The sequence below is a fragment of the Anoplopoma fimbria genome, chromosome 17 (assembly GCF_027596085.1).
Source record: "Anoplopoma fimbria isolate UVic2021 breed Golden Eagle Sablefish chromosome 17, Afim_UVic_2022, whole genome shotgun sequence".
In the NCBI taxonomy this organism is placed as follows: Eukaryota; Metazoa; Chordata; class Actinopteri; order Perciformes; family Anoplopomatidae; genus Anoplopoma; species Anoplopoma fimbria.
Window position 1 is genome coordinate 6,250,411 of NC_072465.1, and position 144,179 is coordinate 6,394,589.

At 41.8% G+C, this 144,179-nt stretch overlaps 6 protein-coding genes across 14 annotated transcripts; 2 read left to right on the plus strand and 4 right to left on the minus strand.

Annotated features, from left to right (window-relative positions):
• Positions 1–49,618: 49,618 nt before the first annotated feature.
• Positions 49,619–53,002, minus strand: LOC129106056 (potassium channel subfamily K member 15-like). Its single transcript, XM_054617364.1, has 2 exons — positions 52,720–53,002; positions 49,619–51,244 (listed from the first exon to the last, which is right to left on the minus strand). Exons 1-2 carry the CDS (start codon positions 53,000–53,002, stop codon positions 50,292–50,294), a joined length of 1,236 nt encoding a protein of 411 aa, XP_054473339.1. The 3' UTR covers positions 49,619–50,291.
• Positions 53,003–58,969: 5,967 nt separating this feature from the next.
• On the plus strand, positions 58,970–62,006 carry LOC129105931 (opioid growth factor receptor-like protein 1). Its single transcript, XM_054617207.1, has 8 exons — positions 58,970–59,814; positions 60,086–60,148; positions 60,305–60,340; positions 60,450–60,504; positions 60,765–60,843; positions 60,921–60,987; positions 61,077–61,225; positions 61,329–62,006. The coding sequence occupies exons 1-8, from the start codon at positions 58,993–58,995 to the stop codon at positions 61,774–61,776; spliced, it is 1,719 nt and encodes a 572-aa protein (XP_054473182.1). The 5' UTR covers positions 58,970–58,992; the 3' UTR covers positions 61,777–62,006.
• Positions 62,007–62,895: 889 nt separating this feature from the next.
• dido1 (death inducer-obliterator 1) lies at positions 62,896–84,651 on the minus strand. Its single transcript, XM_054616360.1, has 19 exons — positions 84,510–84,651; positions 83,082–83,176; positions 81,550–81,668; positions 80,425–81,282; positions 80,155–80,383; positions 78,868–79,264; positions 77,279–77,641; positions 75,070–75,346; positions 71,874–72,435; positions 71,583–71,742; positions 71,298–71,414; positions 71,012–71,167; positions 70,495–70,657; positions 69,883–70,384; positions 69,482–69,629; positions 69,279–69,368; positions 68,981–69,176; positions 64,117–67,659; positions 62,896–63,794 (listed from the first exon to the last, which is right to left on the minus strand). The coding sequence occupies exons 3-19, from the start codon at positions 81,629–81,631 to the stop codon at positions 63,511–63,513; spliced, it is 8,127 nt and encodes a 2,708-aa protein (XP_054472335.1). The 5' UTR covers positions 81,632–81,668; positions 83,082–83,176; positions 84,510–84,651; the 3' UTR covers positions 62,896–63,510.
• Positions 84,652–85,297: 646 nt separating this feature from the next.
• zmynd8 (zinc finger, MYND-type containing 8) lies at positions 85,298–102,457 on the minus strand. 9 transcript variants are annotated; one of them, XM_054616742.1, is made up of 22 exons: positions 99,958–100,075; positions 96,842–96,958; positions 95,026–95,093; positions 94,621–94,766; positions 92,275–92,496; positions 91,950–92,063; positions 91,458–91,523; positions 91,157–91,249; positions 90,970–91,057; positions 90,589–90,644; positions 90,389–90,466; positions 90,154–90,269; positions 89,571–90,070; positions 89,347–89,481; positions 89,029–89,184; positions 88,341–88,871; positions 87,678–88,193; positions 87,319–87,512; positions 86,886–86,966; positions 86,701–86,779; positions 86,345–86,584; positions 85,298–86,150 (listed from the first exon to the last, which is right to left on the minus strand). In XM_054616742.1, the coding sequence occupies exons 2-22, from the start codon at positions 96,883–96,885 to the stop codon at positions 85,975–85,977; spliced, it is 3,699 nt and encodes a 1,232-aa protein (XP_054472717.1). In that variant the 5' UTR covers positions 96,886–96,958; positions 99,958–100,075; the 3' UTR covers positions 85,298–85,974. The 9 variants fall into 9 exon arrangements, with proteins under 9 accessions (XP_054472717.1, XP_054472721.1, XP_054472724.1 ...); XM_054616740.1 differs by having other exon boundaries at positions 85,299–86,150; positions 87,319–87,515; positions 99,958–100,074; XM_054616741.1 differs by lacking the exon at positions 99,958–100,075 and adding an exon at positions 97,475–97,508 and having other exon boundaries at positions 85,299–86,150; positions 87,319–87,515.
• Positions 102,458–121,607: 19,150 nt separating this feature from the next.
• Positions 121,608–134,622, plus strand: LOC129105338 (nuclear receptor coactivator 3-like). The gene is given in 23 exon segments (XM_054616292.1): positions 121,608–121,657; positions 123,824–123,928; positions 124,189–124,349; positions 125,678–125,778; positions 126,012–126,186; positions 126,317–126,496; positions 126,672–126,758; positions 127,081–127,224; positions 127,952–128,099; positions 128,218–128,687; positions 128,690–128,791; positions 128,920–129,896; positions 129,992–130,115; positions 130,340–130,582; positions 130,791–131,003; positions 131,192–131,309; positions 131,798–131,969; positions 132,476–132,847; positions 132,966–133,328; positions 133,441–133,678; positions 133,793–133,985; positions 134,087–134,348; positions 134,446–134,622. Coding segments are annotated over 22 exon segments (4,941 nt in total). The 5' UTR covers positions 121,608–121,657; positions 123,824–123,842; the 3' UTR covers positions 134,458–134,622.
• Positions 134,623–138,893: 4,271 nt separating this feature from the next.
• id1 (inhibitor of DNA binding 1, HLH protein) lies at positions 138,894–140,204 on the minus strand. The gene is made up of 2 exons (XM_054616293.1): positions 139,701–140,204; positions 138,894–139,501 (listed from the first exon to the last, which is right to left on the minus strand). Exons 1-2 carry the CDS (start codon positions 140,187–140,189, stop codon positions 139,466–139,468), a joined length of 525 nt encoding a protein of 174 aa, XP_054472268.1. The 5' UTR covers positions 140,190–140,204; the 3' UTR covers positions 138,894–139,465.
• Positions 140,205–144,179: the final 3,975 nt, after the last annotated feature.

Below are 144,179 nucleotides of genomic sequence, written 5' to 3' on the forward strand. Positions count from 1 at the left end.
AGTTCTCCCTTTATGCTGTGTGAAATTATCCTTTCCGAGTATGATAACTGACTGTTGGAGCAGGTATTATGGTAACCTGTGAAATGTTCTTAAACATACTAAACCTACTATTGTACATTAAGTGGAAAGTTGCAGAGTGGAAAGAGTTTAATTATTTAAATCAGCATCTAACCACCAGAATGGATACCAGCTGCAAGTTTAAACAGGTTGACTTATTGGCTTTCAATAGGCTATTGATGTCAGGTAGAGACTAACTATATTAAGTAACCAATCTGTGAAATCCCATGATGCATTGCTGGCAGCAAAATAATAAAATAAAAAAAAGCTAACAACATAACCTAAAATACAAAAGAAGGAACATCATACAAACAGGGGATTATGTGACGGCTGTGTGTGTCATCTTAAAAACGTTCCCCTTGGTTCTCATTGAAATCCTCACACAATGAAATACAGTACGTCGAGCACTTCTATGCTCCACCTTGAGAGCAACACACAGACTCTGGCAGCCATCAGGAAATGGATTTGCTATGGATGTTTTCAGGGTCACTCTGTTGGTCCATAATCTCATTTGGAGTGAATGAAATAAACATATCCGTGGGAATTGGACACAGTTAATTCTGAAGGGTGCAAATTGATTTTCTGTAGAGCCGGGTATGGAGAGCAGTTGTGCAGCATGACGACACTACAGTGATGAAAAGCTCTATCTGGGGATTTTACTTATCACGCAGCTTTCTCTGTATGGGGAATGGAAGGAGTTTCAGTTCTTGCAAGAATTGGATGAATTCTCTCTCTCTCTCTCTCTCTCTCTCTCTCTCTCTCTCTCTCTACTTAATGAGTTGAAAGACTGACAGAGTTTGAAATTCGTCATTACATTTTGAATTAATGACGCAGCATTTATTTTACTGCTGATCTTGGCTCCAGCCTTGCATGAATGCAATAAAAACGTCAGTAAAGAATATCCTGCTCTCTATTTCTATAATTTTTTATAGTTACTTTCAAGAATATCCTTTACTTGTGCAGCTGCTGAACGAGGACAAATCTATGTGACCAAATCAAATATAATGTTGCTGAAAAACTCATTTTGATGACTCTTTGTGATGTGTAGCATTACAATCTACTTTGTGAGATGTGCGAAAAAGGGATGGCTCTCTCAGTCTCAAAAACCTGCCTTTGAATATTCCACTGTGCCCCCACCCTCCAATCTGTTCACAGCACGACAATGTGAAGATGCATTCCCTCACCGTCAGCCGGCATTTCAAATTTATCCGCAATTATTAAGATCATTGAAGGGTGGCTGCTATAGCAACCGATCCTTTGAAATGCATCACAAAGGCAAAGGCTTTTTATGCTGCTTTACCTTTATAACATGTAGATCCTATAGGTGTACAGCAAAAGATGGGAGGTACAGTTTATTTGTTTTCTTTCAATTAACAAACGTAATTAGATCTATATATCTTTATCCATCTATGTGTTACATTGTACTCTATTCAACTTCTCCCAGTAGCTTCACCATCTCTTTCTCTCTCTTTCAAAAAAACTGTCTATGAATAATTTTATGTACACATTAAGCCTTCAAAAGTCTGCCGATTGTGAAGCTGAGAAAAAAGCAAGTGACAAGTTTATGACTATATAATCTCTCTACGTACACAATCCTGCAGAGAAGAGCTTATGCTGGCTCCTAAGTTGCTGCAATCAATAGTAATTCAGCAGAAGCCAGAGGGAAGCGAGTTAATTATCTCGAGGTTTTTTCCGGTATAATTGAACAGATGTGTTTTGAAATTGGCCACCTCACCATTGCCATGCCAGTGGTAATATCCTCCCACACCAGTATGGTCTGTAATGCACAAACCGAGAGGGAGAGGGGAGAGAAAAGGAGACAGAGTTACTGTACGGCTTTCGTGAAACACAATTCAGTTACAGCACACAACAGTCCACCCAGGAGACTGTCGGAAAGGCAATTAACCTCTGACCTCTCTGAAACACTAGCCATACGCTGCCTGAGACTAGCTAGTTTAAAAACTTTTAACCTTACAGGACCTTGATTTGCAGCAGTTTGAGCCTGTTTTGAATTGAGTCGGCTCGGCCCTGTCATACATCATTCATACCCTGAGCGTGCTTCGCTGGATGCCCTGTGGTCTCAGCACCGCCCCAGTCCTCGTCTGTGTGGGGGCCCTCCAGCCACAGGCTGCTGCTGGTGATAAGAAGATGGCAGGGGCCGGACCTGACGAGTGGCATCTTCCTACCATCACTTCTCCCATTTAATTTCCCTGCTTTAAAGAGGAGACATCAGGAGCCGCTGGCCTCAGGCGGCTGCCTCCACTCTGCGTCCATGATTCACTCTGCTCTCTCTCTCTCTCTCTCTCTCTCTCTCTCTCTCTCCTTTTTCTTTGTTAGTCAACATTTAACACACTGCCTCCTTCTAAAAATGCAAGGCTATGGCTGCTCAGGAATCTCGAGGTTTATATGAGCAAACAGAACCTGCTCCTCTTTCATCACTCAAATACTCCCAACACCTACCTAATGAAAACTCAATCAATAAGGCAGCCCACAGGTCACACAACACCAAGACGCAAACAGAGCGCCGCACCAAGCTATGCTCACTCTGAACTAGTTTGTGTTTGCATCAGTTTCCTCCACATCAGAAGTTGTGACATTTATATTTTTAATGTGCTGCATGTTGTACCTTAACTTCAATTTCTAAAAAATGTAATTTAAAATGTTTTGAAAGTAATAAATAAGATCATCATCAATTTACACTGCATTTGTAGTCTGCACTAGATTGTATTTTGGATTGCTGGATCACCTGAAAGTAATTCAATCCAAAGTCCAATAACATTATCCTTAGAACAAAACATTCCAGATGAGCCCCAAAAGGGTCACAATGCCTCTTTTTTGTGTCGCATTACGGTCACATTCACTGCAACTACGGTCGGTGCTTGGCCTCCTTTTAAAACCGTCTTTTATTGTGGATGAAGAAGGTAAAAAAATATAATAATCTCTGATAAACCAACTGTACACTACCTGACCAGCACAAAACAGCAGATGGGAGAAATTTAGCAACGAGCTAGTAGACACAATGGAGCGTTCAGCCACTAAAGAGCCAGATATTTCCCCCAGGAGTTGTCGGAGAGCAAAACAGTTAGAGGGAGAGTGAACATCAGGAGGCCAGTCTCACAAATGAAAGCTTAAATTGCTCTGAATTTGCTGAATGTGTGAATAAACTTTTGGAAGTGATAATGTAAAAACTGCTTCCGTTGGCCCAATGTGGAGAAAAGGATCACTTAATGCATGTTTAAAGAAAGTATAGGATGGTTATTTCAGTAGTTTAGGAGACATTTAACTATTTATATGTTGTAATTAGAGTGTAATTACCCCATCATGACAAAGATCCAGAGCAGACTTCCCTAAATTCACCCCGTCACCCTGTACTGCATGCCACCTCCACACGTTAATGAAAGCAGCCAGCTGCCTAACCATATGCCTCCGCCTTTCCTACCAAATGGAAACCAAGATGAATGTGTGTTTTTTGTAGTTTCAAATTGAAGCAGCTCCAGCTCCTTCTCCACTCTTTCCTCTTCTACATCACCTAACTTATATTCTCCATGCACGTTGCATGCTATCCATTGGAAGCTTTTATTGTAATTGTCTACTTTTTTTTTTTACCAATTTGGACTTGTGTGCTTTTGGTCTTCCAACATGTTACATGATGCATGTGTCCGTAGCATATGTAGGAGGGGGTGATTGTTTTGATCTTAGGTTTTCAAAGTGATGGTATCAGTCCCCCTTCCTTCCAAAACCACAAAGTCCCTCTCCACTGCTGCTCCTTTCACCTTACTCAGGATCAAGTGGCATTGATAAAAGCTTTCAGAGAGGGGCTGGGATGTGTGGGCTGAGTGCAGAGCGGAAGTTGATGCAGCTAATGTACATTCACGCATGTTTGAAAGCACGGCTTATACGATGGGGAACATTGAAAAGTCAGCCCTCAAGGTCCTCATGTCTTTTTAAGAAACATTTCTTGCATTAAAAAAAGATATTTTTAGTTTGGAAGCCATGAGTGTTCATGAGTTTCATGAGCTGGTTTGCTCCTTCGATTCCTGCTTCGCTTTGATCATTTTCAATCTCTGTAAGATACTTTCATACTCCCTGATACTCATTAGTGATCATTTGGCCCAATTAATTCCCAATGACCATAACGACCTGTGCAGTGGAGTGGGGTGACATATTGTGTTAAGTACAGTCATTTCATAATTACTTTGTATGTGCTTTTTGCCACAAGGGACCTCTTAACAGCAGAGCTCTCTTCATTGTTTTTTACCCTTTTCTTCTTTTATCCGGTCCAATCTAGCGCTATAGGGTAAGACAGTCTGAGCTGGAACTACACAACAGCGTAATTATCAAAGGCTCCTCGTGTATCAGCTGCTTCCCTCTGTTAATTGCTGATACAAAACAAAATCAAACAGAATCCACAAGATGCATCCTATATCCACACAAAAAAAAATACCTCCACAGGCAGCAGAATAATAATAAAAAAAAAACCTCTTCTCTCTGTGAACAAACTCTGTATTTTTCTTCCTTCTCCTTCGCTCCCTCTCTTGGTTCCTAATAAGTGTGATCAGAGCTGAATGGCCTAACAGCCTGACCCTCATTATAACCAAAAGTAATAAGGATAAGACACCAGTGAACCAGGCCTCATTAGGCCAGTAGTTGGAAAACTCGTTGAGGGTCATCACCCTAGACGTCTTGCACTGCTTGCGACTCTTCTGCTCTCCCACTGTCTCGCAGCTACGCAGAAAACGATGTTCTCCAGCCAACAGCATCTGAAATTTAATGGAATCACTCAAGACCTCTGTGGTTTGTGTTATCCTCTGCTCTTCACTGCTAATATGCTATTTTCCTCTACCCTACCTACATGCTGCTGGACCCTGCTGTATTTAAAATAACGTGTGATGCATTGCTAATGTTTTGCTCTATTTTCTGTCATGCACTGCTCACTGCGAAGCCCCGAATCCATTGATTTGAACCGCCCTGTCCATGAGCAACGACAAGCAGACATGCCGGTTCTCTGCCTCACGGTAATACATTCAATAAGCCGTACAATACTCCCGGTTCAATCACTATCAATCACTTTCAATTCTGAAAATGTCTGCAAACAAATTTGATCCTATTGATTCCATTTAAATATATGTCTTGGACAAAGATGTGGAGAGCTTTAGAGCTGAGAAGGAGTTTAGCTATTTTTTAAATGATTTTTCGAAAAACAATCATTCTCCTCAAGCGCTCACTATTCAAGCAGGTAGAGTGGTGTGGAGAAAGTTGGGCAACCCTTATTTAAAAGCCTTTTAATAATAATAATAATAATCAATCCTTTATTAGTCCCACAATGGGGAAATTATTTCTCTGCATTTAACCCATCCCGGAGGAGCAGTGGGCTGCAATGAAGCGCCCGGGGAGCAACTTGGGGTTAGGTGTCTTGCTCAAGGACACCTCGGCATGTTGCCGGTAGAGGGGTTTGAACCACCAACCTTGTGAACAGAAGATAAATGGTCCAAAGTTAAACATGACACATTTATTTTAATCTAAAAGCAATTTATAAAATGTTACTACATTTTTTTAACAGTTTCAAAATAGTAAAATAGTACTTTCTAACTCCCCTGGGCAATTTAAGGTGTTTTCGGACCAACAGTAGCGTCTCCCTGGAACTGCCCCCTGGGAAGCTCCCCCAGAACTGCATACCTTCAAGGGCTTTTTCTCTCTCTTTGCATCAGCAACACTAATGGGAACCCTGAAGTGACGCCAACCGATCGGCAAGCAGTAAGTTTGCTATGTTTGCTACAAGCTCTGTAAGGTTTTATTTGTAATACAAGACAACATAAGCTACTCTGTTAAATGCCACAATCTTATATATACATAAAAGCAAAATAGCCGTCACAAAAGTATCAAATGCTTCTTGGGCTCAGTGAGTGTGCTTTGTGCTGCTGCTGTGTTACTGGGTGAGGTTGCTGAGCAGCCGCTCTTACTTGTTTTTTGGCTCAGTAAACCCTTTATGCAATAAACTAAAATACATAACACGCTGAACTAGTTAACTCGCTGGACTTCCCTGTTTGTCTATTTCAGACGTGTTTTCTTCCATTTTTTTTAAAGATTATTTCTTGGGCAATGTTTTGTCTTAATTTGATAGAGTGGAAAGAGATAGAAAGGAAAGGGATGACATAGGGAGCGGGCATTGGTACATGGGGCGCCCGCTCCACCAAGTGTGCCACCAGGGAGCCCCTCATTTGTGATTTGAGTTGTCTGGTGTTTACAGGGAAAACAGAGTTTTCTGTTTTTTAATGGGGGTTGGCGGTCCTGCATTTGCTCATGTGTTCTCACTTTACACTTGGATAAAATAGAAGAATAAAAAGTCTTTCAAAACAGCATTCTATGATCGTTATTAGTTATTGTGGTGTAGTAGAATACCGAATGAAACCTTCATCATTCTTTGTTAAAAGGAAAGCAAATTGTTCTAAAAGGTTTCCTAAGGTTTTCTTTTGCTGGTCGTATAAAGGATTCTACAGGTCTTTGTTTGTTTAAAGCCCTTTGTATTGTACAACAAGAACAACTACAACTGTGTCTGCTTCTCTTTTGCTGTGATGTGTGGGTTCTTCTAACCTTTTCTCACCAGGTCATTCAATCTAACATTCTTGTTGGTCTTCCAGATCCCTTGACTTCAACTGTTCCAGTTACCTTCCATTTTTCTGATAATCTTTCTGACAGTAGAAATGGGTAGTTTGAAACATTGAGTTTTTTAGTAGCCTTCCCTCCTTTTTGTTGGAAGTGAACAATCTTGATTCTGACAATACAATACAGCCCTATACAAGAAGTTGCCTCGGAAAAAATATTTTAGAATTAAGTTCACCTAATCATTGTTCACCTAATCATTGTTGTCAAGTAACAGAGAGTAATCCAAAAGGGTTACCACAGAGCCTCCTGCCTTTTCTATCCTTTTGAAACTGTAAATATATATATATAAATGTTCAACTTTTAGAGGTCAGGATAGCTTGTGTTCACTTACATAATTTACGACAAAATGACCTTGAATGTTGAATAAGCAAGCATAATTACAAGACTCTCTGAAGACACATTTTTCTGACTGTGTAAGGAAGCATTTTCCTTAGCGAAGTGGCTCTTTACTTGAGTATAATGATGTTTAATGTTACCAGAAGACGATCTCCTTATATGATAACACAGCCTGGTAAGGTACCAGCAGTATGATCGCAGGTCAGGGACGACCCAAGGGGCTGCAGTTCTAAACCCATTACACCACATAATGACAGGATGAGCATTACTTTAGTAGCTACATGGCATTTTAATGTGCTGGACAAACACCATCATACATCCCAATGGATAAACATTTTGAATACGGGGCTTCAACGAATTAATCCTGAATCGATTCATCTGCCAAAACATTTTTATGCGGTTGAACTATTGATCATTTGGTCTAGAATACATTAGAAAAGAATGAAAATGACCACAATTTCCTTGAGCCCAAGCTGATGTCATAAAATGCCCCAAATCATTACATTTACTATCTTAAATATTCCCACATTTTCAGAAGCTGAAACCATAAAAATGGACTTAAATGATCAATCAATTATCTAAATAGTTAGAGATTTATATTGCATATCCACTAATCGTTGCAACAATAAAAAAATATATAATGACCTTCCAAAATTATCAATAATTTTGCTGAGCAGGAAAAGTAAGAGTGAGGTCATGAATTTAAAGTTCTGGCAATGTATTATCACATTTATCTTAATAAAAAGGAAGTTGTCTTCTTTTAACAAGAACTTATAAAAGTTCAATTTGTAAAAAACTAAATTCTGTCTATTGGGGCATATTGATTAAGATGTTGATTTAGATTTAAGAATGTGATCAGCCTACAGAAAGCTGAAGCTCAGTTTCAACGACCTGTCCATGGTGCTGAAGTTGATGCAGGCTACAGCAGTTACTTCAGCCGTCTCCTTTTAACAAATCAAGTCAGCTTGTAAAGCACTGAAGCTGTTGGCTCGTCGCCTGGGACTACAGGTGTGTGGCGCTCCACAATTAAATATTCCAATGTGAATTAATACATTAATAAAACTGTGAAATGTGTATCAAAGTTTCATATTTTACTATTTTTTCCTAAAGGTCTGAGAACCAAAATGTCATTAATAAAGTGGGTACAAGTGATTCACAGTGTACAGGATTCTTTGGCTACCGTCACAGAGACATAAATTCTGCTTGAGTGCTCACGTTGGCAAGATGTGCGCTTCACTGGGAACGCTAAATAATCGACCAAGTGGATCTCAGCACACTCCCAGAGGACCCAAGCCCATCCTGATGTGACAGAAGTCAATGCAGGTGCTCAGTGTTGACACACACTGTCCAATCAACGGCCTTCCTCCAATAGTCTTTTTAAAGACACACACACACACACACACACACACACACACACACACACACACACACACACACACACACACACACACACACACACACACACACACACACACACACACACACACACACACACACACACACACACACACACACACACACACACACTTGTGTGGACTCTTCATTGATTTCCCAGCCCCTTACCATGCCTAACCTTAACCCTTACCCTAAAACTGTTAAACACAATTTTTCTAACCTTAACCCTGAACCATTAGCATCAAATTAAAGGTTGGGTTCACATTTTTTCCAAGTCTGTCTTTAAACAGCACTCCCACATGTGAGACAACAAATCCCTTCTTTATCTATTTTTGTAGCAATCTGATTTGTAAAAATCCAAAAGTTAATATCATTCCCTCAGCAAGGAAACAATAAGAGGTAGACATATAAATTATATTGTCATGTATAGCCATGATGGTCAGAGAAGGATATATCATTTATTATTAATGTTTTCGACACTATATAGAACAGTGGAAGACATTCATATAAAATCAACCCTTGAGTAAGTCTACTCAAGTCGCACGTTACACGCAGACGTCTTTTCAAAATAAACTTCAGTTTTTAAAGAAAAAAACTCAGTTAGGTTAAGGCAACAAAACTACTTAGATTTAGGAAAATATTGTCATTTCGGTTGAAATAACTACAGAAGTTCCATTCCTGAAGAACGGAAGTTAGTCAAATAAATCACGTTGACTTCTCTTTTCACATGGGAATGAACAGCAGTCTCCTGGGTCAGAGATCCGTGTTTGTTGGACTCATCCATCTCCCCCCTCTGCCTAATCTAATCAGTTAGTAAATGCTTTTCACGTCTGTGCCAATAGTTAGTTCAAAACCAGACAATTCAGCTTCTAAATCATAAATGTAACTGAAAAAGGATCAAAATGGTTTTAGGTGCATCGCATATGTTTACAAAATCAACATTCCTTCCATAGTATCTACACTTTATATAAGCAACTCAGGATATCTACATTATCTTAAGGTTTTTAAATAATAATAGACTACTTCAGTTTCATTCACTGAAGCAGAAAAAGTAATCACTTTTTACCATTTATCTACAACTCCATTTACACTATTTACGTCCCTCTCAGGTAAATGTGTTTGTTGGAGCCTGTGTTTGAGTATTTCTTAAGGGTCCCTATAGTAAGTTGTTCGCACACAACTGGCCACGTCTACAGAGAACCTTAGGACCCCCAGAAACTCAGAAAGTAAAATCAGGAACTAGAAGTTCAAGTCAAACATGCAATGAGACTAGTAATAAGAATAACGGAATTAAAAAGTTGTGTGTTTGGGACACAATTTTAGCGTGAGACAACACAGAATTTTTGTGCTGCTCTTTAGTGATGTTTTAATTGATGTTTGAAAAGAAACTTGCAGGCAAGACAACAAAGCCTTTTTAAAGAAGCACGGATCTGTTTTTCTGTTTTAGAGTCTAAAATGCCATATGCATACAGAATCTAGGTGTATTCAAAGACACCTGTGTAAAATGTACTGCTGCACAACGCTTGCTAGAGTATGCACACTTCACAGATTTTATGTTTCCGTCACCAGCATGGTCGCAGATGCCCCCCCCCCTCTCTTATAGCCTGCATCCCATCTGCAAAGCTGCTGTCCCACAAAATCACTCTTGTACCTGCCATTGTTTCCTTGATTGCTTCCTGTACCTCTGAGTTTGGCCTTAAGGATAACATTGATTAGGAAAAGACAAGACTCGATTTATTATTATTGCGGTTTTTTCCTCTGCGCTGTTCTGTTCGCAGAACCATTCCTGAACCACTGGAGCCAATTAATGTCCAAACAGATGAGCGACGCCGAGAGCTAAGCCTTGCCTCAGGGTCAAGCAGCCCGACTCTAATCTTCTCAACAGAATTACATTTCCGCCATCATGGCCCCCTTACCTGCTGACCTGCTCTCGGGGCCACAAGGGAGCAGACAGCTTTTTCGCGTAATCACATGTTGTCATTATAGGGGAATAAGTGTACATGACCTGCTAGGAGCAGCGTGTTGGTTACTGGTAATATTGTCGCTGTAATGGACTGATGGTTGTGGAGACTATAGGCTGCCATAAATGGAAAGCCTGCAACATTTAATGAGGAGAGGTACCTCAGTTCTATTCAATTCTTGTCTTTGATGTGCATTTCTATGTCTTTCCTCTCCTCATTTCATTCTGATTTGTTTGCGGAGAATGGCGAGGGAGATACAAACACAGAGAAATGAAATACCTGAGGCAAAAGTGGGACTTTACACTTGAAAGTGGAAAGCATTACTTATGCATTAGGTGTGTCTTTGAAGAACCAAAAGCATGCATATTCCCCTATCCCTTCCCCCCAAATAATACAGATAAAATCAATTATTCATTTGTAAATGTTTATTTCACTTCAAAAACAAGTATGACATGGGCCTTGATGTTGGAAGAACTGTTCCTGCAGTAACCCACACTCACAGTGCCCTCATTGGAAGTTTTTACTTGAAGTTATACAGAACTGTCCTTCAGCAGGAGTAAACAACAAATACATAGTCAGCCCATGTTTTTAATGTTAATGTTATCATCATCATCACGTTATTGTGCGTAAAATGACCCCTGAAAACAGGAAAAACTGGGGACCCTAGTTCCTCTTTTTAAAAGGGGGTTCAAGAGCTCAAGTATGGGCAAGAAACAAACAAGATGGGAATGTTTGTAAGCCAACACCTTTTAAATAAAATTAGGATTTTCTTTGTAAATTCCATGCATTGCATTATTTAGAAAAGCACGACGCTTAATCTTGCGAAGAGAATTATATCAGTATTAAATATTTTGAACCGATTTAAATCAAAACCTTCTAATTTTTAATTTCAAAAGCCAAACACAATAATCATCGGGTGAACTTTTGAAATTAGCCTTGGAGCCATTGTGACAATTTATTTAACATCATCATACAATACAAGTTCCTGATGAGGTACTGATGGTCTGCACAGATAAATGAAAATATCTGTGGCTGAAAATGGGCTTGAAAGCCCTGACGGAGTCTGCAGTTACATTTCCATTACTTCAGATGCTCTTGGAAATGCAAAAGCTTACTGATTAGTGAGGTTTTCTTTACTTGTAATTTTCAGCACTAAGGAGAAAAGAAGAGAGGGGAATTCTGCTGTTGTAGCCCCTAATTAAGCTTGATCTGTACTCCTACCACACTTAATGTGTGAGACTCAAGCAGAAGAGTAAGGCTAGTTTACATAAAGAATAGGTTGATACCCACTATAGGAATACATGTCCAATTTATGTGGTGAAAATTAACTACAAAAAAAACATACTTCATCACAGTCTATATAGGTTTTGTATACTGTGTGTGGCCATCCAGCTAATTCAGATCAGCAGCATCAGCAGGGCTCAACACTAACTTTGAATAGTGGTTGCCAGGATGGTTGCCATGCATCGGCTTTTGGTTGCCGAACAGAAAACGTGGATGCCATTTTTAGTTTGCCTTCATTTGGAGTAATTAAGATACTATGCAGTTATATGTCGGCTTAATACTGAGCATGTGACATATGATGTGTTAGATGTACATGTTTAGCAGTATCATTCTCCGTCAAGCTCAAAGTGCTGGGATGCTTCACCTCCCAAGACTTCACAAATTTATTTTATGTGTTTTATTCACGTTCATATGGTTCTTTGTCAGTTGAATCCATTTGCACTAAATGGAAGATGGACTTGTATAGTGCTTTTCTAGTTTTCCGACCAATCAAAGCGCTCGAACACGACACGTTATTCTTCCATTCACACGCATTCATACGTTTATGGCAGGGGCTACCATGCAAGGTGCCACCTGCACATCAGGACTATCATACCCAGACATACAACGAAGGCACAGTATTCAGGAACAATTTGGGGTGAAGTGAGCCCCAGTCGCCCCATTTGTTTGTGATGTTGACGAGGTAGTCATATTTTTCACCACACAGTCAAACAACTTCATTTGCTTTACCAGTGTCTCAAAAACAGATGCCTGTGTGCAAAAGTGTAAACGCACCAATGCATGTGCAGCATTGTCTGGTTCTGGTTCTGACTGTAACACCAATATTTGAATATCATGCGACAAATGCCTTTAAAAATATTTAATATATTTAGGGGTGCATCTTTTGCTGATTGCTGGCTCTATCTTTTGTTCTTGAAAAGTGGTTGCCACTGATGAACCTGCCAATTTCTCAGTCAGTCATGTACACAGCACTTGTCATCCCAGTCAGCATAGGGGCTTTCAGCTGATCACCCAGTGACCCAACTTATCCAGATGGGTGGGAACCAGTAGATAGAATTCTCTCTACTGACCAGCAGGGAGTGGACTCCTCTTTTTGCAAAAATAAGTACGATTGTATGGAAGTCTATGAGAAAATGATTCTACTTCTCACTTGATTTATTACTTCAGTAAACACTGACAACATTAGTAAATGGTCTCAATCGCTGGTTTCAAGTCTTCTTCAATACAGCATAATGATTATTTTTTAAATTATTGTCCCATTTAGAGTAAAATAGACCATAACGCAGAGTATGCTTTAGGGCAGGCTTACTGTGATTGACAGGTTGATACCACTACCGGAGCCGTATACAACATCGCTATGTCACTCCTCCGCTGTCCAAATATTGGAACTTCCATTCACTAGCTGATAAAAGCCAAGAGGGATCGGCTGTAATCCAAGATGACGACGGCCAAAACACCACACTCGAGGCTTCAAAACAGTCCATTTCTTATTTACAGTCCATGGTTGGAATCGTAATCCCTGCAACCCCTGTTCCTTGTGAGGAATGTTCTCCCAAGAACAACAGCATCAGTCGTTTCAGCAACTGCCCCAAAACTACAAATGTTTATATTTAAGGGACAAAGCCCTCTACTGGCTCTAGGCGTATAAAGGCAGCACAGGAGGAAGCCATGCAAACATCATCATTGAGGGACAGAGTCTGGTCAAGATCAGGTTGGATGGATTGATCAACAAAACATTGAACAATATGTGATATGTATTAATCTGTCAATCATTATTTTAATTCATTAGGTCTGCAAAGTGTGACAAAATGATCATAAGCACAACTCAAGCTCAAAATTCATGGATGCTTTGTTGAATCATGATGTATACACACACACATATGTTATTCTGATATGTTGCCCCCCTCATTATGGGAATGTTAATAGGCAACAAGACCATTATCAGTATTTGGCTGTCCAATGCAACAAGCTGGAACAACAAACTTTACAAAGATGCATATTGCAGGGCGGCTGTCATGGATTGCATTACATAATTCATCTCCGTCTAAGGCTGGCACATAGGAATAATTTAGGCCCATCCTGATTGGTTGCAAAAGTACAGTTTCAAAGATCTGTACATGAAAGGTCTTCTCCTGAATTGATTATTTAAAGTAACATATTGGCATCAGTGTTGAGGGAGAGGGAACCTCATCTGGTATTCCACACACCCAGCTCAGCTCTGTCATCAGCAACTGTCTTATCTATTATTTCTTATTATTTAAATCATGGGCAGAGTGGAATGGGGGAATAGCACCTAAACACCAGTGATGGAAGTTGGCAGATAAAATGACACAGTTGGCCATAACAAGGCTATTTCAGTCGGCGAGATAGTTCATTTCCCCCGTAAATGTTTCATTCCGCGATTCATCTCTGACACATAAATTGTATTTGAGCCGGATCCTCCAAGGGGCTAAAGCGAAGTCCCTCCTCTGCAATGTTAAATGACCTCTGGAACAATTTGATTATGATGTCTTGCTGACAGACAGATTTATCACAGGAGTGGAGCCGCGTAATGGATATGAGCACGGCTCTGGTGACAGGAGGGAAGACTGTGGGAGTGAGGGATGAGGGATGGAGGAGTAGAAGCAGGAGAGAATGGACTCTAAAGCCCGGGCTAAGTAATCCATTTACATGTGTGTCACATGATAAATAAATGACAAATGACTCTTCTTTCCGTAGCCCCAGTAAAAGTGAATTATGGTTTTAAAGTACCAGCGGCATGTTAACTTCACTCAGAGCAAATGGATCCAGGAGGAGCAGTTTTACCACAAAACTGTAAACACTGATTACATTTACGACCCCGTTTCAAGCCGGCGCGCCAGCCATCAGTCCTGGTGACTTCCTCACTGATATTACCAATTCTATTCCCAGTCGGCAGGTCTAATGAAGCTGGATGTGTTTTTTCTTTAGCTTCAGCCAGTAAGCTTGACATTGTTAGCAGCACTGACATCTCTACAGACACAGCGCAGAGGTCTTAAAGGCTGGATGAGCCACAATTCAGACAACACAAGCATTTTCAAAATGTCACCACTGAGGCTTAACTCCTCTGTAAAATTCACCGCTTCTTTCCGTCTTCCTCACCTATTGTCTGTCAGCACTCGGCTGAACTTCATAACCCTTCGCAACAATGGAAATACAAGAAAGGCCGACTCCTGTGACATTTGTTTGGGGGCCTGCGTGATGTCTGGAGTCTCTCCGCGACGGATGGAGGACCTGTGTTAACTATGCGCCTGATGGAGACCTCTGTCAGGCAACAAGTGCTGACATTATTCTTCTGCCTGCACTTTTCAATCAATCACAGTGTTTCCATGGCGACTGGGGAGGACAAAGGTGAGTTGAGGAGGGGGAGTGTATGTGAGGACAGCTTATCTGTCAGAAAGTGCATCAGGACAGGAGAAATAATTTGACCGGCCCTGACAAACCTTTCACTTTTGCTTTTCTCTGACACAGGCTGCTGTCAAACTGACAGCAGATTTGTTTTCTTGTGGTGAGCCAAGGAAAGTCACTGTCAGACTGCTTGGCATACAAAATGGAAAGGGGAAGTGATATCAGGATAAAAACAGCTGTGAATGTCAGTAATGAGTAGATGAAAATCCTCTGATCTGTTCATTTTCCTCAGTACAAAGGGTAGTATAGAGAACAATTTAATATATAACAAACACAGGAGGCCTAATTCTCTCTATAACTGTTTACCTCAAAGAGAAGCTAACAACCACCATTGTTTATTCATAAGTCCAGATGCCAGGTGTGGGTGTTTCATTTAGATGCAATTTAAGTCATAGAAAACCACACAAATCTCTGCCCTCTACCTTGAGGTCACAAACAACCACAAATCCCCAAAAGGCTTGATTGCTCGGGCGATAAGCAAACATGGCACACACAGCAATCTCACAGTCATGAGCTGTGTGCCAATCCAGCGGCTGCAGCCTTCGGAGGACCCAGCCTTTGAATACCGCGAAGGCTGCACTAGCGGTCCCCGGAATGAGACGGTCTGGTGCACAAATTATTTCCTATTTACATCACCAGCGTTTCACGCCCCCACCCTTTTGCCGCTCCCGTCTCCTAGCAACCAGCTGCGGTTGTCATAAAAGAGTATAAAAAAAGTTTAAATATTAAAATGGACGAGCTGCTGTAAATAGCGCAGCGGCTCTCGGTAGCGTTAGTTTGTTTGTTAATAGTGTCACGTAAATTAACCGATCATTTTAACATAAGTGTGATCTGATCAGGTCCCTTGTTTTAACACTTGTATCTGTTAAAACCCAATAATTATATTTAAATGTGAATTATCCCATTGCTGGTCCACTAGTCACCATGTCGATTAAAAAAAAAAAAAAAATTAACTTCACCGGCACGCAATGCATCTTGGGATATGTTGGGCCGCGAAGGATCCATCGGTTGTATCCTCCGAATCTGGTAAACTAGGCTGCATTTGTCGGCCGCATTAGAAGGAGTCGTTGAAATGGGACAGCCTCGTCGCGGCCGCTGTGACGTAATCGGTCTACAAATGCACCCTCCGAAGGATGCAGCCGCTGGATTGGGACACAGCTATGAACTGTGGGCCAGACGCGCTCTTAATGACGTCAACCGACAAGAAACCAAGTAAATGAAGTTTGTGCTGAGCAGTGACGGACTATGGAGACGGATAGAAAGGGATAAACAAACAAGCTGCTTAATGTCACGTCTACCAAATACATCTGTAAAAGAGTGGCTGGGTAATGTAAGCTACAGATAATTATTAAAAAAAATAGCTCCTTGGAATTTTTTGGGAGCAAAACTCAACCAAATGTCCTTAAACTGTTCAACACTCCGATGTCGGAACGTGCTCCGTTAACGCCAATTAGCTTAACGAGCGCGAGTCATTACGTCGCCAGGTTAGACTTTGGTCGCCTAACTTTAGCGTGAGAAAACACTGCGTTATCTGTGTTAACACATTTACAGCGGAACTGATTCGTTTTTACATATTAACTATGGTAAGTGTGTAATGTGATAAGGGTTACTGACAAACCCTCCGCTGTGCCCCTCAGATCCGTGGTACGGTGGCCCCGAGAGCTCAACACTCTGCAAATTAAGAAATCACATGCATGAACAGACATGCGCTGCAAGTAGCACAGAAGACAATGAAAACAGTTTCCAGTGGTCCGAAACACTAATATCTAATGTACACAACAATATCATGTTTTAATGTTTATTAACTGACGGCTTTAGTTACTTTGCAGATTCAGATCATTCATACAATATACAAATCAATATGATATAACTACCCAGCAGTATATACAATTATGATAATAATCCCCACCTTTAGCAGCAACAACATGAAAGTGATATTCACGTTAAGGCATCACTAATTATAATACAGTAATACAATATTTATGAATCTGAAATGGGCCATTAGGCATTATGAGTACTTTTCATTTCTGTACTTTAAGTTTATTTTGATGCCAATACATTTGTACTTTTATTTAAGTATGATTTTGAATGCAGGACTTTTACTTGTATACTTTTAATAGTATTTTTTACATTGTAGTATTGTGTACTATAAGCTGTCTGCTCAGTACCAATCAGCATACCCGAAGAGACAGATATTTAACACTTTAGTGGAGACCAAAAACAGATCTTAAAGGAGAATCCATATTGCAATATGGCCAAAAACACAAATCCAAATGAATGCTAAAATATACAGTACCAGTCAAAAGTTTGGACACACCTTCTCATTCAATGGTTTTTGTTTATTTTTTTCTACATTGTAGATTAACATTGAAGACATCCAAACTATGAAGGAACACATATGGAATTATGTGGTAAACAAAAAAATGCTCAACAAACCAGAATATGTTTTATATTTTAGATTCTTCAAAGTAGCCACCTTTTGCTTTGATGACAGCTTTGCACACTCTTGGCATTCTTTCAATCAGCTTAATGAGGTAGTCACCTGGAATGGTTTTCCAACAGTCTTGAAGGAGTTCCCAGAGGTGCTGAGCCATTGTTGGCCAGTGTCACCAGCAAAGCACCCCCACACCATCACACCTCCTCCTCCATGCTTCATGGTGGGAACCACACATGTAGAAACCATCCGCTCACCTTTTCTGCGTCTTACAAAGACACGGCGGGTGGAACCAAAAATCTCAAATTTGGACTCATCAGACCAAAGTACAGATTTCCACTGGTTTAATGTCCATTCCTTGTGTTTCTTGGCCCAAGCAAGTCTCTTCTTCTTGTTCTTCCTCAGTAGTGGCTTCTTTGCAGCAATTCGACCATGAAGGCCTGATTCACGCAGTCTCCTCTGAACAGTTGATGTTGAGATGTGTCTGCTACTTGAACTCTGCGAAGCATTTATGTGGGCTCTAATCTGAGGTGCTGTTAATTTGCGGTTTCTGAGGCTGGTTACTCTAGTGAACTTATCCTCGGCATCAGAGGTAACTCTTGGTCTTCCTGTCCTGGGGCGGTCCTCATGAGAGCCAGTTTCATCATAGCGTTTGATGATTTTCGCGACTGCACTTGAGGATACATTCAAAGTTCTTGAAATTTTCCGGATTGACTGACCTTCCTGTCTTAAAGTAATGATGGACTGTCGTTTCTCTTTACTTAGTTAAGTGGTTCTTGCCATAATATGGATTAGAACTGTAGTCCAATAGGCCTATTCACTGTATAGAACTGTGCACCAACCCTGCCTCTGCACAACACAACTGATGGTCTCAAACACATTAAGAAGGCAAGAAATTCCACAAATTAACTCTTGACAAGACACACCTGTTAATTGAAAACCATTCCAGGTGACTACCTCATGAAGCTGATTGAAAGAATGCCAAGGGTGTGCAAAGCTGTCATCAAAGCAAAAGGTGGCTACTTTGAAGAATCTAAAATATAAAACATATTTTGGTTTGTTTAACACTTTTTTGTTTACCACATTATTCCATATGTGTTCCTTCATAGTTTTGATGTCTTCAATATTAATCTGCAATGTAGAAAAAAATAAAAATAAAGCAAAACCATTGAATGAGAAGGTGTGTCCAAACTTTTGACTGGTACTGTATATGTCACTTTTTTGTTTTTCAACTTTTTGCATTGCCCCAAAGTTGCTAAAAATCAAAAAACAAGATGAGCCCCTAAGTTGTTTTTTGATTTTTAACCGAAAGTGATGACATTTCTGTGAGCTGATGGTATGACCGTAAACACAATTAACTCCTGTGGTTACCATTTTGAGTTTCCTCAAAAATAACCAAAGGTTTGATGGTGTATTGATTCTTGTTTTCAATGTTCATTTGAAAGTTCACTCTGCACAAGTCAAGTGGTTTGTGTATAAAAGAGTTAAAAAATATATTTCAAAGGCAACTTGTAATATCCAGTCAGTAAGTGAATGGGGGCAACACTCAGCTCTTTCATGTGACTGGGCTCAATGCGAACAGGATCGTCTGGCCTGGTAATATAAAGAAGATAAGTGAATGAATGAGTAAGAAAAATAAAGTTAAAGTTTAAACGGACAGCATTTTCTGATGCTTGAATCAGTGTTATTTCATGTCTTTGATTGCATCAGTGATGATCAGAGTACTTAATCAGCCAGATATTCATGTGTTAATACTTTCTACAGAATGAAGGAAATGCCTCTGGGTTATGCACTGCAAGCCATTGCATTTTAATGTTAATAAAATATTAAATTTCAAGTTGGAAAATCTTCTTACATGGGTTTATGTTGTTACCTTAATAAATCACTGTCATTAATCTTCCATTGAGGAACAGTTCATCTCCAGAGATGATGCTAATGACTTTCACTGAGAACATTTTTGCTGTCATCAATACATGCACCCATGAGGAGTAAACACGTCCACAAACACACATCATTTTCTTCTTCAAACAACTTTCACATCGTCAGTCTTTTTTTATATATATTGACCATGTATTTTAGCAGTTTATTTACTCCACACTTCAACCACTGCCGCTGCTCCAGAGCCATCACTCAAAGATAAAAACGGCTCCTTATGCACACACTTCTCAGCAAAATTAATGACTTAGAATGATGCAAGTGTTTTGCCTCTTTTGCACAGAAACTTCACACATTTCTTGCATTGACAGTTTTGTGGGCTTCGGATGAATTTGATGAAATGACTCAACCACTGGAGTGAAACTTACAGTTGATATACTGCAGTAATGATTGTGTGTTTGTTAAATGGCTCCAGTGGCATTTCTGCACGTCACAGTGGGCTACAACGTGAGCCTTTAACAGCATCAATCATCAGGAAACATATTATCAGAGAGAACATATCCACAGAATGCTGGCTACTTTATTTTACAAAGACATTTCAAATTAATTGAAAATCCGATCAGTTAATCACCTCCCAAACTAAATTAATGTACACTCTGAAGTCTACAATCCAGTGATCATAGGTCCCTTGAAGATCTTGCATCTGCACTTCAAAATGAAACAAAAGTCAAGTTAAAACGACCGTTTAAAGTAAAAAAAGAAAAAATAATCCCATTGATGTTTCTCTTATTGTTGCTTGGTTGTATTCCCTCAGTGTTTTTCCTTCTAAGAGCCAGTAGAGAGACTGCTGACAAGGCAGCTGGCCCAGATTTGGCTTCCCCATGCAGCAGTATGATCAATAGATTGGGATTCATGAGGACCAGTGGTGTGAAACTGCACCCTCTTCACCCCCTCCCAGAATTGCTCGTCTAGGGAAACTCAGTCAATTACGTTCAAAAGAAAATGTACTGGAGATTGATTAAGCAGGCAGAGGTGGGCTTTTCAGCAGTATCGCGGGTCAGCCCAGCATATACTCCAAACGGTGCAGTCAATGCTGCACAGTGTGGGCCACAACACTTAATCTTCCAGGCTGGATAGTTCTAAGAGAGAATGTGTAACCAACAGCATGCTCCAAACAAAATATGTGGCGTGTTGGCAAAAGGCAATTGAACTGCTGTTGAATAAAGACCCGAGAGCAAATTCCAGCATGCTAACTGTGACTCAGAAAGAGGAGTTTGAAAGACGTTGTGATCAGTGACCAGGTTGGACTGCCTCTTCAGACAAAATGCACTTAATTTGCCAGGTTCATGCCCTGTTTTAGTTTTTTTATACTGCAATATAGTTTTTCCAGTGTGTTCCCTCACAAACCAAGTGCAGGATAAGGAATACAGAATACAGGTTTAGGTAACTGCCTACATCAGCACTCAGCTCATCTGTCACGTTATGATATGAGGGTCTCAGGCTCACACACTAATATACTATCCCACTCAGCCATAGGTGTTTTCATCCCCGGTTGAGCCTAACAAACGTAAACAGTGAGCTGGGGAAATTATTTACGGTTCTGGGGGCATTGTGCCACAAAGTAGGGGTATATCTTTAGAGTAACCATATGTGTAATATATTCTTCCGAAACACAATCTGTCTCCAGCATCAGGAAACAAAACACAAACTCTTTCCTAAAAAATTGTCTCAGTTAACATGCAAGCACTACTCATTATTGCATTTTTATCCTAAACTATTGCACTACTGCTTCCTCAGTCCAAACAAAACGCTGCATTTGAGGTGATGCAAAAACAAGAAAATTAGAGCTGGCAACTTCAAACTTGGTTTGTTTGTTCGCTGATGAGCAGCCGAAGATCCTGCAGACATAACCTGCCTGGGCACTGACTACGTCTTTTCCAACTTAGCTTTGGCTCTGCCACTCTGAGTGTGTGCTTCATCCACTGCTTAGGCAGAAAGGCAAATTGGGAGCACTGGCTCTGTCTAATTGAGACACTGCGTCATTAACAGGCAGCCCCTTTGGCAGTAACATCCTGATTTATGTGCCTGAGACGAGAGGGCCAAGAATATCTGACTGTAACAGAGCAGCTGCAAAGCAAGATGATACAAGAAGAAGAAAATGTTGTAAATACGAATTATTATTATTATGCTGTGTGCTGTTATTAGCTACACTAGCAGCGTGGGTCCAGGGATGGAAATGTTGGTCTACCGGACCACCACTTTGGTTCAGAGATGACGTTTTAGCTATGTGATGGATTGTCATGACTGTCACCTTCCCCTACGGGATGAATTCTACATCTAGTGCGATCATCAAGTCAAACTTTTTTTCAGAACTTTTTTGTGCTTAATGCTAATCGGAAAATGCCAGCATGCTGACATGATGAACAAAGGGGAAAATTCTGCCCTCGGGATGAAATATTCTGCCCCCCTTGACAAAAGTCTCCACTTTCATAATACATCACAGCTGTTACATGACTTTTAATAAAATATCTGAAGATAGCTATTTAAATACAATTGCCAATGGACTGTAAATCTCAATAAATATGACCTGGTAACTAATGTATCTAATGCTGACCCCAAGTGTCGCATGCAAACCAAAACTTGCCTTGTTCTGCAAAAGGCTGTTCAAACTGTACATGGGCCTGTAATTAAGTAATGAATCTACCAAATAAAAAAAACCAGACAATATAATCCACTCCATTAACATATGATTAGAAACCTTTGAATTAAAGCACAGTTCCACAGCTTTAATGACATTGACTATAATTGAACCACATCACTCTTGATATGTTTTTTTTCTACCGAATGAGGTTTGCTGTAGCTCTGTTAGCCTTGACTAATGAGGATCATACGTGTTATTTGCAAATGTATTAAAAGTGTTGTTTTAAGTACCGGTGAGAGATTGAAATATAATCCAGGAGGGCAAATTTGAGCAGAAAATTTGATGAGTTTGAATGCTTGGCATATTCCAAAACACTACACAATGAACATTCATAAAGCTCTGGAACATTATTATGCTAAATAAACATTGTATCCTCCATTTTGATGAAAGTAACAGCAGTGATGCTATATGCCTAGACAGCCGGGGGACTACCTACGGTACACTGAGCTCCTCTCTCCTCTTCTCTCCCTCCTTCTTTATGTATTAATCTCCTATTTATGCACATTACTGATTTTGCTTCTTCCCCGGAGTCCTTGTGCTTTCTCGCCTCGCAGGTTCCCAGGAATCTGGGTTCTTTTTGGACTGTCATCGTGCCACCTGCTGAGGCCCTGCTGACACCCACTGCTACTACAACTATCATTATTAGTCACATTACTATTATTATTCCCTGTACTATTACGCTTATTGACTTTGCTTCTACCCTGGAGTCTTTGTGCTTTCTCGCTTCGCAGGCTTCTATAAATCGTGGCTGTACCTGGACCGTGGTCGTGCCTCCTGCTATGGCCCTGCTGACACCAACTGCTACTACCATTATTATTATTAGTCACATTACTATTACTATTACCTGTACCATTACGCATATTAGCTTTGCTTCCACCCTGAAGCCCTTTTTGCTTTCTTGCTTTGCAGGTTTCCATGAATCGTTGTGGTACCTGGACCGTAGTCGTGCCTCCTGCTGTGACCCGGCTGACACCCACTTCTACTTCGATTATTATTATTAGTCTCATTACTATTACTATTCCCTATTTCATAATTATAATTCTACTATTATAGTTGCTGCTGTTATTATAAGTAGTCTTAATTTTTTCCTTTGTTACTCTGCTTACTACTCTTATTATATGAATAATTTATGTCATATACATTGAATGTGTTGTATCTCTGTTATGCTGTTCATTCTGTACTCATGACATCTATTGCATTCTGTCCATCCTGGGAGAAGGATCCCTCCTCTGTTGCTCTCCCATAGGTCTCTTCCTTTTTTCTCCCTGTTAAAGGTTTTTTTTAGGGGAGTTTTTCCTGTGCCGATGTGAGGGAAGGACAGAGGATGTCGCATGTCTACAGATTGTAAAGCCCTCTGAGGCAAATTTGTAATTTGTGATTCTGGGCTATACAAAATAAACTGAATTGAATTGAATTGATGTGCCACGTTGCATTGTACGTACTGAAAGCTCTATATTACTGTTAAAAATGTATGATTAATTATGATTAATGCCTATATGTCCACCATGAATTAGCTCAGCCTCCTATCATATGGAAGGCAACGGAAAGTGTGTAGTTTAATATCAAAGTTGCATTTCCTGCTTCAGGCGGCTCTGGCAAACCCCGGACAGAAAAGGTTTGATGCAGGTAGCAGCTCAGAGGGATTCACTCTCTTATCTCTGCTCAGAAGAAATGGGGCAGGGTGAGTGATGCCTGTTGGGCTTATGTGGCTGGCATGCTGGCAGAATTCATAGAATGATTCACCAGCTTCTATAACATGATTCATTATGTTGATTTATTTAATTAAAAGCATGACATTCATATGAATATTGGAAATGTGAAAAGCTCCACATGCACTCTGAGACACTAACCCTGAATATGCACAAGGTAAAACCTCCATCACGAGCCCTGGCTTCAAGAATCAGCTCAAACCCTAAACCATGAGGTGAAACTGGACCAAGGGGAGCTCACTTAGGGAGTTGTAATGGAGAGCCTCTTATGAGCACAAACTGGGAGTTTTGAGATGAAAGGTCAGCAGATTGCAGAAGAGTTGCAGCATGAAAGGAAGAGTTCATGACGGTTCGGGAACATTCTAACACCCCTGTCCATTGCCGAGCAGTGGGGCTGCCAATCTGGACAAGTTATTGTGTCAGCCATGATGAGGCCAGCATAAACGTCCTGTAGCCAATTATTTCTAGTTTCTGAAGACACAATTCAGCTTCATCTCCAACCTGAGTGGGTGTCTAATCAACTAGAATAAAAAGAGTCTATGTGGAACCGGCAGTGAACATTAGTTTTCCTTTAACCATGACGACAAAGGTGCCTTAACAAAGTTATTTTAACCCAAACCGTAATCAGGTAATTTTGTGTGCCTTAACTCTCCAAATTTTTGTATGTTGTTTTGTAACAGAACTGAAATTGTATCTTGCACAAATGTTGCTAAACTGTTATCTAATGCTAGCAAAATTGATTTCACACAACAAGGCTTTTTTACTTTTCTGTTAATAAAACTTCTCTTACTGTCATTGATACTGTATTTTTGTTTACGCCTGCTCTGGTTGGTAGTGGTCATTTGAAAACTAAATTTAAGAATTAACTTTGGGTGATGCAAAATGCTACTGCTTGGTATTTATAAAATGTATCCCTTTAAACTCATGTCGGTGGTGATGAATTTAGAAGGGTGCCATTTACAAAGGTGCCATGTTGTAGAACAGCCTTCCATTACACATCAACTTGTTTCTGTAAACTCCAGACAGGCTTATAGAAGTCAATCAGGTCAGGACCTTTTTTATGAAATAAGGTCACAGATTTATTTAAATTAAATTCCATTTTTACTTCAGCCATCAGACTGTCCTTGTTGTACTTAAGCATTTTGATGTGGGTGTTTCTTATTGTGACTTTTAATTTTGAATTTTTAGTTGTATGTCTTGTGTTTAGTCGTGGAATCTTGGGACCATGGTGGAAATAAGTGTTATCTTTTTCAATCTTGAGGCATCTGAAAAATCAAATCTAAAAATACAACAAATCTGGAAAAATTTCAAAGCATTTTTCAATTAGGCCTTTTCACTTAAGAGAACTACGGTTATGATGATTTACCTTACGTTGCGTCTCCAAGGGCAGCTAGTGCTGCTCTGAGTGCACCATCCTCTTTGCTGGTTGTTTGAATTGCATCCATCTCCATTTGCAATGTGAAGTTTAGACTGTGCAAGGAAGTGATACTACATTAAGGTTTTGTACCTTGAACGTGTTCATTTTCTCATTTTATTTTCCGCCAATAGTATTTGGATTTGTCTTTTTTGTCTAAAGAGGGGAAAAAAACAGATTCATACGAGTCAGTATAGCCTACATACAGTATATTAGCTGCTGTGTCTCCCCTCGGTATGTTGTCTCCACGCAAAACCACAGACCCTCAGAGACTTCCACAGCTTTCAATTCCTACAAAGCCTCCAGACAGGCTTTTGCTTTCCATTTTATGTCAGTTCTCCCCTGCTCTCTCAGTTGCCCCGTCTTTCTGTGTGAGTAAATGAATTCCCCCCTGATGGTAGGGGATGTGATGTGAGAGCAGCGATCGGGGCACTTTAATCTCAGAGATCCATCCTGGAGGTTTGTGCCCCGCCTCATCGCTCTCTGTTCAAACACTGAACTTCCCTGCCAAGGATTACAGCGCAACCGCTCTCGTCTCACTCCATCTCCCGCCCTTTAATGCCCTCCCTCGTTCTGACTCTCTCCATCTCCATCTCCCTCATATCACTACATTTTTAAAACACACACAGAGGCATTGAACTTTATGCGAATGCCTGCAACTCAGACACAGAGGCCAATACTATAAGAAATCTTCACACAGAATCGCCTCCTTCCTGATCTGATGATTAACGATGGCGCTCACACTCACAAAAACAATACAAACAACCGGAGATCTGATTATTAATACGGAGCACAATGCGCTGTTTTGATGTCATTTTGAAAAATGAGATCAGTGAGAACCATGACGAACGAGGTAACACGAGTGCAGCGCTGAAATAAAACCCCATGAGCTGTGAAATTATGTTTTTAGACATCTTACCATCTAAATGAGACAGATAGAGGAAAGTGTTTATAAATAAGTCGCTGCAATTCATTTACATGAATTGCAGCGACTTATTCATGTTCAAGCATCTGTGTGTTGAACTTAAGGTATGTTAGGCGTGAATATGAATATTCACAGATCACTTGAGATGTGTACACTGAGATATTGAAATAAAAATTCAAACACGTTCTTGTGAGTGTTGGTTGGCCTGCTGTAGTTAAGTATCAGACTGCTCCTTTGAAAAATGGTCAACTTAATGTGATCATCTTTGTGAAATCATAACAGATTAAGACGAGGGATTGATTCAGCACTTCATAGGGTATCGTGTTAATTCAACATCCAAATGAAGCTTAGCGGAAGTTCAACCAGGAAGACTGTCATCATGAATCATGTCTTTATGCTTACTCCATTTATTTACATTCACTCTCTTTATTTTCAACTCAATCAGCTGACTGAGGGCGGTCACTCTTTAAAACTGTCCCTTTGTCTGCTGCCCTTAGATGCAACCCTCATTCGACCCATTCACCTCCAGATTTCATCACCAATGGGTCCTTCCACTGAACTCATCAGAATTTCCGCTCCACATCCCATCCAGCCAGATCTTCAGCCATTGCTCTTCACCACCACCAGCAGTGTCTAGACTCCATCAGGGAGATATTCCTGTTCAGTTCATGGCAGCACCACCATTTAAAATAATTACGTCACTATGGGGTCTAATCGGCAGACTCCTCTCATATTTCTTTAACTTTGTCATTGTGCACGATGTGGAATTAAATAAATTATTCTTTAAGCCTGTTTTCAATTAAGTCCCTTGAAATCCATGTGCATCCAACACTTGTAAGCAGACCTGTGACATTCAAAGGTGCTACATTGGAATTTCAGAGCATTAATATAGCTGCAAACCACTCTATGTTTTGTCAAGAATAGTGAAGTAATGGCTATCTGAGCAGAGAATCAAGCCACTCTCCCTCTGTGCATGTTTTAATCCGAATTACTCTGGTATTTGTGTTACGACTGGTGAACCACAGGGAAAAGGCAGGACTCAAAAGCACAACCAGGACACAGAATAAGGTGTAGGAAAAACAGTCTTGACTTGTCAGAAGAGGTCCGGTACACGAGTGGGCAGTCAGAACAGGCAAACAAATCAGGCAGGGATCAGGGAAAAATGCGGCCAAGATATCAAATCCAGTAACATGAGACACAAGGAAATCGCTGGAGAGCTTGACACAGAGTACAAAGACGAACTGGCACAAAGACAGGGGAACACAGGGTTTAAGTACACTGGGGAGGTGTAGGTGATTAGACGCAGGCAGGCTCAATCAGGGGCGGGGCTTATAATCAGCGCGGCGGGAAAAACACAAAAGGCAGGAAGTGAAGTGACCTGAAACGAGAAAAGAGGTAAGTAGAACAAACTTAAACAGGAAACACTGATAAATGATTAATTAAGGAAAAACATAATTAGGAGACAGGACGAGTCATGAACGTTTGTTTACTGAGCTGGTCAAGTCGTGCGTGCATGTTACATGTAACAAAGATCAAATTGAATACGAAGTTCTTACAGACTGCTTTCTGCCAACAGCTAACTGTGCAGACTGTGAATACACAAACATGAAATTCTATTTGAAACAACTCTTCAGTGCTGAGGGTGAAATGAGTGGGTGGATCCAGTGATTAATGCGGTGGTGAGACAGGACAGAGAGGGAAAATTTCAAAGTAATTTCAATAACTCATTGACAGGCATTGAAACCAGCCATGAGTTGTTCATCCTTCGGCTCATGCACAGCTTCAAATCTCTTTGTCCTCTCCTCATCCTCCTCTCCATCACGTGGTGGTGTCCTCACTGTAGGACAGCAGCATCTGATTAATATGCAGCTGAAATTAACCGCTCTCTTAGTCAGAGAGCTAATAATAAAAATCATCACACCTACATCTGAGGTTATTATATTTCTTGCTTTAGGGCAAGTACGTTATTAACGCAGAACCCATCAATATACTGGATGTGTGTATATTACTGTGAGACAACAGTTGACGCTTTCTGTTTCTAAAATATATCACTTTCATAAATTGATTTAATATCGTGTTACGCAATTTATTTACATATTCCCAAAATTGACATACAATTAGACAAATCAGCCATTATAAAACCAAGTGAACAACATTTCAGCACCTTTCAGAGGGAGAGAGAGAGCAGTATTAATCAAGATATACTTAATTATGTTGGGCCAAGCCTCACTTTAACTGCTGCATTGAGTAATGCAGACAGATAATGAATAAGTATTTTACCTCTCAGAGCGCCTATTATCAGGAAATGAGGCCCCAGATCTGTACGTAGCAACCTGTTGACATGGCCTCGTCACAGCAGGAGATGGAGTCATTTGGTTTTTAACGCTGAATGCGCCATTAGAGGGTGAACCTGCATGAAATCAAGGTATGTGAAACAGAAGATTACCAGGAGTCACACCTTCACTTCAAAAGGCCCAGAGTCAAATTGCACCCAGGAAACTCTGCTCAGGTGCCTCTGACAAACAGAACCGAAAAGAGAAAGGGCAGCGTTGGGGAAAGATGTGGGGATGTTAACACATTAAACCATTTTGCTGCAGGCATATCTACTGCATAAGTGGTAATCAGGGGAGGCAAGTAGCTATAATATAAGTGCATGTTTTATTTATTTTTTTATGGCAGGGCATAAGTTTGCAAATAAGCACACGTGTGCATTTGTTACGGGCCTGAAGCATGAGTAGTGAAGAAATTATGCGTCCTGCAGGAAAAATGAGACAGGACACGTCATTTGTTTTCATTCAGAAAGCTGTTCGCTGTCTTAATTAAACACTTAACTCATCTCCTTTTCTTTTACAGTTGAATTTCCTTTTCAGGTCCAGTTATGAGGGGGTTCACATATCAAACGGCTGAGATAGCTGACATCTTACAGCTTCTGAATATACAAATCTGTTGTTCAGTTTAACAGTGATAGTTCACTTATCAAATATTGCTGTAAGGCTTTGCGTATTACAACTCACATTCAGTTAACTCTATGAAAAGCCTCCTGAATATTCTGTCTCAGTAACTTTGATACTGTTTTCAAGCCAGCCTGTTGACCTATCTACCATTTTACTGCATACATAAACAAAATATTAACAACAATACATACTGTAGGCCTACATTGTATAAACGCCTTTGACCATTTAACCTCATAAAATATAATTACAACCCGTTTTACTGCATTACTGTAGTGCATTGACCTGAATATATATTCCAGTCATGAAACTCACTCACTCAACCACACTTAGCCTCATTGTATTTCACACAAACCTTAGCCAAACGATTATGACAAGGCACAGATGTAACAGGGACAATAATAAAAAATAGTGACATTAAGAACACCATTTTTTCTTCATTGCTAGTTGGTTTCTAACCTGACCAAACATGATTTTCTACATCAAAGTTCATTAAAACAACATCTTAAAAGTCCTTAAAAATATATGCCGATTAAATAAGACACAAATGAACCTGTTTCTTAGCACAGGATACTTTAGATGTATTCATTCAAAAAAGGACGGATGCTCTTGAATGAGAAGCTAAGTGTGGAGAATCAGCCTGGAGGACACAAGAGACTGTCCAGTGGTTTGACTGATTTTCTACATCTCATCATCAAAGCAGAGGAGACCCCCTAGTTGCCCATCACATCATGATTACTGCAGAAAAGTGAATGAGAAATAGAGAGAACATGACCCCCAATATAAAGCAAAATGTGCTCCACCTGATTAAACTGAGCATATAGATGCACATTTCCAGCGAAGATAAGGAGATAAGTGAAGCCTAAAGAGCCATTAGAGGAGAATCTCAGTGTGAAATAGAACAGTAAAGTGTCTTATTATCTCAATACATATGAAGTATGGAACATCTTTATCATGTACACATTAACTCCAAATAGATCTCACTCTACTTAATACATCAATGCAGTCATTACAGTTCTCTGCAGTGATCACCTAATTAACTCATTTAAAAAAGGTATCCATACCATATTTTAGTGAAAAAAACACAATATGTCATCTGCACAGTCAAGCTCTGTTAGATGTTAGATTTCAATATTTTTGGAAATACACTTATTTTCTTTCTTGCGAGTGTTAAGTGAGAAATTGATGCCACTCTCATGTCAGTGCCATAAATATACGTCTACAAAGAGCAGACAGTTATCTTAGCTTAGCATAAAGACTGGAAACAGGGAGAACCAGCTAGACTTGGTACGTCAAAAGGTACTCACCAACATCTCTAATCCTCGTACTGTTTTCGCAACATGTTATGGTTTTACAGGGGTTTTTATACGACTATTTCTTGGCGGATAGGCAGGTTATGTTGCCTTTGGTCAGAGCCAAGCTAGTTGATTCTCTCTGTTTCCATCCTTTGCTCTAAGCTAAGCTAAGAGGCTTTGGTTTAAAAGCACACATATGAGTGTGGTATCAATCTTTTCATCAAACTCTCAGTAACGAAAGCGAATAAGCGAATTTCCCAAAATGTCGTCCTATTCCTTGAAGACTGGCATGTTTACTGTGGCTGAACTTCTGTGTAGCTGCTCATTATTTTCCTGGCTGACAGTGCAAATGAAGTCTATTCAAACCAGCCATCACACAACAGTCTTTTGCAATCGCGGATTAAAATACATGGCAGGCTTTAGAAAAAAAATCATCTGCAACAGACATAAAAAAGGAGCACTTCTCTGTGGAAACATAGAATCCAAACAGTGGATGCACAAATCGCTCAAAGGGCCAAAATGTGTTCAAAAGCCTGTGCACAATGGAAACAACAAACACTAAAGTAAAATTGGTGATCATAATAGTACCAAAAAAAACAAAACAATACATTCACTCAGTCCTATTCAGGATGGGGTAAGTGATCACACAGGTGGGAAACCATAGCATTGACTAGGCGTAGAGTAGAAATGAAGCTGTTTTCCCTGGTTATTTGACAAGTACAAAAGAAAATGGAGATTATTATTAGTTATTATGGTGACAACACACATCAGTGGGGCTGTAAAAAGACTAGATGCAGCTCCGGAGCTACTGGGAGTGATGCAGAAGAACCGTTGGCCACCTAAACTATGATAAGAATATATGGATAAAGCATTAAGTTGTTAAATTTAACTCAGTTACTCTAGATTTCTATACATTTTAACATTACCTCTCCACTGCTCCTTTTAGTTGATACACCAAAACCTAACGACGTGCTGTAACTTGATTTAGTTTATACAGAAGTTAGCAGGCTACAACGGTCGCAATGGCAAAGGTACAAATAACCTGCCGTTCTGAGCATCCTGTTACGTTGATTTGGATTTGGATGTCCGTTTTACTCCTATTCTATTTCTACGTGGTACACGTACAAGGTCAGGAAGGGAAGTATATGAAACAAGAAACAAAGGTGAGTTTACCAGAATAAACATAACAGACGTAATCAGGAGACAGGAATCTAACATAAACTACTTTATTTCTGACGGCCTGTACGCCTTCTCTCCTGCTTCAGACCTTCCTCATATGTAGACAGCAGTAGAACGTTTTTATCTATAATTATCTATAAGTTTATGAAATGTTTGTGTTTCAATAAAATGTGGTTTGTTTATTAAAGTTGGTCATGTGTTATGTGATTGGGTGTTTTGTTTTTGTAGTTTGCCATGTAATTTCTTTAAAATGTTTTATTCATTTCATGATTTTCTCATTTGTTTCATAAACTGCACTTCACGCTCCTCCTGGCCGTAATATTGTGGAGACAACTTTCATCCAAAATCGGAGACAGAAGAAATATTCTTTATGAGGCTTACACCAATATGAGGCAGATATTTTCCTGTTTTTACAGAACGTCTTTTCATCCAAACTCAATTCCTCCCAATAATGACCAAGTTCATACTATCATGACAGCAGCATCATATTCATCAAATGAGCATCACTCAGCCAGTTCATCGTTGCACTGAGTTGAACAGAGGAGGGAGAGAAAAACAATAATGTTTCTGAGCTCTAAATTGTGTTTGCTGATAGCGCTGCTGCTTGGCTGGCTGTTGATGGATATTACTTTCCATGCCGTTCCCCAGGCCGCCGTGTGAAGCAGTGCCTTTTGAAATGAGCGATCGTGTGATGCTTCTCTTAAACTAGTTCAGCATGGCATCATTCATCATCTGTGGCAAAGCCAGCGGGGAGCGGCAGTGTCCCCATGTCTGCCAGTCACAATGGGGTTACAGGGAGAATTGCTGTGTGCAACCTCACAATGCTGCACTTTGCACTAGGCCACTGAGATAGCACTACTTTCACATATCGCATACGTCAGAAACAACTGAACCAATGGTGGTAGCTACTTTAGGAGCTGTTTCAAAAGTACTGCCACCTTGAATCCATCCTGTAATAACACCAAAGGATTTGCTAAAGAAATTTCTCCTGAGGCAGGTGAACAGTGCAACAGCAATGTATCACCTATACAAAGCTGGGACTTGGACAACTTTAATGACATAGTGCTGTTCTTTTACACCTATTGCTATTTCACAGTAAGTCAAAATATATTGAATGACGTCCAAGTCAATACAATCATTCAAATAGGCACGATAAAGGTTTTTCCTCGTTAACACCTGCTGTTTACCTATTTGGACAGTCTGCTCATGCTCCATTTTCAGGCTGCTCTTTCCTTTTTTTCTGCAGCACATTTAAAATCCACACCTGCCGACTCTTCAGTCTGTTTTTTTTTTGCGAGTGTTGTAGAGGAAATGATTTGCATGGGGAGCAAACATATTGTTAGCAGTTAATTCAAGGCTGACTTTGGATCCCCTGCTTTTGGGAAGCGTTACCCACAGTGTGAAGGGCAAAGCTGACCTCAGTACTTTTCAGGCACATGTGAATTCTTATTTCCAAAAACCCTTTTCAAGTGACTTTTTACCACATAATTGTCTCTGAATTTAATGGACTCAACCTGAAGTGCTTTCTGAAGTGCAGCTGCTGGGGCCCATCACTTTCTACCTGCTGTATACATGGAGCCGCAGTTTTGTGGGTAGATAGAGAGCAGTTGTTGGCCATGATAGACTGGCAAAAAGACTACTTAAAACTAGCTGCCCTTTGAATGTAACACAGTTTCAGAGTAGTTAAAAAGGAACATCCGCACTGTGTGTAATAGTCCCAAACACTTAAGGCCTGGTAACACCTGCATTAAAATTTGTTTTTAGTGGAATTGCTGTGACCGGTAAAACATCTTCACTGACCTTTGTGAAAACAGAGAGTCTGAGAGTCCAAAACAGAAGAATCGTCTTATTTAAATCCACAAAAGATAAATACTGTCCAGACTGTTATGAGACTGAGTCAATGGAACAAATGCGCCTCTTGAATTAAATGTGTGAACTTATTGGCCTGTTAACAACTGAGTTAATAGCTTTTTAGCAGGGAGTTAGCAAGCTTTCTACCTCAGAGAGCTATTGTGACTGATTTATAATAGCACCTTATTCCCCGGCTGGCTTGCACATTAGCGGTTAGCTTGCCAGCTTCAGTAGTTTGCCAACCAGCTCTGAAAGTATAACCACCACATCACAGAGCTTCTAGTACCAATCTCATAATCCAGTGAGTAGGATTAAAGCTAGGTGGGTATTAATTAATTAATTTCTTTACTGTAATATTTGGCAAAACTGTCCTAATAGCCAGTCAGCTATATGTAGGTGAAGTGCTCTGAGAATATCTGCTCATAACCACCACATCACAGAGCTTCCCATTTCACTGTACCAATCTCATAATCCAGTGAGTAGGATTAAGGGGGGTCTATTAGAAGGGAAAGAATATAATAAAATCATACAATATATATTTATTAGTTTTCATTGGTTTATAATCACCTGAAACAAGGAATTGTTGTGTTTTTTGGTAAGCTTAGAATGACCCCATTATATCTTCATAGGTAGTGAGTCGTCTTCACAGTGTCTGCATGTTGCACCGCCTTGTTTCTACATTAGCCCAGAACAGACAAAACAAACACTGGCTCTACCGAATGCCTTTAGGGTTTTTGGGTCACTTGAAGGCCCAAAAACCCCCGTAGTGCTCCTTCATGCTTGGAAAGGGTGGGTTGAGCTGAGAGGTATTCAGTTCGTTGCAATCTGCAACCTTACCACTAGAGGTCACTAAATCACACACAGTATTTGAACTGTTTTTAAACCCTATATAATAATAATTGTGTTAAAAAAAATAGGTTTGGTTCTGTACACACATACACACATTTGAACATTGTCATATGAATTGCCCACAGTAAGTATTAAGCCCAGTTATTTAGTTGAGTAGTTATTTCTAAGGGTGATAAACAACACTGACTGAAAGTGGTTTCCATAACTTGTGTTTTATTTATGTTTCGTTTACTAATATTTCCATTTATGAACCACCGATACATAAGCATGGTTAAAATAAAGGGGTGTACAGTTGTATTTCAGCGGCATAATGTTTTCGTTTGTGGTAAAAAAAGACACAGCCTTATTCTAGCTTGATTATGGTGCCTTCAGCTCAGTGTTTTCATTCATTAGGCACAGTTAATCATGATGCTTTAAGGTTTGTAAATGTGTAATTGATTCCTGCCTCACCCTGAGCCTTGTGTGGGATGAACCTCTATCAAAGTGTAGACTTGTTATAGATTTATGACTCAGATTTCTTGCAAGTAGAAGGCTTATAACTATAATACAGTGTTTGCTTGTTTTAGCCTATATACATATTCTTGATAGCGACATTTTCTTTTTAAAGTGTGATTTTCTGGAATACCATAAATAACGAGGGGGGCTGCCCCAATGTTCGAAAGATACACAGCAAAAAAATTGCCTCGTATATGATGAAGTGCCCTCTAGGGTGCCCTCACAATAGAAAAAGAACATGCAGTGCACTAATAGGTGCCCTCAAATGGAGAACGTGATGCAGTGCCAAAGGCTGCCATATATGCTAGAAAACGTTCTGCTTGCTGGTGCCCTTTTTGTTTCTTTTGGCCCCTGCCCCTCCAACAGTCTGCCACTGATACATTATAATATAAAATGATATAACTTTGGCATAATATCCCAAACATGATGTGTAGGCAGTGGATTGCCTATTTGTCAAGCAACCATTAGCAAGTTGTTTTTTATACTTTGTACACACTGTACCAAGGTGCAAAAAATGACTTTTAATTATACATATATATTCAGCACCTGGTGTAAATCTGTACGATTAAAGCCAACTAGAAGGGCTGCATTTAGCTCACAGCTCTGCTGCTGAATGTCATTAGCTAACACCTCTCTTAACCCTCATCTGGCACTGGTGAGCAGGAAGCATTTGATCAAAAGACCTAAGTGGTGTTCATCATCTTTTGCCATTAAACTCAATAAGGAAAGTGTGTCCTTTTTTCTGATGTGCAGTATGAAACTAAATCTGTGAGATGAAAAAGCAGCAGGAATGGAGCAATGCCACCTCAACCTGTAAACAGGCTTTACAGCTTAGTCTAAATTTATGTGGCCTGTCTAATTTTCAGAAAGGGGTTGTGGTTCTGGCTAAAATATAGCATGCTGTTTTGTTTTTTTCACACATCCTAAATATATTTGCCCTGCATTTATACTTCTTGTAGATGTGATGTGAATTATGACCAAGACACCTCAAAACAAGTATTGCTTGGCATTGATTTATGTGGGCAGGAACAGCGGGTATATAGCTCCAGCCCTCAAAGGTCATTCACAGCTGTTCAGTATAATTTGCCAGCTATTTTGCATGGGCATATTGTTATTGATATTAATAAAAATATACACACTTACAAACACACTTAATCAGGGGTCATATGTTTTAACGTTCAGTGTAATTAACACACTATATTGAAGAGCCGCAGATAAAACTTTTATGACATGCTGTCATTTAAAATGGTTTGATGTCATACTGCATTTCATTTCAGTGATTTTATTACATCAAGCCCGAAGTTCAATTGCTTGTAAGAGCCTCCATTTGACAGCTATTCTGTAAGGAAAATAAATACACAAACACTACATCCCTTTCCATAGGACTATTCCTCTAAACACCACAGAAGTAAACAAGAACTGAGGAAAGACTGGTCGAGTGATAGTGGGATTGTAGGAAAAACAGACTTAAATCACTGGCAACACCTCTTTGCAAGCAAAGATTATTTATATGGCGCCTTTGATTAGCTGGTATCGTAGAGTGCTTCACAGCTATAAAGCTAAAGTGCATATAATGTAGTAAGACAATGAGATTCAAAACAACCACAAAGTGTTCTTCTACAAGCTATAAACTATAAAAAAGCCAGTCCACACAGGCTGTGAGCTGTTTTTTAAAAGTGTCTACAGTCCAGTGGGAGTGAGTTCCAAAGACTGGGAGTTACAACCTCAAAAGAGCGATCGCCTTTGATGGTCTTAAAGTCTGGAGTTTGATAGATACAAGTCCTGGCCAGGTGACCTCAGTGACCAGCTGACAAGATGCAGCGCTGTAGTAAGTCAGTAATGCGAGAAGAAGACAGACTGTGTGTTGATTCTAAAGTGATAAAAAGGATTTCTGAATTTAATGTGGAGCAAGTGTAAGAATATGAATTTCTGGGATCGAAGTGTACCTCTGGCAACCATTCGTGAAGCATGACCTTGCCACCATTTGCGGTCTTCGTTTAAGCGGTGCTTGCTTCTCTGAGATAAGCTCCTGGTACGAAGCCCCGCAGTAGCCCTGACCACTTGTAAACGATCCAGAGATGACCTGCGGAGTCAAGTAAACAGAGCAGATAACGGGCTGACATTCCACAGGTGGTCAAGCATAAGCAAATGGTCTGTGCTGCTGGTAATAAACATAAACAGTGAGTCAGTATGTATGTGGGACGTATGGTTGATATGAAGCAGAACAGCCGCATGTACGTATTCTGCTGGCCTCCAACAGAGAGACACCTCTGGCTCTCCACTCTGTTTAATCACCTCTCGAAGGAATACACAGCTCCACTGAGCCAGGTTAGCTGCAGGACACACACACACACACACACACACACACACACACACACACACACACACACACACACACACACACACACACACACACACACACACACACACACACACACACACACACACACAACTTCAGTAACAGAACCTTTAGCTACATAACACAGCAGTAAGCAGGATATTCTGCAAAGGATGTACATTAGGGGCTGCTGATTGGTAGTTACCCCACTTTCAGATCGCTGCATTGACAGATCACCAAACATTTGAATGAAATGAAACTCTGGTCAACATAAATGAAGCGGACCTGCTAGTTAGTTCAGGCACCATGTACTTCAGTCGTATAATCTTTTAAATGTCCACTGTGTAGGATTTAAGGGGTTCTGTTAGCCAAAATGTAACATCATTTTCATGTGTGCAGGATCACCTGAAACTCAGAATCGTTGTATTTTCGTTGTCTTAGAATGAGCCTCTCATATAGGGAGCGGGTCGTCTTCACGGAGTCCGCTGTGTTGCACCGCCATGTTTCTACAGTAGCCCAGAACTGACAAACCAAACACTGGCTCTATAGAGAGCCATTTACGTTACTTGAAGGCCACCGTAGTTCTCTGACGTGCTTATGAAACTGCAGCCAGCAGCAGTTCAACTACCGTTGCTCCTAAAGCAGGATTATTTTAGTAAGGATGACCTCAGTCTTGGGACCGCAGTCTTGGAAAGGGAGGAGTGAGCAGAGAAGTATTAACTTGGTTGCAATCTGCAACCTCACCGCTAGATGCCACCAAATCCGACAGACTGTCCCTTTAAAAACATTATGACAGTGTATTCAGTGGATATGACGAACCTGTTATCAAACAAGTTAATCATTTTACACATCCAGCAGACACAGAGTAACATCATCATTCATTTGGACTCGTGTTTCTGTCCTTGATGAATGTAAGTCCAATATTCTCTCTCTGTTCACTCTGTTTCTTCTTCAGTAGCTAAATGCTGTGTTAGTTGATGTCTGCCGTTTGTTGCTGGGCAGGTAGCCTGCAATTGGTAACAAAGCTTTTTTGCCCAAAAAAGTTGGCGGTTGCTGCTGAAATGACACTGGTGAAAGCATTTTTTGCTTAAATGTTAATATGAAAATATTAATTACTACAGCTTTAAATTGGAGCATCTTTAATCAGTCATGGCGGTTATAATCATTGTTTGGAGTTTTGTTTTTATGGCCAACTCCAATATCCACTCTCTGTTCCTTTCAATTTTGGTCTCTACCAACTCCTGAGGAAAATATCTGTCTCTGTAGCCGCTAAATGCTCCGCTATGTTTACCAGCTAGTCTCTAACTGTGTCTGTCTGCGATTTGGTGCTGAGCAGGTAGCGGACAAAGAAATGAATGAGAGCGCTGAGAATGAACGAAAACAGAAAAGCTGTGGGCCGGACATCTAAACAATGAGCTAAAACTTACTATAAAGCTACGTAAAGGCAAGGGGGGCTTCAGATTTGAATGATGATTCTCAGTAGGTTTATAACTAAGATTGAGCCCTTTCACATTGTCATAAATAAATTAAACAAACAGACGGAGGGTAACCCACACATTGCCTCAACAGTCCTCTGATTGTCTGTAGCTAAACTGGAGAAACACAACTACAAGCAGCTCAGCACTTGATCAACTCAATATGTGAATATTGTCAAATTAATCTGATCATCTGTGTGAAATCATAATAGATCAAGACGAGGGATTGATTCAACAGCTCATGGGATATCATGTTAATTCAAAATCCAAATGAAGTTTAGCAGAAGTTTATTCATAAAGAGGGCGATCACTCAGTTAAACCAATCAGATTAAGGCCACAACCTCTGTGAGCCAATCATCTTGTCGCCGTCAAATTTTAAAACTGTTCTTTTCTCTCCTGCCATCAACTGCCATTTCAGTGCTGGATCCATGCAGCCCTCCTCCACCTCATTCACACCCAGATTTCATCACCCATGGGTCCTTCAACCTGCTCCACATCACATCGATCCAAATCTTCATCAATTGCTCTTCACCCCTTCAGCACCACCACCAGCAGTGTCTAGACTCCATTGGGGAGATAGTCCTATTCAGCTCATGGCATCACAACCCCCTTAAAATAATGATCATCATCACGATATATATATACACATACATATTTCATTAACTTCTGTATTATTATTAATTCATTTAATTATTCATAAAGCCTGTTTTCAATTAATTCTCTCTCAATTAAACTACGGTAGCTGCAAAAATCCATATGCATTCCTCAAAAACAATATGAACATATTAAAATGATTAATAAAGGTGTAAAAAAACATCCAGTTAATAAGCTTTCCTGAAAGCCACCAGTCTTCCACTTTTCCAACCCTGGTCTGGTCGAGATGAAGCTGTAATTCACAGAGTTAGACGTGAAAATATGTTTGCTCTACACCTCTGTCTCTCTCTGCTGTTGCCGGCCTCAGTGCTATTCCTAGCTCACTGAAGGAGTCTGTCGCTGTGCAACAAAAGTCTGAACAAACTTTTAATTTACTAGCCTTTTCATCTAACATGAGTGAGGTATCAGCAACTTTCTCACCTCAAATTTGATGTTGGCAGACTGCTGAGGTGAAGTAATGGAAAGTTTATTCATATAATTCGCCTATTTAAAAATCGGGGGACCGGAAATGCATCATGAGCATAGGATTGTGGGTGTTTTTAAGAGCCCTGATGATACACACATGTATCCTTGAAAGTCCTCAACAAAGGACTCAGTCCTCTGTGCAATTGGAATGATACTCGACATTGGAATAATCCTTTGCTGTGATTCAATGACAAATCGTCCTGAAATTCAGCTATTGAAGGATCCTTCTTTGACACTGCGAACGCTCACCCGCCCAATTTGGGTGTGCCCTATTAGCTAGCCGATGGACGCTGCTCTGCACTGGGCTCATACGGTGTTTACCGCTGATAACGACGTCTTGACCCACGTTAACACTGTTAGTTAAATGGTAAATGGTAAATGGACTGTACTTGTATAGCGCTTTTCTAGTCTTCCGACCACTCAAAGCGCTTTTACATTACTAATCATTCACCCATTCATACCCATTCATACACTGATGACAGGAGCTACCATGCAAGGTGCCACCTGCCCATCAGGGTCTCTCTAATCATTCACACCCATTCATACACCGATGGCACAGCCTTCGGGAGCAACTCAGGGTTAAGTGTCTTGCCCAAGGACACATCGACATGGACTGCCGGAGCCAGGGATCGAACCGCCGATCCTCTGATTGGAGGACGACCCTGCTCTCCACTGAGCCACAGCCGCCCCCCAGTTCTGTTGCTGTTGTTTGTACTGTTAGCAATATTAGCACTGCTAGATGCTAGCCGTCACCATGCTGAAAGCCTTGTGGAGGCATTCCCTACATTATAAATATGGTCCAAATTTGGATTTGGCATCTTTAAACAATACATTTGAAGTTATGGGATTTGGGTATAAAATAAAATAATTTACAAGTTATAACTCTGAATAACAAATCCGCAGTGTCCTTGAATCTGATGATGTTTAGCGCTCTCTGATGCAGCACAGCTAATCAAAAGGCTGCAAAGAGAGAGCTTAACAAAGAGACACAAAGTAAACCAAGGCATGCTTGCATTTCTTTAGTGTTTCAAAGTATAAGATTTTTTTTATCTCTTGGTGAACAACTTGTGTTTTGTGTGTGTTCTGAATAGCAATTATGTGGAGTATCAAAGGAGCTATTATATAATAAGTATTTTTCCATAACAATCAGGTTCTCTGTGTTGTTTTCACTTTCACACGTTCCTCTCTGTGGTTATAATGGATAATAGCTGGGCACTGACCCTTGTGCTAAACAAGACCTGATTCTTATTCAAACTCTCACCTTCTCCACCAGACTACATGTGTTAGTGTCAGAAAAGTGTCATTATGCAAAACGTAAAAAAAAGATCTCTCAGCCACACATTAAAAAAACACAAAGTCAGCATCCTTACCCTAAAATTACAAGATCTCAGCTTTATTGAGTTCCTCTTTGGTTCATCCATATTCTTGTGTGAGAGAGTGAGTGACTTGGAGGATCTCTGCAGGTGGCGGAGCTGTTTGGAGACGATGAGCGATGGTGTGTCTTGGGCCCATCTTTAATTCAGATGTCTCATGGTTCCCTGCTGGAGAGAAAACAAGAGACTTAAGATACAAGATTGATGCTCAAGTGGGAGGGGTGCACAGCCGGTTTGAGTCACACAGCTGAGGCATCATGCAACAAAGCAAGCGGTGGATTCGCAGTTCATATGTCATTCCAAATCGATCGACTGGGCTGAGCGCATCAGACGCTGTCTGTTTATGTGTTTGGTTGTGCTGAGTATTGGCTGACATATTCACATAAAATGCACGGGAAGTTAATATTTTAGAAATTGTCTATTGAAGGATACTTTCGATACATAATAAACATGGATGGAAACCCATAGGAGGGCCCTGGGGCAAAAAATGAGCCCCGGCTGACTCATCCTCTCACTCTGTGCATTGACTCAACGTGTCAAGATACTAAACACAAACACGTGGCAGATTCATTTGGAGCCCCAGAAACCAACCAGTTCTGTGTCAGTTAGTTGAAGAAGCATAACAACTGTATTTTAATGCTGTAGCCTAGTATGTTAATATGAAGAGGGGACCTTTAACTTTGGTTCCAGCACAAATTTATAATTCATGCACACAGATTTAAAAAGAAATGATCCCGATACTTGGTAGTGTCATTTCAAATTCCTAAATGAATCCTGCCAGAAGAAAGGTCAAGAAGTCATATAAATCAAAAGATTTCTATTCCTTGGAAAGAAAAATGTGCTTAGTAAATTCAATGGCAATCTAATTTTTTTATTATGTGATATCTTGTTGACTTTTTGACCTTATTGTGGTGAAAGAAGAAATCAGGGGGTGACCAAAACTAACCATGAAACATACAGTATATACTAGGGACTTGAAACATTCGTCCATTATTGCCATTTTTCCTGGCCTGTCATATAAAAAGACAGGCCCTCATAGTAAACCATAATGCACAACCAATACGAGCCCTCATTATCATAATAAACACATCAAATGTACAAGGTGGATCCCATGTTGTGTAAGTCTTTATCTTTTTTACATTTTTCATGCCAAAAGCAGCACCTCTGGAGCTTATAGAAATTCAGTGTGTGTGGACACTCACCAACATGGTGTCTTGTATTCAGGTCTTCTAGCTGAAATGTGTGTGGCCATCACCCAGCACCCTCTAACCGACAAGACAAAGACATCCTTCAGAGGACACAGGAGAACTGTAAGGAGAGGTGTGAATGGAGCGAGACTGCAGGCGCTTGAATGAATTGTATGTACAGCAGTTCCCATGTTCCCCCAGAGACAGCACACCTCAGAGAATCAAACACAAAAGAGGCGCATAAAAGAAACACAAAGCAGAATAAAACGTCCTGTCCTCGCATTTGCCTGCTAATCTGATTACTGCCAGCATCACATATGTATTCACATTTTGGAAATCCCATTTAAATCCCTCTGTTCCAAGTCCACTTAAAAAACTATTATAGAAATGAATTGAAGTCTGATGGGCACAATCACAACAAAAACACTATGAATTGGTGTTTTTGTGTAGATTTCCTTAAAGGGAACTGGTTAATCACCTGTCTTCATTTTTATACAGTTTAAGATTCTCTTTGCTGCTTTTTTTCTTTCGGGCCACCACGGTCCAGTTTTTCTCTTTAAATTGAAGAAACCATTGTTGCTGTTGTTGTTTGTTGAAGATAAAAGCTTCCATAAACTGGAATCACTACTACGATCCAAAAAATGAAAAGAAAATACCCACAGATAACAACGAATGAGTGGAAGAGTTTATGGACTCAAGTCAGAACTTTACATTTATTTCTGTTCTTTTCATACCATCAATATTATGGAAATATGATAGGAAGTGCCTGTTACTGACATAATATACCATATGGGGGGCAATTAAATGGAGTTATTATATACTGCACGTTCCTATTTTAAACAGCATGGAGGAATAACGACAACCAGCAAATGACATCTGTTGTTAAACTGTCAAAGTGGGATGGATGTCAGTGCAAACAAGATGCTAAACACTGACATTTTTTAATGTGGAAATGTCACGATGGTATCTATTATTATCTTATGTGTGAGAACCTGTTTGGGTTTAGAACCTTAAGTGGGGACACTTTGCATACAGATGATGGTTACAGGTGTGGTTTAAATGTAGGGAATAGCTGTAGCACATTGTCCTCAAATGAATGTGTGTGTATCAACTGTTTTGTTTAGTTAAACCACTTAGTGCTCAGAACACTCCCTTATCACATTCCATATGTTGAGATTATCTCTGAAGGACAACAATTGTGTTATCCATTATTTGGCCTCACAATCCAAACTTCCACAGCCAAACTAATTTACTGCTGCCACCAGCACTCTCCATAGTTGCCTTGGAAACGAAAACTTGCGGTAGCTTGTCTGTTTAGTGAAAGTGAAGTAATTGATGCATTATATGCTAATCAGAACTAACAGTGTGTGTAGGATGGTGTGGATGTTCACTCAGTTGGCATACCAAGCAGATGCAGATGAGTGTAAATCTGTCGGTTTCCTGGGCAGACCTTTGATGATGAATGCCAGACGCAGCTCTGCTGATGGAAACGTCTGCTTCCTACTCAGCAGACCAGCAAAGGCACAGTCAATGGAATATTAAAATCATTATATCAGAAAATGAAAAAAAAATAAAAAAAATAAAAAATAGAGTGTTGCAGGCGGGAAATGGTCGTGCGATAAACAGCGGTGATTGTTCAAAAGGAACCATTTCATCAGTCCGGGATCAGATGCTTCTGTTGTCAGCAGTGTGTCTGTATTTTTGATGGACAATTGAATGTTCTGCAGAAATATAAGACTACTTTAATTGGTTGTGAGACTCAATAAGGTCCTAATAGAGGAAGACATGCACATGAGGGAAAATCTGTAACAGTAAACTACATAATTTTTAACAACTTAAATGAATAAAATCATTATCCCTCATTATTTCTCTTTAATATTATCACCTTTTCCCGAAAGGCTGCCAGCGAATGAGAATTGGCTCTATTGGGAAAAAATATACAGCAGTGCCTCAAGATACAGTAGCAATATTTTTAGGCTCCTGACAGTTGACGAGGAGGAAAAAAAAATGATGAAAATGGAATAAAACTGAAGTGCAGTATTGTGAATTATTTAGTGCAGGGTCCGTGGCAAAGATCTGACTACTTGCTCATTTAGGAAGATTAACAGATGTGGCAAATCACTTTGCTGTCAATCTTTTTACAGTTCCGAGCTGAAGAACTATGAATAAATCGGATTTCGTATCTCCACTGGGACCTATTCTTTAGGAGGGTCCCCTTTTCCTCTCTTCCCTGCACAGTATGTCTAAAAATAAGAAAAAGGATGCATTTGTTATCCAACGCGACTGAGGGCCATTGTGTTGCATTTCTCTCTGTGGCCTTATCTCACTCATTCAAATTCTGCCCTGACAGCAACTTCTGAATCGGTCTTACTGATTACAGGAGGAAACACATTTGTGCAAGTTCCTTATAGAGCTTCACATAATGAGAAAGAATATGGCGCTGGTGCCGGACAGCAGATAAGTGTGACCTGTACAACAATGGGAGGTTACCAGCCACAGATTCAGTCGAATAGACGACTGTCCTCGTCTCCCACTGACATATCTCTTCAGACTCGGCATCTATGTAGTTTAACATTGCTGAGACTCTTGTGTACGTTTACTGTCACGATAACACTTAGTCCCACCTTACATCTTTACAACCTGTCCTCCAACTGAGGAGCACTCAGACCCAATGAAGACACTTTCACACGGACGTTAATCTGCCACTGGTCACAGCATTGCTTCATGGCGGCAGATATACTGACTAAGGAGAATGAGAACCTCACTTCACCACCTCCTCCTATCTCTCTTTCTCCCATCTCTCCCTCCATCTCCGAGCCACTGTTCAGACAGGAAGCCGTGTGCTCAGAGAAGCTGTTGTCTCGTTAAATGGTGCAACTGAGGAGGAAATGGATAACAGCCAACCTTGGTAATTGTACAGACTTAATCACTGGGAATGAGTTGGCTCAAAGGCCACTCTCCTTTTGAGCTGCTTTTTTAGTTAACACTGTCATGCCTTATACAGCTTTACCTCAAATTCCTCATTATGTGACAGTCCCGGCTAGTGGCTGTGTGAGTCTTAATGCTAACATCAGCATGTTAACATTGACTGCTAACATGCTGAGGTTTAGCAGGTATAATGTTTACCATGTTCACCATCTTAGTTTAACCTGTTAGCATGCTAACTTTTGCAAATTAGCACATAACACAAAGTACAGCTGACATTGAAAATGACATTAGTTTTGAAGGTATTTGGTCAAAAACCAAAGTATTGGACAAATGTCAATTGTGACCTGATGACTGCGCTAGAGGAAAAGTTAAGAGATAACCGAAGTCTTTCCATTTCATCCTGAGTGGGGCTTGAATATTTGTAGCAAAATCTTTCGTCAATCCATCCAATAAATGTCAAGTTATTTCACTTTGAACCATAGACTGTATTTACAAATTGGATGTAGTCACCGTGACGTCACCCGTTGTTGTGGACTAGAGTTTTGAAGCCTCAAATTAGGCATTTTTGCCATCGCCATGTTGTTGACACAAGAGGGAGAGATAAGTACAACCGAAAGCCTAGTAAGATATTTTCGGCAACCAAAATGTTTAATTACCTTTCATGAACTGAAAACACACTGTGAATGTGTTTGTTGTCAACTCCCAGTCCGGACAACGCGAAGGTAGTGACCTGTCAATCACAAGGTAGCCTCGCCCTCAAACATACCCTGCTTTATGGTCTATTTTTACTCTACATGGGACCGTAATTGACTAAATGAACATCATTCTTTATTGAAGAAGTCTTGAGACCAGAAACTCATGTTAACAGTGTTTACTGAGGGAACAAATCAAGTGAGAAGGAGGGTCATTATCTCGTAGACCTCTATAAAATTAGACTTCTTTTTGCAACCGGAGGAGTCGCCCCCTCATGGCCAGAAGAGAGAATGCAAGTTTAAGGCAAGTTTAAGGCACTTCCTTATTGGCTTCACTTTTCAGACCAAGAGGTTTCCGACTGCTCTGAACCACAAATGTTAGCCTCAGGGTGGCACTAGAAGAAGAATCATTGATCATGAAAGGCTTTATCTTCTGGGAATTGTTAACGGCTCTATAAAATTCTATTCCGAAAAAATCCAATAGTTGTTTGATATTTCAGTCCGGACCAACCATTGCCTGTGAAAACACCTCATCTCCTATAGGACATAAATCCAGTGAAGCATTGTGCATTAAAATGGAAAGACGAGGGAGTGTTTGACAGTGTCTTGTTTGACCAGTAAGTCAAACACCCAAAGCACACTGATGTGATGAAGGCTTGAGTCTCATAGCTGGGAGGTGACATGGACATTATGTACAAACACAGAGAGTGGTTATATTCACTTTACTTGATGATAGCTGTTATCAAATGTGGATGTTATTATTGCAAAGATGTAGGCCCATCAATTAGGGGTTGATTCAACATCTCCTTTAAGACTTAATTTAAACTACGAGTAATCAAGCAGCGTGATCCTTTTGACACAAAATGTCAAAGAGACACAGAGTGTCAAACACAGCGTCTGATTGGAGAAGACAACCACGGAGTAAAAACAGCCTTTTCAAACTGTTCGACACAAGCAGCAAATTGGCTGGAAATTAAAACTAATGAGCAATTACCCCACCAATGAACTCCTATTAATGTCTGTTTTCTCAATGCTCTCCAACTGAATCCTAATTTCTATTTATTTAATCAATCTGAATAAATACGACACTTGTTTTTAGTTCCTTAATCTTTCATTGTTTTCTCAGTGAGCCACGGAGAATGTGCGTTTGCATTCTGATAAACATCCAAGAAAAATAATCTCCGAGCTCCTCCTGAAAGACTGTGAATGCAGTGTACACAAACATATTTCTCCATAATCAAAACATGGCACCCGCCATTGGTTCAGTTTATTTATACATTCATGAATACTAAATTTGCATGCGGCTTCTCTTGTGAACATCCTGCCCATATTTCTGCCACATAAAAGGTATTATTTACCCTTTACAAAGAGAAGAGTTGCACTCTGCTTGAACCGATGGCTTGTTTCCGATTTAATCTGGACCTTTACCATGCAACTGCACATGAAAGGCCCTTAAACAAGTGATGGTAATGACTTAATAGGGTGTGTTCACAAAGAGAAAACCGTAACAATATAATCAATTATTCACCCACTCTCTTGGCCCTGAACAGCTAAGATACAGCGGAGGATAAACGTGTGTGCATTGCTTCGGTGATGAATTCAACGCTAATCAATGAACAGTGAGGTAAACTGAAGGTTATTGTTGTTTTTTAATGAACTGGAGCATTGCTGTGTGGGTATTAACATTTTGAATCACAAGTTTATAGATTTGCAGTCATTTCTTCTCCAACAGAGCTGAGCATAATGTTCAGCAACCTCAGCAGAGCTTACTGAGGAACCTGTGTAAAGATTCATCGTTAAAGAAGCCACAAACATAATATCAAAATGACTGGACTTCCCGCAGGACTGCATTTCTGTAAATGTGAACAGATGGTTGTGTGTGTGCATGGAAACTGGACTCACCTGCAGGACATGGCTGTTTTAAACAGATCACTACCACCACCCTCAGATCATCCATCACCTGTAACAACTTACAGAGGTCATTGTGTCAAAGTGAAAACACTCATTCTGCATGTGCAATTAATTTTACACGATCATATGCCTCTTCTGTGCTGGTTTTTTGTAAATAGGTTTGTGTGAATACTTTTCAAGCCTTTCAGGCCCGAAGTGTTGCTGCGGCAAGAGTCACAGATATGAAGAGGCATTTAAAGCATCACAACAGAATAAAGTGAAGCACCATGTGCAATATTAATGGGGTAATTATGCAAATTATACACCAGCTGTCATCACTCAAAAAACAGTGATCTTTGTGTTCATTGTTCTGAAAAGCTTGTGCTCGCCGATATAGCATCTAAACATCTATTCCCCGCTGAAGTCATAGTTCATGCTGTCAGATGAAAACTAAGTCCTGCTGTCATGCTTTAATACAACGCTGATAGCACGCAGGAGTAAAGCTCTCGGAGGACAAAGTCACATCTCCTGTACGCTGAAACACACACATATGAGAACATAAGGTGTATTTACATTACTGCTATTCTTGTGTTTCGATAAATTCAAAAAACTCAACTTTATCATGCAAAGACAAAGCAAACATGACTGACTGTGTTGCAGAAGTCATCCTGGTGTTTGGGTAGACCAATGCTGCCCCCTAGTGTCACAAATGGGAAGAAGAGGAAATGAAATGCAAGTCACTGCTGGTTCCCACTAGAGGTTCCTGTTAATAATATAATAAAATGCAAAACTTAAGTGACCCTCAAGTTGACCCTACAGGGAGAGGTCAAAGTACAAGTCAGATCTAGATTCGTGAAATATTAACAGGAGGAGATAATAATTGCAAATGAAGCCATCTTGGGGAGCTGGCAGTGGGCAACCTTTTCTGGTTTTAAAATGAGCCGTAGAGCAGCACTCCTGGAGCTTCAGTGACTTCTGTCAGTGGTGTTCTTCATCAGGGCAGATGTTTGCAATGCATGAATATGACTCCTCAGGTTAATGGACAGTCCCTTAACCACTGGTTCTTCTTCACAGTACAACAAATGTGAGGTGTAAATTGGTTGATGACTTGAATGCTACAATAACAATCAGGAAGGTTGTTGTAATTGAGGTCAAGAACCTGAGAACTGCTGCTTTCAACACTGTGTCTACCCTGCTGATTTAAGCAGAAAGAAAAGAATGTTAACGTGAAATATGACTACACCTGTTAAAATGTGTTTTACAGATCTGAGATCAAACTGAACAATTAACAAACTCCTATTATTTTATCTTGTGCCAGATTAAAAACTAAACTACAAATCAGAGATTTAAATGCATTTCAGGAAAGTTGGGTAATTCACAAACTGAAGATGCCAAGAAGCTCCAAAAACAGAACAGCCTACATTTCCAATTATGCAACCAATAGCATCATTTTTGATTGACCCTCCCTGCCTGGTTAATTAATGCCCACCTTTTCCCATCTCCTGTTTGTAACGCAGGCCTTACTGTAAAATATTTTCTAATCTCAAACCCAATTTATGTCAACCCTTATGATGTAATCATCTGAATATGTCATTATTTTTATTTTTTCAGACTTTACAAAGCTCCTTCAAAGCCACAGAGGCCGTTTTCACAGGCTGAGTTGTACTCTTCATGACCTGTGAACTAACTTACATGTGTAAAATCCTTATTAAAGGGTAATCTTAAATTTTTAATCTTAAAAGTCTGATTAAATGCACAATGTCCTTGTCTCATGGTAAGTATTAAGAATCTAGTGTGAATAATAGCACTGTTTTATTTAACCACACATCTAAAAAAGGCAATTAACACTCATTTGGAGACATTTCTCATTTGCGACATTTTAGTGCAACTGCTCATTTTCTTTTCTTTGTTGACACACTCATTCATCACAGAGAACGCGGTCTGCACTGGATGCTGCTTTCAGACAATCATCGCTCACTGTACTGTACGTGTCTGTCTCCAGTTTTCCACTGCACTAAGCAATGATGATGGAAACGTTACCAAGGGAACCAGACAGAGCGACGGAGTGTACGTTCCTTTCGGGAGAAGCTGATAATTACTGAGCAGAAATAACTGAAGGTCACAGGTGACCACACTGCAGAAAGTATGACAGTTAAATTATTGATGCAGATAACTAAGCCTTTCCCAGACATTTTTTTTCACACATTTTCTGCAGATACTTTTTACATAACAAACACTATATTGGGACAGTAGTGGTGGAAAACATAGGTATCACATACTTTAATACATTCTTTAACATATTTCTCTTTAGCAGTAATATTCAATGTGAAAAATATATTATAAACTGTAAAGGATTTTCATGATATGCTTAATTTTGGCAAGTAATGCTACATTCATGACTGGGAAAGTCTCCAAGCAGAATATCAGAGGTCTTGGGTGTGTATAAAAAGTCCAAAATAAAGGCCACTAAGTCAAAAGGTTCAGAGAGTTATAACGACTTCCTCCTGGTGTGAGGATTGTTCTTGACCAGGCAGAGAGTTGCACTGCTGGGGGAGGACTGTGACGACGCGGTGCAGGAGCTGCACGAGGCCTGGTCCACCCTGTAGGAGATGGAGTTGTAAAAGACAGGGTTGCTGTGGCCGCCCGCCTGGTCGCTGTGAGGCGGGGATGGGCTCTGGTATATGTCCGGGCCGCAGCACATGCAGGAGAACCAGGCCCTGAGTCTGCTGGGTTCTGAGAGCTCTGGGTGTTCAGATAAAATAAGTCTGCGCTCCTCTAGGGGAGAGTCGAGGAGATTCATACAGCTGGAGCCCGCCTCCATGGGAAGGCTCAGGTTGAACAGGCTGCTGTGTCCGTCTTCGCGGTCTCCATCGCTAACACCAGCAGTTTCTGCCTCCGCCCCCGACACCTCCCCATCCCCCCGCGTTCCCTGCTCCTCTACCCTCGCCTCAGGCCTCGCATCGGGCTCCTCGCTGCTGACAGTGAGAAACCTCAGAACCACCAGGTTAAGAAAAGCCCCAATGACTGTCAGCCCGACCAAAATGTACATGAAGCTGAATGCCACATAGGGGGGTCGCTTCTGGAGGGCGTCCGTCTTCTGCAGGGCCACAAAATCCCCGAATCCAATGGTGGTGAGCGTGATGAAGCTGTAGTAGTAGGCATTAAAGAAGGTCCAGTCCTCAAAGTGGGAGAAGGCTGCGGCTCCGATGCACAGGGTGCTCATGCACGACAGCAGACCCACCAGGACCATGTTCCCCATGGACACCTCGGTCTTCCGTAGACCCAGGCCCTGCTTGGCTCTGCGCAGGAGGTAGCGGACGAAGGTGTTGATCCTCTCGCCCAGGCTCTGGAACATGACCAGGGTCAGAGGGATGCCCAAGACTGCGTAAAACATACAGAAGGCCTTGCCAGCGTCAGTGCGTGGAGCGGCGTGGCCATAACCTACAAAGTCACAGTATATGGCAGGTCACATAATGTCAAGTACTGCTGGTTAATGTCTAGAAAGATTCACAGTCAAGCCTCTGCTTCTCAGTTTAAAAGGGGTCTCAAACACTTAATTAAACCATAATAAGTTTGATGTACAATATGTAGCTGTTTTCATGGTTAAACCTTCATGAATTAGTGTCTGAATATCATCACATGCCTCTGCTTAATGTGAACCGGCTCATTGTGCCAAATCGTTGAGAGTTATCACTAAACTCTTTGAGCTCACTGATTGAAAGAAACAGTTGTCTGCCTGTTTTGATACGCTTCTGCCCCCTATTGGTTAAAAAGTGATAAATGCAGCTTTAAAGAAGAGTGCAGGGTGGTTAGACAGACAGAGGGAAAACATATTTATAAAATATGTAATATAAGAAAATTAATGTCAAACTTTTTTATCAACAAAAGACTTGCGCACCCACACACAAGTGTCTTCACTTATTCTGCCTAATCAGAAAAGCTGCAATTGAGGTTACAAAACTACATGAACATATTAAAAATAAATGAAATGTGTAGCCTCTCACACCGTACTGGTGCCGTGAGGTGACACTTTTGTCCTACAAATATTTGCTCCGTACTCCATTCACTTATAGCGATTCCTGTTTTTCTGTGGGGAAAAAAAGTATTGAAAAGTCCACAGAAACTTCCCTCACCTCAATAGTATGATGAACTTTGCTCTCCAAACACTCACCATGTTCCCGTTGTATTTTCATCAAAATGTGTCTTAATAGGTCTACATTAAAAAGGCCTACCATCTCAATCCTCAGTCAGGACCCCGTAACACTGGAAAGTATTACAACAATACTGTCACAAGTGGCTGCTCTCAGGTTCGATTCTCGCATGAGGTTTAAGAAGGGAACAGTAAGTTTAGCAGCGTACGCATGTGTATGGAAAAAGGAGAAGTGATACATTTTTTTAATCAGAAGTTTTGAGATATTTTAAAGTTTAAAGTTAAAGTTTTAAAGTTAAAGTTTTATGATGTTTTTTGTATCTATTTTGAAAACTGGTCACTAGGATAGTTCATTGTAAAAACTATGAATCTTGGTTGATCACTTTTTAACGATCAACACTATTGGGAGTAATGGTTCACATGAAAAGATATAGATGTGTGCTGGCATATCCCTTTATGTGATTGTAAACGTCACAATGCCAGTCTCTAAGATGCTGTTTTTTGTTAACAAGGTGTTAATCAATGGGAAGTCGTTAAAGGCAATGGCAAACTTCAGTTCCTATTTGCAAAATCACGAACAACATGCATGTTCATCATGTAACACATGAAAGTTTCATCTATTCCTCTAATAAGTGCACCCTGCAGTTTGGGGCCCTATAAAAGTATTCCTCCTTTAAACAGAGTGGACAAACACAAATATGCTTCTTGTCCTATATGGGTTGTTGTTTTTGAGATAAGATATGGGGAGATCATAAAGCATACTTACCAATTGTTGTGATAACAGTGATGGCGAAGTAAAAAGAGCCGGCAAACTTCCACTGCCTCCCGGCGCGGTGCGGCTCCAAATGGAGGACCACCCTCTCGACGTCCCGGTAGTCCTCCTCGGTGAAGCCGTACTTCTTCTTCAGCTCGTTCAGCTCCTCCTCCAGCGCACTTCTCCTCGAACTCTCGTTGTCCGACTCCAGGGCGTCGAAGACGGCGGCTCCTATGAGGAGGTAGAAAACAATGGAGAGGATGAGAGAGAGGGTCCTGATGTTCTGCGTCTTCATCCTCAACTCCGGAGTACGCGCGGAGGACAAGGGGGGCGCTGCTGCTGCTCAGAGGAACAGACGGAGGAGGAGGACACAGGAGCATCCTCCATGACCTCCATCCATCTACAGGGACGGGTCGAGGTCCCTTTGGCCTGCTGGGATTACAGCACACACCCAAATGGGTCGTGTGTTGCAATTGTATCCTGTTCTATTAGGGTGACTTCAGGTGAAATGGCAGCACCTTGCCTTTCCACAGGATGTTGGGTGCTCACAATCATGACCTCATTCACTGCAGCCTACCTTTAAAGTACAGGTGCACTCTGTTTGGGGCGGCTGTGTGCGTAGTGGAGAGCAAGGTAGTTCTCCAATCAGAGGGTCGGTGGTTCGATACCCGGCTTCTGCAGTCGATGTGTCCTTGGGCAAGACACTTAACCCCAAGTTGCTCCCGAAGGCTTGCCATCGGTGTGGACTGGATGTTGTATGAATGTTAGTTAGAGTCTGATGGTGGCACCTTGCATGGTAGCCTGTCATCAGTGTGTGAATGGGTGAATGATATGTAATATACTACTGATTGTAAGTCGCTTTGGATAAAAGCGTCTGCTAAATGACTGTAATGTAATGTAAATGTAATGTTTACAGAAGTCCCTCTGCAGTCACCGTGTGTGGTTACTTCATGTTGATGTTTGACATTGACTGTGGAGAATGACTGAGTGTGCAGTTTGACCACATACTGTATGAGTTTTCATTTGCATTGCAAGTGTATGCACGAGGACGTGAAATTAAAATCCAATTTTTGGAAAGTGAAATAGAAAGAAAATGTTTTTTCAAAATGTCTAAAAAAAATTTAAACTGAAAAGTGGTGCATGCAAATGTATTCAGCCCTTTTCTATGAATCCCCTAAATAAGAGCTTGTGCTAGAAATTACCTTCAGAAAGTCACATAATTAGTTAAATAAGTTCCTACTACCAACTACTACTACAAATAAAATAGTGATATGACTTCTGAAGGTAATAGCACCAGATCTCATTAAGAGCTTCATGGCAAAGGAGGTGAATACATAATCACGCACCACTTTTTATTTTTTTTTAAAGCATTTTTTTATGCATTTTACTTAATGCGGAAGGAGGAAAAACACAGAGAGAGGTGAATACTTTTGAAAGGCACTCAACTCTGTTCATAGTGGGAGAGCATCTTTGTTTTTAAACAAAATATTGCATAAATAACTGAATAAATTAACAATTCCAACATGTGCAATACAAATGTATGAGCATCTAAAATGATCTTGGTGTCCTTGATATTATATTCTTGGTACCCACAGCACAAACATTGTCAGTATTAATGGTTTCAAAAATAAATCAATGCCTCTGGCTATAGAAGCCTAGAAAAAAAATCCACTATACTCCTCTTGCACTTATTAATTAATTCCAATTTAATATAAATTCAATTTTTTTCCATTTGTGTAAATTTACATGGCAACCACAGTAATAAAAATGTTTTAGTTCACAATTATCATCCCTTTCTGTCCCTCTTTATATAAATATTGTGCGCATGTTATTATTATTATGTGCAGCATAAATACGTGAATCACTGATCCTGTTTGGAGAGGTTTGAGATCCACAAGTGTCAGAGTGTCTGTGTGTGTGTGTGTGTGTGTGTGTGTGTGTGTGTGTGTGTGTGTGTGTGTGTGTGTGTGTGTGTGTGTGTGTGTGTGTGTGTGTGTGTGTGTGTGTGTGTTGTGTCTGCGGCTGCCACAGAGGAGCATAGCAGAAACAGCTGTGCTTTCCAGACTCTACTCTCCTGATTATTTTGCCCTGTGAAGCGTTCATGTGCGGAGTATTCACAATACACGCTCGGCTAAAATATTACTCTGAGCGATGAAGCATTAGCTGGTGGCAGCGCTGACCTTTATCAAGCACACTTAGTCCCTGAGTGATTTCCAGCAAGCCTTCGTCATTAACTAAGTCCACCACACAGACTGAGCGGGAGAGACAGACAGCGGTGATGCTCTGTGTGTCTGTGTCAGTTAAAGACACACACAGGCCTGGTAGAGGCAGCTCTCAGTGGCATCTGCAGGGTTTTAGCTCAGCGCCACAGCAGAGGAACCAGAAAATAGGCTGACTCCTGTAGCACCGTGCTGCAAGTTATTTCAGTTTCATATACTGCATGAAGTTCCCATCTATTTCAGGAAGACATTCCAATTTGTGGGACCCATTCATGCACTAAACCCGGCCATAAAGAGCCTGAGATCTGTCATTTGAATCCACATTTATTGCCTCCATTCCATATGAAACATATGGCTATCTCTACACTGTGTTTTTATCTTCCCGAGACAGCGCAGGACCTCATCCCGCTTTAGTAAGCACAAATTAATCTATTGCCGAGCAGATGATAACAGTGTAGCATGCAGACAAGTTTGGATTTTTTTTCCACTGGCGGTAAGAGCAATTATCTCCTTTTGAAAGGAGTCACTGGGAGATAATAGCCTTGCGAGAGACCACTTAATGAGAGCCCACAGATGTTTACAGCGGTATTATTCAACAGCAGTTCTCTATGTAGATTTCACATTGTTTGCAGGAAACGAATAGCCCACAGAAGAAATAGTCACATCAATAGAATTGGCCATAACGTATTTTGTATAACCCAGAAGTTGGCATTGCATTGGTTGTCTTGACAGAAGGCCAATGGGATTTCCTATTGGATTTTTATCTATGTATATATACACGTTTTATTTGTTCAGAAAGATAACCTTCACAATGAAACCACTATTGTGATTTTTTTGCATAAATGCAATCAACAGAAGTAAAAAGTTATTGTCTATAAACAAACTCTTCCAGGGTCGCATTCACGTCACCACCACTAAGCCAAAGGCAGACTAGTGTTCCACGTGATGAAGTTTTGTAGTCTCATCCAGCCACTTGTTAGCAACTGCCTTTTTTAAGACACGTAAAAGCTTCATAATTCACAAAAGGGGTATTTACTGACAATTATATATTGTAGAACAAAACATTAAATTTCCCAAAGGGAATTTTCACCCCAAAATATTTGCCTCTTACCTGTGCTATTTATAAATCTAGATTGTTTTGATGTGAGTTGCCTAGTTTTGGAGATATTGTCTGTAGAGATGTCTTCTCTTGAATGTTAAGGTACTATATGGCAATCGGCTTGCGGTGCTCAAAGCAGTTTTTCCTGAAACTGCTCACGACAAGGTCAGAAGATCTTGAGTAACATAGTCATGATTTCTGGTAAGAGACAGTGTTAAGTTTTTTTTATATGTTTTTTGGGCACTTTGAGCGCCACAAGCCTAAATTCAAGAGAAGGCAGACCACTCTATGACTGCGACATCATTATTTACTATTCACTTATTATGAACTGTCCCTTTAAGCTTGTGTTAACCACAGAATTTCAGGCATCTAACCAATAGCCCATTCAAAAAACCCATTGACTTTGAGACAAGGGAACCGGAAGTGCTAAAATGCTCATTTCCGTGTTTTAGGACTCATTCCTGCAGCACCCCATTCAGCAGGATACTGTGCGAAGAAAAAGTGACTCTTTTAATATGATCCTGTGGTTAAACAACTCTCCAGCCATGAAGTAATGATGCTGCATTATCTGATGCGCTCATGTCAATATCTCTCGCTCTACAGGACATTTCATACATCCCTTTATCTGCCACAGGAAGACATTAAGAGCAGGATGTCCACTGACTGGAGTCGAGACACTCATCTGTCCAAGTGCCATTCCCGTAGAAAACGAGGCGGGGAAACATACTGCAAACATGATGCTATCAGTGGAGATAAAGACGGTCGTTATGATGATCATATTTTACAGAGACAAGGTCTATTTTGGTCGTATAAACAGAAACGCAGCATCTTTTCAAAGCCTGTTTAATAAAAATTTAAAAAAGCCTTTATATGAGCTTGCAGGCGAGTATCTCTTTGGTGACAAGTCATCCGTGTCACAGAGGGAAACAGGCCTGAACTTTGCAGCTAATGTGAACAGTCCTTTGAGCCTTATTAGCCAAAAGGGCATGGACGTGGTCTTCCATTACTTTACATCACCCTAAGGGAGAAGTGCTTCATTCAGGTCGAGGCACCTGGTGTGACGATGGATTGTTGAATTTCTTTTTGATGTGGATCACTGTTTTCCTCAAATGACAGTAAATTGTAGCTGACAGCAGTCTTTGTGTTTTTGAATTATAGTCATAGTGGCATTTGCCGTTTGAGTTGAAATAAAAATCTGTCTATGTTTTGGCACAAGGGTAATTTCTTCCTGTCCACGTTTTAGTGAACCAAATGAGTTGGGTAGACAAAATGCTAAGCAACACATCAAAAATCAAATAATTTAAATGAAATGTCTTAAACAAAAATAATCTTGTTATGGTAAACAGATTTATTATTTTGATATCTGTTGGATGGCTGGTTAAAGTAAAGTTTCACATTGAAATATTAGCCCAAATGGAAAAGAGGCCATGATATATAGACCCCTTGCGGTTTTATGCTCCTGTTTAATTAAATGATAAGCACCTACCAAAGGTCAGAAAACTCACATAATTGTTGCATAATTGATAGAGGGCCAATTAGAAAACATGTTCGGACTCAAATACAATTACAGTCGCTGAAGTCTAGCGGGTTTTTTTTTCACTTTTAATAAACAAAACCCGAGTAGTAGGTTAACATGAACACAGATAATCAATTTAAATGATACAAATCTGTGTTTGAACAACATTCGGACAGGCTCATATGTGATTTTCTAGTTGACAAACAACAAAACCTAGTCCTTAATTTACCATTGAAAGTAGACCAAATCTGTAAATATCAAGTTTCGTATGGTGGCCAGAGAATCTTTCATTTATCCATGACTTTGAACCCTCCTTAAAAATGGCTTGATTTAAAGAAGGATCACATTTTCTAAATTTACAAAAGGACAGGTAACCCTTTTTGTTTTGTACCTTATAAGACCTAAATATATCAGTTGAAGTGCAAATTAAGGGCTTCACCTTAAATGTGGGGATAATTGTGATAGATTTATTATATCAAGGTATATCAATGGATTGTCTACATCATTTCAGTGCTTAAAAATCCCATCCCTGAACCTGAGCACAGAAAATCCTTTCATAAAGCGAGCTTTCGGTCAGAGGCCTTTTTGTTGGTCAAGAACCGCTGGCAAGTGAATGAAAGGTGAAAGGTTACGCCGAGAGAGCTGTTTTGGATCAACTCCCTAGGAGCATTGCAACTGCTGGGTCTGAGGACTTTGACATGTTTAAATTTGAGATATATATATATATATATATATATATATATATATATAGAGAGAGAGAGAGAGAGAGAGAGAGAGAGAGATACACATACATATTTGAATTAACAACAACACTATATGCTCTATTTGTTCACGGCTTGATCCTCATGTTTACATAGCATTTATCTATATTTTGTATATATTTTTTGTATCTGGTCGTATATATTCTGTATTTTGTGTACAGTAAATGTGGTGCTAGTGCTTCTTGACTGTCTCAATATTATAGACACTGTGTCAATAGCATGTAGTCCATCATACCCAAGACTACAATTCCCATGTGTTTAGAAACAGGTTCAAATGATTGACAAGTATTATGCATTAAGGCTAATCAAGTGATGTCCCTTGAACCTTTTGTACTGCTACATTTGCTGGCTAATACCTACTGCGTGACAGCTATTTATGTTGTAAAACAGCAATACGGCTCTTAACCTCTGTAAAGTTTAAAACATTCACTTCAAACAACATTTGTAACTGCAAAATACAAATAATAAGACAATGAGATGTCTCTTACTTAACTTAAAAACCCAAGATGGAGGAAATAAGTATTTCTGTTTATTTTCACTTTAGCCATTTAACCCTTAAGCCAACTCTCTGAACCTGCTGGTTTGGGTGTTAGCTGTCGACATAGTTTCGGTTATGTGCAAAGAGAAAGTTTAGAGAAAATGAAAGTGAAACAGACTAAAGAGTAGCTACAGCTGACCCCACCGGCACAGATGAGGACTGTGTCTCTGCTGTGTTGCCTCCTAAAGTATATATTTCTGCTCGCTATGTCCGTGTTTAACTTCAACCGACTTTATTCCGTGTATGAGTGGTTTCGGCGCATACTATCACTCGTTTGGCGCTGTGTGAAAGCGAGATTCGGCGTAATAGTCGGATATGCGTTTTCCCAGATACGCCTGCTAAAGGGCAACGGGAACCAGGTGGAGCCTGACAAGAACCCCGAAGACAGACCCACGAAGAAGAGTGTCTCCAAGGCCGAGGAAATAAACCCCGGAGACAGACCCACGGAGAGGAGTGTCTCCGTTGAGGTCAAGGACATAAACCCCGGAGACAGACCCACGGAGAGGAGTGTCTCCGTTGAGGTCAAGGACATAAACCCCGGAGACAGACCCACGGAGAGGAGTTCCTCCGCTGAGGTCAAGGACATAAACCCCGGAGACAGACCCACGGAGAGGAGTGTCTCCAAGGCCGAGGAAATAAACCCCGGAGACAGACCCACGGAGAGGAGTTCCTCCGCTGAGTTCGAGGACATAAACCCCGGAGACAGACCCACGGAGAGGAGTTCCTCCGCTGAGTTCGAGGAGTCTCGCCCTGAGGGTCAACATGAGCCCGCAGCCGGAAAGAGGGCCGCCGACCCCGACAGAGTGCTCACCTGCAAGCGGCAGAGGGTTGAGGAAGGTGACGGTGAGTTTGACGGAGAGGAGTATCGAGTCCAGACCACAGATGAGCTGTTCTGTGGATATGACTCAACGTGGGAGACCGAGGAGCCTCAGAGGGCCTCAGTCATGAGGACCAGGAGACCAGCAGCGTATAACGTGAGTCCACCAGAGGCCTGCTGTCCAGCTCTGAGAGGTGTTTCATTATAGGCCTGCACTGGAATCACTTTCTGTTTGATGTTGTGTTTGTGTCTTTATTGATCTGATTGTGACCTTATATATTTTTTTACACACACACACATATGTATGATATATATATATATATATATAGACAAGGGTGACTTGGCAGAATTGACTGCAGTGTTTGTTGTTAGGCCACCAGTGAATGTCAGGAGTTTAAACTGACCTTCTATTATTTTCTGTGTTTCAGCAAAAATTCGACAGATTTTTTAACTCTGCAAGAGACATGCAGAACTACAGGCATGACTACCCTGTGAGTTAAACACACACACACACACACACACACACACACACACACACACACACACACACACACACACACACACACACACACACACACACACACACACACACACTGTCACATATATAAGTGTTAACCATGCACACATTCTTTAATATTTCCCCACAGTCCCAGTTCAGGAAAAAACGCTGGAACCAAGGATCTGTAAGTACAGAAATGATTATTGTGTGTCTATGTGACTTATTATATGACATGGTTATTTCTTAGTTTAAAAACTATAAACGTCTAAATGCAACTCTCTTCTGTTGAGTAGGATGACATGCCTAATCTGAACTTCTACCTCGGAATGGAGTGCTCAAAACCTGACGGTAGGCCTGCAGTAACAAGCACATGACTAATATGACGTATTTCAAATCAGTGTACTGCAGTATAAATCTGCATCTGAAAAACAAAGTTTTTAATCAAGAACAAGGATTCATTAGAACAGTGATGTCTGCATGTAACCCCCTCATCACAGTACAAGTCTGTGACATCCCACATTGTCACATTGATCAATCTTAATCTGTGAAAATATCCTAACATCTATCTACAAATTGATTTCCTTCTGGTATTTTGTATTTGTCATCAGGTGTCTATATACAGGATTTCCACGATGATTGGTATGGACAGTATGACAGACTGGAGCGTGTACACTCCTACATTCAGTGGTAAGTTACTCTATGATCACAGGTGTAATTTATAATGTGTAGTTCCTGTTAATACGACTTATTTGTCCCTCTCAAAGGTTGTTCCCACTGCAGGAACCAGGGATGAACTATGAGGCCAGTACACTGACCAAAAAAGAAATAGAGGTAATCCGCTTACAGCTAGCAAGTTAAAATATCAAACGAAATTCATCACATGTTCTGACATAAGTTCTACTTTTCCACTTTTCCTTCAGGAGTTTTGTGAGAACGCCACCGCAAAGGCAAATCTGTTGAAGTCGTACAAGCTCATGTTGGACTTCTATGGTATCGAGTTGTGTGATGAAAAGACAGGAGAAGTCGGGAGAGCATCAAACTGGAGAGAGCGATTCAACAACCTGAACAGGTGATCTCTGATTTTCAATGAAACATATTGTTCCCTAGATGTAACAAAAGCATCTAAGTAATGTCTTTTTTTTTTGTGCCTTTTTATTGTTTGTCATTGACAGTCGAACTCATAACAACCTGCGCATCACCCGCATCCTGAAGTGCCAGGGAACTCTGGGGTTCCGTCACTATCAAGCCCCCCTGGTCCGCTTCTTCCTGGAGGAGACCCTCGTCCACGAAGAACTCCCAAATGTCAAGGAGAGTGTTCTCAACTACTTTGTGTTCGCTGTCCTCAATAAGAGAGAACGCAGGAATCTCATCAAGTTTGCCTTTTTGAGTTATGACCGTAAAGATGAGTTTGTGTGGTGCCCTAAAAGGATTCAAATGATTTGGTCACAGGGAATGAAAGGCAGAAGAGGGAATTTTGGGACAGGCCGACAAAATATCTGCCCCGAAGAGAATGTCACAGAGGCTCAAAGCAGCAAAGACGGAGAAGAAATGGGCAGTGATGATGAGGCAGATGCACTCCAAATACTGGATATAAGTAGTTCATGCAGTGGTTTGTTTTGAAGTTATGGATGCAAATCATTTTTGTTTATTTTAATTCTCACAATAAGGTTTCTGGACTTCTATGTTTGTTTTATTCTTACTTGACTTTCACAAACAAAAAGATGCAATATTCTGACCTGTAAAACATTAATTTGTAATAAAAGTGCTTCTGTTTTGGTCGGGCAAATTAAGAGTTTTAAGAATTGTTCACCAGTTTGACTGGTTAATAAACCTGAAACAATTGTTTGGTACTATTTTCTAATGAATTCTTTTTTCGTATTCAGTATGGTCACATCCTGTTTTCCTGATCGCTGATCTCCCACCCTTGCATTTATAACTATTAAAGTAGTAGCATTGTGCATATTAATGCGATTAGTTTCACATAACACTTGTGCACAGATGATGGCAAAAACAATGTCAAATAGTATTTGTTTACTGGTAGTATTGCATTTAAAGTTGGACATTGAAAGAGAAGGGAGATTCTACGATCAGTTCTGTGTTTGGGGGAGTTGTGTATCGCTAAAATGCAGTAAAGTGATCTGATGATTTAGGAGCAGGGAGAAACTTTTTTCCTTAAGTTTGTATTATTATATATGATTATGTATTAATCCTGTTGATTATGGATTTGGCTCTACAAATATTTATCAAGTTTTCCCCTCAGCAGGTTTCTTCACCTTCTTTGAGACTTTGTTGTAAGACCCCACCTGGGCTTAGATACATGTAGATATAAATTCCAATTTAAGTATGGCCAGGATGCCAAAAAGCAGCTCATTATATTGGAGGTGCTGCAACAGCCTAAAACACATTCATTGGAATTGGACTAACTGGCTGTCATGTGACTCCCTGCAAACCTGGGTCAGGATAGCCAGAAAAGCAGGCTAGGTTGCATACCGCAAAATGCAACCGGAAACAGTTAAACATCCAGGTACTTTTTGGCATACAGTATTTGACATACTATGTATCGGGATAGACTGAATCTTTTTCAGGCATACGAAATAGTATAGCAGTATGGGTATTGGAACGCAGAACTTGTACTAGCCAATCACAACGTGAAAGCTAATCTGTTGACTTTACTTTGTGAACAGAATTTGGTCACATTTTACCATTTAAAAAAATAAATGTTATGACAACAGAAACAGGCATGTCATCAACCGGGTTTAATTGGTCGAGCTCAAACAAAATCAGGACATTTCATTAACAACCATAGATGGGATGTATACTGTAGATAGTTGGAGCCTTCAACTCTGTTTGACATATAAACACACATTTGTGTGTAAACAGTGTTTCCTTAACCTTCACATTATCCATCTCAGATATATGGCTTTTATTTTCTCTACTTAGAAAAGTATGATTAAAAACATCAGTATATACACAAATACATTCATATTTACATATTGCAAATGGTGTGTTACTCAGTTACATTATTATTTTCTTAAAAAAAAAAAAAAGAAATTGCTTGGACAGGAGAAAGGTACATGTAATAAGATTCGGTAGCCTACTTAATACATCTTGAACACAAGCAACTTAGGTGGCCCTCGTTTTTTTGTTTTTCAAATGTGATAAAACAAAGTTAGAAACCTTTAAGTGACAAAAAGAATACAAACATTGTCAAACTTTTTTTCTCTAGTACGAACACAAATGTGGAAATTTAACAAAATACTGCTTATCTACATTAACAGTGATACAACTGGATTCCAACTGGTGAAAAATTGAAGTGACTCAAAACCGTAATGTAGTGTAAAAAAAATACAGAGACTAGGACATGTCATTTTCTGCAGTTTTCTCTTTCTCCTTGGTTGTTTCATTTTTGCTGCTTTTTTTCTCCTCTCTCTTTTCTCTGCTTTTACTCCTGTCCCGACGATCCCTGTCTTTGTCCTTGTCTCTGTCTTTCTCCCTCTCCCTGTCTCGGCCCCGGTCTTTCCCACGGTCTCTGTCCCGGTCTCGTTCTCTGCTTCGGGATCTGTCCCGTCTCCTATCTCGATCCCGTTCACGTTCACGATCCCGGTTTTTCCCTCTATCACGGTCATGATCCCTCCTGTCTGAATCCCTCCTGTCAGAATCCCTGGCTCTGTCTCTTTCCCGGTCTCTCCTCTTATCGGTGTCTTGATCCCTATGTCGCTCTCCCTCCGTCTCCCTGTGCCTTTCGCCCTCCCTCCCTTTGCTGCGCTCTCTCTCTCGGCCACGCTCTGGATCGTGATCTCTCTCCCGAGTACGCTCTGGATCGTGATCTCTCCCGAGTACGCTCTGGATCGTGATCTCTCTCCCGAGTACGCTCTGGATCGTGATCTCTTTCACGAGTACGCTCTGGATCGTGATCTCTTTCCCGAGTGCGCTCTGGATCGTGATCTCTTTCCCGAGTACGCTCCGGATCGCGATCTCTCTCTCGGGTGCGCTCCGTATCGCGATCTCTCTCTCGGGTGCGTTCTGGATCGCGATCCCTCTCTCGGGTGCGCTCCGGATCGCGATCTCTTTCTCGGCCTCGCTCTGGATCGCGGTCTCTTTCTCGGCCCCGCTCTGGATCGCGGTCTCTCTCCCGGCTACGCTCCGAATCGTGATCTCTTTCTCTAGGACGCTCTGGATCATGATCTCTTTCTCGAGGACGCTCCGGATCGGGATTTCTTTCTCGAGGACGCTCTGGATCACGATCTCGCTCTCTGGTTCGCTCTGGATCACGATCTCTTTCTCGAGGGCGCTCCGGATCGCGATCTCTTTCTCGGCTTCGCTCCTGTTCGCGATCTTTTTCTCGACTACGCTCTGGATCACGGTCTTTTTCTCTCCCGCGCTCCGGATCACGTTCTCTTTCTCGGATTCGTTCTGGATCGCGTTCTCTGTCTCGGCTGCGCTCTAGATCGTGGTCCCTTTCTCTGGCTCTATCCCACTCTCGCTCTCTGCTCCAGCGCTTGCCCTGTCCCCTGTCCCATGATGGCCTTCCGGCATGGGGGACTTCCCGCTCTCTTTCCCTCCGGTGTTCCTCGGACAGTTCCCTCTGTCTCTCTTCAGAGGGTTGTGAAAGACCAGGAGCAGGTTCTCTGTGCCCTCCTTCAAAGCGACTGAAGCGATCTCCAATGCGTGGGTCTGATTCCTCTCGGGTGGTGCTGCTCCTCCTTCTCATTTCAGGAGAGTGGCGGCGCCAGGGGTCGTCCCGGTGCATATCAGGACTGTGGGCCCCCATGCGACTTGGGGGACCTATGGGGGCCTCTGGAGGAGTTGGCAGTAGGGGCCCACTGTGGCGAACAGGTCTAGCCTCATCAGAGTGCCTATCTAAGCGGTACCGCTCTGATCCTCCAAAACGCTGAGAAGGGTGGGGTCTATTCTCCTGAGGGAGAGGACCTCGGTGCTCATCAAACGATCCTCGATGTGGTGGTGAGGAGTGTGGTCTCGAGCTCTCGTACTGGTTATGTGGATTGAAGTGCTGTCCACTCATCTCGCTGCTGGAAGGTGGGCCTCTTCTGTCCTCATACTGGTTAGGTGGAGGTCCGCGGTATGCTGGACCCGGCGGGGGACCATGATTGTCTTTAAAAATATGGAGATGGTTTGGATTCTGGTCCACACTTGGCTTGAACGAGTTGGAATTGTCTCTGTTGTAGTGTTCTGCAGGGCCTCGAGGTTGGTCTACAATCGGAGGTTGAGCCCCATGGTCACCATACTGAGGTGGCGGGGGACCCCTGGGCCCTTGGAAGTGAGACAAAGGAGGGAGTCTGTTTTCAAAGTGACTTGGAGGTGGCCCCGTGAAAGGTGGAGGAGGACCTCTGTTTCCAGGGAAATTAAATGGGGGAGGAGGACTAGTGAATCTTGGTGGTGCTAAACTGTTCTGTCCATCAAAAGTAGGAGGTGGGGGAAGGCCTGGAGGGAGGCCTTGCTGTCCAATGTGCTGTGGGGGAACAGAGGGATTAAACGCTTGAGGAGCAGGGCCTCTCTGGGCCATTGGAGGGAATGGTGGTGGTGGTGGTCCTCTGAGTGGCATGATATTCTGGGGGGGTGGCCCAGGAGGAGGCTGCTGCTGGGGTGGTGGTTGAGAGCCTGGCCACTGGTTCTGATAGGGAGGGTATGCAGTCGGAGGTGGACCATATTGCTGGCTGTTGTCAACATGGGGGAGGGGACCGCGTACGGGGAGAGGAACATGCATGGGTGGAGGGGGTCCCTGCATAGGAGGGGGGCCTGACATTGGAGGAAGACCTTGCATGGGTGGAGGCATAGACATCGGAGGTGGCCTTAATAGCAGGTGTTGTCCCTGCATCGGATGGGGTGGGGGGAAGTTGGATGGTGGGGGAATGTCAGCTGGAGGTCTGTACTCGCTGTCATAGCCCGACGCCGACATGTGTCGCGGCATGTGATAAGACTCGAGCGATCTTGGGGTGTCAACCATTGTTGTGCTCTGAGTGAGTACTGGGATTGTCGAAGGTATTGTGGAAGTGTTTGTAGGCTCATCATAATAACTAGTGGTTGATGCATCTCGGCTATTCTCCTCATAATCAGACTCCTCGTTAGCTTTTAAAATACTGGCGGCATTTGGCCAAATACTATACTTGTCCATCTCGGTTTCAGTCTTGATTGGCTCAGCTTCCTCAGTTTTCACTTCTGTGTCATCCATGTAGTTGACCTCCATATCAGGTCCCACCTCCTCTCCTAATAATGGAATCGCTACCTCCTCATCATCGGACTGCATGAAGGGTAGCGTCTCACTTTTCACCTCCTCATGAGGCAGTGATGTATCTGGGCCTTTTGAGGATTCTGGGAGTTCAGTTACATTAGAAAGCTTAGGTTCTTGAACCACAGCTTGTGAGAAAGGAGTAGAATCCACCAACTGAGCAGATGTCTCCTCCTGGTCCTCAGGTTCATCAGTCGGTTTCTGGCCGGACGCAGCCTGGCGAGGATCCCTGCTCTGTCGGGGATCTCTCTTCTGGTTGATCAAGGGAGCAACTGATGACGACTTCACTAGTTCCTCAACCTTTTTGCCAAGCTGCATGAGCTGAGTATTGGCTAAAAGAGATGTGGTATTTTGAGTTAAGAGTGTTTCTGGAAGTGTCAATGAGGCACCAGGTGTCCCCATAGAAGACGTTGGCGGTTCTCCCTGTTTCTGGAATGCCTGTACTCCCATCTGTTTAAGGCTCTCCAAGATCTTTTGTGGATCGCTTATAGTTTCAGTTGCAGCCTGAACTTGAACTTGTACTACAGGTTTGACATCTTCAAAAATTGAGTCATCCTCTGGGTCATACGCCACATCATCACCTTCATTTGTAACGATCTCAGACTGCTTAGAGATTTCAGGTTTGATTACTAGCTCAACAGGCTTCTTAGGCACAATGTAGCCCCTACTGGGGTCATACTCCTCTTCTGGGTCATACGGTCTGTCATCTTCGTCCTCCTCCTCTTGTTTCACTTTAGAAATCTGTGCAAACTGCTGCACAATAGGGTCTAACATTGTAGTGGTCTGGACAGAGAGCTCACCACCCTGATCAGATGGAGAGTTGGACGCTTCTGAGTCATGCTTTTTATTTCCAAAAAGAGTTTTGAGGATGGTCTCAAGAGGAGTAGCAGCTGCTGCAGAGGAAGCAACAGAGCTGGATGGGGAGTCCCTGCCGATGGTAGTGGATGTGCTTGTAGCTTTGACAGAGGACAATAAGGAAAAGACTGAGGAGGTGGCAACACTGCTGCTTGAGGTCTCAGAGGAGTTAGGTGGAGGTGACCCTGGAGGAGTTGTGCTGATGGGGATTTCAAGACTCTGCCGTGTGCTTCTTTCTGTTCTGACGGAAGGAGATAGCTTTGGAAGGCCAGTGTCATCTGCATCTTTGGTTTGAGTCTTAGACCGTTTTTCCTCAGATTCCAATGGAGCACCGGAACGCTTTCTGTCCTTCTGGCAGATCAGCAGCCCCAAGAGGAGGTTGGGTCGAGCTGGTTCAAGCCCTGCAAAATGGACAAATCAAGCAAGAATCTTAGAATACATTTGCAAGTGAACTCACAGATAACATTTCACAAAACAGACAGACATTTTACCTTTTAAACTACTTAGACAAAAGTTTTGATTGTGTATTTCTGACTTGCGCAATAAGGACAGACAAAACAGGTGAAATGAGAGCCCCTAAAAATTGTACACAAAGAATTTGAAGCACAAAAGCACCAAAGTTCTCTCAAGTAAAAATATAGTTTTATACAACAAATGGCAATGGTAGAACGGTGCAGTGTTGCAGTTTAGCAAGTAGTCATAAAACTTGTTGGTGAATTAATTAACAGTAAAAAAATAAAAAAAAAAATGTTCTGACATTAGTAAATGAGCGCCAGCTGAAAATAAAAATATTTTATCATAGGGCTTGTGTTTGAAGTGATTATTTTGTAAATGTTCTGCCAGATATAACCAAGAGCAAATACATTCACTCTAAATCATTCAATGACATCACTAGATTGCACCTGAAATTTGCCCAAACATGACTGTAAGAAGGACAGAAACATGTAAACTGTGTACTTCTGTATAATTCTGGTTCATCTACAGTCAGGTGCATACAATTAGTCCTATTCAAATTTGATATAGGATCATAACCAGCCTGGTCACAAAAACATCAGACAAAATCAAGGTGTGTAATTCAATTTTTCTGAAGCTACTCAATTAATAAAAGGAAGAAAAAAACTCATGCATCTAATATTCTCTTTTGGGAGAACATTATGCTTACCACAGCTTTAATAGCAATGTGGGTAATGTTAACAGTGTTGTACAATCACTGGTTGCAAAGTTTACATTCAGCGCTTATGCTTCATTTAGGAGAACATCTTAAGCACCAGTGGTTTTTACCAGTGTTCAGCATGCTACCATATTAACAGCAGTGTGGTATAAAATGTTTGACGTTACTTCATTTTAATTTATTGATTCAATTAAGTTTATGTAAGAGCCAAGTCTTAACAAACAACAGGCTGAGACTGGACTCAGATGGCACCAACCTGCGATGCAAACTTCCTTTATTAGAAATGTGTGATACAAAGTCAGATACATAGCAGAGAGCACAGCAGCTGCACAGAAGTGTGTAACTCAACAAGGAATATGAGTGCCCCCTACTGTACAAACCCATGAATCACCAGGCTCTCATTTCAACCCGAGTACAAAAACAGAAATCATACGAAATATACTCACCACAGGTACGGAGATACAAAAAAACGCACAATTTAACATCAATATAAATAAACTAACACTCATTACACCAAAAAAATATATTTGTGTTTCCTTGTAAACGCTTACCTGGCCCATCAAACGGTAGGAGTTTGGAGGGTAATGGGTCCTTTGAGCTCAGTGGGATGAGATAGAGATCTTTGATACGACCGTTGTTGTTAGCCACCACACCAAATCGTTTTCTGCTGCTGAAGTAAGAGAACAGAGAGACATATGCCACCTCCTCTTCCTCTGTGGCTGGATGGAAACGGATCAGACACAGTTCCTGCGAACACAAAGAGAGCAAAAACCAGTATGTGAGTGATGCAAGATCTTTAAAGAAAGCACTTTTATACAAATTAGTTGTTTTTTTTCTCTCCAAACAAACCTTGGAGAGGGAGGTTTTGAGTTTCCCGACGTAGTCCCACACTGTGCTTGGAGATATCCGTCCTCCTACATGAATGGTGTCTGGTAAATCCTGCACAACATTAAGAACACTAATTAGGACAGTCTTGCTTTTATGTTCCCTAAGTGTTCGAAATTTAAGTTTGAAATGAAGTATCAGCCTGATCACCAGGCTAAATGTCTAACCTCCTTCAGGTGCTCAAAGGATCCTGACACCAGATAAGCCTTGGTCACAAACTTGGCCACAGAGTGCATGTTGATTAATCCTTTCCAAATCTTCTCTTGACCATGGAGGAAGATCGCTGTCTCACCATCAAGTGGAGGCTCAGATGAACTGTAAAAAACAAAACAGTCTTCCTTTTAGAGAAAATCTAGACTCCAAATCTCAGGCCTGTATCCCTCTTTTTTTTTTATACAGGGCTTTTCTGAAAGATTAGAACAATGACCCTGCCCCATCAAACTCTGCTGTAGCGCCACCAATCCTGTTTAAAAGCTGATATTCATGACATTTTAGCACACTTTATAAACATATTGCCAACAAGTGTTATTTTAATGTTAATTTATGAAAGAGTGATGAGATGGAGCACCTTGTTTTTGCCATTTTGGAAGCAGCTACTGAAGGTGGTGGAGCTGGGGGCATCGGCAGTGGTGCCTTGGGTGCAACTTCCACCGGGGCACTGACGGGAGCTGGGAGTGGTTCTGCCGAGTTGTTGATGGGTTTTTCTTGAGCAGGGTAGGTGACAGTCACGGCGGCGCTGTGCCTTGCCATGCGTGGGTCTCTGCGGGTGATGCTGACGGAAGACACGGTGGGGGTGAAGGCTGCGGGGGCCTGGGCTGGAGGTGCCATCATATTGAGGTCCAGCTGCTGCTGCGGTTCTGGGACCGCTGGCTCCATGTTAGGCGGGTGCGATGGAGGGATCTGGTAGGCTAAGGGCTCTTGGTGCTGGTGAGCTGTGGGGACCTGTGCATGGCCAGCAGGAGAGACATCCCCGGACCTTGACGAATGCAGCTCTGGTCTGGCAGGCCGAGTTTCAGGCTTCTTTGTAAGTTTGGCTTTCTTAGCAGTAGGCTCATCTTCTGTCTTCTGACCTAGAGGGCAAGACTAAAAGAGTTATTCGTCATATCTGTATAACAAATTCAATGAAGTTCACCGGAAGAAATTCAACTTGACACTTTCTGGTCTTACGTGTCTCATTTACCTGTGCATATTTTACAGTTGAGGTCAAATAGGTGAGTCCTGTGTTGAGAAGTGGTGTCTTTGAGCATGGTACCAAAAATGTCTAGCATGCCGCTGCCGCTGTTCCCCTCCGGAGCAGAGGGCTGAGCCGAAGCTGAGGGAGTGGGGCAAGACTCATCTTGGTCCTTTAGGCACAGAAAAAAGGACCTCTGTCAACTCTTAGGTAAACTGGAACAAATGATGGTCATTCCCATAACACCCAGAATTCTGGATTACTAAAACGTACAACACTGTATTTTTTTTTAGCAAAGTAGATGCGAGTAGGTTTAATGCCCAGCAATGAAGAAAAAAAGACAAAGCTTCAGTAAGAAAGTTACAGTATTAAGAAACAGGATAGTTGGCAAGATGAGTAAAATTTCATATCTTTGCTACAGTCTATACTTTATCAGACATGTGTAACAGTTTGTTCCTAAAGCACATCATGCAAAGATGAAAAGGGAAGTGTGAAAGCTAGAGAAAGACCGCATGCCACCACTTACTGCAGCAGAAGCCATGCGAGAAGAAGAAGCGGTGGCAGAGATACATACATCTGTATCAGACGTTGGGGGAGCATCATCCAAATCCATGCTGTGGGAGTCATGCCTGTTGCCCAGTTTGGAATGCCCTGAATGGGCCCTTGCACTGGGAGAGTGGGCCTGCAGGGGACAACCATATACACTGTATGAATTGTATGCATCCTGGGGAACAGTTTGATTACCAAAATCTTAACAGTGAACCTGAAGTTGACCTGTGCTTGGTGTTAAGTTAAAGGGAAGTAACATTTACCTCTGCAGCGTCGGGCTTCTTCCACTCGGATATCTCTTTGGATAGCAACTCTTCCGCACTCAGTCTCACCAGTCTGTAGGGACTGACCTCACCACCCACCACCCTGTAGAACAAGCCCTGAGAGAAGCAGAACATGCAGTGAATTTAAACTTCTAAACACGAGGGACATCGAGTAAGCTCAGAAAACAAAAGCTTGACACGCTGTAGGCCTCCTCTTTACACACGGAACTCTGCAAACACACAATGTGTACTTAAAATACGTTATGTTATATAATGTTGACTCACTTTGTTTTTAGGATCTTTCAGGTTGAACATGAGGGACCTGTACTTGTTCTTGTACCTGCTGTCAGTGTTAAGACAGAGGTTGAACATTTCCTTCTCAATGGAGACCGACAGCCTTGCCACCTCAGCCTCAGTCTTTTTCAGATCATCGCTGTCGTTCGCCCTGGTGGTAAGAAACGCAAACAAATCATTTTTGGGTGCCGTTTAAAAAAAAAAAAAAAAAAAAGGTGCCAAAGATTTACGGAGAGTAATTTGGAAACAAGAATTCTGGACTCGGTTTCGTAGGACTCTTACCTCTTATAGATGATGTCTGTCAGCGAGCGGCGGATGTTCGTTCGCATCTGGTTGTTGGGTGGCGGCGGCATGGGGGACGCGGAGGGCGCTGAAGCAGCAGAATGTGGAGGTCTAGAGGACGAGGAGTGGCTGGAGGGAGCAGTAGAAACTGGAGATGATGGGACTCTGGAGGATGAGGAGGATTTGCTAGGGTTTGGAACCTCCTTTTGTTGCGGAGCCTTCTTAGGAATGGTGAAGTTGGACTTGGTGACTCTCAGAGCTCCTGTGACGTGGATCGGACCAGGAGGGAAGCGAGAAGGAGTGTGGGCCGCCGTCTGCCCTTGTTTCTTGGACTTTGCTGCAGTTTTACTCGGGGGCGTCACAGGTTTCTTGGACACCTTTGAGCTGGTGGTCTGAAGGGAAGGCTTCCTGCCCTTCGGGGTAACCTTGGCAGCTTTAGTAGTCGGGGACTTCTTGTTTCCTTTGACTGGTGTCGGGGATGCTAGTGGAGGATTCTCAGGAGCCGGCGCTGGATCCTTCTCTTTCTGTTCCTTCTCACTCTGCTTCTCTTCTTTAAGGGGGGCTGGAAACCAAGAAAACAGAGAACAGAGAACATTTAAAAATATGCCATTATTTAAAAAAAACGAGCAGATACGACATGTAGAGTGACAGTATTTTTAACAATGCAATTTATCATGATTTTCAGTCTATAACTCATAGACATTGCTTTGAAATGACATCAACTTCAGTTAATTAATGTCCCACATGAGTCATTGTGTACAAGCTGTACACACCGCAATACACATTCTGAAATAAACACAAATTTGACAACTGGGCAGTTAAAAAGCCCTTCTTTATTTGTAGCAGTAGCAGATACATTGTGCTGTTTATGCAGGTCCTTTTGAGCAAGAAAGGTACTCTTCCCAATTATTATTTAATGGCAATAGTTTATATTGCTCAGCTAACCCTACTTCTCAGTGCCTATAGAACCGAACAGGAGAGAGAGAACTGATGAATCTTGAGCAAACTCACTTAAACTTACTGAAAACGGACCAGCTAGAAATGTATAACTCACTCCTACTCAAACTGTTAACATTCATTCCTATCATGAGCTCAACTTCAAACCCTAACTCTTACTGATGAGGCGGCGAGCTCTGACCCAAACTAGACCCAAATCTTAATTATGGTTCTTTCATTTTAGTAAAATGTTCAGTTACACATGAATAATATATTTCCTTTAACTATACATAAGCTAAGTATACCAACCAAGTTGCACCAACACCTGTATGACAATACACACTTCTCGAATCTTTCTTCAACCCGTCATCTGCAGATGCTAGTGCATCATCAATTACGTCCAAGTTGCATGTTAAAGCTTCCTTAGAACAAGCATTAACCCCACTCGATTACAAACTATACACCCACTCAAATGCATAAAACACAATGTTGTGCACAGCAACAGTATTGTGACCGTAAGCAACCAAAGTCAAACCATCTTCTGAAGATAGGCACAACAATCAAACAGAACAAGTCAATGAGCCATTATTTCCTCCTTCTGTTGATCACACAATCAGTTGAGAAGAGGCATTAACTAAAGATTAACCCTTGCTATCTTATCAATTAAGATCCTTAGAATGACCTCAGTGACCCCTTATAAAAAGGAGAGGTGAAACCAACTGTCCGAAATTTCATTGCAACAAACGTTCCTCTAAAATCACATCAGATCTCATCAGGTGTAAAATGTGTGTGAAAAGCGTCAGCGGGGGTCTTCCTCTTCTGAATCGGTGTGCTCAGCCCAGGTCTTCAGCTTCTGTCTTCTGCTGTGGCCCTTCTGGACTTCACTGCAGTATCTCCAGGCGGTCTCGTTCCTGTGGCAGAGCTTCATTCTTTTTTCGGCTGTTGGCCATCTGGGGTCTCTTGAGTGTCACGTCTCCAAAGTGTGTGTAGATTTATCAGTTTAAGATATGTTTGTTAAAGCTGAACCAGTCAGGATATATCCTACAGCAAGCCAACATTGCTCACATAATCAATCAAGCCATCCTAAAATCTGTTATATCACCTTTTATTTCAAAGCCAGTTTCCCACGAGCACTTGTGCATCATATTCAATATGAATCAAAAACTTTGAAGTCAGTCTGTTACCCACAGAATTAAGGGTAGGAAAAAAAAAACAACACAAAGTTGTGTTCAAGAGCAGCTCAATATGAACCGTTAACTTCATTGGTCCACAATAAAATGGGCGGATTCTGAGAGACCTACCTGCTGGAGAATTAGAAGAGGAATTTATTTTAATGGGTCAACAGCTGAGGTGATGAACCCAGGAAGTGGAGAGACTTGTGTGGGAAATCTCACTCAAAACACACCCACACACACCAGTCCATTCATCACATCTAGACATCTCATCGTAAAACACAAGAGGTTAGAGTTTGAGATTATGGCCCTCCCTTTATCGCTGCCATGTGAACCTGTATGTTTTCATCTACAGCCCTGCATTCTAACTATGAGGTGTTGAAAAGAGGCACTGCAGGATTTGAGTGTTGCACTCTAAAAATGTTGCCGGACTCAGAAGAGTTTTGTTAAAAACTGCAATTTTCAAATTTGATGCAGCAGAGGCCTAGGTATCCTTACTTTCAGTCCATAGCATGGGCCAAAATCTGATAAAGTGACGTTATCCTGAATCCTACATTTCCCATAATACTTCAGCATCATTTGTTAGATGCTGCCTGCCTGGTAAATGCATACATTTTACAAGCGCCTGCCTTTGGTTTAAAACGCAGACTTTCTATTGAGGACTCCCAAGCTGAGATCACCTTAGTGACATCACAGCCATGGAAGACATTATGTAACTGTGTTCACATGCTTAGTACCTAATTAAACTACTAATAAAATGATTTTTATGAGTGCAACCTGTAGAGTGCCCCTTTCAAAATAAAGGTTCTGGATTATTGAATACTTACCCAAAGCCACAAATAGCACTTACCTTTTTTCTCACAGCTGCCAACATTTCATTGAGTGACAAAACCTTTACATTATCAAAATCACAACACTTTTTGTAAAAGATTTTTTAGATCTAGCAAACAGCGGAGGTCATCTCCCTGTTCATCCCCATATGTACGGATCACTTCTAAATTACGTTAACATCCCATGAGCCGCATTTATAATGGAAAAATAACAATGTGGTTTCAACAACAGCCCCAGACCTTCAAAGAGATACATACACTTTTTGTTTAACACTGTTGGTGATATGGGTGTAGTCTTTTCTGGTGTTACTGCAATGTAATTATGGTCGCTGGACCAGGACGCAGTGGCTGGCGGGGGCGGGTGTTCCTCAGCATGCTCATCTTCGCCGTCATCATCGTCATCATCATAATCATCATCATCATCATCGTCCTCGTCCTCCTCGTCATCATCATCTGGATCCGCACTGTGGTCTTCCTCGCTCTCCGACTCCTCCTGGATTTTCTTCTGCCGCTTCCTCCCACCAGCGGCGCTCTTCTGGGTGGACAGGAAGAAACACACATTCAGGACTTTTAGTTACACTGCTCAGATAGCAATGTTTGATAACATTACAGGTAAAATACACACATTTGACTTGTTAGCTTTTTTAAAAAAAAAAGGTAGATTCCCTCAATAAAGTTCCACCAAATGCCAGGAAAATATGTCCATAGTAAACAACTCTTAACTCTTATGGTCTTCAGTTTGCCTGCTCTCACTTTTTGTCTGTTCTAATTACTGAACACATAGCATCAAAGTAAATGAATGGCATGACTGCAAACACCACTCTGCATTGGCAGCATTCTTCATTGCTCTGCATGTAGCATCTAAGCTTCTGTAAATCTGGACATATTTCAATGAAAAATGAACACCATTTACTAAATCAGGCCCACGTTAATGGTCTGAGCCAGCGAGCCAAAAAGTTAACTTCAGACATCAACTTCAGGGACCTGTATTACAAGGCAAGCGCAACACTGTCAGCAGTTCATCAAGTTGAATCTACACATGACTTGAAATAATTAAAGCTTGCCGGGTAAGATATGCTTGTTTAGAGTACATCGTTGTTTACTCGCTTCTCCCTCTCTTGAAGGTTCGATCCCAAAAGTCCATATGGGTTTTCAAAGTACTAAAACCACAGGGTTTCTAATCCAGCTCTGACTGCACAGGGGACTGTTGACTCCTGTGGGGATTCGATGTAGTTACAGACGCGAAATTAGGTCGACATTAGGCTAATAAAAAAGAGCAGAAGCACAAAATGTAACTTTACAAAACAGATATAACAGTAAAAGCAAGAATACTTACAGTTATTATAAAGGCTGTCATATTCTGTTGATATTCCCAAGCCTATAGTTAGTGTTATTTCCCAGCTGTACCGTCACCATTAACAATTATATAAATATGAACGATACAGGACATAAAAAATGCATACTAGGTATTAGGAGCAAATATTAATTAAAATATTATTTTTGTTTGATAAAACAGGCTTATTGAACAGGTGCATCGGGGAAAATGATTTACTTATACAACCCATGACATGGCATCTAGAAATCACATTTTAACTTCAATTTCCCTCGACTGGGCTCCCTCTAATGGGCTACATCATTTTATCTTACAACTAACATAGTATATTAACTTGTAAAGCAAAACAATTGGGTCATTGAGTTATGGGTGTCTCAACGTCTTGAAATCTGCAATGCATGCAGTGCGTATGTCCATTTCAGGATCCAGTGGAAATGATCACTCAGTTATTCCCAAGAGCTGACTGTTCAGTAGACAGGACAGTTGCTCATTTAGATCTGATCCATTTAACTTGACCTGCTCGACTGCAAGGTACCAATACATGCAGGTTACCATTGTGATCCAATCGTTAACTGTCAGTCAGCTTCTCATTACCAAACAGCCTATATTACCACCAAATTTAGGTTGCTGACGCACTCAATTTGCCTCTCAACCATCAAAATGAAATTAGAAAGTAACAGCTGACCGTTATACTTTGTTACGCAATTTCAATTCCAGGTAGCATTTTAGAGCAAGAGTTAAACTTTCTTAACAACTTTGATTGGGTAAGATGTTGGAAGGACGGGAGCAAAGACAAATCTCAAAATGGGATTTATATATTTTTAAAATTCAAAATATGACTGTAATAAATGATGTGTTGAAATCAGGTAAAGATTGATGTTCTCATGAATTTTCTGATATTATAAATCAACAGTGAAACCAGCCACAATATCATCGAAACACATCATTCTAACAAAAAAGCCCTTTAGGAAATAATGTCTCATATGTGATAAAGACATAACATCAATAAGTTAAATCTGTACACCACTATGACACAGATCCCCACTGCTAGTGCTGTTATAACTCTGCACAGCCATTTTCATTGGGTGGAAGGTATAAACATGACAGGTGAAAGGCAACATTGGTCCAGGTTACCTTTGGTGTGGACTTGGTTTTCTGAGGCTTGGCCTTGTCCTTCTGCTTGGGATCTTTGACATCAGTGATGGACTTCATGGCTGCAGCAGCATGCCTCAGGATACAGTCGTTGCCACAGTAGACAGAGTCGGGCTGGGCGTTGTTCTCACAGCCGGGCCCGATACATTTGGGGAGGGAAGCGTCGTCGTTAGCCTTCTCCTTTAGCCCCTCAGCTGTCGGTGTTGTTTTCACCTCCACGTTTGACGCCACTTTCTCCTCCGTGTCTGGTAATGCTTTCTGCTCTGCTGTGGTTGCTGCCTTCTTCTTTTCCATGGTTGCTGCCGATTTCTGGTCTGCTTTCGGCTGGGATGGCTGCTGTAGGGCCTGCTTCAAGTCAGTACACAATAAAAGTAACAGCTAAGGACGAGCAATGCCATTTTGAAAAGTTTTTTTACAATACCCTCTTACTGGATTTACTACTCACTCTACTTATAAACGGGATTTTAAAAAGTGTGTACTAGGTTTTGCAGAACGGTGTTTTGTTTCAAGTTGTGACAGGTTGCCATCGCCAAACCTTTAACCATTTATTTGACCACACAGATTCAGAATCAGGAGCTACTTTTTTGGTCCAAGTCTCTATTCTCTAAACAAAGCAAAACCAAATGCGCACCAAAAGACGCAGACTCAAGTCACAGTAATAGCTCTACACAATTTAGCGAAAACGCAATACAGCCAACTTCAATTTTCAAACCACAAAATATTTGTCGATATCGAAATGTGTCAAAATACCATTTTAAATTAAATGTCATTGTGCTGCAGAAATGTCCTTGCTTAAACATCATATTCTACAGACTTAAAGCATATTTGTATGGTACAGATCCCTTATAAAAAAAAAAGAAAATCATACCATAATCATTTTTAATTCGCTTTTTCAATCCTTCCTCCTAATAATGCAAATCCTATCTCAATTGCAGTATCAGAATAAATAATCGAAATTAGATATTTTTTCAAAAATGTTCAGCCATACACAATAACAGGTGGAGTCATGCAGCACTGATTAATAATTAAAATATACTTTCCAACTAGACATTTAGTACCTTTAACAGTAACTGGGGTGAAATTAACTTCAATTTATAAACTGTTGACAACATCAAATATTTACCAATGGTATCATATTAACTTTGAAATGTAGATAACCAAGACAGCACCTGACATGCCACTGACCATAGAACTTCATGGTCTGGGTGGACTTCTGATCCTTCTATGTAAAGCTATGAATGCAATGACTAAATTAAAAATATATATGGGCTTGATACTATACACCCTAGTTTCTGACTGTACTTTGTATATCACTGTACTTTTTAAACTATTGACTGTGCTGATTTAACCATGTTTTACATCGTGTATTGTTTGTATTATGTTTTGTCTTTATCTTGGACACCAGGAAGATTAGCAGTTGCCAAGGCATCTAAATCGGGATTAAGTTAATAAACAATAAACATGCACTGACAGAACAATAAGCAGAGCAAATAAAACAATGATTTAATAGCTTGACTCAAAAAAAAACATTCAAGTTCAATGCCTTTAAGTGGAGAGCAGTTGTAACCTACCGGCTGAAAGATCTTTATCTTCTTTTTCCCAGTTGGATTCGTAGCTTTCTCGATCCTGCCTTTGATGCCCAGGTCCTCTGCTGCCTTCTCTTCAGTTCCAGTAGTGGAGGACGGAGGGGCCCCCACAGCCTGAACAGCTACCCCACTGGTGTTAGTTCTCTCAGCAGATATCCCAGCATAAAAAGCGAGAGCAGATGTCGCTGCTTTGGGCTTCCCGATATCTGTGCTTGTAGAGAGGATAGACGTGGCGGGTCTCACCACCTGGTTTTTCTTGGCAGTGCAATTGGGGCAGATGTAGTCTTCGCCATTTCTCTCCATCAGGCGCCCACGAGCCTCGGTGATGCCAACGCAGTCTCCATGGAACCACTCCTCGCAGCGGTCACAGCAGATCATGAACCTAGTGAGCACAGGACATTCATAGTGCCACGTTTCTTCAAAGTAATGCTTAACATAAACTGTCTGCCATCCCTCATGGAGTAGATCACATAACATGAAAACGTGGAATCAGACAGTGGTTGTAGTTGACAACAAGGAGGGGACATAAAAATGGAACTTATGTAGAGTTTAAAGTGCAATGAAGATCAAATGATACTATGCTGATTAAAATCCAATTTCATTATTAACACTTTAAAAAGGTGCAATATAAGGGATTCAGAGCATTAATATAGCATCTAACAACAATTTGCTATGTAAAGATATCGTGGAGTAACTCTGTCCTGAGCAGAGAATTACATTTTCACTGTGTGTGTTGTAATCCATCTCTTTGCTTTGTTGTCAAGGCCCGGTTGGCCGCGTGTGCTTTTAGTGCATGTGAGCCTGCACTACTGGCTAGCTGATGGCTGCCGATCTAAACTGCACACATACGGCGGTTACAGCTGATAACAGCGCCGGAAGTGCTTTGCACCTGCCCGCTGGTAAACACTGTTTGCAGTGTTTGCCGTAGCTTGCACTGCTAGCGGTTAGCTCAGCCCTAGCCATGTTATGAGCTGTTGAGAGGCAATAGAAATGCTCCAAATATCATGTATAGCACCTTTAAAAGGGACCAGTGTGTAAGATTTAGGGCAATCTATTGGGAAAAAATGGAATATAGATGAATTATTATGTATTATTAGCGTATAATCAACTGAAACTAGCTTAGAACAAGCACTTCACATCGGGAGTGGAATACCATGTTGCATGGTCATCTGTAACCTCCACACTAGATGCCACTAAATCCTACCCATTGGTCTCTTTAAACAAACATTGTGATCACATTCACACCAGTAACGGTTAAAAACAATACGATACCTCTTGTTGTGTTTCTGGCGACAGATGCAGTAAAGGGCGTTGGGATCGTAACCTCCCTCGTCTGAATCAATGGATGATGACGATGATGAGGAAGATGAGGATGTTGAGGAGTCATTCTCATCATCATCATCATTGTCCTCTTGTGTCTGAGGCTTGTGTGTCATCCCAGCAGCTTGGGCAGCTTTAGGCTTAGTCTCTCTCTTGACTGGAGTGGTGATTTTGTTGGCAGCGGCAGCAGCAGCAGCAGCAGCAGCAGCAGCAGCAGCAGCAGACCTTTAACAGGGGTCGTGCTCTTATTGGCTGCCCTCTTCTTATTGACGTATGTTCTTATTGGTCCACGTTTGACCAACACTGCTGCAGCCTTGTCTGTGCTTTCCTCGTCAGACTCATCATCAGTCTCGTTCTCTGATTCCCCTTTGTCATTTTCATCTGCATGTTCATTCTTCTCCTCACCTTCCTCTTTCCTCTCAGAGTCCTGCTCTGGCTGAGGCTGTTCTGCGTTAGTGCTCCCTAAATTTTCTGGACTGGGAGAACTTTCTTCATCTTTTTTCTCCTCATCTTTATCCGTCAACTGGTCTTTCTTAGCTGCGTCTCTGCTGTCCTCCTCATTTTCAGAGCTCCCCTCATTTTTGACCGCTACGCCACCGCCTCCTCGGGTCTGTCTGCCACCTCGCCCTTTCCTTTGGATCTGCTTCCTTGCGCCACTTCTCGTCCTCCTCTCTGGGGACTCTACCTTGTCCTCTACCCCCTTGGTGTCAGCGTTACCATCAAAGCTGGCCTCCGAGGCAGTCTCTGCGTCAGTTGGGGTTTGGGAAGGAGGATCTCCGCTTTCCAGACTAGGAGGGGCGCTCCTTCTTTGCCCTCGTTTGGCAGTCGAGAGGAATTCCTCTAGTTTGTCGGTGCGCTTCGGCTGCCTCCCACTGCGACGTACAGGACAGCGGGTATCAGGGCTGTCGGTTGCCGCCTCAACGGGCATCTCTCGTTTCGCAACAGTGGACCGTCGGAAACACCAGGTCTTCTTTACTTCCCTGTTGGCCTTGGAGGATTTATTATCTGGCTCTTCTACTGTCTCTGTGGCCACATTCTCGCTCTCTGTTGGAATCTGCTCTCTATTCCCTTCTCCAAACCCTGTCAACAAACAATCAAACAAGGCTGTGGGCAAAACAGATGGCATGCAACATAACAACATAGCCAAGAAACAACTAATTGTTCTGTGATCAAGCATAAAAAACAAATTCAAAAATGATTGCTTGGCTTGGATAAGACTCTTACTTGCCCTACATTTTCACCCAAATTTAAAACCATTTCAAGTTTATAGAACCAAAATTGTGCCCAGTATTACTACAAGGTCCCCACCCATTTATTGTGAGGGGAAAAGAAGCTCAGCCAAGGTACCTTGAGCGCAGGTATCCATAGGGTCCTGGCTCTGCTCTGGCTCAGGAGCTAGAGAGAGCTCAGGGCTTGCATTCTCCTCCATAGATGATGGAGTCAATCACTACTTTCAAACAGATAGTCTACAGTTAAAAGAAGAGCACATAAGACCAGCTATGAGTCACTCTTTTCATTTCATAATATGGAAAATACTGAAGGCTGCCAGGTTTTGTCAATTTATCAATCAAAAACGTAAATATACTTGTTCCTATTACATTCCCGCTCCAAAATTGTGTTACAAATAGAAACGATAAAAGTTGATTGCCCCATACAGCACTAGTTCAACAAATATTTGTAATGGCAGCTCTATTGAAGGCATGCAATGATGTCACCACTACTACCACCAAGTATCGAAACTACCTTGTTACAGCTGCTATGAATGGGCAAAAAGGCTGTAATAGTAATGTGGAACCAAAGCTTACAAGCGTTCACAAGCATTAGCAACATATGCGAGGCTAACCAGACACAAAATAAATATAGCCGAGACGGAATTAATTGTAATAGTCATACAAAATAGTTTATTTTATTCTATATATTTTGTTAATTCAATTTCATAACATAAGAGATGCTTTTTTAGTTTTATATCCTATTGTGACCTGTTGCCTATTGTGAAAATGATTGTTCAGTGTACATACAGTGTAATGCAGAAATATTCGAAATGTCCCTTGTTTTTATAATGAAAAATAGTTCAACACATTGGCCAGAGGGTAGAAATGCTACCTCAGTTCCTGGCAGGAGGATTGTGTCTGTCGTTTACATTTTCACTACTGTCTGTTCAATATAAATTAATAGAAACGTATCCTTATGCATTTGGACTTTAATTTTGCTGTACTCCCACCGAACCCTGACTCCTAAACCGGCACATGAACCAATAAGTGACTTTTGGTTCCCGTTACACCCCTTATGGGAAGATATGCAATACTGTTGAGAACGCCAATACTTATGTTAAAATGTCCGCCCTTTCATATTTCCTTTCAAAAATAAACCTTCTGCAGCCGATAAAAGTTTGTCCCATAAATTCTTCAACCTGTAAATTAGCTTTTTTATAATTAATTCAGTATTTTCCATGCGAGTGTATGAAGACAGATGCGTGTGTAGCATATTTGCGACTCATGGGGACTGACTACGGCAACTTGTGTGTATAGTCACATCACATGCATACCCTCTATAGTGTAATGCTGCAATTTAAGGTTTTAGAATACTGGAAAATTAACCATTCGTAGAACACTACAATTATATTAACTTCATTTAAAATCACAGAGGTTAATGTTTTCCGTTTGAATACTTGACAACCAGAACACCATCTTGATAGTCAGGAAACACAAGTCTAAACTATTGTGGCCCAACACAATTTAAATTGATTGAGATTGGTGAATTCATTCTGTTTAGTCTTACTGCAAATCAATTAAGAAACTATACTTCACTTAAGATTGTCCAAGATAAAACTGCCAATCTCTAATTTAAGAGCAGATCATGAAAATAGCAGATGTCTTTACCTGTGGTTCAGCAGTGATGAGTAACAGAGTTGTCTTTCAAACAAAACAAAGGCCTTGCACCAGTAATCATCGGTCGTGGTACAAGGTGAAAGGATCTGCCAGAAAGAGCAAAACACAAATGAATACCTCACTTCAATTAAGATGCAGTAAGGTCATGTTTAAATAATAAAAATGAAAACGATCTGATGTTAATTTAACTGGGATATTTATCAAGTCCACAACTGCTTAATTTAAGTTTCACCTTTATATGATCAATATAAAAGAATAAACAAATGGGAATTTTGACCTAAAATGTATCTGGTTGCATAAATTGCAGTGTTATTCAAAGTAACTGCAAATGAATAAAAGTACCAGCATGTGCAGCAATCTGTTGACACTAAATAAGAAACTTCAGGGAATAATCTAAATCTTGTAATAACAAAAAGCATTTCGATACTTATAGTTTAATGCATTTCTGCACAATACTGACGTCATGTCTGCTTTTCAATTAGCCGTGCACACTGCACCGTCAACACATACATCCAACCAAAAGTGATTAAACAGAAGTCTTAAAACAGAATGATTAGACACCGATGGTGTGCCTCAGGTCACGACACCGTGCCACGTGAAGGGCAGGGAATCTGTTGCCATGAGAGGTGGGAGGGGCGCGGGACGCAGGTCAAATGTAACGACAGGGTACAGCAGACAACCGGGGAATACATCTTCTAACATGGACACATTCAGCCAGGCTATGGTTATAATCGGTGCATTGAGGTCCAGTCGTTACTGCTCGGCAGCGAGAGAGGCCGGCTGCACGGGGCCTCGGTGATCCCAATCTTACACCGTATCCCGTTTAATATGCATGTAACCAGACGACCACGTTACCTCCTGCACACCACCGATGGACGCAGAGCCGACACTCTGCCGTACGACGCTTAAAGGTTCCGTTAAAGGTTCCGTTAACGTGCCCTGCACCGGGCTGCACCACCGAGTGGGCCTCACGAAGATAAAGACGCATTAGGACGTGTCGGCGGTCTCTTTCCCGTCGTGTATGGCTGCATGTTGCGGCACACGGAGCGTTGCAAAGCGTGCACACTCCTAGCCAGCTAACGAGCCCGGCTAACGCTGCTAGCCACCACGAGTACGAGCAAGCTAACGACTGACTCACGTTAAGCTAACGGTAACCCTCACACGTGACGTGAACGACGAGCCCCGCACAGAGACAGGGATGCGTTATGTAGCAGCAGCAGCCACACACGACTGACCAGAGTCCAGTTTAATGTCGTAGTGTGTCCGTAACGTACACGAGTGTGCACGTTACGGCTAAGGCTAACGTTAGCCTCCAGTACCTGCAGCGGGGCGACGCCTCGACGGAGACCGCGCCGCGTCCGCGACACATCACCCGTGCATTTAAGTTGCTCAGATATTAGATTGTTGCATTCTACCCACCTACACGCTAGAAATACCGATGATATGCCCTCGCTCTTCGGTCAGTCCTCCATTTTCCATTCCCGCTGGATCTAGCTAACCGACTGCGGCAGATGGCTGACGGTGTCGAGAACGCGCTCACCGTGTCTGCAGCGCCCCCGGCGGTCAGGAGGCCACTGAGCAGGCACTCGCAACCACGCCGAGTTTGTTTGGCTTCTATGCATAGGCTCAGCAGATGCGAGATAATGATACACCGCTTTCTAGCATTTTTAGGTTAATCTAAAGGTATGTTGGACGCTTTAAATGCCCTGATACAAAGATTTGAATTGAATGAGTATTTCACTTAATTTCGATTACTTCAATTAGTAACCTATAGCAGACAATATACTGAATATGTGGCATTTTAACATACTTTTATACTATGGGTCAGGTGTGTTTTTTTTATTATTATTTTTTTATAAATCTGTCTGTTAGATGGTAATTTGATGTTATGAGTAAGAAGCTGCAGTCCTACGTTTAAATTTGCCAAATTCACAAAAGTCAGAATTCCTAACTTCTATCTGTGGCTTTGCTTCTGATATTTCATACAGAGCTGCTGTAGTTGGACCTCTTAAAAGTCAGTATTTAATGTCCTGATTAAACTCCTCCTCAGGAATTTGACCATACATAAGAATACAGTCAGCGTGAAGGAGGCAATACATAGTCAAATGAAATCTACATATACCAAAATAATTCCAACACATAAACAAGTTCCTCTGAGACAATATAATATCAAACTTAAAATGACTCAAGATTCATGATGTATCATCTGATCTTGAGTTTCAGAAATGAAGCTCTCTGGTTAAAACCAACTCACCTACAAAACCTATAGTTGAGACTCTGCTAATTTACGGAGACTGCTTCGTAACTAATTAGACCACAGTGTAACCATAGAAACAACTTGTTTAAAATGTTTGTATTTGTTATTTTCTTTGCAGTATACAGCAGGCAACAATAGAATAACAAATAAATTAACATAGAATACAAAATAAGGAATTTACAGACATTTCTGTCAACAGTCTAATCTAAATCTGAGTGGTCCATTAGCATGGGTTACATTTTTGCAGTCTTAAACTGTTTAACTGTTGTCCTTTTACACTAGCTGTATGTTTTGAGACACTCAGGCATGCTTTTAAGATCTTTATACTGGTAGCTCTCTATAGACTGCAAAGCAGTTTGTGAATATGCAGTATACACTTTTTAAACTGCCCCCTCTAGTGGTTACTAACTATATGCTGTCAGTCTTGATTCCACATTTAAAATGTAAGGACCACTGTGCACTGGGGGCAGTATGTTAGCCCTGAAAGGCAACAAAATATATATATAAATAAAAATAATTTAGATTGCTCCCTTAAAAGCTGCTTGAACAGAACGATTTACATGGACATATCCTTATAGTGAAATAAAAATCTATACACATTTACATTTTCAAGTACTGTAAACTTGTTCAGGACAAAGTGACAGCAACGTTGTCAGTGCTCTTCTCCATGTCACAGTCTTTGTCTGGTGGTGCAGAGGCCGGCGCGTCTCTCAGAGAGTTCGGGCCCCCGCTAGTCTGCCCTAAACCTTTGTTTGGGGGGTCTGCTGTCGACTCAGCCTCAGGCTCTTGCTGTGGGGCTGTTGCTACAAACAGAACAGAAGTGAAAAATATACATCACATCTGTGAAAATGTCAGGTGTCATGTGGGTGGTGATTATGCAGGCAAGCAAAGGACTGGAGACTTGCAGGGTTACGAGCTGCCGTAAGAATAGAAAACAGATAACCCTAGCTTGTGTGAATGTCATCGACAGCATGCTTATGCTAGCACGTGCCTTTACCTGACTGAGTGCAGGACTTCATGTGTTCTGGCCAGTGGGCCTGCTGACACGGGTAATCACAGTAGCTGGTGTTCCAGCAGCAGTAGAAGATGGCCTCTTTCCTGCAGTTAGCACACCACTGCTTCTTCTTTGTCTCATCCACTGCTTGCTGCTTCTCCAGCTCCATCTGTTTCTTCACCTCAGTCACCAACCTCTCTCTCTCCTGCTCCAGACTTTGCCTCATCTCTGCCATTGTCAGCTCTACATTGAAGCACACATAAACATGGTCAAACACGTGAACAGTGAAACTCATTACACGGTTTTGGGGGGATGAAGACCACTTGCATAGTATTTTTGCTGATGGGCGAAGTTCTCACCAAGATTGTGCTTCATTTCTGACAGCTCTTGTTGATGGAGCCACTGTAATTTCTCTATTTCGATTCTCAGTCGTCTTATCTGAATTAAAAACCCATGGGTTAGGTTATGTAAAGGGTCACATGCAAAGCCACTATTATGATCTGAATAGTATTTCGTCTCTACAGGGCCAAAAGCAAACACATACCTCTGCTATTGTATTGCCTGAAGTACTCTTAGAGAGGTCATTGTAGATTTCAGTCATTGTACCTTTGATTGCATCCATTATCTGAAAAGAGAAGAACATAATATTCAGATTTAAGAAAAAAGTATTTTATTGATGTCCAATTGACATGTGAACTACCAACACTGATCTGGTTTCTTTCACTCGTCATCTTCAAGTTTTAGATATTTAATTGTATGTAAAATATGCAGTTTGAAAGCAACCATAACTGGTAAGAACAGAATCACAGTTATTTATAGACACCTGTGATTTGTACATTTCACCCCAAGAGAGATACACCAACTTCTCTCAGGGCTTGTTTTCATCAAAGTTATTTGGCCAGAGAATGATCAGTCAGTGCTGAAGTCCAGTGAAATTGGCACTTACAAAGCAAATGTTAACAGACATTTATACTAACTTTATTTGTGTATTTGGCAATGTCTGCAGCTACATCCGCTGAGGCGGTGGGGATATACAGGTCGGTTGCCATGGGTGAAGACGTAGCAGCTGTGCCTAAACTTGATGTCGCCACCATGGCAACAGAAGATGGGCTACTGGATACCAGTGTGACAGCAGACGTTGATGTGCTGAGTGGAGTGTCTTTTTGTTGAACTGCTGGAATTAGAAAACACTATTAATCAGAAACATTATCGAAAAACTGATTATTTGATCATAGAGTGTAAATTGTAATATTTTCTTATCACTATACATGGAGGAATTTTGACATATACTGGCCCACACATTGTGTTAAGTCATACTTGAATACTTGTTATATACCTTTAACAGCCTGTCTGGTCTGATAGCGTGTGCTCTGAGAAGACTGCTGTGCTGAAGATGAAGACACTGCTGTCGATCCGTTCCCAGTGGCCTGTGTCTGGGTCAGCACTTGAGTCTGGCCTTGCCTGGGCGACGACGCCTGCTCCGGCGTGGTTGCCGCAGGTTGCTGGTTCTGTTGCTGACGCTGCACCTTCTGCATGTGCCACTTCTGAGAGGAGGTCTGAAACTTGGCAGAGGGATTCCACACCACAGCTCTCTGCACCACCGGCACCGTCTCTCTGGGCAGCAGAGGACGCTGTTTCTTCAAAGCTGGGGTGTTGGAAGCTGAGGAGGAGGAAGAGGGGGGTGTTGCGGTGGCACTGGACACGTTTGCGAGGCTTATGGTTGCGGGTGAGGGAGTAGTGAAGGAGACCATGGTGACAGGAATGGCCATGGGGGACTGTGTGGAAGCGCTGGAGGGAGTGGATGGAGCTGTACTGTTTTGAGACGGTAGTGTCGATGGGGTCAGGGCTTTCCCTACAAGAGAAAGTACATTATTTACCAGTTTCGCCTGTACCAAGTTGGTGATATTCCCACTCATAAAAAATAAAAAAAAAAAAATCAACATTACGTTATGTGTGTGTTTGATTATTATCTTGTGGGACTAACACAAAAAAGTCTCACCTTCAGTTTTACCAGCAGAAGACTCTTTAACAGTCATTTTGTCTTTCCTGCTCCTCTTCCTGTCCTTGCCTCCTTGTTCCTCTCCAAGGTCAATAACCAGCTCTCTCTCTGAGTCAGAGTCCTCCACTGGCACAGGCTGCTTTGCCGCTTCTTTCACCGTAGCCTTTTCCCTGAGACTAGGTGATGCTGGAGGTGCTTTGGTTTTCTCTGGGCTCTCTTTTTCACAATCTGTGCTTATTTGCTTTTTAGTTGGAGCATCTGATGCTGCTGCATTGGCGTCGCCTGCTGTAGTCTCGGAGGCCACGTGCGAATCACCTTTACCCTCCTCTTGGCTCGGGGAAGGTTTGTCTTTGGCTTTGCTTTTGGTGGAATCCTTCTGGACCTCATCACTGGGTGCTGCATCCTGACCATCCTTGGTCTTTTGCTCCTCATCACTGGCATACTCACTGTCACTGGAGTCAGATTTATCCGAGTCCTCTGAGTCACTGTGTTCCACACCTTTGTACACATCAACGGAGATCTCATCTATACCTGCAAAACACAGTAAAAGGAGGGATATAGCACACATCATTACATTCTCACATCCTAAGATGTTTTCCATTGAGGCAATGATTCTGCTGACTATCAACAACTGAAATATTTGAGAAATTGTAATTGTGTTTTTTTTTTCAATGCATACTCCACTTACCCAACTGTGCCTTGCAACTCTCGATGGTTTTGTCCAAGTTCAGCTGGAAACGGCTCTTGATCTGTCTTTTTGGAGAGGTGAGGACTGGTGTGGCTCCTTGTTTCTGCTGAACCGTTTCACTAAGCTCCTTCAGGTCCATTTCTGCTTTACTTCGATCTGGAAGAATACAACGTAAAAATTGTTCCAAACAGCGATATCTGCACAAGAGAAATACTTTATTTCTAGTAAAAACGATCCATTGGTGACGTGTATTTGCTCACAGAGAATGGTCATTATTACTCTTTCATGTATTTTACATCACTACCATAAAGGACTTACCTAGATTGAGGTTCAGTATGCTTCCTGTCGGTGGTGTCTTCTCCTGTTTGGGAGCGCCAGGAGCTTGAGAGTGGAATGGTTTAGGGCTTTCTAAGGAACTGCCTGCAGGACAAGGTCGAGGATGGGCAGGTGATGCTGTAAAGAGATATTAGCTGTTAAATTAAGTCCACTGCCATTAGGCACAACATACTAGTTGCTACACTAAAGTGCACCAGGTGAAATACCTGTACAGTCCATGGACTCTTCTCCTGTACTGTACTGGCTGTTTGGAGCCTTTGTCTGGGACTTGTCCGCTGTCTCTGTTTCCCCATCCGAACCAGTATGGGCAGAGGAGTTGGTGCTCATGGGGGAGCGAGGCATATCACTGAGGGGGAGCCGCCGGCCTGCTGTAGTCCCTACCACTCCGGCCCCGGACAACATGGTCCTGGCCAAAGAGATCTTGGGTGATGCCGTCATATCAAAGCTCAGCTTGATCTTCTCCTGTTTCTCAGGTTTGATCGGCGTTGATGATGGGTTGGAGGGATCCAGCAGCATCTGGAAGTTGTTGTCAGGAGTGTATGGTGTCCTGAAGGGGGCATAGTTAAACACTCCGAACTTCTTCTTCATGTTCTCCACATAGACCTCCATCTCTTGCATGGCGCTGTTGAAGATGCTCTTGGTCTTCTTCACAGAGAATGGAATCTCTTTGGACATGAGGTAGCAGTTGTTTAAAGGCACCCAAGCCCTGAGGGATAAAGATTCACATCATGAGCAAAGTGTGACATGTGCCAAAAGTAACTGAGTAACGGAAGCAGGTAGGGCTGATACCTGTCATGTTGTCCAAAAAAGCGAGCATCCACTTGTCCATCTTTGTCCCGCAAAGCTTTAGCAGGCCAGAATGGAAATCCTTTCAGTTTGGCCCACACTAGAGGGTGTGGGTTACTCTGCAGACATACAGGAAAACACTGGAACTAAGTGGTTGTATATTGGTGATATATGCTAAAAACGGTAAACAATCTGGTGAAATCATCAACAGAAACTTCAAGTTACTCAACTAGCTTACACAAGGCTCACAGAACCAGTTGTCTCTCTTTTGGCAAGCAGACAGATAACACTCGGGACAAACTTCAATCTCATTCATCTGTAATTAAAGAATCAGAAGACACATGATATTTAGTTTCAGATGTCACGTCTAGTGTTTTGTGTTTTCAACATATCAAAATCAAATATAAAGGTATTTTCTGACACAAACCACATACCCACCTCATGTTCACAGATCTTTACTATCACTTTAGCTGTAGCCGTGAGTTTGTGATTGCCTGAAACAAGGACATGCATTTATGTCAAACTATTTAAATACACACGCGATATGGTGATAATCAAATATTATTGTTATTGTTATATTATTTATAATAACAGCATGTTATCGTTTGACAAAATATTGTTATGCAAATTAATCATTCAGAGGCTACTTTAATTAAAAACTAACAAAATACTTAACTGACATCTGTCAATCAACATTGGAACACAGTTGATTTCATTGATCAATAAGACTATTCATGTCTTTTGTCAATTTTTTCAAAAGCATGACATCGATTCAATCTGGATAATTCTTAAATGTCGTTCCCACACAATAAAACATACCTCCATTGTATATAATACAGTTGTGCAAAATCCATTTTGCATCTGCCAAGAAGGCCTCTGTGCAGCCATACATTTTCTTTTTAATATTCTGCGGTGCAAAAAGAAAAGATGGTGCCCGACTGACAAACTTTTTAAGATTGCTACATTCATACTATCAGAGACAAATATGTGATAGCTTGTGGTTTACCTTCTCAAGTGTGCAAAGATCCATAGGGTGAAAAATGTACTCTGCATAATCGGGATGCTGTTCAAGAGAGACAGGTTTCTGGAAGGGTTCGGTCTGTAGAATTGAGTGGACAGAGAAGAAAGTGAAGGAAAATAAACTATCAGGCCAAATTTACTGCACAACCTTCCCCTCTACCACACATGTATACATGCTACAACCATGCTACTAATCAAAAAATTCTAAAAGCCGCTTCAAACATAAGCTGGAAAACCAGTGGAGGAAGAAATCATGATGGGGTCTTGTTAGTGTTGTAATTGATTACCCAATTAAAAGTCTTTCTCTGCGTGGAAGCTGCATGGGGGGAGCGAGATGACAAGCGGGGATGATCCTGAAAGAGAGTGAGAGGGGCAGCTGTATCCTCACCACCAGCTAGCATGTTCACCTTCATGGTTTCCAGCCATGACAGGCCCATTTTAGCACAATGACTAGGATTGTTAGTTCTGTTATTAGAAACAATTTGAACATGCAAATCATTAACTTATCATGCTGGACTGGCAGATCTTCAGGGTGCAGATCTTAACATCTGGCACGACTGATGGGAATATGATGGTTGCAAAAGCAATCTAAAAATTAAGACTGGCCAGAAAAGAGCACATGCCAATATCTAGTTGATAAATCTGAATGTACAATTAGAAAAGGCAGCAATGAGAATAAACAGTGTACCCCATCTGTAATTAGACCGTCTGCCACAACACAATATAATCAGTTTGGTAGCACAGATTCCCTAGAAAGACAGAGGGACCAGAGTACTTACACCTGGCTGTTTCATCTTCTGAAGGGCAAACTTTAGTAGGTAAGACAGCTGCTCTATAGTTAGCATCATCATGGCTTTGCTCTGAGTCTCTATACACTCAGCAACTGTTATTTTCTGAAAGACATCAAGAGGAAAACAGTTGAAAACTTTGTTTTTATCCCATAATTGCACAGAATGTATGTGATCTCAACATGTTTTTTTCACTTACTTCCAAACTTACTGAGAGGCCCTCCGTAATTAAACAAATATTACTAAAGGTTTTGACTAAAGGGTTTAAAATACGGTTTACAACAATCCTACACTGTACATATTCCTGGGTGAGTACCTCACACTCCGGACAGAACCAGTCGCCCTCGGGCTCGGCTGGTAGTTTGAGGCACTTGGCGTGGTACACCCTGGGGCAGAGCTCACAGCAGAGCACCTGGCCCTCGCGGTGGCATAGCCAGCAGTAGAAGTCGTTCCTGCCGTCCTGCGGTACAACATCAACAGGGTCTGTGGTGAGTGCTGGCTGCTTCACATAGTAAAAGGGACCATGTCTTAGTTCTGACTGGAATGCAGGCAAAAGAAAGACAAAGTTGGGGAAGGTCAAAATCAGGCCAGAGATTAAAGAAGCCAAGCAGACATGCACAGCATCAAAAAAAGGCACACGTGTTACACATGTACAACCATATCTGGTTTTACAACACAACCATCACCAATGTGCAGAACGGTAAACAGTGTGGAAAGCCTTGATTAAACTAGCAAGGGTTCAGATAGTTCCAGTTGCTACTAATCATTTACAAAGGTCAACTTAATGCGTCAAGTGTAAGATACTAGCAATCCTTTACCCAGTGTGCATTTCTGATCTGCTTTTCACACAAAGGAAGCACAGCATGAACTTTTTCAGATTGCAGAGAATTTTACAAAAAAACTGGCAACAAAAAAAAGCTTTGTTAAAATTAGAGGTTCAGCGATAGCATTCTATAGACCTCAGAAAACACACTAAGTTACTAGTACCAGGAGTATCCAGTGCTATTGAACAATCACATAATAGAGTAAAATAACAATATGACTTCATATGAGCAGATGATCCCAAACTAGCACTGTAAAATACAGTTAGATAACAAGATAATAGGCTATAGTGCACGGAAATACTTAAATATTTAGATATCAGTGGAGCAGACAAGAGGTCACAGGGTAATATTTTGTTACAATATCACAATATTTCCTTACTGATCGATTCAGACTTACAACAGCAGGAGTTTAACAACATGTATCAAAGTGCAAAGTGTTTCAATTACATGAGAATATTTTCTATTTTTCAAATGTCAAACAGCAAATAAAATACCAAGAAATCCAACTGATTAAGGTTAGTAAAATGGACAAAAATACTGCTGCCTCAGTAGGCTATCAAAAGATAATGTACCGTCTCACTGATGCCTGTTTAGAAACAATATACAGCAGGACACACTATTGCTTTGACCAAACCCTAGTACACTACACTGGTGAAGGTTTATGGTAGAAGGGGCTCATTTCAGAAGAACTGTCTACATACACAACATCACCCTTTTTACAAGAAATTCAATTCATTTAACTGAAAATCTGCTCCAATGGAGCTGCTGAGAGGCCAACAGTTAAGAGTGTAGTTATAGCTTGCAGCTGATGCAGCTTCCAGGTGTTTGTGTGCCTAATGTATGTTGATGTAGAGCAGCAGGGCATCCCTGCCAAAGGGCATGAATGCTCAGTGATCCTACCCGGATTTTAAATATTGACAGAATATGAATTACTGATAGCACATGGGCTTTACCGGCACCTACAGCCATGCTATAGATTGGATCAGTGCACCTACGATTATCATTCACTGAATTTGAATGGCTGAATGTGACAGCTTTTATATTAGATTTGTTTTTACAGAGATTTATGAATAACAATATAAAAGTAGATTGTTTTAAACAGATTTTAACATGATTTGGTATCCCACTGCATTCAAAATATCTTGCTGAAACAAGGCAATATTCTCTGCCAACTGAAGCTAAGAAAACGCTTCCAGTATAAGAAAGTGTAGACAAATTAAAAGAAAACGAATACTAGCAGCAGACTATGCAATAATGTCCTGCAAAGTAAGACAAAATAAAAACTTAAAATACAGAGCTGCGAATGTTTTCCTGAGTAAGATTCTCAAGCCTATGTTTTCCACATTTTTGTTGGATAGAAAATGAACAAAACAAAAACAACAACAAAAAATACTTGTAAATCTAATGTCAATTTGGTGCATCCGGGGCAAAACTAACCCAGAAGACAACAAATAATGTTAAATATGTCATAGTAGGCTACTTAATATGATTCAGTTGTAATCACTGAAAAGAACACATTTTAATTTAATCTTTTTGGATGCAGTGAGCATCACAAAGTTTCATTGTTGATGGTGGCACCACGTCTCAGTCGCTGACATCAAACCAAAACTATTCACATTTGGGATAGCATAAAGAGCTAAATAAGTTTTAGTGATTTGATTGAACTGACCCTTTAAGACAACCGCATTAACCGTATACATTTTATGTCTAGAGCTTTACCTCCTGATGCTGAACAACTCTCAAAAGTTGTCTAGTGTTAGTCTGAGTATCAAAAGGCGATCAGTCAATCAGGTTGGGAGTGATGGTTGGTTTAAATCCTGTTCTTTGGTGACCGTTACCTGGTCTTTGCTGCTGCTAACAGCACCTGGTTTCTTCTTCTTTTTTATAGGGCAGGGGGATGTTTCAGCAGAGGAGTGACCATTAGATGAATGAGAGGGACTCGGCATCTTTCGCTTTTGGGTCACCCGTTCTGTTGACCCCGTGTCTGAAACAGCATACAAAAGGTCAAAGATTACACAAACCTGTAAAGGCACACTACTTAAAGCAGGAATACGATACCAGAGATGACACACTACAGTTTTTTCCTGCACCCTCCCCATTGGGTGAAGCCAGTAAGCATGGTGATTTATATCATAAAAAACAAAGACAACCACAACAAAACAACTTTTCATATTATTGCATATAGAAACAGAGCTTTGCCAAACTATTCACAAACAAACCTGTTCAGTACTGTATGTTCTTACCCTTGGATCGCGTTGAGATCTCCATTCCTTCTGTTGTAATCTCAGTTTTCTCCTCTTCCTCTGCCACACTGATGCAGAAAAGAGGATCATAGAAGGTTTACCAGTCAAACACAACCTACAGCTGAAGAGTTCTCATATCTATTGCTCATGATATTATTATTAAGTTAACGTTGTTTTGGAAATTGTTCTTGAGAACAACACGTTCTTTAGTGGTATGCGCCAACATCATAGTCTATCAGCCTAGGAAGCTACACCACCATTGAAGGCCAATTGAAATATTCAGGAAATTGATCAATATGATCAATACAATCATCCAGTTTCAAAATTTCAAATAGTTTTAACTTTCCTACAAATGTGAGCATTTTATATCACCAAACAAAACTGACTGTGTTTCTGACAAGTCCAAACAATCTTGATCATTAGTGACCTCCAGTTGTGTGCTACAAGGAAATGCTCAGATTTCAGTATTAAGACTGTAATACATTTTTTCAAAGGTTTGTTATTAAACAGGCTCACCCACTTCTTAATAAATTTCCCCTATCCTACTACAATTGGGTTATTCTAACTGAGAAAGGTCAATTTTGCCAACAATCTGTCTCTTGACCTTAAAGTGCTTATGACATAGGTTTCAAAGGCTCAGAAATATTAAGTCAAGAAATTAAGTTAGCACCAGTAACGAGCTGCTAGATTGTGTCCGTGAATGATCACATTTTTCCTCAAGCATTTATTGTCTGGGATGGTGAAATACTAAAAAATGTTGACTGTGAGCGGTTGACAAAAACACTGTTTTCAATGTTTTCTACTCATGATTTCAATAAACCCATCAAAACAATCATTATAAAATAAAATGAACTACGCTGCATGACAATAACTATGAAGAGTCTCCAAATACCTTAAGCAAGACAAGTAATGTTTTATAAGTGTTCCGATAGACGGGTATCGGCAACAACCATGATATTATAAGAATGTAATATTGACATCATGTAAGAAAATACACATATAATGTTTTGCAAACTATCCACCACCTGAGTTTGTACAGTTATGGTTACAGACTCTCTCTGCACCTCCCTACACTCGTATTTTGAGTGTAATTCGTTTGCCAAAAGGGAGGCAAAACGGACAATAAACAAAAAGATCAATTTGACTGATAGCATTATTATTATCATTTTTCTATAGATATAGTGATACTATCTTTACTGTGAAATATTTTGGCCACAATAACTGTGTGGTAAAATCTGATATTTTGACAGCCCTATACTGCATAGACAGGACTGATAACATAGCAATGTTATCACTCAACCATACATCAATCAGTTAAGAGACACAAATAATAATGTTAAGCTCTGAAGTAGAATTCAACTACAACTTGGTGACTTGGTGACTCAGTCAGACTACTTCTAAATGTTGACAACATTTTAAACTCAACTAAAAGATAACCAATACTGAAACAAATGCAGCTCAGTGTTCAGGGTTATTTACCATTCAAAAACAGCATGCAACTTTCTCCCATGACCACAGAGCTATAAATAGTAAACATGACAACACAGAACAAAAGAATCTGCAGTGTCCGAACCCTCTGACATTCAGCAAGTGAAACGCATGTAAATGAGGGTCCCTGCTGTTATTAAGCAACCAGATAATATTCATTGATCATGTGACCTAATAACAGACAGCATATCATAGTGGATTGCACAATCACAGTCCGAGTCCTTTAGTGAAACATCCTTGAAAATGCAACCTACAACAAGCTGTGAACCACATTCTATTAAAAATCTGCCCAACAGGTTTTTCTCAGTATCAGTTCAACATGATTCACCTTGGATGCAGGCGCCCTGATGTCGATCCTATTATTATGGCCATTTTCTCTGATGCCACAGCAGATGCACTGGCCTCGTCGTTCAGATGGCATCAATTCTGCCAATTTTCATTTCACCTACTCCCGAGGAAAGCACCATTTGAATGTTTTGTGTGAAGAATAGACATAGGCATTCAGTGAAAACAAAAATACTGCTTTCATTTCAGTAATCTTGTTCACTAACCCCCCCCTACACCTCCTGCTCATCCATCACTAAAGAAGGATGAAATATCAGACAGGAACACGGCACATCTGCAGAGACAGACAGGAGAGCAGTGTGCAGTGAAATGGCTTTACTGGCCTCCTCATCTAACCTGTCTGGACAGCCTCATACAATCTACCCCAGCAACATCCTGTCATGTCCAGGGCAGGAAACACAGCAACAGAAGACAAAGAGAGAGACAAGGACAGTCACAAGGACAAAAATCAATACTACACAATTCTAACAACGACATTTTTAAATCAAAGACCACAGAGCACACAAACAGCCTATTGTAACCTACATACAACCCTTTCCACACCCACCATTGCCACAACATACACGCTTCACCGTAGGAAATCAACAAGCATACCTTTTTTTTTTTCCTTACTCACATAAAGATTCTTCAGCCTATTCTTTAATCTTTTTCAATTATTGAGGGCGTTGGGGGATGAGGGAAAAGATGGGTCCAGGTTTCCCAGAAGGCCTTCTCTCCCTGCTGCTCTCTCCTGCAATTGTCAATCTTTAACCTCGGCTGCAGGCTGCCGATTGGCTTGAGCACCACACGGAGGTGGCTGATTGGGTGCTCAGCTCGGTGTGCCACACAGGCTCTCTTCTCCCCGCTCTCCTCAGCCTCAGTGCTGCAATGCAGAGAGGACTGCTCCTCACTGTTGCTTAAAAAACCCCAGAAAACCAATTCTGTCACTCTGTTTAAACCCCATGCAGACATATACTGGCCGTGTGCCTTTTAGCAGACATGTAAGATGCAGCTCTTGACAGGGAGAGGATCAGATTCCCTCCCTCGCTGTGCTCTCAGCCAGTGTATGTGTGTGGCATCCATTTTGAACACTCTCTCTCTCTCTCTCTCTCTCTCTCTGTCTCACTGTCTCACTCTCTCACTCTGACCACTGTGCACACCGCACACACCGCATGTACACACGGCACCAGTCGAATCTGCTGTAAAAGACCACATGCAGCTTATTATGTGCCCCAGCATGTTGATATGCAGCATGGGCCTAATACTGGACACAAAGAAAGGACTGCAAATGTCACAGGCCTCCCAGACAGCATGGACAGCATAACACCCTCCCTCCCTCCTTCCCTCCCTCCCTTCCTTCCTCTCTCTGCAATGCTTCTTTAACATATACTGTCTCATAATCAATATCTGCCTGGAGATTTAAGTGTGACGAACAGCAAGCTCACAAAAACATGAATAAACAACTGAGAACATCGCTATACATTTTTCCCCTCTTTCTGTGGAACTGAAATCTGTTTGACCAAATGTGTGAATTTCATTAAAACATTATAGAACTGTACCAACATTGGTACAGAGTCAGTGCAATACAAGTGTAAGCCATCCTTCAAAACAGACACACATCCAGGCCAAAACATCAAGGCCAACTACATTATCTACGCAGGTCCAAGAAGGTCAACTGGTGGATATTTTCAAAGACAGACGCCCAACTGAAAAGGCAATGTGTGTCAGTCTAACCCAATCCTCACACCATAGTGGAATGAAGGGATTAGCCGAATTACCAAGCACCATTCACAAATCACTGAGGAGGGGGATTTGCTGTTTCAGTCAATGCAGCCTGCTCCTGAACTCTGGACAAGCAACATAATGTGCGCCATTATATCCAGGCCATAGTTCTCCTGTATATATTTAAAACAGAGCCTTTATCAGACATCCTCCACTGATAAAGACACAATAAACATCACACATTCCACCTGGAAAATATCAAATGTTCAAGAATAAAATTACAAAAAACAATAAAAATGAAATAACAATATTGATAAAGTGGAAGAAATAGATAGAATCATGAACTAAATTGAAAAAATGTTGTCTGATTCATGCATACAGAAAACCAACACCAACATCTATTTATATAAACAGATTCAATCTAACCTTGTCGACTTCAAATAAGGCTGTCAAGCCTCTCTGGATGAGATGAGGTTTCTATGCAGAGCCTTTTCAGAGGAAGTCCTTCCCTTCTTCTTTCCTTCTCTCTCACATACAAATACTCAGTGTGCTTGGAGCAGAGGGACAGAAAGGGGAAGCTCTCTAAAATGGCTGACACTCGGCAGCAGAGAACAACACTGGGAGGCAGTGCACACCATTAGGCTCAGGCAATTCCTCCAACCCTGGGATAAATAAGCTGCTTCTGCATATTTAGTCTGCAGATAATTGGTATTTTAGAAAACCGGTGAGCTGCTTACAGGTTTAGGCCTGTTAAAAGCATTTTTTTTATTTACCCAGTAAAAAAAAGGAATTCATGGTGAGGTGAAGTGGCTTTTGTGTCAAGAGTGGGGAAATTAGACAAGTAGATAACCCTAATGTCTGTTTTTCATTGCCATGTTGGCCTGGCAAACAACAGTGCAATGCTGCCTTGCTTTCGTGCCAGTTTGAGGCCTAAATTAAACTTGCTGTGCTGTCAGTTTACCATCTGCTAATTCCTCTGGGGACTCCCCTCTGCACTGCTCCCTGTCTCTCCCATCCTGCCTGGATCCCTCACCAGGCCTGCAATCTTGACAGCATAGGCCTGGGGCAGCCACAAAAACTCAATCCTATTTTGATCTTGAGAAAAGAGAGCAGGTTATAGTCAGTATCCTTTGAATATAAAATGACCTTACGCGTGACCTGTGGCCCCCTATGGTATGTGTCCAGACGGCCAACCAGTTAGCAGAGACAGTATGTTGTACTGTGCCATGCTATGCTCTCCTTCCAAGCTCCACTTCTATGCTCTGGGGTGGCAAATACTCTTCCCCCTCCCCCAGTCTGTCAGGCAAACCTGTATTATTACTCAGGCACGGACCACACACAGTGGCTGGTGCCCTATCAACAGTGTTGTGTATGTAAAAGAATGAAAATAGGGCTTACCTCTGTGGATGCATGGCTACAAACTCTGTGTGATATGTCAATGCTTGTTAAAACATGGAGGACAGCCCTGTCAGCCCTCACCCTGCTCAGAGCACAGCCACGGCTCTACAAGCTGTCCGACTCACTGCTCCGATATAAGGCACACTGAGACTGGCCACGCATGCTGACAAGATGTAAGGCAGCTGCTGATTGGCTAGTGCATTTCCTGGTTGCCTGTCTTTTGTTTAGCACAGGCAAGCTATAACGCAGTACTCAGAGCAAGAGGAGCTAGGCCCGGATCAAAATAGTCAGCCTAAGCACACCTATGAGATACCAAGAAGACTGCATACAGCTATTAATGTTTCCTAATCTTGCTATTAACTAGGTAGAGCTATGTGGGGTAGTCAGCAGATGTGCACACAAAGAACAGGCCTTTGGCTGTGTTCCTAAGGAGGAATCTGCCTCACTAGTTCCCACCCTCAAATTCAAGCAACCGTCAATAAGCAAGATACACACTGCTAAATAAATAAAAGCAGACAGTAGACAGTCATTACACGAACGTATACTATGTTACTTTGACCTATAAAGGATTAACAAGAATGTTAAACATGTGGACTAAATTACAGTCATGTGATTTGCCTGACACTGGCTCTTGCACTGGTGTGGTCACATGTTAACAAGGTGTTTCCACATAGGCCACAGCTATACTGTTAAAGAAACAGTGACTTTCAGTTTCTGATATATTGTTCCACCACGGGGCTTTATTCAACAAGATTATCAATGACTGAGAAGAAATGTTGGCAAACGATAGCAAAGCTGTTGCTATATTTTCTCAACAAATCCGATTTTTGGTTTCGCTTCCATCATTTTGTTAACAATTAGCTATTAATGATAAAAATCCAGTCTCAAATTTCACAGTGTTATATATATCTTGTGACTTAAGTTACACACTTGTGCGCAGCTCTCACACACAAACTGCATGAACCAGAGAGCTGTCAGCACGGACACAGCTAGCAGCAGGGAGGGATTTAGTGACTTGCTAAAAAGACAGACATAAATGCTATACACACTGTATGGATGTGTAAAGGCCATATGTTTTACTTATATCTTCTGTGTTAGTGCTTGTGTTTAGTTAATTGTTGTTTTTTTAAAACTATTCTTTGTTCAGTGGGGTTTGTTCTTGTATCCTGTGGCTGTGACATGAGAATTTCCCCTTGGGGATAGATAAAGTATCTATCAAAACTTAAATTTGAAGCTTATAATTGATTGGTAACCACTTGGGGAACTACTTGTCTCCAGAAAACTGTCCCTGTCATTGATAGGATCGATGTGCTCTTTGTCAAGACTAAAATGGAATTGGGTAATTACAATATGATACAAATTAGTGCACTGTAAAGCCATCTACCTAACATTGAACAGCAGAATAGGTTATCTATCACTTCATGCAGACATAAATCATGCTGTTGTTAATTCATGGCATGAGTCATAGCAGGAATCATTAAGATGATGCATTATATATTAGGTAAACTATATTTAGGGGGAAACTTGTTATTGCTTCTCTGTAGTTTAAAAAAATATTATGCTGGAACTCACTTGTTTGTTTCACTTGACGATAATGCTAAGTATTCTTTGCTTTTTCTAACATTTGTCTGTTGAGAGGCACCTGCCTGCAATGTGCAGTTGGCCTCTCCTTCTATAGGAAGGAAGACAGCAGTGACCTCTTGTGGCAAAACGTCATAACAGCTCAGTACACACTAACCCAGAGACTCTCAAAAGATATCATGTCAACAACCACTTCATAAATAAGTTCACCAAGGACACTGTTAGATAACACCAGTTCAAAAAGGGCCAACAGATTGATAAAAGAGGGGAATGCATGGGAGTATACAATGTAGGATGGATTTTAGTGGGTGAAGCCTGGATCAATGTAGTCAACCTGTATTCACTCACTGACAGTTTGAGCTACCTGTTAAATCTATAATATCACTCTAAAAAAGCAAAAAACTATTTTAATTGGCCTTGGGAAGTCAGTGTGGGTTATCAGCCAAGTACAGATACCACATGTCTTCACTGTTAAACCACATAAAGGTCAGATAGATTTGCCATGTTTAACGTCGACCAGTCTCTCTCCGCTGCTAACAGGAGCTAATTAGCTCAATTGAAGCTAAAGTGATAAAAAAAAACGTGGCTATAGGCTTATTTACTAGAGACAAAATAAAGTAGGAACAAAGTTGCATCTAAGGCTACTTTATATACTCGTGAAGCTGTATACACTCAGCCAGTTAACGGTAACACCAGCATAACTGTCTTGTAATGACAGGTACATGTGTATCTGCCATGTGCCTCGTGAAAACACTCCCACGGTCCATTTAACGAGATGTTTTAACTCGTAAATACAATAACTCTGGTGGCACCACACATGGAAACAAGCTTAGCCGGTTGTTACGCTATATTTGATGGCACCTTTGTCTGTCTCCAGTGGGAGTTACCTGCAGACGATGGATGGATGACCCCGTGAGCTAAAGACGATGACCCGGGATGGTAACGAGCCCCGCAGTCCCCAAGATGGCGCCCAAGAGGGACTCTGACAGGCTCAAGTCAGGCCTTGAAAAGCTTTGATTCTGCCTTGCATTCAAGGCTTTGAATACAATAAATGTACAATGTGCTTGAAGCAGACTTTCATTTCCCCCCCCCCTCTCTTAGCTAGCACTCTTTCTTAATTTATCAGTATCACTATTAAATCATTTCACCAACAGTCATTAGATGTATCAGAGCTGTCTTTGAGGAAGGAATACAGTTAACCTGCGAGAAGTTGTATGTAAAGCAAGAAGGTGTCTTCATCCATTGCTTTAGAATTAGACACGAGCCTATGACCTACTGACTTGTGGTTTATTGGAGGCAATGAAACACTGTCAGGTTGCCACGTAGGGCATTTTAAAAGAGACCAAGTCAATGCTTTTGCTGTTTGTTGTTTGTTTGTATTTTTTCAATTCCAACCATCAAACAGTTGATTCTATGATACGGATCAGGATCAGATTATCCAAATAGAAAAATACATAGACAACTCTGTGTTGTCAGCTCTGTTTTAGTGACTTGATTTGATAAGTCTTGAGAAGTCAGAGGAATTGTATCAACGAATTGCCTATAAATGATTCCCCTTTCATGTTTTTTTTAGAAAAAAACAATTAAAAATCCACCAGCAACTGATGAGACAATCTGTGTGTTTTACTGAACTTTTTATTTGCTAACATTTTTAGACCCAGGATCATGGAATGTCCACTTTTTGTCAACCTGGATTTAATTTTTAAGACTCTGTATTGTCATCTTGTTTGGTTATAACTTGTGTAATAGCTGATAATGGGTATGCAAGATGTGTTTGCTCTTTATGCATTTGTATAGTGTTGCGAATTTGGGGGATGGGAATGGGCTTAGAGAAAAGAAAGGCATGCTGTTAGCTGTTTGCAGGTAAACTAATCTGAATGCATTAATGATTATGGGGCTATCTCCTGTCCTTTCAAACTGTTATCTCCTGTCCTTTCAAAGTAGAGAGGCTGAGTAGGGAGGGGGGATGGGATAAAGTGTCTCACACTCATTGAGGGGGAAGGTCAGTTTGCCGTGTTTTGTGGGGGAAGGGGCACAAACAGAGGGCCACTGGGCCCCTCTTTGGATTTCCATGGAATGTAATTGAGTCTCCCTCACTCAGGAAGACACACAAACAGACCAAAAACACCCAACAAATAATGCACAAGCGGTTGTCCTTTCATTTTTTCTTATGGTGATTTCATTATGTCTTGAGCCAACATTAGCAAACAATCTACCTGGATCTGGATTAACCTATATGTAGTCATGTTTTGCATCAATATGGTGAAATTGCATGTATGGCTTATCCTTCTCTAGCAGTTATGTAACTCTACTGGGAGTAGTCCTACGCTAGGTCTGCCAACCATAGATTTTTCTGATTACATCTTTTGAAAGTCACAACATAAAATGCTGTGACTTTGGTCATGAACCTCCTAAGCAGCTTAGCTTTACCTAAATCAACACACCCTTTCTTTTTTTCACCTCAATGTTTTTAAGATGACTGCAGAAAGTTCAGGCAGGAAGGAACAAGTAAGGAGCAAATTACTTAGTATGAACTCTGCCTCTTCTCTTGTTTACTCCCTTTACCACCCCGCGCCCCCACCCCACATTCTGCTGCTTTCCCTCCATCTTTGGCCCTCACTCCCTCCTTAGTAGTAAAAATTCAGAACTGGTGTGCCTGGGGATCGCCATGGAGACTGTTTCTTACATCCTCTGTTGCTACTCAAGGGCAAAATGGCACAGTGGCTCCAGTTCACTCCAAATGATATAACGGAATCTGTGGGGCATCAGGATGCACATGTTGGCATAAGTGGAAGTTGAAGGTACTTTATAAGTGAGGTATCAAAAAATAAAAGGCATAATCTGATCAGAATCAGCGTGTTCTGAATAACAATAAAGAGACCATATATCATGATTGCAAATTCATATTTGGCAATTATATTTGTAAAATACCAAACGTCCTGTCAAATTGCCTGGACATTTTTAAATTCCCAGAGAAACAATATTTGAATATTTGGTTAGAAGTCAACCCCAATATAACGTGTACATGTTTATGTTCACTAAAATCCAAATGCCCACTTGTGTTCTGTCTTCAAGCCTTTACTTTTTGTGAAAAATATCATTTTAATTGTATGTAAAGTGAATCACATAATAATGTAATACTCTAGGGGTATGATAAGTCATTTGCATAAAGCTGCTTTTCTGCCAGCCTATAAATAAGTTTTAAATCTCTCCCCTAATAATATCAGTCACTGCTGCTCATATCGCCTATGGGTATTGGTGCGCCTGTAGTTCGTTTGCAGAACGTTTTCAAACCGTTTGGTTCGTCTTTACAAAGGAGAGCAACTGCATTTCCCAGAAGCCATTGCGCTCCGCTACAAGCTGGCTCCCTCCGCTCTGGGAGTGTTTCGCATTTAAACAAACACGGTCCTGCTGAAGATGGCGGAGAGTTTGTAGAGACGTAAAAAAAAAAAAAAAAAACTGCTCTACTCAATGAAAGCATCGAAGCCGGTGAGTTTTCTGCAATCAGTTTATGATACGGTTATTACCGAGTTTAAAACACTGACGGTAGTGTGTGTTTGAACGTGCAAGTTTGTTACAGGCACAGTTGGTGCTGCTCCGCTTCTGAGCAGGCTGTGGTTTACGAGCCACCGTGATACAACCAGCCATCCTACCGCTGCCTGATTGTTATGGAATGTCTGCCGGGACACTGTTGTCCCCCAAAAAAGTACCAATAACATGAACATGTGCGTTAAGTTTGTCTTGTTATTGTGTCGTTTTTGTATCGGTCACGGCGCTTCTCCGTGATCTGCTCGCTACAAAGTTTACGAGACAGAGGCTCTCTGATTCGCTGCGGTGCGATAGCCTCACGTTAGCTGGTAGTACTCATCTCTGCATAATAGAAGTGAACTCGTTACTGTTTTCCTAAACCAAATGATCGCTCTGTAGAAGCTACTAGGTTGTGTTCACTATCCCACAACATAGCTGAATGGCTTTGGGTGGGATAGTGCATTTCCCCCCCCGGTATCAGACGGTGTGACTTGCTTCACAGTTTCGGTACATCGGGGCTGCAGGACTCGCCTGTGTTCACCGCCAACGTTAGTCACACCGCTGTAGTGGAACAAGATACACATACAAACAGCTTTACTGCTGCTTTTGTCGAGCCTCCACCAGAAATGTAGCGGAAGGTAAACACGCGTGCACGTGTATAGTACCTGCATTCTGTACGCGACATGGGTTTATTTCCCTTTTTAATTCACACGAAGAGTGTAACACCAATCTAAACAAATGGCAACACACTAATGTAGTCAAGTCACGTGACACGAGAGACGCACAAAAATTGTCGCTTTTCTTTTTTTTTTTTTTTTTTTTTAATTTCCTGTCAGATTTTCTTTATTGATTGATATATTTATGACGTTAACCAGCTGCAGGTCACGATTAACCCACCTTGTATTCCCACTGTCCCCCCCCAATGCTGACCACCAAACTTGGAAGTGACTGGCTCAGCAGTGTGGCTGCTCTGGAGAATCCACAGCATCTGTTCTGTATTTGCAGGGCTGTAAACGAGATTACGCATCCGTGATTGTAATGGGTGGTATAATGGCCAATCACAGTATGATAAATGTTGGTGTTTCACCACTGATAAATCATATTTAGGTGTGTGTGTGTGTGTGTGAGAGACAGACAGACAGACAGACAGCCTGGCAGAGGGAGATGGATGTGTTTCAGTGCAGCGGGAGGACGATCACTCACAGGGTTCAGGTAGAGTCCAGGTTTCTCCGTGCTCTGTGCTGAGCGCTCAGTTTTGTTGAGCTGGTAAGAGGACATTCTTGGAGAGCGTGCTCATGTGGGGGGGGAGACAATGGAGAGGTAGGTTAGTCACTCCACTGAAACGGTTGAGGTCTAGGTGTGCTGTCGCTCTCGTCGCCTGGGGCCATCCCTGTCAATACTTGGAGGCATTAACAGCTCAATGCACATTTCCACGGGAGAGTTTCTGAAATCATTTAGGTGTATTTGTCATAGCTACTGGGAATGCCGCCGAATGATGAATGTTCCTGCTCATATGATTTCATGCAGGCCACTCATTGAATAAGCCGCACCGTCTTAACAATGTGGGGATGCAAATGGGGAAAGAAACAAGTGAGAGCGATGCCGCCGGCAGTCCAGCGTCTTCAGATGAGCTAACTTGTCTTCATTTTGAGTCTGATGGAATGCCATTACTCAAGCCCACAAATGTGGTTTGTTTTTTTGCAAGTGGTAGAGTGACCACTGTGGGAACCTGTCCAATGAACTGCTTCTGCTCATATTCTTGGCAAATGGAGCCCCCTGTCCCCCATTCTCTGTCCCTTTATCTACCACTCTCTTTCTCCCTCACACAGGGTGTCAGGCGGCGTTAACAATGAATCAATCTTTGGGGGGATTCTTTGACTGCAGATGGGGTGAAGAAGTGACCGGGATGCATGGCTTTCGCTCTTTGTCTGTCGGCCCCTGAGCTCTCAATAATTCATTAACTTATCACTTTTTCTCATGGGACTGGGAGAAGTCTCTCTGTGATGGCAGATTCTGTGGTTCTATCAGATTGCCTGATTTATAATTGTACATACATTTAGGGGCATTGATGCTATTTAGTTATTACTCATAGAGGTTACTTTTGATGTTGTTAGCATCCTGTCAACAACACAATTAAAAGTGTAAAAATATGCTTATTTGAGAGATAGTGACCAAACATTAATGGGAAGATAATACATCTGTGTAAAGATACTCCAGATTGGGTTGTTTGGATGTATTCCGAGAGATCTCCTTGAGTTTGGTTATGTTTTGATTTGGTTCATTATGACTCTGTCTCCAGTTCTCCTTTTGAGTGCTATCTCATGTTTTTTAATAATTAAGAAGCTTTAAGGCACCAGTTTAGTTTTTTCTGCTGGGTACGTGTTGCTGCTATGCGGTTGCATTGAGTTGTAAATACTGGCTGGTAACAAGAAAAAAGGAGGAAAAATAAGCAGAGAGCTCGCCACTTTTGGAAAACTGTCTCTAATCTGTCTTTGTCAAGCTGCATTTTTGCGTCACTGATGTCTGAATACAAGGCATTCTTTGAGGGTTTCGTCAGTCTGTGTGCCTAAAGAGAGGCCGAGAGACGGAGATAATATGTTTCGTTTCGAGTAACTGCCAATCGGTCATGTGATGGGCCTATGTGTTCAATTTAAGATTAATGGCTGTGTGGGTGAGCAGTAGCTCTGAGAGGACTCTTGATGACACACAGAGCTGAAAGCAAAGCCTGATTGTTTCCCCCTTAATTGAAATATGACTCCACAGTCCCTTTCTGTTCGACAGCAGTATAGGTAGTGTAAGGTTAGTCAAGTTGCTTCCTCTTCCTCTCAACTTTTCATTTAGGGAGAGAGTAGATCTTTATATTTTCCGGTAATCATTTCTTCTTTAATGTTAATGGAATTTACCCGTTTCCAGGTTGAAGTTAGAGTCTCAGTCATTTGTACGGGAGTCTCTGACTCTTTACCGTGTGTACCATTTACACTTGACTCCAGCAGGCTGTTTTACAACCAAGGTTTAAGAAAGTTTCCTGTGGTCAGCTCAGGCCGTGTAAAACATCCTGTCCAGCCCCCACCATCTCAAGGTCACTCACCCAGTGAGAGCGATCCGTCTTTGTGTTTGTCAAAGTGAACATCGCCTCACTGGTGTGGTAGAACTCAACCGGTAGGCTGTGACTACCTCTGTAGAGCTCGATATAGAAAACGCTGCTCAACAAGACAGTCGTGTTTCCACTGCTAAAATATTTACAGCTACTTCGCCCAAACAAGTAAGAGTGAGAATATGAGAAGAGAGCTCCTGAAACCAGTTTGTTGTTCACCAAGTTGGGGGAAGCCAGACAGCCGGCCCACTGAGTCCAAAGTCAAGCGGTGCGGTTTGCACTCTGACTTCATTTGAAGTCCCGTCTCATTCATCCCCTCTGTCCCCTCTTCTTCAACTCTGAGGTAATACCCAAGTGTTGGGCTAGCTGAGCCATATGGGAGCCATGCACACTTCTGAAAGCCAAACGGGCAGCCTGAAGCAATCATTGCACCCAATTCCAGTTTATAACCAGCAAGGATTTGGAACAGTTCACCCTCTGCAGTCCTCGTTGATTGGACGAAGGCAAGAGTTTATTAGGGAAGGGGGTGCCAAGAGCTTTGTCGTCCCCCCCTTGCCCCCCTCCTTGCCCTTCCTCTTTAACTTCAACTCCCCCCTTTAACTTTCGCTCCCCCAGCTGAAGAATGCTCGTAAAATGGGTTCACCTGAACAAGCCAGTGGGAGGGTAGCTCCCTGGCCTAGTTTTGTTACCATTGTTAAATGTTAGCAAGACCTTGTTTGTGTTTTTTTTTTTTTTTTTTTTTTTTTAGGGCCCCCTTTTATAAAAAAAAAAAAAAAAAAAAAAAAATGCTTTGGGGGAGAGACAAGGGTGAAAAAAAGTTTGGTTTGTGAGATAACTGCTACCAGATGCTCTCTCTGTCTTGTTCAGCGTAAAGAGAAGGAGAAAGAGAGGCTGGTGAGGAGGGGGAGAGAAAAGACACACTGTCATTTCTGGTTGAACTTCTCAACTTGTTACATGGATGCTCTCCATCTTCTCCCTGTCTACAATTGTCCTGTGTATACTCTACCTCCATTAAATATTCAAAAATTAGAAAAAAGGTGTGTTAGCAAGGGCAAATTGTTCCCTTGCAACCAAAAACAACAAGGGGCTTTGGCCTCGACCTCTGCAAAGTGAACAGGTCTTGAGTCACACATTTTCACAAAGCATAGTGATATTGAGGGCCTCAATACTCCGTCCCCTGTAATTGAACACTGTAAGATGGTTGGTTATTTTCATCCCCTTTGTTTACATTGTGTTCCTCTTCCTCTCTGTGCATCTCCGAGATGAAACAGTTTGATGTTGGATTTATGTGGCAGTGGGGTGTGGTTTCTTGGTCTGTCTGGATTGAGAGGCAGCCGTGGCTGGCATAGCACTGCAGTTTGCAAGTTGTAAGAGGATATGTGCACGTATGTGACCCGTGCCAGCAGCAGGGACTGTAGGGGCGCTGCGTGGAGCTCACCTGCAATTTAAAAGCTCCTTTCATTAAAATAAATTACCACAAATTGCAGTGAGCGTGCAGACGTTTGCTCACAGCACCGAGCTAGACAGTATTTAGATTTTTCCACATGCAATTTTTTTTTTTAAACTTTTATTGCGGCCTTAAGTTCAATGAAAAGTCGAGTTGTGAATGACAGACTTCCACAGCATCGTTAAAGGCTCCAGACTTACTACAGCATGTCAACACTGGCATGGCATGTGTCAGATAATTTATTACTACCCCATTTCTTTCTACAACATTTATTTCTTAATTGGGATAAAGTGGAAAATGTTCCTCTCACCATTACTGCTCTTCCCTTCACAGCCTGCTGACGTCATCCATGTGTATGCGGCTTGTCGTCAAAAGGTTGCCTACTGTCACTGCTACATCACATCAAGTTCTGCACCGTTGCAGTATTTTGTATACCAAACAACACTCAAAAATGTTGGCCTTTACGAGTCTGATCCAGTATTTTGTAATGGTGGTGACGGCTCTACTTTTGTCAAAAGATCACCATGTTTCAATTGGGCTTGTTTCTGATGGTGCTCATATATGCTCATCTGATTGCTGTAATGGAACATTTGGATCTATACGACTGCGGTACGACTTAATAGGAGAAGATTAGAATTACAGCACCACCGACCGGTACTACCCGGTTCTACGAGGCCACCCTTAAGATAAGATAAGATAATGATAAGATAATCATAATATTGAAGTGTGATGAAACATAATATAGAGCAATTTATGAGTTTGGTTTAAAGCAAAGATGGTAGCGTTTTGACAGTTGTGGGGCGCAAATACAGTCAAGTGAAACCAAGTCAACCCCCATGGTTTTGTGAGCTTCAAGTAATTTTCTTTGACAGACAAGCAAACGTAGCAATCACAAAAAGGCAGTCAGTATAGGAAAACAGGGTTAACATGTAAATACTTAAAAAATATATATATTTTAAAATAAAAACGGATTGGCAAGAATATTTTTTACTCATACTTTGATAGGCGTGATGTACAAAACAGTTGAATTAAAGCGTTTTCTTAAAGTATTAATTTAAATAAGATTTAATGCATGTTTCAAATTGCGTTCGATTGTTGTGTTGTTGGTAGTATTTGGCTGGCTCCCATGCCAGTACACAACAGCATACCATATTTCCCTTTTCCTGCAGATGTGATTGTTAAATTATCTTTTATCAAGTAGGTTCAGTGTAATGATATAATGTATCTGCAAATACTCTAGGGAGAGTGTGTTCAAGCTTCCACAGCTATGCTACATACAGCATGTGCTAACACGTTACCATTAAGCTTTGAAACCAGTTCTGAGTCCTTCTTCTGACTGCGAAATTACTTGCTGCAAATTAAGTTTTGGAGGCTGCCCAATTATTCCTGTAATAAATGTGATCAAGATTTTTTTCTCCTTCACAATTTAAACTTGATTTGGTTTAGTATTCAGCTTTTTGTTTAGTCCATGTTCAATTTAACAACTTATACCCCCAATAGGACAAATGATAATGATAGTTATAATCAGTCTTTTGATTTGTCAGCCTCATTTTTACTTTTCAAAACACCAGAAACATGCCATGAGCTGCAATATAGGGTAACACAGTGATGCAGTTTTATCAAAGACACACAAGGCTTTAAGCAAAAACCAATAGAAACAGAAGACTGATTTTAATGGAAGGAGTTATCTGGTAGGAATGGGTATTGTCAGTGACGCTTTTCATAAAGATACTTATTGGTACTACTACTCTTCAATGATTCAGTAAAAAATTGACATGTTCTTAAAGTAGTTAAACATTTTTATTTTTTTTATTTCTATCCGAAACTGTAAACGTTACTGCTTCACTACAAATGAGCTAAACTTAAATAAAGTTATAGAAGCGCTAGCAAGGACTCCAGCAACTGTAACTATTTAGCTTGCCGCTTTGTCTTGAGCCAACATCAGTTTGCCAAAACTCTAACAAAAAAAAATTGTTGGCCTACAAACAAGTATAGGAACATTTTTGATTTGACAAAAGTTGAGTCCAATTCAACGCACTGTACATGTTCCTCCATGAAGACATCATTAAATTAACAGACTCCAGTATGTTTCTTTTATTTATGGTTTGACAGTTTGAAAGCCTTTCTGAAGCCATCAAATTTGATTTAATTTGGAACAGCAGGTAGGACTGCAAGAACATTGACCCTGAACTTTGCGCCTGAAAACTAAAGCAACATCCACACTTGTATGTTTTCGAAACTGGGGTTTTAGATCGTAAAACAATCTCCGTCCACGCGGGAGTTTCAGCATCGTTTTTCAAAAAATCCATACTAGCGCGCCTGAAAACGAATATCACTTGACCATCACATGCCGGTGTAAACAGGAAGTAGATTGGTTTCTTAGTTACAGAAAATACGACAGAGTATTATAGTACTCCCCATATAATAAAAGGTAGTGCTTGATACTTCCTCTAAAATCTTCCTCTATATATTAAAAAACAGACAAATTTCGTGAAAAGTTTTAGAAGTTTTATTTTTCAAACTTAGTTACAACGCTGCAGGTCTTGCGCATCAAATTTACTTTGAAATGAACACGTACAAATCAAAGTTTACTAGATTATGGGTCAATAAATTTGTTCCACACGCTTCTCTTACTCGTTTCCTCTCGGTTTCTTTGTTGTCTGTTGTGTCACTCGTAGCTCTGCATGTGGCTGAAGTCCCTGTAGTACTGGAGAGCATTTATGCTTTTGTTCCTTTAGAGTTACTTTGTGAACTTCACAATAGTTGTGCAGAACAAAATAAGCATTAATAAGAAAAAGAAAAGTCCTTCGTTTTGTGTCCATTTCACTCCTCAAAGCAGCAAAACCCTGATTACAAATGTCCTCTCTCTAGGGTTGATAACGCTGCTGGACAAGCCTCTCGCTAATCGCTCCAATAACAGCTGCTTCCTCCGCATGACGGCAGTAGTAGAATTATAAAATGCAGAGCTTAACTGCACAACAGCTGCTAGTATGGAGAGCAAGGCCAGCAATGCCTGAAATTCGTTATCCATGTTGAACTAACCACTAGTAGTCGATCGATAATCAAGGATGTTATTGTTAGTTTTCTTCCGGAAAAGGGTCATGTGATGGGGGCATGACGAATCAGGGCAGGACACGTCGTGACTGCTAAGACCCAATCAAGTAGCGAAAGCGGATGTCTACGTCATTGTTTTAAAACGTATGCGTTAATGGCTGTCAAACTAACCTGGCTTTCGATAGCATTTCTAAACTCCTTCGTTTTCGGTGCTCTAAAACTCCGGTGTAGTGTGGACACTCGGTATTATTATAGCAAAAGATTTGCTATAATAAACTACTACATTGCCAGATTTAAAATGGCAATGTAGTAGTTTAGTTGTAGACTAAGAAAGTGGTTTGAAGCAAAAACCAGCTTGTGTCGGCTCAGTCAGTGTGGGTCGTCCTTTTGCCTGCTCACTTACAGTATGAGGGACTTGATCAGCAGTGCTGGCTTAATCACTCAGCAGATGGGAACAGAGTGCAGTGTCACCAGGACGAAAACAAACCCACAGTTAGATTTCGCTCAGCGTGTATGTGCTTGCGTGTACATGTGTGTCTGCTACCAGTCCTGTGTTTTTATAGAAGCCCAGCAGTGCTCCTCGTTTCCTGGGTTTTATTAAAGTCAACTAAAATGGTCTGTACTTGTGTGTCAGACTGTAAAATGAACCTTGTGATTCTCCGATTTTAAGGTAAATTCTGTAATTCACCATTTGTATTGTACCACGATTAGCTGTTTGTCAAAATGGGAGATAAAAGAAAGCAAGGATGGATAGTTTTCTAGCAGAGCATGGCTGTGAGGACTCGAGGATTAAACCCCCCCGGTTCTGCTCCTGCTCTCTGGAATCTTTTTCACCTAGGCTCTGTCAACACATGAAACTGGCCAGTTGAAAGAAAGGAAAAGGAGTAGTAAAGGGAAAGATGGGAGATGGGAGGGGAGGGGGGTGCTGCAGTTGTGAAACTGGCGTCAGACCATCTTTTGAGTTGAATTCTTTGCAGGGGTCAGAGTTCAGGCGCTGCAGCGTGGAGCCGTGATTGGCTGAGGAGAGGTGAAACGAAAACCACAGTAAACTTTTGACCCCGGCGCAGGAGCTGTGCAGGAACGCCCAGCCCCAGCTCTGGCGTGGTGGAACAGAGCCCGCTCTCTTCCTGTGTTTACTCCACCAATCCAACAGGGACGGCGGGGCGAGGAGGAGGAAGAGGAGGGGGAGGGAGCACATAGAGGGAGGAGAGAACAGCACACAAGAGCAAGAAGGAGGGAGGAAGGGAAGCTTGAAAATCGTCAGAGCTGCACTGTAGTCTGAAAATGAATATCCGCCTTTTTCTTTTACTGAGTGGCACGGTTGAAACGTGTACACAAACACACACTGCTTCTGGGGGAAAAAAAAAAGTAAAACCAAGTACAGTCTGAAATAAAAAAAATATTGCCAAAAGTAATTACAATGGTGGTCATATCTTCAGTGAATTATCTGAGGCGGCATGAGATTTCTCTCCACTCTGCATCTCCATCAGTTGCTGGTGAAGATATGTGTGTGTGTTATCAGAGCGGGCAGTATGGCGGCCGATCAGGCCCTGGCGCTCTGGCTCTCCAGATAAAAGGCTGTTTAGCCATTGATTAATGAACTAATTTCCATAATATTAGCCCTGTATGGTCGCAACCGGCTTCGTGTTGTTTGGTCGCTGTGATTTTTCTCTGAACGTTGCCGTGTCCTCGCTCTTATCACAACACTTTTTACTCACAGACATGTCTAGCTTATAGAACATGAAGAGGTTGTTCGAGATTTGGCTGGTTGGATCCGTGCCCGTGTGGTCCTTTCTGTTCTTTGTCTGTATTAATGATGGATAGGTGTAGGAGATGCATGTGTGACACACACACACACACACACACACACACACACACACACAAACACAAACGGTGGAATCTGCCATCTCTTTGTTTCCACCTTCATTTGTTTTCCCTGTTTTTTGTACACGATGCAGTTTGTGTGAGAAAAAAAAGTGGAGATGCACACACAGCCTGTCTGAGATCTGTATGTATGTGTGCGTGCTCGGCACATGTGGGGGATTTATTTTTTTTCTAGGGAAAAAAAACAATCCTATGAAGGCAGTTTCTCTCCCACCACATTCATCTACGGGCATCTTGTTCACTACAAGTTTGAGAAAAAGCCACAAAGATAAAGATAACTGTTTCGTTTTTTTATACATCAAATGTTTTTTATGGGCCCTTGTGAATTTCTTTTATGAGAAAATGTGTTGTATAATTTACGTAAACAGTACTTTTTTTTCAGTCATGGTAAACGAGTAGCAGATGGGCAACACGGTGTTTAATTGATTGATAATTAGCCCCACATTTAATTTTTTATCTGCAGATGTGTGACTTGGATTGTAAGTTGTTCAAACATTTTAAATGTACAGAACAAAGCAGACCACGTTTGTGTTTGTCACACATTTTTGGCCAATCAAATTGAGCCTTAAAGGCTTCCATACAGACCGAGGCTTGTTCCTGCTGCCTGTCTGAAATACTTCAGAAACTCCAATAAGCTTCTGTGACCGTGTGTTTCAGTCTGCTTTCCCGACTCCACCTCCCCGTCCACTCCGCTCACATTTGCGTCACTGCCGTGGTTTTGAAAGGTGTGCTTTATTCCACTGTGAACAGCTCCTTGTGTGACTTTAACTCTAAATCAGTCAAATGAATTTGTATTTGTTCTATTTATTTTTTTCGCAAAGAAAAGTGGTTTGAATGGATTATCACAATAATAGTATTTGTAGGAATAAATAGAAGACCTTAAAATTAAAGACCTTATTCTACCCACCAGACACACTACAGACAAATGTCTGCCTGGTATTTTTACCTTGCTTACTGGAATTTCACAACTTCCTAAGCAAAACTTTTTCTGAACAATTTACAGCTTCACTTTTTAAAATCCACATTTATACGTACACACATGCTTGACGTGTTTCCTCCTCGTCCCCATCCCAAAGTCACATTGTGTGGCAGCACTCGACATCTTGCCATTAAACCCTCTGACTCCAGTTTAATCCCACTGGCCCATGTTTGATTAAAATCTTGTGTAATGTTGGCAGGAAAACAGCTAAAAAACAAAATTCAACAACAAGGGTGCATTTGACTCAATAAAAAATGATTGCCTCTGGAAGATATCTTCCCCTCACAATTAAGCGGGAATCCCCAAAATGTCAAGATGATGGATGTCTGCTGAACAAAGTGAAATGTGGTTCTAAATGATATGAAGCAAGAGCAGTAATGTTGTCCATGGTTCCCTTGTTTTTCCTGTGATCTGGCAGGGTAAAGCATGGAGTTTTAACAGCATTGAAAGTTCACAAGTGTCAGACACTTTCCTGAATTATCTTCTCATTTAAAATGGAAAGTTAGTTTTAAAATCTAATTCATTGCAAGCAGAACTAATTAATGATCTTAAAAAGTGCCAATAGGGTACCAAAATGTAATTGCTTTTTTCATATTTTTCTGACATTACATCCTCTCAACAGTCTGACCTTTCTTTTGAAAACATTACATTATATTCAGATTTTCAAGGTGTGATTATTTCAATCACTCAGACTAATGGAAGTTTGTTATGAGAGCACCTCTTTTTAATGGTTGTAATTAGTGGTGTAACGGACCACTGTCTATCCGTGATACTAATGACGAGATTTGTTTTAATCAATAAAAATACAAATATTTTATTTCCCTATCGTTTGAATTGTGTTATTATGAAAAAAAAAACACTATAAAAACTATATACGTTAAAAGATAACTTATAGAATTTCTGATGATTTTTGTATGGTGGCAAAAAAACCATTTATTAATTACCTTTTGCTTAACCTCTCTGAAAGCGCAAAGGTGCAAGGAACTGATTTAAACATTACATTACAGTATGCTCCTTACACATTATGACACGTCCTCATAAATCCATCATGAAAACGTGATGAATTTGTTGCACAGGACTAATGAGGTTGAGTGTTGTTAACGAGCTTCACAAGGTGCTCCTTGTTAACTACTCATTGTTGTGGACCATAGTTTTTATGCAAAATTACAACACATTCCTCAGCCTGTTATACATCTAACCAGTTTTAAAGGCAGCCCTTCGTCCTATATTGTGGACGGAGAGCTTAACTGTAACTCAAATCATAACAGACAGATTCCTACATTTCAGGTTTCGCCAAGAACTTTTTAGTTTTGCAAAAACAGCCACAGAAAGTGTGAAGAACTGATTATTGTCATTATAAATCTCATTATTATGTAAATAGTCAAACATTTACTTCAAAAAGATGTTTCCCTGAGAGGGATTTCACTTGTGTGATCCAAATATACAGAATATTAGAACACTGTGCAATAATAGTTTTTTTTCTGTCTGTAAATATTATATTTCAGTTATTGTGTTTTTCTACTGTTTTTATTGCTTATTTATAATACTTGTTTTTTTTTATTTGTTTTTTTTCATTTTTTTATTTTTAGCTTGTCTTCTTCTACTATGTCTCTTGTGTGCACTTTACTCTATGCTGCTGTAAGCCTGCAAATTTCCCCGCTGCGGGACTAATAAAGGATTATCTTATCTTATCTTATCTTATATAAAAAAATGTTTTAATCATTTTAATTTGTATTATTGTTTCATTATTATATCATTTTATTCATTCCGTAGTCCGACATGGCCCAGTTATCAAGTCTAAAGGCTCTGTGTTTGTATTCATCAAAACATGGTTTCAATGTTACCCACGATTCGTTTGTGTGAGCTCCAGTTGCACTGTAGCTGGTTGTGTGCTCAGCAGGAGGAGCAGGAGGAGGAGGAGAAGTTCTTTGAAGCAAAACAGGAAGTCATTCTGTCCTCTTGTTTCTTTTTTACCCTTGATGGTCCAAACTCTAGTGGACACCTTTTGTTGCTTTATTACCTCGTCTGTGTGTGTGTCTGTTTGTGTCTGAGTGTGATTAAGTACAGGGAAGTAATGGTGCTAAATGCTTCTAGTCGCTCATGTCAGCCAGGATTTTGAAAAGACAGAAGTGCAGATTTTTTTTTTTTTTTTTTTTGCTGTGTTTTCACATCCTTAAACCCTGGGCTGTTAAACCTCTCACACGCACAGTTATAAAAAGTTTGGGCACATGTGCTTTGGGGTGTGTTTTTTGGGGGTCTGTAATTGTGTGTATCTTTGTTTTGGGTGGGCCTCTGTTTATTGTTGGGCCTGCCACTCATTGTCTCAGGAGGCTCAGATTGCAGGCTTTATTTCAGGCTGAGCAGGAATTTCCTCCTCACTATTCTGGTCCTGAATGACTGACGCTGCTGCCATTCTGGCCTTCAGCCTGTGCATCCAAATAATGCACTTTTCGAATACTAACTGGAGTGCTTTGATACAACAGAGTGCAAAAAAAATGCAGCAACATTCAGTAATAAGTTTACGTAATCTCATTAGCATCACATCTGTAAGAGAAGAGGCTTTTTTTTCTTCTGAGATCTACAAGGCGGTTAAACTCGCTTGCTTATTCCTTCAGGGCACACAGGAAGAAAAAAACCTTGCTCATGTGTTCCCTCATGAAGTCCCCTTTTAAATACATTCATATCTTCAACACATTAAATTTAATGAAGAACGCTATATTTTTCAGCGTCGTCAGCTAACATTAGTTGCCTTACATGTTCGTGTAAGGCAATATTATTATACAATGTATAATAATAATGTTGCTGATAAAACTTCTGAACCCCCAAATCCTCCAGTGGGATGGAAAAGCATGTTTTCTTTAAACAATAGCCAAAACGACACCGTTTTTCATAGCCAGAAGCTGTTAAAGCTGTCATTATCATCAGATTTCTTTCCGACTGTTCTCGAACACATCATGTATGGCGAATGCGTTGGTCAGAAAAAGCAACCGAAACTAAGCTTAAAATTGGGATAATTCATCAAAAAACATTTTATACTACATGTCTCATTTAAAATTTCGCCCCAAATAATACTACCATAATACCATATACTCTAACCAGATCCTGTAAAAAAAACATTAAATTCTGCTTTCCTCAGTGCAACTAGGAAGCCATGATTGACTCGCTGGAGACCAGCAGTCATGTGACAAAAGTTCCAGGAAACTTCGACTGAGCTGCAGGCTGCTGAAGACAGTCCATTGAGGGGAGGACAGAAGAGGTTTTAAGTAGAGGTTGTAAAAATGTAAATAGTTTAATATATATATATATATATATAGCCCGTGGAGTCACAATTTTTTTCAACACTTGTGGCAACTTGGAAACATGTTGGATAAATAGATTCCATTGTTGGCCAATTTTTGTGAAATCAATTATCAAAGACATTCAACTTTATTTTTTTGTTGCTTTTATATGATTACGTACTTACAAAAAATACATTTTTGAGTTCTCTTTACTACTAGCCCTGGTTGGGCTGTTTCCATGGAGATGCAGGACATGTGACGGGAGCTAAAACGCCCCAAAACTCCTTGGGGTTCAGAGGGTTGAATACTGTTTCGTTTATACACACAGTAGGAGTGGTAGTGTGTGTGCAATGTGTGCGAATATTTTCGATTGAAGATATTAAAAAGCATGCAAAGTGCTTTGTAGTACAAGAGATTGCGTAGATAAACATGATCATTTAAATGTATTAAATCAGAAACGTTATTGATCGTCGTATTTTTGCCTGCTGATGTTAACCCGTCTGAGCAGCAGGTGCCCCGCATCTCCGCTTCCCCTGACAAATATCTGTAAAGGCTTTAAGATGCCTCATCTGCCCCTGCTCAGTAAACTGAGACTGCATCTGAAATCAGCTGGTGAAACTCTGCATGCTCTTTCAAAACTGACTTGATAAGCAATACCAACCCATAACTTGAGCTCTTATCCCTACAGTTACTCTACTCAACAGCAGTCAACATAAGCCACATGCACCTCACTGTTTTGCAGTAAACTATTTGCATTTTTACTGTAGATTAAAATGTTTTATCCTTTGCCGTCTAACTTATTTTAAAGCACTGAATGACATGTTTACAACTAGTAAAAGTTTAGTTGAGGATCTGTTTCAATGTGCTACCAGTATCTACATGTTTCTAATGGATACCCAGCACTATTTATGTCGGTGCCTGTGTCTCCTCTCTTCTCCCCTCCCCCTCCCTGTTCTCCCTGCCTCCGCCCCCTCTTTATTCTACTCAATCTGCACTGACTCCGCCTCCTGCTGCAGCCATATTCATACCAGTGCTTATGTCTTCTGGTTTGAATTACATTTCACTACCAGAAGTCACTCATGCATGCGTAGTGTGTAGTGTGTTTGTACAAAGTTGAACAGTGAGAGTTGAGGAGACAACAAAACGGAAAGAATCTTTCAGGCATCGCTCTCCCACTCTCAGTTTCTGTGAATTGTTGTTTAGTTGTTTGGAAGAGTGGACTCAGAATTATTAAACTGTGTTTGGACAGCTGATAGAAAGGGAACGCTTTCCTCTCTTTCTCTGTGTTAAATTATTCAGCTGCAGCATTAGCTCAGTAGCAGCACTGCGTTTAGGACCGATGTGATCAGTGGTGGAGGATCAGACACACACACACACACACACACACACACACACACACACACACACACACACACACACACACACACACACACACACACACACAGAGACATTCTCTGTAGCAACTACCAGCTGTGTGTGGCTGTGACGACTGTGTGAGTTGTGAATTTTAAGGCTGAACCTTCAGGAGTTGAAACATTAATCAAATTGAATGTTTTAAATCTGTAATTATTGTTTAATATGTCTCTGGAGAACAACAATTGTTGACAGTGAATCTCAGAGTCACAAGAATTAGTGTTTAGAGCAGTGTGATTATTATTAGATTTCATGAAGGAAAGGACATCTGCTTATCTGTGTTAGTAGGATGATGGTGCTAAAGGTCACTGGTTTTGGGAGCAGCTTGTACCCAAACACTGAAGGTCAGGCCCTCCCAGTTTGTGACATTTATTTGATCATTTGAATTTTATTTACATGGTACCTCCATGTACATTTTAAAAGATAAATGTGTGACCCTTTGCTGCACCGTACTAGATCAAACCTTTTTAAGCTAATTCGCATCTGTAGACCCTTGACATGGCAATATAAACGAAAGCCCAACAACAGGAAGAAGTAAAAACAACTTAAAAAAAGATCGCACAAGACACGCTACACACAATAGCATAACAGATCCCTTGACCTGAAAATGATGCTGTAAAAATACAAAAGTTATTCGTTTTGAGTACAAAATTGGAACTTATATGTCGAAATGCAAAGACTTTACACAGACGTCAGCTCAAGATAGATTCTTTTCTGTTGCTCTAATAAAAGCTTATCCAACAGCTGTGATAAGAAAATACAAAACCCCAGAGGGCCTTCTTCACTGTGATTATGAATAGGATGCACTAAAGTACTGTAAGTTATGAAAACTTTGAGAGAATGGTTACTAGAATATGTGTAGTGTCCAACAAATGTTTCTCTAAGTTTGTTTATAGTATATAGTAGATAAGCCCTAATTATACATACAATTTGTGCACAGTGAGGAAGTGTGTTTGTCCAAGCACAGTTTAAATTAAATGTTTAGCTAATTTTGCAAGAATGTTCTGACCTTTTGTGAGGATGAGGTTAGTAAGCTAAGCCTTAGACAGTCAGGTGTGAGTAGGAACCAGGACAAACGGGGTCCCGCATGATAAAACAGAATATGTTAATATATGGTGGCCACATTTCCAGGAAAGGGAAGTGATGACGCAGTGGAGCTGGCTGAGTGGAGGACACAAACAGGATGCTATCTGCTGTGGCTTCCTGTGCAATTTTAGAAATCAGTTGTTGTTTTTTTCCCCATGAATTTCTGTGAAAGCAAAATATATAAAGAGCTCATGATATTTCCACAGGGAGCAGAGCCATGATAAGGTCATGTTGAGATGTCCAGACATTCAGAAGACCCGTTTTGATTTGTATCGGTCTGTTTTCAGGAGATGTTCACACATTAAAGCTGCACTAAACCCTGAATGAAGCTTGACTGGGGGCTTGTACTGTTCAAGGTGAGCATGTGGGAGAAAAACACGAACCCCAGGTGGACAATCTGATTCAGACTATTATTATATTTTTAACTATGAGGTGTTTTGGTTTTTTTCCTCATGTTGGCAGCTGCTGTTTGTGGGCCTGATGGTTTGTGCAACACATCTCATCTTGTCCCTGTGCAAGTTTCACATTGTCTAATGGAGCTGATTCAGGTCAATGGCATGCTGCCAGGCCTGTTGAGACTCAGCTGTGGTTTTGGTGGGGTGCTGCTCAATCTCTCACTCTGCTGTAGAAGTGCTGTTTGTGTCAGTTCTCAGATTTCAGCCGTGTCAAACTTTTAGAAAGTGCAAACTGACAACATGGGCGAACTAATGAGACCCACTGTTATGAAATAAGAAAAGGACAGTAAGTTGTGTCTTGCATTTTAAATCCCGTGCAACGTTGTTGTTTTAGTGTTACGTAGCGAAAAGACTCAGAAGTTAGAAGCTGAGAACGCTATGCTTTGGCTGTTCTCAGAAAGGCCCCAAAACAGCAGCACCCAGCACTGCTGTTTGTCCGTCTCAGGATGTGAGGCTGACTGAGGGCTGATGTCATCTTTCTCCATTGCTGCAGAGGTGAGCCTTAGGACAGAAACCCCAAGGAAGGAAGGAAGGAAGGAAGGAAGAAAGAGGGAGAGAGAGAGAAGGGAAAGGCAGTGAGAGTCGCAGCCGGAGCAGGACAGGCAGATTTAGAGAGGGGTGCTGAAAGGTAGACAGACAAGAAGCATGCGATGCAGATTTATGGCGCGGAGTGCGTGTCTGAGACTTGGTGCTCCTCTTGTAGGAGAAGTGGCGGAGGGTGACTTGGCTTGCGTGTCCTAGCCTGCAGTTGCGGAGCAGGAGTTGCATAATGGCTCTCATCCGTTCTATAGTTTTCCACTGTGGAATGAGCTCACTCTGTGTTTTTAGAGGCGTTTGTGTGTGCACGCACACGCACGCACGCAACAGAGCCGAGGACAGAGTTGTGGCCAAACAATCTGGTTGTGCAGCCGCACGCGCTACAGCTTTGTGTGTGTGTGTTTCTGGGTGGGAATAGGAAAGAGCAGTGACCTTAGAGGCTGGCTTCGGAGGTTTCCTCTAACGTGAACTCTGAGGGGGTCAGACACGGGGCAGTGCCAGAGCAAGAAAACAAGGGCAGGGTCCACAGCCCAGTGCTGCTACACCCAGGGAGGGGAGGGAGAGAAGGGAGGGGTTGTCTTAGGATGGTATGGGTGGGGGGGCGACGGCAGTAAAAATCTATTGAAAGACAGAACGGATGTGTAGCCTAGTATGGAGAATGCGGAAGAGGGATAATTTTTACTAGTCCCTGAAACGCAATGTGGAGCCTCGCCTGGATTGTTTCTGGGCTCCACAAGCCTGAGCAGTGAGCCGTTTTTTTCCCCCCAGTGCTGGCCCAGGCAGTTAGACAAAGAAGCAGGCTGGTGAATATGTGCCTTGCTGGGACAGTAGCTACACACACACACACACACACACACACACACACACACACACACACACACACACACACACACACACACACACACACAGACACAGACGTTGCCACAACATGCCTGTACATGCAAGAGTACTGGAAACAGTTTGTACGCATGAAGTGTGTACGTTTGCCGCTGCTCCTGCTCCTGCTAGCAGAGCGGTTTCGTTCTAGCGGCCATGCTGGCTGAACGCAGGATGACCCATCTCCCCCGAGGCTCAGAATCACTACATCATCATCAGTCGCTCCTCGCACTGGAACAGATGAGATTTCACTCCCATCAAGCACTAAGCAGGAACCAAGGCTGCTTTACTAACTGGATAGTCTACTCTCATAAATCTGTGTGAATCCACAATCTACTCTTCCCCTGGAAGAATCACTTCACTTATAACCTCAATAGCTTGGGGATTTAGTTGATTATTTTTTTTTCCCTCTCCATAACTTGACACTAAGCTTTTATGGTTTGCCTGAATTTGACGTAATATCCTGAATTCTTTGCAAAGAATTGACAGCTGAGGGCAATTTCCAGTCCACAATGTTTCCCAAGATTAGATTGTACCACATAAATATGAGCATATAAAACCACTCTATCTGTTCGTTCCCTCTAATCATGTTGCAGCGCCTATATGTGAGTGTGTGCATACATGTATATGTGATGTGCAGGTTTGTGCTTTCAGGTGCTGATATGCGCTGAAGATGAGTGGCGTAGGAGACAACTCGTTGGAGCCGCTGAGCGCCGACCGCAAACGTAAACTGTCCACCTGCGACACACCGGGCTTAGGGTGAGTCCGGTGACTTCCGTTAAGTGTCCATCACATAGCGATCAACTTTGTCTACTGCTGTTTTTGGTGTAAATGTCTGCAAGCGCACGCTTCCTCCTGCCCTCCCAGGCATCCCCCCCCCTTGGTTCACACGTGTGTCTGCTGCTAGCAAAATATCTTAAAGCATCTGAACCAAGGCCGTACGACCTGCGGTGCGGACGGGGCATGGGGAGGTGAAGTTGTCATGGCAACATGTCTAATCCCCCTTGGCGCCCCGGCAGGTGTGACAAGCGTCGGAGGGAACAGGAGAGCAAGTACATCGAGGAGCTGGCTGAGCTGATCTCTGCGAACCTCTCCAACATTGACAGCTTCAACGTCAAGCCGGACAAATGTGCCATCCTCAAGGAGACCGTGAGACAGATCAGACAGATCAAAGAGCAAGGTACCACCACTCTGCAAAGCACACCCACACACTCCTGATCATGACCAAAGCCACTTATTAGTATTATTGATCATATTATAGTTGTTGTTGTTATTATTATTATTATTATTATTGTTGTTCTTGTTGTATTTGTGTTTTTTTTCCCGTATTTGTTATTGGGAGTAAACAGTGAATTAAGCTAGACTGCATCTTGTGAAGCACCCTGCTGCAGGACAGATGATGCCAGTAATGAAGTGGTGTGTTTGGTTCATGGCCAGGCTGCTTCACACTGACAGCCAGTTTGGCTGTTTGTATTGCTCGGGGTAAACGAACACCAGTAATTGAGACCAGTCCTTGGTGGTCGCGGCTCAAGGCTGTCAGTGACAGTGTGTATCTGTTAGTGCCAGACCGTGCTTCTCTCTGGGAGACAAATGACACTGGGGACTCAGAAATCAGACCTTTTTATCGCTCCTATCCTTCGACATTTTCAAATTGTTTGGCAAATTTGACATGATTTGAATATGACAAAAAATATGTATTGTCTTCCACCTGTTTTAGCTCGGTTGAGAGTAGATCTGTGAGGTTAAGTAAGGAAGAGAGAGCGCAATCATATTGGAATCTACCCAGAGGGTCACAGCTGGCTACTGCTGGCCCCGGTGTTATGCAGCTAGGTTGCCATAGTTACAGAATGGGAATGATGGAGGGCCTCAGTTTTTTTTCTTCTCTCTCTGTCTGTTGTCCATTTAACACACCTTTCCCTCCCCCTGTTTACACATCTTTTCTCTTTTGCAATCAGTTACAACTGTGTCTCCTTGTTTATGTCAATTACTGCTTCCCTCAGCTCTGCTTGCTCATACAGCTACTTTGGTTCGAAATTAAATTAAATCCAGTGTCATATTATTTGTCGTCTTGCTCTGGCGCCACAGATGGTTCTGCTATATAAATGGTATCTAACAAAGCCTGAGACACATGCTGATTTTAAAAATAGAAAGGCATGCTATTCATTCAACTGTGACTTGTGCTGCCACCTGCTGGCCTGGAAAAAAATACGTTTTCTTTTCATAGTTTTATGGAAGCAGCTACCACAGCTAACTGGACATCATAGACTGGTTGCCGTGAAATTCTGACCAACAGTATGATCAGAAAAAATACTTGGATACTGTGGAGGGGTCACATGCACTTCCTCAAAATGAAGGTCTACTGAACAGCAGCTGTTCTACCTGAGTTACACCATGGAAATGATTTGCAATATGTGAAGTACCAAATAAAACAAACCCAAAGACATAGAAAGCTGCCGTAAAATGACAGTTCTCTTCATCAGGAGTGTGATGTGCTTCATCTTTCCTCAGGAAAAAGCTCTTGCAGTGATGACGATGTCCAGAAGGCGGACGTGTCTTCTACTGGTCAAGGGGTCATTGACAAGGACCATCTGGGACCGCTGCTCCTACAGGTCAGCATGGGGACAATCACTGGGGGGGCAAAAGAGCAACACTAATTAGCTGCTCTTCCATATGCTGGATCAGTGCTTCCCTGTCATCGCTCACTTGCAGTTGATAGAAAAGTCTCCGCCGTTTATAGAAGGGCAAACAATAGTAACCAAATATGGCAGATATAATGTTGTTATTTTCATTGATACGTCTTCCTCAATTTCACTCTACATTTTTGTGGCTCTTCTGTTTTCAGGCCTTGGATGGTTTTCTGTTTGTGGTTAACCGAGAGGGCAGCATTGTATTTGTGTCTGACAACGTGACGCAGTACCTGCAGTATAAGCAGGAGGAGCTGATCAACACCAGTGTGTACAACATCATCCATGACGAGGACAGGGAGGAGTTTCACAAGAATCTACCCAAGTCTAATGGTGAGACATGGGTTTATACATGTGTGGGTGCAAACACATTCAAGATTGCACATACCTAGATGTACGCTCAAACACCGACGTGTATGACTATTTGAACTTGTGTTCACCTGTTGCCTGCTTCTCTTTAAAGCACCAAATGGGGCATCGTGGGGTGGAGAGGTGCCCCGGCAGAAGAGCCACACCTTCAACTGTCGAATGCTGGTCAACTTTGGTCATGGGTTGTCAGAAGAGAGGCCTGGGAGCCAACGCTATGAGAGCATGCAGTGTTTTGCTCTCACACAGCCCCGGGCCATGATGGAGGAGGGAGAAGGTACAGACTTTCTTGGCTTACACGTAGTGTGTAGCTATGCCTTCTACTGAATCCATTGGTCAATGTGTGCTTAAATGTTTCAAATAATCCTATAGCCACAACATTTTCCATGTCCAGTTTGTCCACCTGCATAGTCAAATGAAGACTTAACATGGCGTTGTCTCTTTACTTTTAGATTTGCAGTCATGTATGATCTGTGTGGCACGACGCATCATTGCAGTAGAGAGGACAGAGAGGTTCAGCACACGCCATGAACTCTCTGGTAAGTTTCCACTGTGTTGTATCTAATAAATGCAAGTACATTCCTTTAGTGTATTCATTTTTTATACATGCGTCACTACCATTGGAAATGTTTTCGTTTGGGATTCTGTGTACTTTTTTTTTTTTTTTAAATCAACATTAAAATTTAAATTCCCCACTTGTGCTCGTTACTTGTGCTGATATGACAATGTCACCTTTCAAGCCATGTCATTCTAGATATTTCAGAGATGTACACCATAGATTACCTTAGGCATACACACTGCATCTGAAGTTCACTTTCCATTATCCTTTGTGTAATCCTAATGGTACGTCTTCTGTTGCAGGTAAGCTGATTGAAATTGAGCAGCAATCCTCTCTTAGCACCACTATGCGTCCAGGCTGGGAGGACCTGGTGAGGCGCTGCATGCAGATGTTCCTCAATCACAGTGAGGGACAGCCGTGGTCCTACAAACGGCACTATCAAGATGGTAAATAACTTGGCACCTCCCTACCATTTAACCTCTCTGGCCACTACCACACCAACTTTGATTCCGCACTCGTTTTGCATGAATAAACATTGGGGAAGGCATGAGCCATTATTAAAGGTATCAGGTAGGCAGCTTTGAGCATTGTTAACAATGCTGTACAGACAAAAGTATACAAGGAATGTACCAGAACACAAGTCACCTCATTAAGACGTTTGGTATGTGGAACACAGCCCTTGCTAGATGAATAAGAGGCTCAAAGCATTAATGAGTTATCTCTAGTACAACAGGAAATGTAACCGTGTTGTAACACACATTGAATAACACTCTTGACTTTATGGGCCGCAGGATGAAAACCCAATATTTTAAATCTCTGCACTTACATTTTAATACTGATTACTACTGTGTAATGTACAAGCCTCTGTGGTTTAGAGTTTTGTTTCACTAAAAGACAGCAGCCTCTGATTCACTTTGCCAAACTCTCACAGCTGTAATTGCAGAGTTGATTCAGTCAGCTTCACATTAACAGTGATTACTGTAAGCTACATGGCATTTTTATTTATTACCAACATTAGCGACTATAGGTTGAGCAACAGTTTGAACGTACAGCTTAAGTCCCTGCCACAACCTGGGACAGCTGTTTGTTAGCATTTTCTTTTTTTTTAGTCATGCTTTGTCCTGTTGTCAGCTATTTTGTCTGAGTTTTTAATTCTACTTTTTTCTGCTCTAGCTTTCCATACTGGTCATGCGGAGACCCCACTCTATCGATTCTCACTTTGTGATGGCACCCCAGTAACAGCCCAGACCAGAAGCGACCTCTGCAGAAATCCCAGCACCAATGAACCGCACTCTTTCCTCTCCACACACTTGCTACAAAGGTACGAATGCAACAAGCAAGAATGATTTCTCCTAAATTGCGTGATTGTGTCATTGTGTTGTATGTGCTTCAACTTTGTTCTGTTTTCATTTTTCGAAATCTATTGTATTCCCTTGTAGGGAGCAGAATGGTTATCGTGGAAACCAGGGTGTAGGGATGAGGCCTCAAAACATGGGTGTGAACAACCCCAACCAACCGATGAACATGGGCCCAGGAGGGGGCATGGGCATGAACAGGGGCTACGGCATGACTGAGCAGGGCAACATGCCACAAAGAGGAGTGCCTCCGTACACTGCGGGCAACCGCATGAATCCCATGAACCAGATGAATCCCATGCATCAGATGAATCAAATGAACTCCATGCATCAGATGAACAACATGGGTCAAATGAGTTCAATGCATCCAATGAGCTCCCCCATGAATCAGATGGGCCACCATGGCATGCATCAGCAGCAGCAGCAGCAGCAGCAGCAGCAGCAGCAGCAGCAGCAGCAGCAGCAGCAGCAGCAGCACCAGCAGCACCAACAGCAGCAGATGGGTCAGTTCCATGGAGGTGGAGGTGGAGGGTATGGGATGGGCATGACCAGTCCCCCCAGGCCAGTCCTGGTATGAATGGCCCCCCACACAACGTCATGGGTTCACCCAGAGTCCGAGGAAGCCCCAAGATGGGTGCGAGCCCCTTCTCGCCCGGAGGTATGAACCAAACATTCCTCGAGAACTATTAGTTCTGTAGAAAATCACAACTTCCTGACTCTTACACTCTGTGACACTTGTGTTATTACTTTGGTCGGATGACATGTATCTGCTTGTGTCTTTTGCAGGAATGAACTCTCCCATGAGCTCCAGTCACCCTGGTAACTCTGGAGGAGGGACCACCTTCTCAAGTAGCTCCTTGAATGCCCTCCAAGCCATTAGTGAGGGAGTGGGCAATCCGATGCCCTCCCCCCTCACCTCTCCGCCCCCTCACAAGCCTGACAGCTCCCCGAGCATCAACTCCACCAACCATGCAGCAGGGGGACCCTGTAAACCAAGCCTCCCAGCCTACTCCGACTCCAAGAGCCCAGGCAGCTCACTGGGAGCTGGAGGAGAGCAGCAGTCTCAGCAGAATCCACACACCCCCACCGGCGAGGGGCCTCACGACAAGCCAGACAGTCAGGCCAGCAGAGAGGCGGGTCCGGCCGGGGGGGGATCCAACCGACGGATCCCTGACACCAAGTGCAACAAGAAGCTTCTGCAGCTCCTCATCTCCCCTACGGATGAGCTGGTGCCACCTAATCATACACCGGGCTCCGGGCCCAGCTCAACGCCGGAGGCTAAAGACGGTACAGCCAGCGTCACCAGCCCTTCCTCCTCAACGGGAGTGTCCTCCTCTACAGGTGGCAGTCACGGCGCTGTGTCTTCCTCAGGCGGCACAGGACATTTGACAAGTCAGTCACTGCAAGAAAAGCACAAGATCCTCCACAAGCTGCTGCAGAACGGGAACACTCCCGACGAGGTGGCTCGCATCACAGCCGAGGCCACTGGGAAGAGCAGCCTGGAGGCAGGGGCATCGGAGCCTGGGCCGGCAGCCACTGGAGGGGTCAGGGGATCAGAATCAAAGCAAGAGCAGCACAGCCCTAAGAAGGAGAAGCCCCACGCCCTCCTTCACTACCTCCTCAACAAGGACGACACCAAGGAAGGTGGTGATATCAAGCCAAAGCTGGAGGAGCTGGAGGGGAGAGGACCTCAGGGGACAGGGGTCACCAGCTCTGACCCCCACTGCATAGATGGGAAGGTCAAGTTGGAGCCGTCTGATGAGGTAAAGTATTGCCTAGTATAACAGTTTGTTAGATGTAGTTTGAAATCCCCACTAGAACATTGTTGTCTGATCATTCTTGTGTCTCGATGGTTCAGGCGGAGACCCTGGAGACCATTCTGGGTGTCCCAAGGAACAACCCTGGCTTCTACCCTGAACCAGACTCCAGAGCAGGGAAGGAAGTGGGAAACAAACAAGGAAATCTGCCCGACAGTTTACATGGTAAGTCGGACCATTTGAGTACCATGATCAAATCTTGCTTAATGTGTAAAAACACAGGAGTATTCATTGCAGCCTTGATTGGCACATGTTATGTTGGTTATTTTTTTTAACGTCTTGCATGAGGTGTGACACTGTGGATGATTCCTTGTCAGGGTCAGTCTTGGTCTAAGAACCTGATTGTGCGAAGGTATGTAATTCAGCATTGGTATTGTGTGTGTTTTCAGATGGGGAGATAGGCCCCATGCCTCCAGCTCAGCGCACTGCCTATCAAAGAGCCTTATCCATGGATACCAAGCCCATGGGTGGAGAGGGAGCAGCAATAGGAGGAGGGCTGGCCGGGAGACGGAATGTCCCCTGTCCCACGTTGGTCAAACAAGAGAAGATGGATGCTCCGATTCGACCTGGGCTCGTTCCCAATGGTTTTCCAGGGGGAATGGGTGTGTGTCCACCACGGGGCAACCCAACAAGTAACTTAAACACTTATTTCTAAGCATGCCAAAGACAGCCTGGCTTTCTACTTCCCAAATAGTAGACAGCATGTGGATATTTGTTTCTGTTCATTTTATAGCTAAACCCACCATATTTGAACGTACAGAAGCTCAGGGTCCAGTATTCACGATGTTGCTAAGATTACTGATGAAGGAACTCAATGTTCATGGTGTTTGTGTTGATCAGGAGGTATGGGCAGAGGAATGGGAATGCCTCAGCGGTCTCCCATGTCCGGGCCAGGGGACTGGGGGATGCCGAGGTCCAGCGGCAGCCCCGTGGCCGGACCAGGACACCCTGGCATGGGTCGCTCTGGTCCAATGGGAGGACACATGATCAACCGGTCCAACAGTGTACCCGGGAAAACCAGGTCTATGCTGCAGCAGCAGCTCATGGATATTGGTATGTTGCATGTTGTGTGTGAAACTTAAACAAGTGAATGTTTGGTGCGCATACTTAATTGATACTTATTATGATAAAGTAATGCAATTCTTGAACTGCAATCATTCTCTGGGAATTGATTGGTGGATAATTTCACTCATTGTAATCACTCTATATTGATCATACACTACCCATTTTCATTTCTGCAGGTACAAATGAACCCAATATGGGCATGAGCCCGTTTGGTGGACATGGGCCCCCACCTCGGTCCCCTTCCTGGCCAGACTCTCCGATGGTAATAGACAGGCCACAGACTAACACGAACAGGTAAACTTTCTGCACTGGTCCCAACTCTATCCCTCTGAATTTTTGCCAATTTAGATAGTTTGGATGTTTTAAAGTGGGGTGGGATGGCCATTGTCAGTTTATTACCTACTGTGGCCACTGTAGGTAATAGAGTAACCACGGATACATGACTCGTAGAAGCTCTACGTACTCCTTAGGCATGGACCAAAAACCCATGTATAACCAAGGTTACCCTGGACCCACAGGGGCCTCATTTATAGGCATGGTGCCTGGTTATGGTGGCAACATCATGGCAGACCAGTCCCCTGGAGGCTTCAACCCCATGATGGGTGGTTATGCATCGAATGTGGACCATACCTCATACAACCCCACTTCAAAAACTTCCAAACTACCTTTTTGATTATGTTGTTTCCTAAGCTAAATCCTGAAGCTGATGTTGAAGATGTTTGTGATTGAAATCTGATTTCTTTGAGGAGATATAACATTTGCCCTGTCATTATTGGTGTTAGGGACCAGTTTGGGCATCCCCTGGAGGAGCTGCTGGGGCCCCTGGTCAACAGCGAGGGCCCGACTGATGAACGAGCACTTCTTGACCAGCTGGACTCTCTGCTCAACACCACTGATGTCATTGCTCTGCAGGAGATAGACCGAGCCCTAGGAATCCCTGAAATAGTAGGCCAGGTACAACACTCACTAGAGTAAACATAATATATTGCATATATTAATTTTGTATAGAAAATAAACACATTACCAGTGTTGGCACCAATGAGGGATGAGTCAAAATGGACTTCAGTTCTTTTAAAAGTAATTCTAATTTATAATGTCATTAACAAATAAAGTTTGTTCTTCATTTTAATGTAAATTAGGAATTCATACATGCAATTCAATTGTTATATGCATAGTTGTCAATTAGATGATATGACACAAAGTGAACAGCTTGTTTCTGTCTTGATTTCAGTTGAGCTTCACATTGAGTTGAAGATGACTTTGTTTTCCTCGTGCTGTTCTAATTAAACAATTGTTAGTTTAATGTTTAATGTTAGTTTGCGGTAAATGTTTTTAAGATCCAAATGTTTTGTACTGTCAGTAGTTTAATTACATAGATACCCTCATCCGCCATTGTGTTGATATTGCAGTAAAGTTTACTCGTCCAAACTAGCGTGACATGCACCTTCTCTGTATCCTAGAACCATGGACCTGAAGGCCGCCAGCAGGTCCGGGATCGAGGCCAGGGTCGGGGCCCACCATCAGAGCCTTTCCCAGGGCCAGAATCCTCCTTAGGCATAGACCAAAAACCCATGTATAACCAAGGTTACCCTGGGCCCCCAGCGCCCTCCTCTATGGGCATGCAGCCTGGTTATGTCGGCAACACAATGCAAGGCCAGTCTCCTGGAGGCTTCAATCCCATGATGAATCAAGCGGGCCGGACGGGGGGCTTCCCTGGCATGGCGGGGATGGGGGGTATGGGTAACCCCCGAGCAAACATGATGCGACCTCGCATGATGACTGCCACCAAGCCCCTCCGACTGCAGCTGCAGCAGAGACTGCAAGGACAACAGGTGATCACACAGACCCAGATATCCATCCTGTTATATTAAAGATTGAGCAGGTCAGCTTTAGTCTATAGTTGGCAAACAAACTGGCATATTTAACTCTTTATCTTGTCTCATCTGGAAGTTTATGAACCAGACCCGACAAGGCTTGAAGATGGAACATGCCCCTGGAGGAAACCCTGCAATGCATTCAGGAATGCAGCCCGGCATGCAGCCTGGCATGCAGCCTGGCATGCAGCCTGGCATGCAGCCCGGCATGCAGCCCGGCATGCAGCCCGGCATGCAGCCTGGCATGCAGGCCGGCTTGCAAGCTAGCATGCAGGCCGGCCTGCAAGCTGGAATGCAGCCCGGCCTGCAAGCTGGAATGCAGCCCGGCCTGCAAGCTGGAATGCAGCCCGGCCTGCAAGCTGGAATGCAGCCTGGCATGCAAGCTGGAATGCAGCCCGGCATGCAAGCTGGCATGCAGCCTGCAAGCATGGGTGGTCAGGTACGTGATCAGCACTTCCTCACATGTAATGATGTGCGCATTCGCTTTTTAACAACATCAGCCAGGTCACCATTTGTAGAGTTATGGTCAAAATATTGCTGTTTGTCTGCAGCCCGGTTTCCTGAACGCTCAGATGATGGCTCAGCGCAGCAGGGAGATGATGACCATGCAGATGAGAAGGCAGCGGATGATGATGCTGATGCAACAGCAGCAGGGTCAGGGCCAGGGGGCAGCAAGAGGCTTCAGCCCTCCTCCAAATGTCACAGCACCAGGAGGCATAGACAGCTCCATCGGAGTTCCCCCCATGACCCAGCCTGGACAGCAGGGCTTCAACTATGGAGGTAACTATGGTGAGTTGACTGAGACATAGCTCTGGGTCATGTCCTACTTGATATTCAAGTTTCGCACTCTTGACTCTCTTTGTTCTCTTGTTGTTGTTGTTGTTGTTGTTGTTGTTGTTGCAGGGATGAACCAGCAGGGGGACCCGTCATTAATGACTCCTGGAAGCAGCCCGTCAGCAAACATGATTCAAGGACGAATGGGAGGTCCTCCTCAGACCACCATGATGCCAGGGATGCAGAGCCATCCACAGGGAGGGCCCATGTACCAGTCTGGAGACATGAAAGGCTGGCCACAGGGCGGCATGCCACGCAACAAGTATGTACCATCTGGCTTCCTTAAGCTAAATTATTTAGACTCATCAATTATGCAAAGGTTACAAAGGTAAATCACTTATTTATTTTTTTCTGGTTTTCCAGCACATACCCCCAGCAACAGTTTCCCCAGCAGGGCAACCCGGGCCAGTTTGGACCCATGATGATGAACAACGCCATGGGTGGACCCGGGGCAGTCAGCGGGGCACCCGGTGCGGGTCAGATGGGCCAAATGCCAGTACAGAGGCCGGGCCAGATGCAGGGCCAAATGCAAGGCCAAATGCAAGGACAGATGCAGGGCCAGATGCAAGGCCAAATAGGCATGAACCCCATGGGAATGGGCAGAATGCCAATGGGACCTGATCAGGTAGGTCATACATTGTCACAGGAGTTAAGTGGCCTTACGGGAGGGTCAGCTGATAATTTTAAGCACCGTTGAGACATCACTGTTTTCCTCTCTGCAGAAGTATTGCTGAAGACCTGTGGCTGATAAGAGAAACCTGGAGACCTTCAGCTGTGGCGGAGCGGTCTGAGCCCTGAGAAGAGCCGGACCTACACACACACACACACACACACACACACACACACACACACACACACACACACACACACACACACACACAAACACACAAACACAAACACACAAACACACACATAGTAGGAGTTCTCCAGCATAAAACGTGACGCAGGAGACTCTGCACAACATTCTGCTCATCCTGGAGAAGGCGGGCTATAGGGGTAACGGACGCCTCACATACTGCACCACTGTTTAGGTGATGCACAAACACAAAATATCAGCGTATGTGTGTGTGAGCGTGAACGACCTGGAGCCGTCGGGCCGTATTCAGCGTCACGGCCGGGCTGCAGAACGGGACTATGGTACAACCAGCTGTGGCTGCACTTTACCTGGAAGCTTCTGTGTGGAACAAAAAGATTGATGCAATATTTCTTCATCATTACAGCCTTACTAGAGATTCAATGCCTTCACAACGATGGGTTTCTTTTTTTCTTTACTTTACTTTGGATGCGCCTCATTCTTGAAGTCATCGGAAGCTATAAGCACAGTTAACTATGTTATGCAGATCGGAGCAATAACTCTTGCCTCTATGCTTTAGACTGTAACTGAGCATCATAACACCTGTTATAAGCAAACAAATGGTACTGCAGTATTAGATGTCTCAAATGTCCTCTGTGAATATGAATTGTAAATATTCTACAAAATATATCAAACATGCTTTTTTAAAGGCCTATTATTGCACAAAGTATGAGACCTGGTTGTATTTTTGTGTCCCATAAGGTCAATGCTGATTTGGTTGATTTGCTTTTTCTTTTTTTTAATACGCCTTGCAAATATTGCAGGCGTGTTTTGGGTTTCCTTCTCTTGTTTGTCATTTTCTGAATGCTGTATTTTTAAAGTTTTCCGAAAAAGTCATGTATTCCATGTTTTAGCGAGGCACTTTTACTCGTGACGAGCATCTGATGAGTTGTTTTGAGCTTTCACGCCGTCAGGAGGTTTTATCAGAAGGTGGCGGAAGTGAATTCTGGCGGGACGTTCTATTACATGAAATGATATGATGTCGTTGGGCTCTGTGTGAGGTGAGCTGTATGGGCTTTTGTCTGCAGTACAGTGAAGACGGGAACACAAACTCCTCAGTGTACCAACATCCTGGTCCTTGCAATGGCCCCGCCCTTCCCCCCCAGCTCTGTCTGTTGAGTGTATTTCTATTCACACCATTTTCTTTTGACTGTTATTCTCAACTCGCTGAATCTACCTTTTCAACATGCGCAATCCAAAGATATTTTTCCACATCTCTGTATAGTTTCTGGTGTACATTTTTGATGATATGTGTTATATTCGTCTGATAGTAAATGGGTACATATCACAGATCTGTAAAAGCATTTGATGATTTTGTACTGTCAGCATAAGGAGCATGGGGCTGAGTCGTTCCACAGTTTGAGGACTGGAGACTCAACCCCACGGCAGAATGTTTTTACATCCAGAAAAAAAAAAAAAAAAAAAAACACAGCAGCACATGTTTTGCTGGGAGAGAGAAATACCAATGGAATGAAATCCACATCAAGACATATCAATATCTCTTCTATCTGTCAGGAAGCAACGTCTATGTCCAGCTTTTGTTACTTCAGGAAAAAAGGAACTTTGTAGAGTTTGAATGAAGTGCAAAAAGGGGCAAGAGATCATTTGGTTTGTTTTTCTTTGTTTGGAGATAAAATAAGCTGTCATTTTACAGGATGTATATTACAGAGTTTTTCTGTTGTTGATATTGATGTAAATACAAATTTCTATTTAAACACTCTTGACTCCGGTTCTCTGATTGTCTTCTGATTCTTGACTGAAATTTACCCCGTCTGACTCTAGCAACAATAAATATCAGCCGGTTTATTATGATGACAACATAATAATGATTAAACAAAGCTGTTGGGTTATTGCAAGATGCTCATAAAGGCCCAAATACTGTGATGTACTTGCCTACAAACAGTGGTGGAAGAAGCATCCTGTAAAGGTAGTGATAGAACCGGTGTCAATACTTGAGAAGAGATGTAATATAGAGTACCGCACTGTAAAAAATACTCTGTGACAAGTAAGAGCCCTATATTCAAAATTATACACAAGTGAACGCACAGAAGTATTAGTAGAAAATAGTAGAACTAGTCAATCTGCAAAAAGAAAAGTGGCCCTTATGACTGATTAAGACATTTTTGGACCGTTAATATGAATCATCATCGGTAGCATTTTTAGCTGGTTGAGATGGAGCTAGTTTGATAGTTTCATTCATTGGTTCCCAAAGGTCAGGCTTCTCCTAAAAGTCACAGCGTACATCAAAATGATTTATGGAGTTGTAAAGAAGAAAAAACAAAGTTGAACTGCTAACAACTTATCTGAAATATCAATGGATTAAAGATTAACATGATTTTTTTTTTTTTTTTTTTACGTAGAAACCTAATCTTAAAAGAAACAAGTACTTGTAACTGTCAGATAAATTAAAAATACAACATTTTTACCAAGTAAAGTACAGGCATCAAAAGTATACTTCAGTACAGTAATTGAGTAAAATGTACTTAGCTCTTAATGCAACGCTGGGAAATTAAATTGATAACATTGCATCATGTTTTTAGATGACCATGTGTTTTGAATGTAAAGTAAGCTCATAAAGCTATCACAAACATAACATATATTGAATGTCAGCAGGGAGACAAACACCATATTAACAGATCTGTTCACATCCCTGTTAACACAAGGGGGCGCTGTTGTCTGCTAATGTAACACACAGCAGCTCATTCAGGCTTACAATCCTGAGGTTCGTGTCATGCTCGCAGGAGGGCGCTGACTACAAGAGAGTTGAAGGAAGGGGACATGATGACGTTTGATTGATTTTTATAGACCGAGGGATTAAAATAATAATCATAATTAGGTATTAAGCGATTATAAAATCCAAGACACGGGCTTAATTGGATTTAATGGAAAAACAATATTGAGTTTTATGGTGACCACAATAGCCTGGTCTTCATTATATTCACAGCTCAGCTAGATTACATAAGAGGGATTTGTAGATAATTATGTGTGATTAAAAATTCAGAGCTGAAAATGATTTTTTCAGTGTAAAGGAACACATTAAAGAAATGTATATGTGGAAGAATTCTGTTCAAGGATGTATGGACACTTCTCAAACGGCTCAAGCAGTGTTTCTAAAAAAAAAAAAAAAAAAAAAAAAAAAAAAAAAAAAGAATTAAAAAAATAAAGAAGTTTATATATATTAATAGCACATTTAGAACATACGACTGTACTGTGGGAATCTCTACCCGAGAGCAACTCTCTCTCTCTCTCTCTTTTTCTCTCTGAGTGTTGGCGTGGTTCCCGGCCCATCTGCGGCCTGGCCCGTGGATTACTGTTTGTTAATGTTTCAATCAGCTGTGTGTTGAGGAATGTGGAGCTATTTAACCTGAACTTCCCCAGGTGTGCCGAGGCGCCGCTCAGTCTGGGCCCCGCCGCCCTCCCCTGCCCTTGGCACAAAGCTATCACACAAACACAATCACACACTGGCCACGCCGGGGCTGCAGCTGTGCGCATCGCACCGCAGGGAAATGGGAAAAACATTGCACCAGGGAGACAGAATAAATCTTATAACGAATCGCCTCGCCAAAGCCATTTTAACCCCTGCAGTGCCGGGAGGAGGAGGGGGGCCGAAACTGCTGATTTACACGATAACATATTGAAACACCATATTTAAATGGCTGCTTTATGGGGTGAAACGTAAAATTTAAATCGTATTTATTTTATCTTGTCTTGTCTGACAAACCACCTTTATCTTCTTCTTTTTCTTTTTTTTTTTTTTAAATCTCATTCATATGTTTGAAGTTAATGTAATATCACATTTTATTGAAAAAAAAACACGTTTGTCATGAATGCGATTATTTTATTTAATCCTTAACTTGTTTTCAAACTGCCTCAATTTGTCAAGATCTTTAGAGTTGACGATTTAACATGAGACTTCCTCTTGTAATGTGATATGGTAATGACCCATAGAGGGGCAAATTACCAATTTAACTGGCTATGAGCCATTATGTTGACCTCCAGCTTTAGTTTCATGTTACCCGAAAGACTTAACAGCTTCTTTTAGGTGTAGCTATTTTTATTGACAACCACTTCACACTCCCTTAGTACTCAAGTCAGCATCGAGATAAGCTATTCAGATGACTATGAGTAGGCCTGCTATTAATCACGAGGATAATAAGGCTATAACAGCCCATAACAACCACCCAAGTGTCATGTTTCACAACTTTGGTTCTAGTATTTTTTAAGGAAATCAAAAAGGAGACTATACTGGTATTTGCTTTGTTACAGCTAATATCATTTTCTCTCTCACTCATACACACACACAATGACACAGAAGAGTTTTTGTTCAAAAATAATTGTCTTGTTTTAATAAAAACACAAATAAGGTACATTGTAAGAAAACAATAGTTTCACATACTGTGGCATTGTAATATACAATACAGTTTTGTCGCTCAGGAATCTGAGAAATTTACTTTTTATCTTTCACAAAATGTTGAATATCTCTATATGGTTTACACAAGATACAAAGAGCGTAACAGAAACATTAGCTTTCTTTTAGAAACTCTACAAGCAACGAGCAAAGCTGGTTGCACTGAACATGTCTTGGTCCCCCGGCTAACCCAGTCTATATCTGGACACCGCCGGTCATCTCCTTCTCCTTCTCCTTCTCCTTCTTCTTCTTCTTCCCTCAGGGCCCTCTGATCAATCGAGAGCCCTGAGTGACAGAGATCCTCGCCGTCGGAGGATGTCCACACAACGTTATTCTTTCTAGCATTGGGAGTTTGAAACGTCCCTACACAGTTCAAGGTTCATTTTTTTAATAGATGTGGTCTAGAAGTCACATCAGATTAGCCTTGTTCGTTCTTTGCGGTGCTCGCTATGGGGTGATGGGTGCGATGCTCCACGAGCTCTTAGCGGCACATAATCCTGTCATCTGAGCATCCATTCTGTTGGGGGAAAGAAAAAAAAAACACTGATTAGTACATCTGCTTTACATGGATATGAAGCAAAACGGTGCGCAAAAAAACTTTTACGCACAGTCTTGGCACTTTTACGCACAAGTACTGACGTTAAAAAACACAACGTTGCAGTGACTGTGTGACACTGAACTCAGGTTCATTCTGCAGTATGCGGAAGGATATTTACCTCTACTGCGATGCTAGCGATCTCTGCGTTGAGCGTGGTCAGCGGCGTGCGGGTCACGCTGCCGGCCGAGTGATGGCGGCTCTTCTCCGGCTCGTCGAGCTCGACCTGCAGGTCCCAGATGTAGTCGATGACATGCTGCAGGATCTCCACCTTGCTGGCTTTCTTGTTGGTGGGCAGGGTGGGCACGAGCTCCTTCAGCTTGCTGTAGCAGCTGTTCATGTCGTTGAGGAAGGCGCTCATCTGCTCGTCCAGCAGCGGGATCTTGCACTTGGCGATGCTCAAGCTCTGCTCGGACAGACAGCGCATCATTTCCTCACCGCCGACCTTGCTCTTCAGGGCGCAGGTAGATCCAACAACCTTCATGATTAGTGTAGAAAGTGTAGTTTCCAAAGATGACGAAGAGGATAATAAAGCAGTTGAGCAATGAGAGCTTCTCCTTCTCTTGAGAGATCTTAGCAAGTTTATGTTGACAGTTTGCAACAACCACATGGGCAAACCTCCTGGTACTTATAGGGGAGCAGAAGGTGGAGGGGCGTGTCGGATTTGTCCTGTTTGAAGACGGCCAGCCAATCAGGAGGCAGCGTTTGTATTGAAGGGTCGGTTCACAACAGCGCTCTCAGCCAATGAGCGCTCTCGCCTGGTTATCAGGATTTACAATCTGTTTGAGGGATGGCGTTACAAATGGAAACAAATGTGTGTCTTTTATGGGTAATATGTGGGAATCCAGCTGTCCATGGCTTGGGGACTCTGCAGGTGTAGATAGCCCGGGGACAGTCAAGGGGTGGTGAATGCCGGGGTATGCACTGTGGGAATGTGTGTGGGATGGGACGGGATGAATAGGATGAATGGCTAATGATAATTAGGCTACCGCCGTGCCCCAGATTTGGCTCTCACAATTGCTGCAGATGTGGATGACAATAGTACAGTAAAATAAGACAATTGATGGCGTAGAGTGGTCAAACAATTCTGGGAAAAAGATTCTTTTTTTCTTTTTTTTAATATACTTTAATTAGTTCAGGATGATGAAGTTTGTGTAGAAAAAAAACATTTTTTTTTGTATAACAGTGTGGAATGCAGTCACTAAAGAGATTAGCAGTTTATTCAATTTATTTGAGGACAACTTGTTGATTGTTTTTAGAAGAAGAAAAAAAATATGCTTCTCCCAGGACAACGTCTCTGCTTTATTTTAAAAAACTCAAAGCTCCCTTTATGCTCACAAACTGCACTTTTTCTCGCAGCACAGACTCTCCTTTTCCTGCTTCCCCGCGCTGAAGGAAGCCCAGTCACGGATTCCTTCACATGTTTCTGCAGTGTGTGCTCAGCCTTGTGTGCACACTCAGATCGCATCGCTCTGTTCCGAATCTTCCCCCCAGATTGTCCAAACAAGCCCGAGCAGACTGGCAGGCGCCAGCGCGGTGACGTCACCCATTCATCCGAGCCTTGACGCCTGTCAGCCTGGCGCCGCTCGGGCGGTCTCCATGGAGACGTCAAACAAGAGAGCTAGCACTCTCCGCGCTGCTCCATTCACCTGCGTGGCGCTCGGAACCCTGAGAACAAACCGGCTCCGGAGCTTTGTCGTTCATTTATCACTTTAAAGCGGCGGGGTGAGATTACCGCCCAGCGCACCTGCAGAGCCGAGGCTGTCAGAGGAGGAGGAGGGGGGGGGGGAGGCATTATGTTGTTGCCGCACTTTTACCCAAACTAACTGTTGCATTCCTCCACATCGCCCTCTGACTACTGCATGTCCCTGTGGTTACTTTTGAAAACTTTTTTTTTTAATTATTTGATTCCATGCATTTTATTTGCAATAAAGTAGTTTACCCCCTTTTGTCCTGCACAACTTTTGTTTTTTCATGTCCTATAGTAGACTACATCATGCATAAATAAATTAAGGTTTTGTTTAATTTGTTTAATTAAAAAAAAAAATTTGTAAATTACATTACATTACATTACAGTCATTTAGCAGACGCTTTTATCCAAAGCGACTTACAGGAAGTGTATTCAACATAGGTATTCAAGAGAACTACTAGTCACCAGAAGTCATAAGTGCATCTCCTTTCTTAAACAAGCATCTTAAAGCATAAACCAGAGCAAAAGTATAGTGCAGAGGCAAATTACTACGAAACAATAATTGCAACAGACTAATACGAATATAGTAAGTGCTACAAACTACTACTAAATTAAGTATACTTAATTAATTAAGTATACTTAATTTACTGACTTATTACTTCAATTACCTGAAATGACGTTTCCCTCTATAATATTGCAGCAGCTAATAAGTGGAAGAAGTATTAGGATCCTGTACTCAAGTTAAAGTAGGAATGCTAAAATAAACTCTCCATAAGATGCTATCATTCCAAAACTTACTTAAGTAAAAATTCTTAAATAAGTGTCTAAAGTTTCTGCACTCATTAAGTAAGACTATGGCTCTTGTCAGTGTCATATCGTGTTTATTAAGTTATTAGATTAATGATCTATTAAAGTGTGCCACATATTTTAAATGTTGTAGCTGGTCAATGCGAATCTATTTACATATTTTGCAAACTTTAGGCTAGTTTTATCTTTAGCAGTACATCACTGTTCGTAAACTGTGAAATACAGTAAAACAAGTACAGTATTTGCACTATAAAATCTTATGAAGTAGAACAATAAAGTGGCATTAAATTTAAAATAATAAGTAAAGTTTAAGAACCTCAAAATTGTAGTTAAGCGCATTACTTGAGTAAATTAGTAACATTCCACATCTGTATAATACCATATGTTATGCTTATAAACTAAGTATTACATTTGACTAGGATCATTAACATAAGTTCTTGTAAATTCAAGATTTTGTTTAGAGTATCATTAATATTCTAGTTATCACACTGACACGCTGCACAGTTTTCCATCACGTTTTAAAGGAATTTGCATATTGAAGGATTTAAAAACATCTTGTTCTCTTCACATTTTAATATAAATGCCATTTAAAAAGCTATTACTTATATCGGCACAGATGTTGTAACAGACCCAAGATAACATCAGTATTGCTGTGCTGTCTTGTAACAAAGTTAACTACCACCAGGCTCGTTTCTTCAAACTTTTTAAGAAACTTTCTTTCTTTTTTTTCTTTTCTTTTTTTTTTGCCCTCTGTCCTAGGTCGCAGCTGACAGGGCGGAGGGAGGGCCGGGTGGGCAGAACAATGGGAGTGCGGTGCAGGGATTGTGGGAGAGAATCTAGGCTGGAGCCACAGTGTCTGGAGCGCCCCTCCACTCCCCTCATCCAGCTTTTGTTCAGCTGCAAAAGCTATCAGCACTTCCTACTGACACCAACAATAACTCCACACAGCTGGGCCCTTTTTAGCCTGTTTACAGCACATCAAGGCGAGGGGAGAGGGAAGACAGAGGCAGAGGAGGGGAGAGAAAAGTGAAACATATTAGCTCCTGATTTTAACTGACAGAATGGCAATGCCCTCTAACAACTCCCCTTCCCTCCTCTGTTGTTGACACAGAATTCATTTCCCAGTGGACTCTTTACATTTGAGCCGATTATCACTTGCTATTTTATTGCTACGACGGGCTACCGTTTGGGACAGTGTTGTTGCAACATCCTGCAGCCATCCAACAGCAGAAAGGCCACACTTGTCTTTTTGTTTTGTTCAGGACATTGTGCTATATTTGTTCCAGTACACAAACCGTTTCCCAGTAGCGTTTTTCAGGATAAATTGTTCCATTTGGTGGAGAGGAAACGTATTAGCTGATACGCCCTCTTTATCGCCACAGCAAGTAGATCTACAAAAGCACACTACAGGAAGCTGGTGCAGGAATTCACTCAGAGGAAATAGGACATTCCAGCAATGCTTTCACACTTTTGCTGCTGTTATTATTGCTGAGGGGACAATAAGTAGTGCGCATACTACTTCCTGAAACATGAAAGTGACCGAAGCACAATAGTGGTAGAGGAGAATAAATGGTTCCTTAGTCTGAGGATTTTACTTCAGCATGATTATTGAGATGCACTGATGAAAGGAAATGTTCAGGAATTTGATTATGAGAGGAGAGAGCCACATGCAAGTTTTCAACAATTTTTACTCACATACACACAGACACACAGACACACACACACACACACACACACACACACACACACACACACGGGCCATCTCCACGCAGCTGTGGGATTAGTTTCCAGTTCCCTGTCACGCTCTTCCTGTTTGCTTGATAATGATCACACCTGTGTGCAGGTGTGTGGAGAGGCTCACATGGGACTGGGAGGGGTGAGTGCGGTGTCCGATACAAAAACGTTTGCCACACCACAACGTCACATCCCTCCCCAGCTGAGTGATGATTGACTGATGGCTGCTCAGGACTCATAAGCCACAGGCACAAGTGGAGGAAGTTTGTGCTGAATGTGAGGGTTTTGTATACTGGGTGTGTGTCACTGCTTCTGTGGGTGAGTGTTGTGTATGTTTCTGCCTGGATTCCTGGTATGTCCCGCCGTGGC

Excerpts from the sequence above, each read along its gene's own strand:
- LOC129106056 (XM_054617364.1), bottom strand. The coding sequence starts at position 53,002 with ATGAAGACGCAGAACATCAGGACCCTCTCTCTCATCCTCTCCATTGTT. Across the intron at positions 51,245-52,719 it reads CACTGTTATCACAACAATTG|GTTATGGCCACGCCGCTCCA; the intron begins GTAAGTATGCTT and ends GTGACTTTGTAG.
- id1 (XM_054616293.1), bottom strand. The coding sequence starts at position 140,189 with ATGTGGTTGTTGCAAACTGTCAACATAAACTTGCTAAGATCTCTCAAG. Across the intron at positions 139,502-139,700 it reads TCGCTAGCATCGCAGTAGAG|AATGGATGCTCAGATGACAG; the intron begins GTAAATATCCTT and ends TTCCCCCAACAG.
- dido1 (XM_054616360.1), bottom strand. The coding sequence starts at position 81,631 with ATGGAGGAGAATGCAAGCCCTGAGCTCTCTCTAGCTCCTGAGCCAGAG. Across the intron at positions 71,168-71,297 it reads AGAAGCCCGACGCTGCAGAG|GCCCACTCTCCCAGTGCAAG; the intron begins GTAAATGTTACT and ends TGTCCCCTGCAG. Across the intron at positions 63,795-64,116 it reads GAGAGATCGCGATCCGGAGC|ACAGGAGGGATCATGACCGT; the intron begins GTACTCGGGAAA and ends GGAGGGATTCAG.
- zmynd8 (XM_054616740.1), bottom strand. The coding sequence starts at position 96,885 with ATGGCCATAATAATAGGATCGACATCAGGGCGCCTGCATCCAAG. Across the intron at positions 89,185-89,346 it reads CATACTGAACCTCAATCTAG|ATCGAAGTAAAGCAGAAATG; the intron begins GTAAGTCCTTTA and ends GTATTCTTCCAG. Across the intron at positions 86,151-86,344 it reads GAAGTCCTGCACTCAGTCAG|CAACAGCCCCACAGCAAGAG; the intron begins GTAAAGGCACGT and ends TTCTGTTTGTAG.
- LOC129105931 (XM_054617207.1), top strand. The coding sequence starts at position 58,993 with ATGAGGACTGTGTCTCTGCTGTGTTGCCTCCTAAAGTATATATTTCTG. Across the intron at positions 59,815-60,085 it reads GGAGACCAGCAGCGTATAAC|CAAAAATTCGACAGATTTTT; the intron begins GTGAGTCCACCA and ends TCTGTGTTTCAG. Across the intron at positions 60,844-60,920 it reads GTACACTCCTACATTCAGTG|GTTGTTCCCACTGCAGGAAC; the intron begins GTAAGTTACTCT and ends TCCCTCTCAAAG.